The sequence below is a fragment of the Phodopus roborovskii genome, unplaced genomic scaffold, assembly GCF_943737965.1.
Source record: "Phodopus roborovskii unplaced genomic scaffold, PHOROB, whole genome shotgun sequence".
Taxonomy (NCBI): domain Eukaryota; kingdom Metazoa; phylum Chordata; class Mammalia; order Rodentia; family Cricetidae; genus Phodopus; species Phodopus roborovskii.
Window position 1 is genome coordinate 32,205,343 of NW_026126482.1, and position 121,896 is coordinate 32,327,238.

The following is a 121,896-nucleotide window of genomic DNA, read 5'->3' on the forward strand; positions in this document are numbered from 1 at the left end:
AAGGGGAAGCTCATGGACTCCAGTCTGATAGCTGGGAAATCAGCATAGGACCGACCCATACTCCCTGAATAAGAGTCTCAGGAGGACTTGGAAGTCTATGGGGCCTATAGTAATGGATCACTATTTATCCCTAGTATATGAATGGACTTTGGGAGCCCATCCCACAAAGAGGGGCACTCTCTCTGCATAGACACATGGGGAAGGGCCTGGATGCTGTTCCAAATGATATGAGACTTTGAAGACTCACCATGGAAGGCATTACCCTCCCTGGGGAACAGAAAGGAAATGTTGGGGGGTTGGTGGGGAGGATAGGGTATGATGGAAGTGTGAGGGAACTGGGATTGATATGTAAAGCAAGTTTGTTTCAAATTTAAATATATAATATCAAAAAACAAAAACAAACAAACAAACAAAAAAACCAATTGTACCCCATTTTCTGTTCTTTGAGAATTTTTATGTTTTGATGTTCACTTCTTGTTCTGCAATTCTACCCAGGTCCACAAACATAAAACTTACTCACTCACACAACTTTGTGTTACTAGAAAAACAATATTTAATATCAATTTGTGCTACCCAAATATTATTTGATATACAGTCTTCTATTGGAGCGTGCTCAAATTACAAGGGCCTAAACATTGCAAAAAAAAAAAAAAAAAAAAAAATCGTATCTCCTCTCATCAATTGCCAATAGCTTCAAGGGTAGAGAATTGTGTTTCCAATTCCCCTTTCTGTTCTGCTATTTGCTCTTGTATAAAGTTGCACAGCTTTTATGCATGATGAAATAGTATTTTCCTTTTATGACTCCATTTGTTATCCTCATTGACTTGTCCCCAGGATAAAATATGAATACATCATTCCAGTCAAGCAACTCATAACAGAGACATAGGAATCAGTTTATGTTACTTTTTCCTTCTGTAATTGTTATAAATTCTACCTATATGCATTACAGTTAAAAGTCTCAATTTCTGAAATTTTGATTTTGTGAATTTGATAATTCCATGTTCTGGAACTTTATTCGTATTTCAGAGTTGTATAGGTATACAACTTTATACTACTAGACACATAAAATGCTTCTTTTCTACCTTAGGTCAACTATGATGATGTGAAACATCTCAAGATACTCCTATATGTCTCCTTGGAAGGAAGGCTCCCCTCCAAGAACCACTGGTCTAAGAGGTGTTATATAGCTACGATCTAGAAAAATGATTAGAAAGTCCTTCTCAACTTTAACTGTTTTATTTCTGTGGGTCATGTATTAACAAATATCTATTCACTTCATATATGGGGAAAATAACTGTTCAAATCAGCTTTGTACAATAATGCAATGATTAAGGTCAACTGGTGGAAGTTTGGAGAAGAGCTACTTACAGGAACGTGGTTGAGTCAAAGACAGCTGCATCTCTGCGGAGTCCCACCACAGCTTGGCCGCTGATTCAGGAAAGCTGTTTCACCAAAGTTCAGTCTCCAGTTAACTTTCCACCTCCTATATAGTGCAGCACATCATCCCCAAGGCCACACACTGCTAGGGGGCAGGAAGAAGCAATGTCTGGAATCTAAGTTGAGGATACCATTACTCTCACCCATCATTAGCTAATAGCCTCATTGCAACAATGATTAACCCAAGTATATGGGCATTATTTCCATCATTTTTAGGTCATGACTGTGGTTCAAGTTATGTTGTAAATCACCAGAGCCATTTCTGATCCATGAAGAGTGATGTGAATTTCTTATGACATCCATGGTCTCTCTGACAATTCTTTTGGTTCTTATAAATTATAAACATAGGAAAAGCCTATGGAGCTGTGCTTACATCAAATCAAAACATTATTTTTTTATTCTTATAATAGTTTTGACATTCTTAGGCAAATCTATATATCTGACTTGGGTTGGTAATGGCTTTCTTGGACTCAGCAGGTCCCTTAATGACACTTCATAGAAGTAGCCACACGACACTGTAAAACCCATCCATCACTATCAGATCTTCTACGTGTCTCAATTTTATATGTATGTATGTATGTATGTATGAAACTGGAGCATGTGTCACCTTATTGCATAGTCTCTTATATTTAGTACTGTTTGCATATGATTCATTGGCAATATTCTGTATTATGTGAATGTCAAACAGAGCCGCAGTGTTGTACAGCTCGTGGGAAACTAAGTAAATGACCCATGAAATATTTCTTGTGTGTTTAGCTAATGTTTCTTCCAACCAATCTAGATAACTGCTTTTAAATTGTTAATTGCCATCTTTGCTTGCCCATGGCTTTCTATATAATACTAGATGCTATCTTTATACAGTGGAACATTACAGATAGTTGTCAGAATCAATGAAGTCTCAGGTTTCTCTGCAGAAAACAGCTGCTCATTGAATTGAATTCAGTAGTTTCCTGAAACAATAAAAAGAAAGCAAGCAAAACTTCTATTAATATGTTATGATAAATAATGTCAAATCACACTAGTTATTTCACCTGTATCTTTTAAAAAGCAAAGTTGCGCAAAACAAGGGACGCACATTGCCTTATTTAGCTAAAACAACACATAATAATTTTTTTATATTCACCATTGAATTGAATGGATTAAGAATAACCTGTGAGGCTATGATGCAGAACTTTTCTATTTTCTGTTTACACTGTGTGGTAGCTATTGCTTCCTTTTTTCCTGTGAAATATTTTTATTGTTTGCAGTTAGGATATGATGTTTTCTGCTTCAATTTATCATGCATTCCAGTGATTAAAGTTGTGACACCTAGTATAGTCTGGCAACATAATATGAGTAATTTGGGAGACTGCTCTCAGAAAGATTCTTTATATGGCTACCTCAGTGGTAAAGAGTTGCCTTAATGTGGGTAGCAGTGCTCCCTGGGCTATACCTCAGATGCAATGACAAGGAAAAGGGGATTCCAGCAACAACATTTTATCCTACAGTTTCTTGATCGTCGAAACAGTATGAACAGCTGTCTCAACTGTCTTGCCATTTTCAACAGTGTCCTTTTTTCCAATATGAATCACAATAAACTCTACGTCATCAAAGGCATAGAGTTTTTTTAAAATAAGATTCATCATAGAAAAAAATGGAATTTTACAAATGCCATCACATATGATAACATTAGTATTCATCATCTTGAGGCAATTCCATAAGCCTATTGAGCCATCTTTGTGTAGTAGGCCCTCACTGGTTGTCCTGTACTGGGAAAAATTGGGGATAGGGTCCATTCCCTTACATAGGAGTTTGTGACATCACCTGTCTTCTTATGTCTGACTGGCTCCAGGCTGACCCTTTGGCTACATCTTACTTATCAGCCATGCATGTCCGCTGAAAGGTCTCAGAGCTGGGAGAACAATGTTCATACCTAAAGTCTCATTTCCCATAATAAGTTCAACATTGTTTCATTTTCATGAATGATTCTCTTCATCATTGGTACACATCATGCATCCAAACAGGTTAGACACATTTCCATGTTATTTGTCACACATTCTGCACATTGTGATGTGTTTGGTAGCTATAATTACCCATTCCTAGCTTAAGCTAAATCCATGTCACTTTAATGTTCTTATGTCTATATCTATGTTCTGCTGCTCACCATCTCTGTAAAGTTCCAGAGCTGTCAAAAATGTATATTCAATTAGGTGAATATTCACCAAAACAGCAGCAGTCAGTGCACTAGTAGGGGCTCAATGCATCTAGTCACAAGTACTTTGTGCCCATATACACTAGTAACACCAGCCATTCTGCAAGTGAAATTCATGTCTTGATTCCTACCAATGGCATCTCCTTTAGCACAGCAGCAAGCTCACTGCTAACACTTGTATCTCTTCCTCTCCTTCATGGAACTGTCCCCTTGGCATTTCAGTCTTCAGAAATACATAAGTGAGACGTCTAGCCCTCCACCATCCTATCCCCAGTTACTTTGCTTTGAAGCCATCCAAAACTATCCAGTGCTTACTTGTGGAGTCCCCTTTTCTTTATTCATCCTTTCTCAAGAACCCTTTACAAGCTCAGTTTTCACTCCTTCCACTGTGACGCTGATCCTTTGTAAACCTCTCTGGTTTTAGCTCAGCCAGGCAATGCGATAGTAGGAGCAAACCCAGAGGAGTCTTTTCTGCGCCACTCATACCAAGACCATGTTTGTACTCACAAAGGTCATTTGTTTTCCCATCACATAGCAAGTGAGAGCTGATGCCTAAGTTTGAGTAAATATACAAAAGGAATGGAAATCTTCTAGAATTGTAGATACGGGCCATAAAATATAGCCCAGATTCTTCTTTTCCAATGCTCTTAAAAATTATAATATAGAATTTCAAAGTGTATTCTAATGTTTATCACACAAAAAATTTTAAACAGGACCTGATCCTCTAATTAAACCTCACAATTTATCTCCTCTCATGACTTTACTGGAGGTTATTTCACTTAACTCCAAATGCTTGTTTACTTTAATGTGGAGACAGAGATTAAAATAAAATCAGAACAGATAAATATAAAAATCTGCTACATGAAACAATAGAGAAAGTGAGTTTTCTGCTAAGCAAATGTGAACTTCCTTGTCAAATAACCAAACTAAATGAAGCAACTTCACACATGAGCACCAAGAGGTACCATTAGACATATTCTATAATGGCTCACTGTGGACTCTCTAACTCATAAAATTAAATAGCTAAAATGTTAATTGGAAAGAAGTAAAATAAGAATTATTTACATCTCAAACTCAGAAGCTACTTTCATCTTTAATTTTTAAACATTTTATTATTTCTAGGTGACCAACATTTGAGAGTGATTAAACCAGGGGAAAATATCTCAACAGTTTGAATTCCATCCATTACAATGACTGGGACCACTCAATTCAAATTATGTTTCTGGCTGCATTAAGCCCCAACTTCTACTGAATACCCAGGTCCATAAACAAGTTGCTTTATCACCCATATATTTGAAATATTTTGGAAACAAACTGATGAAAGAAAATAGATTGATTTTAGTTTGAAAAACATTGAATGGGAGAGGAAAATTTGTCCAACTTAATTACATCTTCAAAGCCTGTTGAAATTTAAAAATTTACCCAAAGTCATGGATATGGGATCTATCATATATGGATGGGAATGTTAGAGACATTAAGTGATGCTTTCTAGGGATATCTTTAGGTTTCTTCATTTTCTAGTGCACTACAAATATTGTAGAATATAATATCCTTATACTATGTGGTATGGAAGATGCTGTGGTTGTTTCTTCAGTTCATTAGAGCTGAGAGTGGATGACTTTTATATATGTTTAAATATGAATTGGGAGCTCAGGATCTCACAATTCCTCTGTACCTGTAAAAGCTACAACTTTTGTAAGAGTTCAGGTAACATGCTGATATGTAAGTGGTAGAGTTTTTGAGTTTCTATATGGATTATCTCCCTTTGAGCCAGGGATTAACATAGAATGATATTTAGAGCAAGGGACACTTTACTAAATCTTAGTGACAGAGACTATCATATAACTTGAGTTTTTAAAGCATTAAACAATCAAGGTGGATGAAAGGGAAAAAGAAAAAGTGATTACTTAAAGTAAATATGGCAAAGATCATGTTGATCTCAAAGCAATGTTTAAGATAATATTAATAGAGTGGCCATTTGAGAGGTTATATGGAAACCTAATATAGTAAAAACTTCCTTATGTGTCATCTAAATGAAATTTCCAAATAATGGGAGAGATGGAGCCCCAAATGAACACCCCTTGCCACTAAATAAACTTTTCCATATCAGAAATGGGTTGCATCTAATTGAGTTGTTGGTTGAAGGAATCCCTTATGAGTCACCATACAAAAGCTATTAGTGGCTTTCCACAAACTGATGGTAAAGCATTATTATTAAAGACAACATCTACAAAACTCAGTGAACACAGTGAAGTCAATCTGGTGCCTACCTAGAACCTTATTAGCCATATGGACTAATGTTCACAGTACTGGGAGGTACACTTTACTAGAGGAGAAAAGTAAACTCTAACTTACCTAAAATCCCTTCCTTGTGCAATGGTTACTTTCCTGCAAGATATGCTGTTGCAATAGTGGCACAAAACCCATGGGAGTACTCAACCAATGTCTGATTTGTCATAATGCCATTTCCATGAGATCGAACCTGTATCCAGTGATGTTTGGGTGGCCAAGAACTCAGATCAGATAGACCAGTGTCCTAGGGGAAAACTAAATACTACATAGTAATAAAATGGCCCCTCATGACATTCTGTTCTACCCATAGATCAATGCCTTGCTCAGCCGTCACCAAAAAAGTTGTCTGCCAAGAATGGGAAAAGACAAAGAGATCACCACCCAGACCTATGTAGAGAGTGAGAGACCATGGGCACTCAACCTTAAAAGGAATGTCTCCATCAAATCCCTCCCATCAGGGCTCCGATAACTCTGTGGAAGAAGTGGAAAAAGACTAAGAGCCAGAGGCATGGAGAACACCAAGGAATCAAGGATTTCTATATACAAAAAGGGCTGGCATATATATGAACTCACAGGGACTGTGGCAACATGCATCGGGCCTGCACAAGTGAGCACCAGATGGGATCCTAGAGCTGAAAGGAGAATGGACACAAGTCCTCATTCATAACCCCGATGCTGTCTCTAAAGGATAGTCATTTGCAAATGGAAAATAATTTTTCTTCAAGGGAGTATCACTGGGGAAACAAAACACTTTTAAGTAAAGTCTCTATTCCAAGCAGAAGATTGCCAACATGAAACAAGCTTAATGCCATCTTTAGGGGTTCTTTGTCCAATAATGTTATCAGGATATTTTTTTCTTTTAACCTTTAGGTCCTTTGTGTATATATTATGACTTCTAGTTTTGTGTTTTTATGGAATTCTTGTGCAAATATGTGTTTCTGTGTCTGTATATGTTTCTTATGCTTCTTCTTTAGCTCTTCTTTTTGTTAGCTTGTTTTATTCTATTCCAATTTATTTGTTTTGTTTTATTTTATGTTTTATTATTCCTTAGGTGCCTGTGTGCTTTCTAAGGAGAGGCAGAAAGTGTATGGAAAGAAAGGGAGTTATGTAGGAAGGGAGTTATGTAGGGAAACCTTAATCATAATATACCATATAAAAATCTATTTCATATATATATATATATGTATATATATGTGTGTGTATGTGTGTTTGTGTGTGTGTGTGTTTTGATAATTCTTTTTTTAATTTTTTTTTATTTGAGAAAAGTTTCGCATGTCAGTCCCAGTTCCCTCACCCTCCCCTTCTCTTCTATGCCCCCCTCACTAAACCCCATTCTATCCCCTTTCTGCTCCTTAGGGAGGGTGAGGCATTCCATGGCGAATCTTCAAAGTCTGTCATATCATTTGGATCAGGGACTAGGCCCTCTCTCATGTCTCTAGGCTAAGAGAGTATCTCTCTGTGTGTAATGTGGTCCTGAATTCCTTTCATGTGCCAGGGATACATCCTATCTCCACTTCAAGAGGTTCCATAAACTGCCCAGGCCTCCTAACTGTGACCCTCATTCAGGGGGTCTGGGTCGGTCCTAAGTTAGTTTCTCAGCTATCAGAATGCTGTTCAAGAGCTCCCCTGTTTTCAGGTCAGCTGTTTCTGTGAGTTTCTACAGCCCAGTCTTGACCCCTTTACTGCTCACTCCTCTCACTCTGCAACTGGATTCCAGGAGTTTGGCTAAGTGTTTATCTGTGAGAGTCTGCTTCTGCTTCTGTCAGCTACTGGATGAATGCTCTAAGATGGCATTTAAGGTAGTCATCAATTTCATTATCAGAGAAGGGCATTCAAAGTAGCTTTTCCAGTATTGCTTAGATTAGTTGTGGTCATCCTTGTAGATCTCTGGACATTTTCCTATTGTTAGATTTCTCTTCATACTTATAATGGCTCCCCCTATTATGGTGTCTCTTTTCTTGCTCTCTTCTACTATTTCCCTGACTCAATCTTCCTGCTACCTCATGCATTCCTCTCTCCCTCTTCCTCTCCCTTCCTCTTCTCCCCTTCTCTTTCTCCTAACTCCATCTCCCCTCTCCCCATGCATCAAATTTTCTTCGTAGATCATGTTTCTTTCCCCTTCTCTGATATTAGCAGAGAGCTAATGTCTTTGCTCCTAGAGTCTAGGAGGCTATAAAGTCTGAACAAGACTTTATTGATTAAAGGAAGTCATTCAAACAGTGGTGTTCTATATCTGTTCCTCATGACACCGTTTTGGTGAATGACAGTCCACTTAAAAACAATGCATGCTAATCCCTAAATGTAATTGAGGGAATGGTAGGCAAATATGATTTAGCATTCTCTATGTTGGGTAAATAGCATGACACAGATTTTATATTAGGCACATTATTTTATCCAATTAGGACTTATTTTATCCAATTCTGGACCCTGTCATCATATAAGTCTGACAGCAGTTGTCATGGGACAGGCTAGATGGAATGAAGACCATGGAGCAGCATGAAGAAGCATCTGCTCTAGCACATGAGAATGGTCCCTTTCTCCATTGGACCTGACTTGAATTCTTCCCTAATGATCCACTCCATTGTCCATATGCACCCTTCCCAGAAAAAGAAGCAAAATTGACCATGGCAGTTAATATAGAAAACCCAGATATGATAATGCATCACATTAACTCAGGTATTTGAAGGAAATAACTAATATAGCAATGAGACTTGTTTTCTGTTAACTGTAACTCATTTTGTTTCTGTTGCTGTTGTTTATATTCATCTCATTAAATTAAGAATATAAATATCAGCTCACATGTGCTTGGATGACTTTTTGGGTGTTCAATGACTTTGCTTATCCTCTGTGAACTTCCATTATGTCATGATAACAACTACTGTTTTAGAGACATAGAGTACTACAATCATATATAAAAACCAAAAATGTGCAGATGGGGACTTGCAGGAAGACACCATGCATGAGTATAAAAAGTCCATCAAAAATCTTGAGGTGATTGAAGGAATATGTGCAATAGTGTTTACTTTAGTACTTAGTTAAAAGTCTTACTGGTGATGTTAAGCTAAAAATAGGAATGATTATAGGCTAATCCTCCTGCATTAAGCAGTTAAAAACTGCCTTATCCTTGGAAAGTGCTAATTTTTATTCTTAGACTATTGATGTGACACTGTGACATTTCCCCCATTTCACATCAACATGGCTATTGACACTGCTATAGCTCTGGACTTGTTCATGCTTCCATTTCTAAGAGCAACTAAAGTCTTAATGTATTCCGGCTCTGTGATGGTATCTGAGCCATAGACACAGAATCCTCACAGTCTACAAAAACAGATTCAGTGGTGTGTGTGTGTGTGTGTGTGTGTGTGTGTGTGTGTGTGTGTATTTGTGCATATACATACAAATATCATAAAAGAAAATTCATCTTCAAAGAGAAAGAGCATGTGAAGGGTTTACGGGAGAAAAGTTGGAGGGAAGAAAGTAAGGGGAGTAATATAAAACAATTTTAATTTAAAATATCAAAAAAGAATGATTAGAGGAAAGCAAAACAATACCTACAAGCAAGATGACAGAAGTTTTTTTTTTTTTTTTTTTTTTTACTATATCCTGATTCTACTGACTTTGAAATGTTTGACCAACTAATCACAAGAGAATAATAAAACAGCATACACACTGTTTCATTATCATCTTTATTTATTTATTTTCTAGTTTTTTAAAAAAATTTATTTACTCATTTTTATTACATATACAGTGTTCTGTCTGCATATTTGCCTACATGCCAGAAAAGGGCACCAAATCTAATGACAGATGGTTGTGAGCCACCATGTGGTTGCTGGAAATTGAACTCAAGACCTCTGGAAGAGCAGTCAGTGCTCCTAAACTCTGAGCCATCGCTCTAGCCCCATCATTTTTATTTATTGTTCAAAAATTTAATGTCTTATACAATGTGTTTTGATAAAATCTTTCCCATACTGTCCCATCTCTAATTATTCCCGTATTTGTTCACTTCTTTCTCTCCCAACATCATGTATTTTGCAAGCTACTAAGTTCCCATATTGTTGCAAGTAGGCATATGGATGTAAGCCTACAGGCAGCCTGTCAGAGCTGTATCCCCCTGTAGAACACAGACACTGCCAATTTACAAGGCTTATCAACTAAGGAGTGGGACTATATGAATCACTTCTCTATTCTGGAATTTTGTCCATCTTGATCGTGTACAAATGTTATAGTACCAATCATCGTTGTTGTAAAAATCCTGCTTGTAAATGGTTTGTACTGTCCAGAAAATACTTCTCAAGAATGCTTCTCTAATACATATAAATGTATATAAATGCTCTTTTCAGTTGAGTGTTGAAAACATCACATATTCATTGGTATAAAGAAAATCATTTAGGTGTCAGTTTAATTACTCTACTCATTTATGACAAATAATGTGGTAGGCACTTATGATCTGTCTAGTCACACTTTCTTGAGCCAACTAATGATGGCACCCATGAGTTTCACTTTTACAGATGGTCTTATGTCCAGTCAAAATGCAACTGGCTCCTTCCACAACATTTGCTTCACTGTTACAGCAATGGGTATTTAATTGCCATGTAAGTTTGGTAGCATGGCTCATAGCAGAAAAAAATTACTTTTCTAGCTAGGAGAATGAATAGTACATTCCAGCACTATGATAACTATTCAGTAGGAATGAAACTTCTGGGTTAGTAAAGGCTTGATATTTCCATGATACAAATGCAAGATGTCTTTAGCAACAAGATCTTACTGTCATTTTCCAAAGGGTAACCAAGAGTGATAGCAACTCTTTTCATTATTTTAAGGGTCTGTGATACCCACTTGTCAGTACCTCAAACATTGACCAGGCTTTTTGTTTGATAGAAAATATAAGATGTATGAGAGGAATTATTAAACTGCATAACATAACTCAATTTATATTCTTGATGCATGCACATTTTGGAGGATTCTACAATTGTGAGTTTGCACATGACTTTTTCAAAGAACATTAGTGTTAATTAATTGTACCTCTCTGTTTCCACCCTCTTCCCTTCCATGCCATTACTCAATTAAGATAAAATTTCTTGTTCTACCTTTCCTTTTTGTTCATTTAGATATAAAATATAAAGTGAAATATTTGTCTTTCTGGACATGGAATACTTCTTGCACAGTGATCTATTTTTGCAGTTCCACCCATTCACCTGAAAATTTCATTTTTATTTACAATCAAATAATACCCCATTATGCATATGTGCTACATCTCTTTAATCCATTCATTCATTGATGAACAGTCAGGCTCTTTCCACTCTATGACTGCAATGAAATGAATGAGTCAGTATCCCTGTGCTAAAACACACAGTTCTTTTGGTTAAGCCCATGACTAGTATAGCTGGATTTTATGCTGGCTCTGTTTCTATTCCTTTGAGAAAAATACACAGTGACTTTCATAGTCACTACACCATATTACCCTTCTAAATAATCAGGATATCTTGGCAGGGGCTGCTCCTCTAACTAAAGGAAAATGACAAAGTAAGCAGAGTAAAAGCCTTCCCATTACTCTGCTTCTTAATTGTGACCAGCTACCTCACCTACTATAGTATGATGAACTCTCTTGAAGCATATGCCATTCATAAACTCTTCCTCACAAAAGTCACTTTTGTCAGGTGGTTGATCATAGCAGTTAAAACAAAGCAAGCAAGCAAACAAAACACCCAGAATTTGTATCAATGTCATTACCTATAAGTCATTAGTCTTCTTGAGGTACTTTACCGGGATCACTAAGCTGTCTATGTATAGACAGCTCCTATTGCTTACACTGATCAGGAGGAGAGGGCCCATTCTCATCTGCGGAACTTTCATTATACTATCTGCCTCCTTGTGTCAGACTGACTTCAGGCTGATCCTATAGTCATATCCTGTTTACCATTTCCTCTTTGCTGCTTGCAGGGCCCAAGGCTCGATGAACAATTCTCACATGAAAGGCTCTCATTTTGCACTTACCATATAAGTTCAACTTAAATTTAAAATCTTTGTGTGACAGCCTACAATTTTAACACACAATATGTGTCTCAGAAAGATACCTACCTTAAGCTAAATATCTTCCTTTAATTTTTTTGTCATATACTATTTCATAGACGTGATTATACACTCCTAGCTTAAGATAAATCCACTAATATTTAATGTCTCTATGTTGATTTACATACTCAACCACTTACTCTCACTGATGAATTTCAAGATTGTCATGAATCTATAGTCTACTAGATGCAGCTTTTTGTAGCAAAAAAAAAAAAGCATTCAACACATTAGTAGTGGTTCAATGCTTCTATAATTTACAATGAGAATCCAGTTGCTAGTGTCCTATGCCATTTTATAAAAATAATGCTGACTATTCCACTGAGGAACTGCTTAAAGTGACATCTCTGGTGATATTTGTTTTATCATGTTATGGATATCAGTACCGCTTCCCCTCTTGAATGTATTGTCCTGTTGATATTGCAGCCCCTTACAAACACATTAATATTACATCTAATCTTCCATCAAATCTTCTCTAGAAATTTTGGTTTTCTTTCATATAATATATTTTGGTAACATTTTTCTTCCCTAACTCTTCCCATATGCTCTCCTTCTCTCCTCTTAATTCTCTTCTTCCCTTCCTTCTTTCAGTCTCTTTATCTCTCTATGTTTGTCTCTCTCAGCAAACAAGCAAAACTAAACAAAGAAAATCAAAACAAACAAACAAAAACAATAAGACAAAGATGACCAACCAAAATAATATGAAACAAAAGCCCACAACACAAGGCAAAAATACAACAATAATAATGTGTTGGCTAATCACTCCTGTGCATGGAATATGCCCTAAATTGTGACTGACGTACCCATTCACTTGGGAAAAAATAATTTTCCCTTTGCTAGAAGTATTACATACAAATAACTTCTTGGTTTGGGGTTATTCCCCAAGTCCTCTGTCCTGTCTCAGTGTTGCAGCTGCTGGCTTGAATCATTGCAAGTCCTATGTATGCTTCCACACAGGTACTAAGAGTTCATATGCCCATCAGTACATCTCCCATCATCCTTCCTTTATGTCTAAAATAAAAAGAAGGATTTTAACTTTAACATAGTAAAATATATAGCAAAACAGTTATCAAATAAGAACTATAGTTAACAATATTTAATCTATTAAAATTTAGCAATATTTACAGAAACTATTGTATCATCTATCTTATCTTTGTCTTATATGAAACTTATCTTTAATCCTGGGTAAGGGAAACTATACCATAACTATCTGTCTTTAACTCCATCAAAGACCACAGAAGGATAATACATAAACTCTACAAATGACAGAGACAATTCGCTGCCTGGTCAATCTCCTGAAGTTCTTCTGTAATGTTCCATCTTTGGTCCACAGGCCATAGTGTATCTGGCAGACTTGTCAGTCACTTTTCTGTGTCCTGCAGAATGTCTGGCAGACTCTTCCATGAAGCAGGAACCTTTCAGCAATGTCCATCTTGTTTTAGCAGTCAGTGTCCTGTGGGTCCTGTATGTCCAGTTTATACAGCATAAAGTCAAACAGTCCAGACAAGAGCAGTTTCTTGCCCAAATGGCTAGTCTTGTCATATTGAGGGTAAACTCCATAACGAGTGATGATGGGAGATGTCATTATGTATATATGTTTCTCATACTGGTTAATAATAAAGCACTGTTGGTCAATAGGAAAGCAAGATAGGTGGGACTAGGAGACAAGGAGGAAATAGGAACAGGAGCCAAGATGGAGAGTCTGGAGAGAGCAGTATGCAGCAGCCGGCTCCGGGTAAGAAGACCACGTGGAAATACATAGATTAACACAAATGTGTTAATACTTAAGACAGCTAGCCGATAAGAAAGTAGTAACTGGCCAACAGTATAATATCAAATACAGAGTCTCTGTGTGTTATTTGGGGCCAGCGTGGCGGCAGGACAAGACCAGGCGGCAGGCAAAAAAAAAAAAAAAAAACAAAAAAAACCGTACTTCTTACAGAGTATATTTGATGTCTATCTTCCTTTGTGATGCAGGTGGTGTTGTTAGGAGCAGTTGTGCCTCACTGTTAAGACTAAACCATTTTAAATGCCATATTCTGTATGTCTTTGAAGAATGCCTATCCATTTGAAATATATCTCTGTATATCTAGACAACCTAGCTAACTTAACCATAAGTTTTGATTACCACAGATAACTATCTACAATCTGTACTTAATTATACATTACATTTTAAAATGAGCTATATAAACATAATACCTAAACAAGAGAAATATACATATCACAAAATTGACCTTAAATTCGTATTAATAAATGAAAATCCATTCCAAAACAAAGTATTAATTTCTATACCATATATTTGTATAAAGAATAGCTTCATGAATCAGAAATATTATTCAGTAGGGTTGAAGCCACTAGGGGGACAACAGCTCAACTTCACCGTAGTAGATGTTGTAAGTGTAGTCTTCAACAATAAGACTTTATCATCAAGTTATGGATAACAACTAATAGTCTTGGTAATAACCCTGGTAATAGCCTTTTTAGGGGTCAAGAAAACCCCTTTAACTAATTACTCAACAAAATGTAACCCACTTCTGGCACTGGATATTTTACTTGCTGGTATACGATGTCTAGTTGGGGCATTTTCTCATAATTATATGATGATTTATTTTAAATTCCTTTCATATGTGCCTGTATTTTAGTTACTGTCTATAGCAGTGGGTTTCCTTATGCTTTTAAAAAATGCTTTAAGAGACCACTTTAAAGCTATTCCAAATCTCTTCAAATACTTCTTTCTATGAACAATTTCCATAATCCTAGTTTAATTATCTCATTTAAATTACTTGAGCACTTTGCAAGCCCAATTGACATTCCTGTCACTGTTATTCTAATCCTTCTAGACCCATTTTGTTCTATGTGGTATTTCAGGTAAGAACAATGCTATTCTAAAGAGAAATACAGGAATAGTTCCTTGTACCTCTTATTCTATTATCATGTTCATACTATCAGAGTTAGTTTCTTTACCTGCACACAACATTTAAGATGTTGTATTTACATGTGAAATACAATAGCTTTCCCATCTCTGTTCAATAAAGAAACGAATTTAGAACAAACAAGTCTTCTAGGAACAGCTACAATCTAGTGATGAGGCAAACTTAATAGAGACTCAAAAGTTTTCATACCACTAAAAAGTGTAATAGAAATATTCAAAATTTATTTTCATGTTTATCACAAAATAAAATTGTATAGAATATCCTCCAGTATTCAAGATTCAGGCTGATTTTATAGTTCATTTACTCTCATCACTTATTGAAAGACTACTACAATTCACTTAAATATTTTTTATACATATACATAGAATGTATAAGAATGTGCCTATAACATAACTAAACAACATTCAACAAATACTTTTTTTTTTTCAATGGGAACCCAGAGTAAAAATTATTTAGGTAACAAATTTCATCAGGTTCTTTCCAAATTATGTATGTTAATGACTAAACTATCATACATGAGAAAGAAAATAAACAATTAGAATACTCTTTGCAATCTCAAAAGTCCATTTTCTCTTCAGTTTATTCAATATATACTTAGAAATATTTAAAACCAAAGGTTAATTGGACTGGTAGAGAATACCTCAACACACAATTTTCTCTCCATTACCAGTACTTTAAACAATTAATCAAATTTATCTTCCTGGCTACAGTGATCTCATTCTTCCTGGATATGTAGATCTAAAAATATGTTGCTTCAGTTTGCCCCCAAATTTGGGGAAACAAATTGCTAAAACAACAACAACAAGGGCAAAATGAACTGGACTTATTCATTTTAGTCTGTACAAAATGTTGACATAGAGAGAAATTTATCTAATTGACTTCACTCTTCAATATGTTACCATGTTATAATCTATCCAAAGCTATTGATATAGGTTTTATTGCTTATAGATGTGAATGTAACAAGAGAACATCTAGCATGCATTCTTAGGGGCAAAATGATCAGTCACATAGGTTGCCTCCATTCCCTGTTACAAATGCATATTGTGTGGGTATACTCTCTTTACCATTGCAAGACTTAGCAGATGTTGCTCTTGCTAATGCCTTTATTTGACAATTGAAGATGGAAGATGTTTCACCATTGATGCCTCAGTTCCTGAATGCCTGACAAACCCAGTTATTCTTTCAGCATAAAATAAACTGGTTGATAGGTGTAAGATAGGACTGCAATGCTTTATTTTTTTCTTTTCTTTTTTCCTTTTTTTAATTTAAATTTGAAACCAGGTTATTTTTTTTTTTTACATGAGAGTGTCTCCTCTCCATCCTGAGATTTAGCAAAGGATTACATTTACAGTGGGAGACATTTTTTCACCAGGTGTGACATGCACTGTAATGTAACTTTGTTTTGTGAAGTGCTAAAGCAACCAGGAAGGATAAACATGTCAGAAAAGGTAGATTCTCAAAGAAAAAGACATTAGGACTTATGCTGACATGAAGCCAAAGCTCTTTAAAAAGTATTAACAAGATGCCTGAGGCTATGCTCTTGTGCCTTTGAGGTGGCTGTAAGTTCTGATTCAGAGTTGATTGATTATATTTCTGTATAAAATTCAAGATACTTTCAAGATATTCTTTTCACTCTCTTTAAACAATTACAACAGATTTAAAAAATATTTTGGATTTTTATGAGTTTGTGTTCTGGCATACACTTGAGTATTTGGTGTCTGTGAATATCAGAAGAAGGCATTGGATCCTTTAAAACTAAATTATGGATGGCTGTGAACCACCATGTGTGGGGGAATTGAACCAGAGTTCTCTACAAGAATAGCAAGTTCTTTTTAACCACTAATCTCCAGCCTCTGAATTGAAATTTTGATGTGGATCATGGGATCTTGAATTGCTTCTAGTAGAATAGCTATATCCACAATATTAATTTTAACTATCCATGATCATTGGATCATTCCATCTGCATCTTCTTCAAATTCTTTAGTTGATGCCCTAATGTTTTCATTGTGTAAGTCTACTCCCTTAGGTAGATAAATGCTTTTGCTTTCCTGATTTTATTTGACTTCTTTTTTTCCTACTTGCATCAGCTTTATTTTCTTTACTTGTCTTACTTCTATAGGTAAGAATTAAATCAATATATTGAGCTGGAGGGAAAAGAGTAGGCATCTTTGTCTTTTTCCTGATTTTGGTGAAAGTGCTTAGAGTTGTTTTGGGGGAGAGTATGTTGCCTTTGAGTTTGCTGTATATTGCCTTTATTAAGTTACAAAGTCTTTCCTGTATCCATAGACTTACCTGGACTTTTATTATGAATAAGTGCTAGATTTTCTCAGAACCCGCTTCTGCCTCTTATTAGATGATCATGTGGTCTCCATCCTTGAATCTCGTCTTTTTTGTCACAGATTGTGTATATTGACTTACATGTGTTGAATCATCCATGTATCTACTAAATAAAGATGTTGGTCATTCCTGGAAAAAATTCTAAGCACAATACTTGCAAATTGAATTTACAAGCACACCAAAAGTATCATCTTCGATAATCAAGTCTCACTGGTGAACATTTCTTTAAGACTATTTGGTTTGGCATGTGCCTGGGGTACTGTCTTCATCTTTTCTAACTATTTTTTTTTTTTGTGAGAAAAATGAAAGTTCATTGAAGAAGCAGGAGTTTAAAAAAGGCACAGGAAACAGCTCAATGAACTTAAAGAGGATGAACTTAAAAAGAAGAAACTCTTGAGTGATGACCAAGAAGACATGAATATAAGGGTGAACGAAATGGTGAAAATATTCCAGGACTTGAAAACAGAATTTACTGAAGCAACATAAACTTTGATGAGAACTCAAAAAACTTTGAAGTGATGGTGAAATGGAAAACACAAACAATAAACTAGAAAATGTAGGAAACTGATAGAAGAGAAATTAGGAAGTAGCCTTGAGCACATGGGCACAAGGGACTACTTCCTAAATATAATACCAGTAACATATATACTGAGATTGACAATTAATAAATGGGACTTCCTGAAACTCAAAAGCTACTGCACAGCAAAGACTCTGTCTATAAGGTAAAATTGCAGTCTACAGAATGGGAAAAGTCTTTACCAACCCCACACCTGACATATGGCTTATCACCAAAATATATAAAGAATTTAAAAAAAAGCTAGAGATCAAAATACTAAATAGTCCAATTAAAAATTGTGATTTAGATCTGAACAATGTTTTCAACAGTAGAATCTCAAACAGCCAAAAACCAATTAAAGAATTGTTTAACATCCTAGTGATCAGAGAAATGAAAATCAACAGGACTCTGAGATACCATGTTATACCTGTCCAAATGGATAATATCACTAATATCAAAAGCACAAATGACAATTTACGCTGGAGAGGATATGGAGCAAGGTGAACACTCCTCCACTTCTAGTGGGAATGCAAACTATTACAGCCACTTTGAAAATCAATATAACAGTTTCTCAGGAAATTGGGAATCAATCTACCTTAAGACCCAGCTATACCAATCTTGGGCATATACCCAATGGATATTCAATCATACTACCCTTGCCCAACTTTGTTCATAGCAACATTATTCCTAATATCTAGAACCCAGAAACAACCTAGATATCACTCAACCAAAGAATGGATAAGAAACTGTGGCATATTTATACAATGGTGTATTACTCAGCTGTAAATACCAATGACCTCATTGCAGGTAAGTGGATGGAACTAGAAAAAAATCATTCTGAGTGAGGTAACCCAGACCCAGAAAGATAAACATGGTATGACTCACACATAAGTGGATATCAGGAGTAAAGTATAGGATAACCAACCTATAATCAACAGCTTCAGAGAGACTAGATAATAAAGAGGACCAAAAGAGGGATGCATGGATTTCCCTGCGAAGACCTCCAGGTACACTGGGGTGGGGGTGGGGGCATGGGAACTTGAGGGAGCAGGTTGGGCAGGCTGGGTTTGAGAGAAGGTTTTAGGGAAGGATGGAGGGGGAGCATAATAAAGAGGGGGGCAATTTCATGGATAGGGAGAAAGCTGGTGCCAGGGGAATGCCCAGGATTCCACAGGGATGATCCTAGCTAAGACTCTTGCAATAGTGGAGAGGTTACCAGAACTAGCCATCTACTTTAATTGGATGAGTGACTGCCCTAATTTCATCAGAGAGACTTTATCTAACAACTGATGGAAACAGATGCAGAGATTCACAGCCAAGCATTGGGCAAAGCTCAGGGAGTCTTGCTGAAGAAAGCGAGAAGGGATTTTATGAGCCAGGGGGCCAAGGTCTTGATGGGTGAACCCACAAAGATAATGGACCTAGCTCTTGGGAACTCATAGACTTTGAACCAACAGTTCACGAATCTTTATGAGACTGTCCTAGACCTCTGAATGTGTGTGACAGTTGTGTGGCCTGGTCTGTTCATAAATTTTCTAGTAGTGAGATAAAGACCTGTGGCTAGAATTTATCTGACTTTTGGAAACATGCTCCCATGCTGGATTATCTCAACCAACCTTGACACAAGGAGAGGAGTTTGGTTCTACCTCAACTTGATGTGCCCTGCTTTGTTCAAGCCCATGGGAGGCCCACCCTTTTCTGAATGGAGATGGGGAAGGAGTAAATGGGTAAAGGGTAGATGGGAGGCAAAGGGGATGGAATGGGGGAAGAAGAGGGAGGAGAGTGATCAAACTGTGGTTGTTATGTAATTTAAATGAAAAAAAAATGTTCATTAAACAAAAAGGTAATTATAATGGGTTGAATAGAACATAGAATATCAAGGCTCAAAACAAATGAGGGGAATTAGAACACACAAGCAAATGATAAGAAAAATCTAAAAATAGGAAATTAACATGTAAGAATTGTGAAACTTCATGAAAAGTGTAAACCATAAAATTAGAAGCTATGGGACGAAGAGAGACAATATTAGAAACTCTCTCTCTCTCTCTCTCTCTCACACACACACACACACACACACACACACACACACACACACACACACACGAGAGAGAGAGAGAGAGAGAGAGAGAGAGAGAGAGAGAGAGAGAGAGAGAGAGAGAGAGAAAGGGTGGGTTGTGGGGGAGAATCCCAGGGCAATGGTATAGACCAGATCTTCAACAAGATAAGATCATAGAAAAAAAGTTCTCTAAGTTAATGCAATGTATATTCATACAGATATATGACTAACTAGAAAAAAAAGACAAAACATAAAAGTAACTTCTCATAGCATAGCTTAGATAAAACAATAAATATACAGAACAAGTAAAGAGTATTGGATGCTGCAGGAGAAAAAGCAGGAGTTGCATATATCAACAAGTCTCATCATAATAACATCTAACTTCCAGTAAAGCAAAACACTCAAAGTTCTAAAAGACTATAAATGCCAACCTACACTACTGCTTACATAAAAATTTTTCTGCAGTAGTTAAGGAGATGGAAAAACTTTCTTGTCCATCAAACAAGTTCTATTGGGAACAATGGGAGTAAACTTTGGACTAAAGAAAAACAAGCATAGCCATGAGATGGTAGTAATTAAACAAACAAACAAATGAAAATACAAATAATGAAAGACAGAATAAAAGTGGGAAGACAACCAGAAAAAAATGTCTGTAATCAACACATATCTGCAATTATGACTTTAAATATGAATAGCCTTAGTTTTCAAAATCAAAAGACACAGGCTGGCTGATAGGATTAAGAAACAAAATCCATCTTTCTGTTGTCTACAACAAATGCATCTTAGTTTTAGGTATAGGGACAACCTTAAAGTGAAATGCTGGAAAAAATATTCCAAGCATTAGGACTAGAGAGCAAGCAGGTGTTATTAACATAGTTTCAGATAAAATTAATCAGAGTAGGCGAAGAAGGTAATTAATTATAATCATGAGGACAATTAAACAATATAATATTAAAGTGCTAAACCTATATATAACAAACTATGGCCCATACAATTTCATAAAGAAGTGTACTAACAAAATTAAAGATACATATTAATATCAACCCATTAATAGTAAGTGAATTCATATGTCAATTTCTCTAAAGGACATGTAAGTCATTCTCTGAGAAGAGTAAGAGCTGCCAGTGTCAGCAGTGATCATATTGTTGCAGTGAAGGAGATGTCATGGGTAGCAATACTGTCATTTTATTTCCTGCATGCCCAATATTGCTAGCATATATAGGCACAGAACTGGTTCACTGGACTCTCATTGCTAAATTATGGTTGTATTGAATCCCTACTAACACACTGAATGTTATTGTCTTGGTAAATTTTTACCTAAATTGAACATAAATTCATGATAGTTGTGGAATTTTATAGAAACAGTTTGCAGCAGTGTATAGATCTCAAGAGCAATATTAAAGTGAAACAAATTTAGCTTAAGCAAACAGTGGGTGAGTGTTTGTGTGTACCAAACACTACATATCATATAATATAAAATTTGTAATGAAAGATGATTATCTTGGGATAGGTATCCTGTTGGCATAAATAGTGTGTACTAGGGTTGAAGAGAAACTGAAGATGTAAAATAAAGTTGAACTTACAGGAACAAAGGAAATGATTCTTTGAGTTTGAACATTGCTCTCCTAGTTCTGGGAAAATTCAGCAGATATGCATGCTTGATAAATAGGATATGGCCACAGGGTCAGCCTGGAGCCAGTCAGACGTAAGAAGGCAGGTGATGTCGTAAAGTTCTGCGTAAGAGAATCCACCCTGCCCCTTATTTACATTGATGCAGACAACCAATGGGAGCCTACTACACTATGATGGCTCCCTATGCTTATAGAAGTTCCTCAAGAGGATCAAAACTAAAGTCTAACAGGTGACAAAATTTGTAGAAAGTCCATGTTTCATTGCTATGATGAATCTGATAAAACAACTTTGATGATAATAGTGTTTATTGTGGCTCATATTGCAAAGGAACATTTTTTTTAATATGATAGGACACATGAGACAGCTGGCCATGCTGCTTCTAAGAACAAAGCTACAGAGTCCAATTCTATTGATGCAATTTCCTTGTATTTGCCATTCCATCTGAGGCACAGTCCATAGAGTGGTGCTACCCGTATTTAGGCTTTTTTTTTTCCTTTTGGCTACTGAAGCAGCCAGATATAGAAGCTCTCTGAGATCAATGCCAAGAGGTTTATATCACCAAGCTATATCAGATATATCAGGCACTACAACACAAACTCCTGAGATGCACTATAAATTGAATCACAAAGCATCATAAGTCAAATTCCAAATAATGTACCTTTGCAGAGAGAGGAAGAAGTAGCTACCAACCTGTGTAACAAGAACGTCAGATGATCTTATGAAATGTCCAGTATTTGCTAAAATGTAATCATATTATTTCTTTCCTCTATTTTAACTTTTAGTTTGTTATTATGACATATATCTATTCAAGATACAGCCAAGGTAAGGTTTAACTTAAGTTTGTATCTTTTCCTTCATCAGTGGGTTAGTCTTGAATTCCATTTTTCAATTTAGACATTGATATTTAATAAGGGGAACTGTGGGGCTGGAGAGAAAGCTCAGTGGTTAAAAGTCCTGGCTGATATTCCAGAGGATCCAGGTTCAATTCCCACCACCAACATGGCTGCTTACAGCTGTCTGTAACACCCGTTCTAGAGGATCTGATACCTTCACACCAATACACATAAAATAAAGTTAAATAAATTATTTTAAAAAATAAGGGGAAATGTATAACAGTGTCTTGAACACATTAAAGAGCATTGAATGCACTGAGGCCAAGTTAGCAAGAGATAGTTAATAAATACTCCTCAGATTCTCAAATGTTATGCTTTGTTTTTAAGCAATTAGAAGATATGTCAATTAATTTAGAGGAGGTATGATGTATACAGGAAAACAGGTTATGACTTCATGATAAAGACACTTTGAGATCTGTATGTTACATACTGTAATGTATTCTGTTGGTCATGACCCCCTTTCACAGGGATTGCCTAAGACTATCAGAAAATACAGATATTTATATTACAATTCATTTACTGTACCAAAATAAAGTTATGAAGTAGCATTAAAATAATTTATGAATACCAGCTTTACAGTGGTTGAGAATCACTGTAACAATCAAAAATACTGAAAATTTCTGTCTTTCCATGGGCTTGGAAGAAACTGGCTCAATTCTTACAAATCATATTTATTTCTATCACTCATTTTAAATTTTATTCTTTCTATCATTTATATTTTTTTGCTTTATTAAAATAATCATAAAAATCATTCAGCTATTTAGTACTTCTTCCATAGTATATTTAAATAACAAATATTATAAATAGTAAGGATATACACATACATTAAATAACAATTAAGTATTGATTAACATGTAATGGAATGTAATTTTTTTAATTGACTCATCTTAATATTTCTTAATATTTCAAATATATTATGCACAGGGAATAAAACCTGTTTTGACACTTTCTTAGTTAATTTTCTGTTGCTATGACAAAACCCCATGACTAAAGACAAAAAAGACTAAAAGAAAGCATTTAAATTGAGGTATCACAGTGCCAGAGGGTTAGAGACCATGGCAATCACAATGGGAAAAAGCTACTTAAAGATCTAGAGAGACCACTCTTGGACATAAACCCAAAGGATACATCATCCATGTATAGAGACAGGAGGGAGGGCCGGGCCTAGTCCCTACTCCAAATGACTTGATAGATTTAGATGACCCCTCCAGGAGGGCATCACCATACATTTGGAGTGTGTGTGTGTGGGGGGGGGATGGGATGGGAGGGTGGTTGGGGGGGCATGGGAGGGTGGGAGAGAGGGAGTGAGGGATGGAGAGGGAACTGAGATCGATATGTAAAATAAGAAAAATAAATAAATAAATAAAAAGAAAACAACCTAGATGTACCACAAGAGAAGAATGGATAAGAAAATGTACATTAACACAACACAGTATATTGATGTTTAATAAGGATCAGGAGAAACAAATAAGCCAAATAGATGTTTATTCAGGGAGAAATAACTCACAACATAGACAGATGAATACCTGATCCCAAGGATGCCTCCGGATGTACTCCTGTCCTCATGCTGCAAGCAAGAGAGCTCTCTGAACCCCCTCCTCAGCCTTAGTTCCCCCAGGTCACGTCTGGCCCTGTCTCCAGCCCCCCCATGGGAGTGGTCTATGCCATAGGTGTGGACAAGGTGAATATCTCACTACTACAGTATTACTCAGCCATTGGAAAGAATATCGTGAAATCCACAGGTAAATGGATGGAACCAGAAAATATCATCCCAAGTGAGATAACCCAGACTCAGAAAGACTAATTGTATGAATTCACTTATATGTCATTATTAGCTCTTAAGTCGATGAATCAAGTTACAATCCATATAACTGTAGAGGTTAGGTAAAGAGTAAGGGAGCATAGATAGATCTTTCTAGAAAAATACATCATAATAAATAGTTATGGATGGATGAGGAAGGGTAGGAATGGGAGAATCAAGTACCAGGAGGGAGAAAAGAGGGGATGAGGGAGGAAATACTGCTACAAATAGTTTAAATTAAGGGCTGTTTGAGAGGTAGTATAGAAACTTGATACAGTAGAAGTTTCCTAAAATACATACATATATGAAGGCAATCTAAATGAAATTGCCTAACAATAGGGTAGATAGAGCTCCATCTGGCCACCTCTTGTCACCAAATGAAGCTTCCTGCACCAGATTTGGTTAACATCTAGTTGAGCTGTTGGCCAAAAGTTTCCCAAGGAAAGCATGAAACAATGCAGGGTGTTGCCAAGACTATAGGTTGTTCTCTGCAAATTGATGGCAAAATCCTATTGCTGAAGACAACACCTGCACAAATCATTGAACATGGGGCTGTGTGTTGATATATTATTTATGCTTCAAATATGATTCAAAACACAGTGCCAGCCTCAAGCTATAGAGATTAGGTGGTGTGGGTACACGCCTTTAATCCCAGGATTTAGGAGAATGGCAGATGGATCTCTGAGTCCAAGACCACCTTGGTTCCTGGAGAGTGAATCAGAACTCATGCCTTTAATTACAGGATTTGAGAGGTATAAAAGACATTTATTCACAGGATTAGCTTCTAGCCAGGCTGGGGAGAGCATAGCAGTCTGAGTGAATCCGAGGAGCAATAAAGTCGGGAGCAGTCTGAGGATTACCCCTTTGTTCTGAGCTGAGGTAGAGGTAAAAACTAGTGGCTAGTTGTTTTGCTTCTCTGATCTTCAGCTTGTAGCTTGAAACCAAGTATCTGTCTCTGGGTTATTTGTGCTGCAGAGCTGTTGAACTAGGGGCAGTTAGCCCTCTCTGTTACCTTCTTTTTAAGGAGGTACTCTACATTCTAACCAATGGGAAGATGTTTCTGGTCAGTTCAAGATTGATTTGTTATTTTGCAACCAAAGGGAATAGTGGTTTTAATAATAGAGTTTTACTATCTAATTAAGGTGGGCAACCAACAGCAACTGTTATAGTCTGTATTATTTCAGGTCTTCCTTATACCTCTCTGAACAACAATTCCCAGGGTGGTATGTTTAACTTGGCACCAATATTTTCATTTAACAGCACATGTCTTCTGATAGTAGCATCATTCAGTAATGTACAGTACTTCCACTCAAATTCATTATTTCAGAGTATATTTCAATTATTTTCAGACAAATTGGATTTTATAAGGCTTCTTCATTCAGACTTTGTATTTTTACTCTCTCCTCTACCCATCATTTTCACAGCTCACAGTGTTTTCCCCTATTCTTCAATACCATGTCTAACTATTATCTGCTCTTACTATAGATTTTTATGTGGTTTGCAAGGCTATAGTTTCTCTAGTGGCATCATCATATATACTAAATTTTAATTAAGGTTTGTTTTGGCCCCTTATCTATCTGTTCCCAAGAGCCAACTACATACTTGAGCCTTTCTACTTCAAGTAGTCCAAGTCTACTTTCATGTCACCTATATTTTATCGTTCCCTTCCCTAAACATATCTTCTTGCCGATGGCCCACTTCCAGTTTCCTGAATCGTATGAGTAAATCTTGTTAAACATACAAGACAGAAAATTTAATATTATGTCCCCAACGTTAGAGAAAAATGCAGCTCATGTCTGGTGAAGGAGTGACCTGACTCAGTATAATTTTTTTTCTGGTTACATTAATTGATCTGCAAAAGATATTATTTCAGTTTTATTCAGAACTGAGTAGTTTCCCATTCTTAGTATGTGTGGCATTTTCATTGCCTATTCATTAGTTGATGAGCATATAGTTTTATTCCATTTCTGAGTTATTGTGAATAGAATAGTAATAAACAAGAATGTGAAAGATATAAAGTCCTTTGAGTATATGCCCAGATGTCATATAGCTTGGCCAGATGGTACATCTATTTGTAGTTTTGTCAGATATTTTCATACATGGGTACATGTTATTTACATTATTTCCATTGCTGCTTCTTCACTCTAAAATTCATAAACGCCCCACTCATTCCCAAGTTCATAAGCTCTTCTGGAAAACACACACACACACACACACCCTGCTAATTGCTCTTAGTGCTGCTATAAAATGCATGTATTTGGAGTTGACCACCTGGAACCCAATAAATTATTTGGTCCTTGAAGAAAAATCATTCACCCTCCTTCAGTAGCCTGTAGTTCCTCATCTGGTGTGGGGTGTTGTGAAAATTTTCCCATGCATGTTGGCATCCCACCTGAAGTAGGCATTATGCAGATATTATGCAAGCAACCACACTGTTGAGATTTCACAGGTAAAGTATCCCTGACATGTCTATATGATGTGAGCTCACAACAAGTGTCTTGATCCTCTGAGTCTTACCATTGTCCCATCCTCTATTCCACAAGGACACCTGAACCATTAAGTATAATCATTGCAATCTAGATACAACATTTGGGGCATGGACTCATGCAGTATCTTTTTATCTACATTTTGAGCAATTGTGGTCTCGTTGTTGCCTCCATCTCATACAAAAGAAAGCCACCACTTACAAGTAAAAGCATAACTAACATATATATATATGTTAGTATCCATGACCTCCCAGCCCTTTGACCTTGGCTAGATTTATAGTACCAGGCATATATTCCCTACTGTCCAGCATACCTTAAATTCAATTAGTGAGCTGCTTACCCTCAAGGTATATATCATTATTGTATCATTGAGGAAATCTTGATGGGCTGGTCACTATTGTGGTTCACAGACTCTACAGTTGGGTAGGTCTATTTGTTGATTTTCTTGCATGCAGTCTTACATATCAACTTCTGATAGTATAAGAGCCAGTCCTCGTTCCTGATTTTAGTGAAATTACTTGCAGTTTTTCTTATTTATTTATGTTGATGTCTGTGGTTTCTCCCATGTAGTCCTTGCTACGCTGATGTGTGTTCACTCAAGTTCTATTCTGTTTCTGACATATCATGAGTGAATTTTGGACTTTGTATCAAAGTTCTTTTCTGAATCTATTGAATTATCATGCTACTTTTTGTATTTTAGTCAACTTATCTGATTAATCACACTTATGTGTTTATATGTGTTGAAACATCCCTACATGTCCAGAATAAAGCCAACTTGATAAATTCTGGAGAACTTTTGAAACATACTTGTATTCTATTTTAAAGAACTTAACTGATTATACTGGCAACTATATTTATTAATAACATTGGATTATATTTCTCTTTTTAAGTTGTGCTTTTACTGGATCCTAATACCAGTTGGCAACATAGTACTGACCTCATATAAGATATTTGGGAGTTTTTTGCTGTTTATGTTATTAACCCTATTTTGTGTTTAAACATTTATAGCTTCATTTATTTCTTTCTGAGCCTGTTGGCTATGTTTATTCCTCTCTTTAGATTTAAGTATTTCTAATATTTTCTGTGAGCTGATAGAGTAGATTTGAATTCTTTCAAAACTGTTTATAACATGAATAATTTTTTTCTCCTTCAACTATACCAAAGACTTTTTCTGGATTAAGTTAGGCTTGTTTCTATAGTATTTTAGAAGTAGGAGTGCATTGATTCATGATCTTCTGACCTTAAGTTTTTCATTCAGCATTGAGAAGTAAATCCGATAGGTTTTTCTTTTACAGGTGACTTGTGGATTTCTCATGCAGTTTTAATTATCATTTCTTTCTTCTTTGTAGTTAGTATATTAACTGTAATATGATATTTGTTTCCTTTTCATTACTATTGGCTGTTATCCTTATTTCTTATAATTAAATAGTTTTGTATTTCTTTACTTAGATTAAGGTTGTTTTGTAATCCTATTAAAGAGCTAGTCTATGCCATTGATTTAGAATTTTTATTTTTATTTTATACAAATTCTAAAACCAATATTTGGACTTCCTGTTGAAATTCCTATGTTTCTTCATATTCCTTTTGGACTCTAGGGAAAAATCTGTTACTATCATTCTTCTGAATGAAAATAGCAATAAATTAATTCCTAATAACATATTGCTGTACTTATAGATATGTGTTTTGCTCAATCCTCACCATAGAAATTTTTGTTGTCAATAGTAACTAACACAGAGCCCCCAAACCAGACAACGTGAAAATAGTGAGAGGCCTTGGAGCACTCAGCTCTAAATAGGATATCATTATCAAGCCCTTTACCTCCTTCAAGGTTCAGGGATCTATGTGGAAGAAGAGATGGAAAGATTTTAAGAACCAGATATGTCAAACGACTCCAATGAAACAGTGTTTTCCAGATAAAACAGTGAGAGAAGCCAGCTTAAGTGTTCAAACAGGAACCAGGAAACAGCAAAGGTCATGAAGGAATGAATGTATAACATCTGTACACCTATGCACGTATAACATGTTTCTTAGCTGTGTCTGCACGTAGAAAGATAGTGAGGGCAAAGGTTCTGTGGATGACTCACAGACAGTGTCTGTGAATACAGTCCCCAGTTAGGCTTAGTCTTGGAGGGGCAGCATTATAGGTCAGTAGTCGTGACTTGTTCTGTGTCCATGAATTTATGATAAACTTGTTTAGTTCAATTTTGGCCTTTTGAAAAATCTGAAAAAAATCATGAAATTAGTTAGCACTTGGATGTGATTCTGGGGAGCCTACCATTTGTGGTCATCACAGAGATGGTTTGAGTAACTCAGGTGCTTCTCATGCACTTGAAAGTAAGTTCAGAATATAAAGAGATGACAAACACAAAGATCTTGGGACTTACCCGACTGGTATGCATTCCTGTGAGACTCTGCATGGCCTGGATGTGTAAGAGGAGTATAGGCTGGGACCTGGTGGACTCATCCAGTTGTAATTCACTCCTTTGCATCTCTAGGTGTATCTGAGTGGCATTCTGAGGCTCCCATGTTAAATTTAACTCTTAACTTGTTTCTGTATAGATGTAGGTGGCTATCTAGGCTTCACTATTAAAAAGCAACTTTTTCTAGCTTTTCATTTTGTAGCATAGAAACTTTAGTCATATTTTCGAAAGAACTCTGATTCCTTACCTTGTTTGCAGCAAGTTTCCATTGCCATCTTGACAATTCACTGTAGATATCAAATAAAGGAGACTTTACTGTAGTAGGTTATATGTAATGAGTAGTAACAGTCTATATTGTAATAATGCTGAAAAGAACATCAACATTAGCATTCCAGTTATCTTAATATTGGGGATTATTTTTCAGAGATGGACAGTGCCTGCGGTTTTTAGTAGTAGGACTAACATACAATTCAAACAGATTGGCTCTTCCTGATGGCTGTATATTATGTGTTCAAGGTCAAAGTGGATGACATAGACAGGCCTTTCATATCAAATGGACACTGAATTTGCAGTAAATGTATACTTGTGTTGTTCTTTTACTCACAACTTGCCTTTTGTCCCCTTACCCCGCTTGAGTTCTGCAGTGACTTATCTTCAAGAATGACTTGTAAAGTTCCAAGTACTTGTTGCTTTTATACTGTCCACCTTTAAAAGAGCCACCATGGTAATGACTGCACTGCCACTCAAGTGAGAATGTACCAAGAACAAAATTTCAAGTCATACACCTGTAGAGGTGAAAGAAAACTTCAGCCAGTAACATGAAGAGGTGTGAGACAAAACCAGGAAAATTGATTGGCAAAGATTACATCAATTTCTCAGATTTCTCCTAAATTGCTATTAACTATTTTAAAGAATTTACATGTGTGACCTGAGCTATAAGAATTGTTAATAGCAATTAACATGATTATACTCAATCTTTATGATTAACTTTGGATGGTACAGGTGTATATATTCACTGACAATAGAAAGAAATGTTTAGCCTTATAATGCCCATTTAAAACAAATATTTTATTAGAATCAACAGTAAAAAAATCATTGATAAATATAAATGCATATATACTATGATAATGGGCTCAAACCCTAGAAACATGCTATTTTTAAAATGAAATACAGATAAACAGAACAGAATTGAGGACATTAGAACTCCACTCACATATATTCATCAGAGTTTTGACTACAATGGCCAAAATCTACTCACTGGTGCATTATCTTCTTCAAACTGTGATAGTCAATCAAGAAAACTAACTGTAGAATAATGAAACTAAACCCTTACTTTTCAACATGTAAAAAAGACCTCAGTGTAAAACCCAATATCCTGAGATCTCATAGATAAAAGAAAGCAGAGAATATGTTTGAACTTGTAGATACAGGAAATAATCTTCACAAACAGGATCCTGATAGTGCAGACACTAAGACCTACTGCTGGATAAATCTTAAAAAGTTCTATTTAGCTAAACTTATTACTCAAGTGAAAGGGAAGCCTAGAGATGTCCAAAAAATCTTTTCCAACTATACATCTGACAGAGAAATTGCTTCCTGAATATACAAAGGAATTAAATGAGTAAATTTAAAGAAAAAAAGCAAACTAAAAGTTATGGCAAGAAGCAAAACAGAATTTTCAACAGATGAAATGTAATTTCCTAAGTAACACGAAGTCAACAGGTTGTATTTAAAAATATATATGTATATATAAATACATGTATGCATGCAATGACAATGAAATTACAGGGCCATCAGTTTGAAGGAGAAAAGAAAGGGTCAATGGGAGGTGCTGGTGGCAGGAAAGAGAAGGGAGAGATGTGATTGAAAGATAGTCGCAAAAATAAAAAATGGTATGAATAGCAAATGGAGAAGAAAGATTTTAAAATGTGTTCAATATCTTTCTACAAAAGGGAAATGTAAATCAAAAGTATTTTTGAGATATCATCTTATCCCAGTGATAATGGCTAATATAAAATATAAATGAGCACAAATGCAAGCATGGGGTGGTGAAAAGAGAGCACTTACTCACTGCTGGTGGGAATATAAACTGGTATGTGTGTGTTTCTCAAAAATCTAGGAAATAGGTCAACCACACAATCCTGTTAGGCTACTCCTGGGCATATACATACAGGACATTATATGCTAATGCATAGATACTTGGTCATTCCTGATAATTTCTATCTGTTCAGATGAACAGGAAATGGAAACAACTAATATTTCTCTAAATGAATTTAAGGTCTTCTCAATAAGAAGAAAAACTTCCTTATACTGGAAATTTAGACAGCTACCCAGGGATAGAGAAGTTATGGATTTTGAAGGAGAACTTACAACTGCCACTTTATTAAACAAGCATAATCCTTAACTGCATTCCAATTATTTATTCTCATGCCTATAGATAAGTGTAGACCTCACCCCTCAAAAGGAAATTTCTCTTTGCAACAGATGGTGACTGTTACAGAAAACTACAGCCAATCAGAATTCAGAATGGAGCCCAATTCTAACATGTAAGGCTGAGGAATCATTTCAAAAGAGGGAGAAGAAAGATTTTAAGAGCCCAGGACATCATGGAGTTTGCTATGAGATTGTGTTTCCTATGAATGTCAGAAGCTATGCCTTTAAAATGTCACCAAAATGAATACAGAAACAAGGACAGTAACAATAGACATGTTAATGTAATGGGGTAAAGCTAAGGAGTTTCAACCCTACACAGAAATCCAGACTAGAGAATGCTAAGAGCAGAAGAAGGAGTATTTCCCTAGGAAGAGAATAAGAATTGATTACCCAATTTCAGATGATCAGCCCCTAAAACATATTAATACATACATTATACAAATTGAGCATTATACAAATTGAGCAAGTTATATTTATGTATTTTTCAGAATATATATATGTGTGTGTGTATTTGCGCGTGTGTGTGTGTGTGTGTGTGTGTGTGTGTGTGTGTGTGTGTGTCTGTGTGGGTATTTATGTGTGGAACAACATTTAATGAAAAAAGAAGTTGCTAATTTGAAAGTGAGCAAGGTGTATTTGATAGTTTAGAAGGAGAAAGGGAAGAAGGAAAAGATTTGATTTGCTTATAGAATAAATAAAATAAAATATTCACAAACCAAAGAAAAGTAATTTAACAGGTGATTAAAAAGACAAAATAGCCAATGTATCTTTCAAATATCAAGCCTCCCTCAAATATACATTTAAATATCCATTCCTTTCTTTTTAAAATATCTAAAAATCCATCTAAGACTCTTAAGTTTATTATCTCTATGTCCCTGTAAAATAATTAATAATAATAATAATGTAACAACGATAGCAACTTAAATACTTTCCTACTCCCAGAAGAATCATACAGAAGTACCAATTTGAATAGAGTAGAACTAAAATCCAACAGTCTAAATAACCTAGAGTTCTATGTTTGGAACCCCTCATGATGTTATGGGATTGGACCATAATGCCTCTCTTCTTTGCTATTTTCTATAAACAAAGCTTGCCTCCCAGGCCCAGGCTGGCTCTACTCTATAGCTACTACTGTTCTTGGCAGTCATCCCATGCTACTGGCATCTCCAAACTTCTGGGGTTTCCATTGCCAGTGGGTTGCACCTTCATTAATACTGTATCCTGAGGTCTTCAGGATCTCAAATCCTTCCATATGGTGACTAATTTCAGCTTCTCTCCATTAGTTCTGAAATTCTGGGATTTCTTTTGCAAGTGAGACTTCTCTTCACCAGTAGCATCTCCAGGCCTTTTGAAAGGGACTTGATTCCTTTATACAGTGTCAAGCTTCAGCTTTTTTCTGTGATCCCTTTATGGCTTCAAAACCTGTATCACCTGAGTGACACCCACATATTACTAATTTTGGCTGCTAGCTTGAGATGCAGCTTCAGCCCATCTGGATCACAGCTTCTGTGTGCTTACCCTGAGGACATAGTCCCATATTTCAAATCCTCAGTGATACTGGTCTCTTCTTAATCATCACTAACTGCTCAGCTCCAGCTAACGAACAGCAATTTTTCCAGTAAAGCAAAGGTTTCAATTTAGTGATTTTTAATTCAAAACATCACAAAAATGACTCTGATAGAATCTTTGAGGTACTCTCAAATTTCAGTTTGAAACTTCCCAAGCCAGGCTTCCATTGTCTGCCGTGCTCTAAGCACCATTATCTTCTAGGTATTCACAAGAACTCTTTAAGCTCTAAGCACTCAGTGTCTCATTTAGTCCAGTTTTAATGTCCTTTGATGATCCTTCCCCCAAACCCGATCAGGTTTCTCACAGAAATACCTCATGTCCTAGTACAAATTTGCCTTAGGTGTTTCTAGTTCTGTTGTTAAACATCATGACCAAAAGCAGATTTTGGAGGAAATGTGTCTTGCTTACATTTCCCCATCAGAATATTCCATTAAAGGTGGCACAGAAACCTGTAGGCAGGCACTCATAATAATCTGGGACATTCCATATTAAAATCAATAAAATGATACACCACAGACTTGCCCACAAGCCAATCCTGTGGGAGAATATTCTAAATTAAAGGTCCATTCTAAAATGAGTCTAGTTTGTGTAAAGTTGCATAAAATGAGAAGTGCCCTGGTCCTGCCTCAACTAGATCATGTAACAGACTTAGACTTCCTAGGGAAGGCCTTGCCCTCTCCATGGACCAGAAGGGAGGAGGGAGGAGTAGAAGGAGAGAAGGCAGGAGGAATGTAAAAAATTAACTTTTTAAAAAGTGTATAGGAAACTTACCCAGCACATTTTAGATTACTGCATCTTTCAATACTCATCAGAGTTAAAAAAAATATTTTATAGTAGATGATAATGAATGCTCAATGTTCTGAGGAAAAAAAAAAAAAGGTCATGGAAAGCCCAGATCTAAACCAGATATTTATATCATGCTCCTATCCCCAAGTTTCAGGAGTCATAATAGAAGGGCAGAAAGACTGGAAAACCCATTAGTTGAAGTCTGTAGGGAAACAATATTTCTAGACATAGTAGGAAAGTCATATATGAACTCACAGTGGTTGTGAAAGCATGCATAAGACCTACATTAGCTGAAGCCAAAACAACCCACCCCACACACTCACAAGAGAAACTAATATGTAAAGCGCAATTGGCCACTTCTGAGGCAGGAAGTTAAGTATTAAAAATGTCATCCCTTTTAGGTATACTATGCTATACACCAGTGGAAGAACACCCATTCAAGATTGCACAGGCAGCACGAGCTCTAGTTACTTAGATTTATAAAACAGGAGGCCATAAGTTGAGTTAAGATTAAGTATAGGATAGAACTGGAAGGAATTGAGAGATGGGAGTGAATATGTTCAAAATTGAGAGAGGGGAGTGAAATTATTTTGTGTACAAAATTCCCAAATATATAATAAGAATTAGGGGGAACAAGAGTCTATGTGTACTGAGGATACACAAAGTACTTCTAGCTTCTAGTTATAGATATGAAACATGTTCTTTCATAATTCCTTTGCCAAATTCCTGTCTTAAACTAAATAGCAACCTCTTGGTTGCCTATTGTCAAATATTGTAAGTTCATAGTTTATTAGAAAATGCATAGATGTCAGAGAACTTATTCACTTTTGATTCACTGAACCCATTTGAATCACATATATTTCATACTAGTTTGTCATTGATCTGTGTTAAAGTTACAACATAAGAACACTAAATTTATTAATTATTAATACATGCCTGACTATCCCTTTGATGAATAAAATAAAACTAGAGGTCAAATGAGGACTACCCTGTGTGAGCAGGCATCCTTGTAGCTAGCCAATAAAGTCACTTCCTTTTTGCATTTGGCAATCTATCTGCTGCCTGTAAGCATGTTGTAATAAGGCTGATGCCTACCTCAAGATACCCAAGTACCAAATGACCCTCCCAAACATCAGCTGACCTCATATACAGTCCTTCCACTTCTAAAACTCCACTTGATAACAGAGTACTGTGAAATTTCCTGTAAAATTTTCCCTCCCGAATACATGCTTGGAGGAACGTGTCTCTTCTTTAAAAACAAAAATTTATTCTTGAGGAATACCAGAGTCTAAATTGGCAACTGCTCAGAATTCTTTTGTTTATTTTATTTCATATCTTTTAACACTTTTCATTTAATTAGAATAAAATGTCAACATTTTGCTCCTCTTAGTTTCTATCTCCTTTTTGCAGCTCCTCTCATGTCCCTATTCCATCTCAAATTCATGGCTTCCTTTTCTTTAATAGTTATTGCTACAATAACACACACACATACACACACTCACACACACACACACACACACACACACACACACACACCCTACAATAACATATATGTTATTCAAACTAGCATATATTGCAACCCGATTAATCCATTTAGTGTTTCTTGTATGTGTATGTTTTTAGGGCTAGCCACTTGGTATTGAATAACCAATACAGGGGCTTATCCCCCAGAGACACTAATTCTCTCTCTCAGAAGTCATTGTTTGTAGCTCTTCATCTATGGGTAAGACTACATTGGCATATCACTAGTGTTGTTATTGTTCAGGGCTAGTTTAAATGGCCATATTGATGAGATGTCATGAATGCAACTTCCTTGTCATATCTAAAATACAATTTTGAGGGAGATTTCCTGGCCCTCTGGCTCTTACAATCTTACTTCCTCCTTTCACATGATGCTTGTTGACTGTAATGTCTAGAGGGTAAATTGTAGATGTATCATTAGGGGTTGGGTATTCCAGTTAGAAGACACAGTTTGTTTTATTTTATATTTCCTTGTTATTGTGAATAGATCAGCAGTGAGCACACTTAAGCATGTGTCTGCAGAGCAGAGTGGCAAGTTCTTTGACCATATTCAAAGGAGTAGTATGGTTGAGTCATAGATTGCGGACAAAATAGAGAATTGGGAAATGGAGAAAACTGGGTGTTGGGATGAGCACAATTCAATTGAATCACTCTTTTCACAACATAATTCATTCCAATAAAACTATGGAGTGAGCTACAGGTGGGTTAGCCCCATCCCCAACTCTTAGGATTGCATTTATTGCAAGACCATTTGTGTAGGTTGGGGATGGTAATAGTGTGGAGATTAACACTAAAATAGAACTCATTTTTACTGTCATGGACAACTGTGTAGTGAGATATTCACCTTGTCCGCACCTGTGGCATAGGCCATGCCCATTGAGGTGGAGACAGGGCCAGATGTTACCTGGGGGAACTAAGGCTGAGGAGGGAGCTCGGAGAACTCTCTTCCTTGCAGCATGGGGTCAGGAACATATCAGGAGGCACCCTTGGGACCAGGCACCTTCTGGTGTTCATCTGTCTATGTTGTGAGTTATTTCTCCCTGAATAAACATCTATTTGTTTCTCCTGATCCTTATTAAACATCAATTTCTGGTGTCAGAAGCAGGATCCAGATTTTCACCAGACCTGGTTTTCACCCAGGCAGTAGACACCTCTCCCTTCCCCCACCATTCCATAATGGGCAAGGTCCCTTGCCTAACCAGGTGGGCACACCACAGCTTGTGGGACATTTGCCTGTGCCCTACAACTCTTTTTACCTCTACAGGGGCCCTGAGAAGGCACTCACTGCTTCTCATTTTTTGCCCATTCCCAATTTGCATTTGCATAGAGCAGCGTGGCGCCTGCCCTGCTTGTGTGTTTCCTGTGGTCCAGAGGTGCCAGCCACTTGTTAGCCCTGTGGCAATTCCTCAAGGCTCCTTTTACTCATTTGTTTAACAAAATTTCACTTGCTACAGTTTGTTAAGAGCTATCTACAGGGACCAAGATCAGAAGGATCATCTGCTGCCAGACACTTTTTGGTGGGACACCTCCAGGCGTAACTACCATAAGTTGAGATCTACAACTAAAACCATCAAAGTTCCAGGACAGCATAATTACACCTAAGAAAGAAGATAGGGCCCCACTTTGCCATTTCCACTTGACTCAATCTGATGCATCTGGACTACAAACATCACCCTAAAACCAGTTTGAGACTGTTTTGCTTAAGACAACTCCTGACTAGCTAGCTGTTATGGTACAACTTCTTATTACACCCTAGCCAGAATTTCAGATAGAACTCCAGTCAAGCATTTCCTATCACACAATGACTAGCTACACATGTCACAGCCAGTCCTGTCGAAATTTTGTTACTAAAAATTTTCTTCCTACAGGATCCCATGGAGCAATCATCATCCCAGTTCAGCAGGAAGTAATCTTAAGATAACAATGCCCCCTTTCCCTACTCTAGGCATTTAGGGATAATATTCATCTTTTTAGGGTTGGGTATGGAAGGTAGATGCTTAGACTTGCGTATCTCGTTTAGACAGGGATAAGGTATGGTTGGGAAAGGTATGGTTTAGATGGGATATGGGTAGATTAGCCTATCTTCTTGCGAATTATTTTAGTAATAGTGAGATATTGGTATCATAGAGCTTACATGGTTATAGATTCTTATACATGATAACCTATATAAAATTAAGTTTAGTCCCTTCCCAGAATTGTATATAAACTGTATGTTTTATCATATTATGAACATCTCTCCAGTTATGATGTTTTTGCATAATATCTTTACCACATTCTATGTATGTATACTTTTATTTATGTTCAAGTCAATTTTGTATATTGATACAATTTAGGTTATTTTTATCATGCTATACTTTACAATTCTACCTCTGATCTAGACATTTCTACTCTACCTCTGCTTTAGGGAATTATATGTATATATACGTACATAGTTGCTTTCCTCAGGTATTTGTCTCTGCTTTACTTAAGTGTTATAGCTAGGTTCCTATGTTTTCTATACCTATGAGATTAGTCAGAAATAGATGCTTAATCTTCAAAGACTTCATAGACTTGCAGAACTTGGCATTTAAATGTTTTAATATTAGTACTTTGTTGACATGAGACACTATCGCTCCTGACAGCACCATGCAACTTCCTGAAAAATGTTGGACACTGTTGTTGCTTCTTCTGGAGTCCATTCTTCCTTCAGCTATGGCCTCTTGGGCAAAGAACTGCCCCCACCTCGACCACTGATTTGGACGTGTGGTCCTTTGTGCTTGCAAGAGACAAACATAGAAGACTGCTAAACCCTGCCAAGTCAGGGTAAGACAGCATTTTTACCTCCCTGCTTTGCTGTGGTCTGTCAGGTACTCTAGGCCTTAGCCAAAACTGGCTGTACCAATGTTGCTGTGAGACCTTGGGTGACTGTCCAGATAGCATGCTGTTTCTGTCCTTGCTGTACCGTTTGGAAGTTGCTCATCAGCACTTCCTGCCTATCCTAGTATTATTATTTTCTTTCTCAGGTCTTTGATGACGTTGAAAATTAAATTATCACAACTATTATTCTCTGTTTCTAGTTAGATATATTAGGTACTAGACTTAAGCTTTCCAGATTAGGACAACTCTATTATAAACCCCGTTTCAATTTTACCCTAGAACTAGATAGTTAGGTCTTAAGTTTGTATGTTCTCGATTTTCCTTTCTTAGAGCACACTTGTTATTCACTATTTTGTATATAGTTTGTGTATCTAGCCCAAATCTTTTCTTTAGACTAAAATGGGAATTGTAGTGAGATATTCAACTTGTCCACACCTGTGGCATAGACTATGCCCATTGAAGGGTGGAGACAGGGCTTGGCATGACCTGGGGAAACTAAGGCTGAGAAGGAGCCTTGGAGAGCTCTCTTGCTTGCAGCACGGGGACAGGAGCACATCAGGAGGCATCCTTGGGACCAGGAACCTGCTGGTGTTCATCTGTCTATGTTGTGAATTATTTCTCCCTGAATAAACATCTATTTGGCCTAAAAAATTTCCACACTGAAATCCAGTGTGGCCATACCCATTCATTGTCCATGCCATCAGTAGTGAATGAAGGTCCCTATTTCTCCACATCATTGCCAACGTTTGCTATTAAGTTTTTCTTTTTAAGACTTTTTGGCTGGGCTAAGCTAAAATCTCAAATTTGTTTTAATTTGCATTGCCTTAATTGCTAAGAATTTTGAACACATTTTAAGATATTTCTCAATAATTTTCACTTATTTTTTGTTAACTCTCCAAATCCATTGAACTTTTCTTTTTTTTAATGGGTTGTTCTTGACTCTTTCTTTAGAGTTCTTTATATATTCTGGATATTAATCCACTGCTAGATATATATGTGGGAAAAGTTTTCCTTCACCTGTAGGCTTTCCTTTTCTCTCAAAGGATTGCTTCCTTAGCTGTCTCATTTTTCTGCATGTGGACATCAAATTTTGCCAGTACCATTTATTGAAGTGGCTGTCTTTTTGCCAGAGTGTGTATGAAATGGCATTTTAGAAAATGACAGGCAGCCCATAGTTACTTGTACTCATGTTTAAGAATTCTATTTTGTTCTTCTTGTTTACATGCCTATTTTTGTATGTGTGGGTATGTGTGAGTGCCATATTGTTTTTATTATTATAGCTCTGTAACATGTGCCTTGAAATCTGGCATGGTAATCCCCCAGCTTTGTTCTTGTTACTTTCATTATCTGACCAGAAAACTCTCTCTTCTAATTGTCATAGTACTAAAAGGTTCGATATAGGCTGCTGGTGAAAGAGGAAATCTCAAAGTACTTTTAATTTGCATTTTCCTAATGATCAATGACATTGGTCAGATTTGAATTACTTCTCATCCACTTGGGATAATGACTATAATTTCTTTTCCTCTTTTCATTTATTGAAAATGAATGATTTTCTCATAGAATATATCCTGATTATAGTCTCTCCTCCTTTTTCTCCTCCCTCCTTCCTTCCTCTCCTCTCCATATGCATTCCCTTTCTGTCTTTCATTACAAAAGAACAGGCATCTAAGAAATAACACCAAGTACGAAAAAATAAAATATATGATGAGGCAAAAAACAATCACATCAAAGGTAGACAGAGCAACCCAACAGGAGAAGAGGCCCAATACTCAGAATCACACTCATTTTCACATTCATAATCCCATAAATATATTGAGCCAGTAGCTATTATACATATGAATGACCTGGTATAGACACATGTAATCCTTATGCTTATGATTTCAGTGTCTGTGAGGTCATTATGTGCCTTGCTTAGTTGATTCAGAGGACCTTGTTCTATTGATGTCCTGCATCCTTTATTGCTCTTAAATCATTCTCCTCTTCTTCCTCAGGATTCTCTGAGCTCTGAGGGGAGGGATGTGAAGGAGACCTTCCATTTAAACTCTCTTTCCTTGTGACATCTGGTTGTGGGTCTCTGTATCTATTATTATCTGCTGCCAAAGGAAGTGTCTCTGATGATAAGATAAGGCACTCTTTGAAAAAGGCTCTAATCCATGCAGTTAGCAAAATATCATTAGGATTCATTTTATTGATTTTTTAAAAAATACCAGTAGTGTTCAGTTGTACTCTAGATCTGTGGGCTACTAGTCTCTGGTTCTTGGTTACCCAGATAATGTTGGAAATGGATTCCTTCAGATGGAGTGGACCCTATGCCAAATGAGACTGGTTAATTACTGCCAATAGTTCTGTGCCAACATTGCACTGGTATAGTTTGCATGTCAAAGTTTTTGTAGCTAGGTAGGTGTCCAAGTTTTGCTTTCAAAAGCCTTCAGAATACATTCCCACACCAAAGGGACTAGACCAAAAGTGAGAGGGCTGCATATAGGCACTTCTCTGTGTTCATTGAGTTATGTGGGTATTAAGCATAACAATGAGGCCCCACTGTTTGTTTGCAGATGGCAACCCTATGCCCTAGCAATTGCCTGGGTTATTTGGAGATTACCACTGGCCTCTAACTTTTTTGAGAATTTCATACATGTGTTTTGATCATCTTCACTTCCTGTTTTAGTCAGTGTTCTATTGAGCTGAAGAGACACTATCACCATGATAACTTATAAAGGAAAACATTTAATTGGGAATTGCTTATCACTCCAGAGGTTTAATCCACTGTCATAACGGCAGAAGGTATGGTGGCATAAAGGCAGACATGGTTCTGGGAAAGTATCTGCGAATTCTACATCCCGGTCCACAGGTAATAAGAAGAGAGAGACTATGGGCTTGGAATAGGTTTTTTGAACCCTCAAAGCCCACCCTAACTGACACACTTTCTCCAACAAGGCCACATCTTCTAATCCTTTCAAATACTTCTATTTCCAGGTGACCAAGTATTCAAACCCATGAACCTATGAGGGCCACTCTCATTCAAGCCACCACACCTGCTAATCTGGTTCCTCCTTGATCTACTGCTTTTCCCTACTCACCCAATGTTTTATTTAATTTTCTCAAAATCATTGAGTTTAACTTGGACTACTGAAATATCCTAAGGTATGTTGTCTCAATTGAAACATATTTGACCTACCAAAGGCTACACACATAAAGAAAACTGGCTTTCTTTCTCTCAGCAATTATGTGTTGTCAATAGCCCCATGACTAGTGGTGAGACTTTATCCTTCTCTTTTCCATACTTGGATTTGACCTTGCTTGAGCTTATACAGGATTGTGTGTGATATTGCAACTGCTATGAATTCATATGTACCACTGTCCTGCTATGTTCAGAGCCTTGTGGAGAAAGAATGTGTTTAAGATGTCTAACTTAGGGCAAAGCATTCCACAAGCTCTTATTGTATTTACCTCAGCCAGTAGTTGGTCTCTGTGTTAATCAATGGCAAAATAAATTTCTCTGATAAAGATTGAGATTTGATGCACTATTGTTATAATAATGAATTATTCATTTAACACAGTTCTAATTTATGTAGTATAGACCATTCATTTGGACATTTGACAAGACTTAGCATAGATTCCTGTGTGAATAATGGTGCCAGATATGTATTTCATAGAGTTAAATCCAATCAGAATGCTATTGGTTACTCATATGATGTTAGGGCCACTATTGTACCAGTCATAATGACTTACAAGGCCAGTTGTTATCATAGCTAGTAGGAATCACAGCTAGGTAAAATTGGTAATTTTCACTTCCTATACCATGCATAACACTTTCCACGACTTTCATAGTTAGCTACTAGGGATGTAGCTTCCAGTTCAGTGCCAGCTTGATTTCTCCTTGTTGTTTTACTCTGGTATGCACTCTCTTCCGCAATATGGTCTTAAAGCACATTAAGGTCTGGAGGGTAAATGGTAACACTGGCAATAGACTGTAAATGTTCAGGGGTGTATGAGATGTTCACTCTAATGTTGCTCTCCAATTTCCCAATCAGTTTAGCACTCCCTGGCCTATTATTTCCCTTTTATCATTTACACCACTGTGTTCTACCCTCCCTCCCTTAAAGCCACCCTCAATAAAGACTACTTACTAATTTATAGACCTCTATGGATATTCCAAATGAAACATACAATTCTGTAGATTCAAAACTAAAATATATCAAATGAAAGACTGCATGGGAAATTTCTCTTTCTGAGTCTGGATTATCTCACTCAGAATGATTTTTTTCTAGTTCTAGACATTTGCCTTCTAATTTCATTTTTCTTAACAGTTCATTAATATCCCATTGTGTAAATACACCACCCTTTCAATCTTTACTCTTAGTTTATCAGCATCTAAGATGTGTACATTTCATGGCTGTTGTGTATATAACAGCAATGAACACGGCTGTGTAGGCATTTCTATAGTAGGATATAGGGGCTTTTATTATTACTCAGGTATGGTATTGCTGGATCATATGGAAGCTATATTTTCAGCTTTTTGATGAACCTCCAGTGTCCACAATGATTCTCAGTGAGTTAAGTCAAAAACAGAAAGAAACACATTTGTAGACACTAGCTTTGAATTTTTATGTGTGTGTTTATATTAGAGTATCTATACATGTCAGAAAACTAGTAAGTTTGTATGGGAGATAACTTAAGGGAAGTAGGATACAATGTAAATACTAAGAAGGTGAAAGAGAAATAATGGGACAGGAAAATTAAAATAGATTGGCAGATAGGAGAACAAGATAGAACAGGGAGTATGTAGAGGGGTAACTAAAACTATAGATTTTGAACATGTCTCCTGGAAACCTATAACTTTAGAATATTATTAAAATATGCACAGGTGATACCTAGAGAGAAGAATGAGAAAATATAAAAGATCTTGAAAATTGGGAGGAACGCTATACTATGAACATGAGATAGCTGGTGTGGACAAGAATTCAGAGAAGCTGTCATTCCATATACACTACATGTGATCACACTACATGTGATCAAGAAAGCATAGAGAATGGACAGAGTTAGAAATGCCAGCCTTTTTTTGATGAGTTATTGGCAAGTGGTGGTCTTTGGGGAAGGAGAGTCATATTTCTTTATGTCTGTGTCAATATGTAATTCCTCATATACCAATGAATGACACCACACTCATGCCTTTATAGTAACACTAATATTGGACTCAGTGGCTAAATATACACAGGTAAATTATGATAAAAGAAGGGTATGAAATAGCAATAAAGATATAATTATGGTTTTGAGAGGAGTAGGGGCAGAACAGGAAAGAATGTAATCAAGATACATTACATTTAGAATAAAATTTTAAAACACAAATTTTTTAAAAGAATATGAATAATTTTCATATTATATTGAGGTGATGATAAATGAAGAACTAAAGTAAACCAAAGGATAGTCATTGAAAAAATGCACGTGTAAAAAAAAGGCTTTCCTCCTTTGAATATCACATTTTTACAATTTTAAATATTTTCTATTTGATTATATAAGACAATTTCAATGCAAGTATGGAAATATATTTTGGACACATCTGGTCCCATTCTAAAATATAATTCATTTTTTCTCCACTCCCTATCATGATAGCTCACTTTGTTTCCATAAAGAATATTATTTTGACTTATATAACATCTGGTCCTCTAATAATACAGGAGTTTATCTAAGTTTGTGAAATTTTGGACTATCAAATGAAAGAACATATATTTGCCTATTTAGAACTGACTTAATGCATTCAATGTGATTATCTCCAAGTGCATCCATTTTCTTGAAAATAACATCTGGTCTGTCTTATTAGAAGTTTTAGAAAATTCCACTTGGAATATAAACCACATAATGGTTTGTATCTATTTTGTGTGTTTATGGTCATTTATGGGAGGGATTTCTTTTCAGTAAGAGGGACTAGCTCTAGTCAGCAACAGAACTTAATCATGCAATAAATTAGAGGGTTATAAGGTTATAATAGTTCCATCTTCTAATCCTTTTGGATTTATGGAAAAAAAAGAACAGGAATGGAAATCAGGATAAAGTGAAATGAAATAAACATTCCAGGAACTGTAGACCTTTCATTGCTTGTTATTTAACTTTAGCCAGTAGGGGATGAAAGGAGAATACTAACTAGTATGAAAGAGATGTCTAATTATGTATCTTCCAGAGAAGGCTTTAGAGACACAGAAAACAGAGCATATAGGGGTGACTGAGATGATGCTAAGACAACTAGAAGTCAGTAGAGCAGTTTGAAGACAGTTGGAGAGAAATCAGGAACCATTCTATACTTGTATCCTAAGATACATTGGATTTTTCAAAAAACATCACAGTGCACAGGGGCCATGCTAATCTTCTCTGTTCCAAACTTCTGTATCATTCCAATTTTAGTATGTGTGCTGCTAAAGAAACTGGGAGGTACCCTTGAACAAATTGGTAAAGGAGACCATTTCCTGAACATAACTCCGGTAGCACAGACACTGAGATTGACAATTAATAAATGGGACCTCCTCAAACTGAGAAGCTTCTGTAAGGCAAAGGACACAGTTGACAAGACTAAACGGCAGCCCACAGACTGGGAAAAGATCTTCACCAATCCTCCATCTGACAGAGGGTTGATCTCCAAAATATACAAAGAACTTAAGAAACTAGTTACCAAAACACTAAATAACCTTATTAAAAAATGGGGTACAGATCTAAAGAGAGAATTCTCAATAGAGGAAATAAAAAGAGCTGAAAGACACTTAAGAAAGTGCTCAGCATCCTTAGCTATCAGGGAAATGCAAATAAAAATGACTCTGAGATACCATCTTACTCCTGCCAGAATGATTAAAATTAGGAATACCACTGACAACTTATGCTGGAGAAGGTGTGGAGAAAGGGGAACACTCCTCCACTGCTGGTGGGAGTGCAAACTTGTACAGCCATTTTGGAGATCACTATGGCGGTTCCTCAGGGAAATGGAAATCAGTCTACCACAGGACCCGGCAATCCCACCCTTAGGCATATACCCAAATGATCTACATCCATGCAACAAAGACATCTGTTCAACTATGTTTGTAGCAGCATTATTTGTAATAGCAAGAATCTGGAAGCAACCTAAATGCCCCTCAACTGAAGAATGGATAAAGAGAATGTGACACATTTACACAATGAAATACTACTCTGCGGAAATATACAATGTAATCTTGAAATTCACAGGCAAATGGATAGAATTTGAAGAAACCATCCTGATTGAGGTAATGTGGTCACAAAAAGAGGAATGTGATATATACTCACTCATATATGGATTTTAGACTTATAGCAAAGGATCACCAGCCTATAATTCACACTGCCAGAGAACCTAGGATACAAGAAGGATTCTAAGAGATTCATACAAGGTCCCTCACAGAAGGGGAAAGGAACAAGATCTCCTGAGCATATTGGGAGTGGGGGGGCAGTGAGTGGAGAAGGGTCTAGAAGAAAGGGAAGGGGAGGAGAGGAAAGCATGTGGGACTAGGAAGATTGAGTCTGTGGGGGAATAGATGAGAGGAAAGAGAAAGAGAGAGAGAGAGAGAGACCATAAAGAGGGAGCCATTATAGGTTTGAAGAGAAAATTGAATCTAGAGAAATGTCCAAAGACCTACAAGACTGACCCCAACTAACAATTTGAGCAACAGTGAAAAGGCTACCATAAATGCCCTTCCCTGATGATAAGATTGATGACTAACTTGTCCACCAACATAGAGCCTGCATCTAGTTGCTATGTAAACAGAAGCAGACACCCATAGTTAAACACTGAGCTGAACTGGAATCCAGATCCAGATAGGCAGGACAATACCAGGCTACAGAAACCCACTGAGACAGTTGACCTGAACCAGGAGGAGCTAATGGGCCCCCAGACTGATAACTGGAAATCCAGCATGGACTGACTCAGACCCCCCCTGAACATGGGTCTCAGTTAGAAGGCCTGGGCAGGCTAAGGGATCTCTCAGACAGTGCAACTAGGATGTATCCCTGATGCACAAAAAGACTTTGGGAGCACATTCTTCATGGAGGTATACTCCTTTAAACTAAAGACAGGAGGGAGGGCCTAGGCCCTAGTGCAAATGGCTTGATAGTTTTAGATGATCCCTCCAGGAGGGCATCACCCTACATGTGGAGCCGGCAAGGGCAAGGGGGCGATTAGATGTGAGGGTGGTTGGGGGGCATAGGAGGGTGGAAGAGAGGGAGGGAGGGATAGGTAACTGGGATTGATATGTAAAATAAGAAAAATAAATCACAATGCTAGGGAAATGTAGTTCCCTTGAACTTGTTTTGCAATGTCAGGATACTTTCATTATGGATCTCCAGAAATCCAAGTTTTGGAATAGGCTAAATATGGAGAGATGTGAAAGCTGTCTCCCTTAGATTCTAATAACTTTATATACATTTATATTCCCTAATGGTTAAATTAGCTCTGAAATATATTAGTAGCATGCCTAACTTGTGTTATTTGTGAAATATGTGATGGGATGAATAGATTTTTTTTAATTAAATGAAACAGAGCAATGGTGACCAATTGGCTTCTCAGATGTTTTTGTATATGAAGTCAGTTTTTATTTTAAAAGAAGATAACCATCACACCAGCATGCATTCAAAACAAAAGCAGCTAAAGGAAGTTTTACATCAACATGTCATCTAGCAGCACATCAGAAAGAGATGTAATGGAAATGGCTTAGCAGTTGTTTTGTTTTAATACTTTGCACTTCACGATCTTGAGAGAAGTTTCAACCTTATGAGCATTTTTGCCTGCGCAGCGGATGAGATTATAAAATGCAAAATGGCGAACGTCTTCAATGTTGGACTTCAAAGAAGCCAGTCCAGACCAAGCAGGGTAGCTCTCTTTTCTAGCATCTCTACTTTGAATCTGATCATCAAAAGGAGAGTCAATGATCAGTTATATTTTAGTATTTGGGGATGCATAACTTTTTAAAATGTGGAATGAATACTCGAGAGGAGTAAGGATTGCTAAACTCAGCTAAACCAATGGATTTTCATGAGAATTGAACCAAAGTATCAAAAATGTGTCAAATCATATCAGGCATTTTCTGCCTGATAAATTAAGTATTGTAGAAGTTGTGGAATGGACTGACAGGATTTTACTTGAATTCAGACATGGGTTTGAGAAAAGTACAAGGAAAGATCCAGTGTCCATTCAATCTCTTAAGTAATGTTACGTGTCTTTAACACAGTTCCTGACTTGTCTTTTTTCCTCAATGGGTTCTTACATTGAAACATTATTCTTATTTCCAACTAAATCAATACTTCATATGGTGTATACACACCAAACCTGTGACTCAGTGGCCCATGACAGTTTAAGATGCAAATAGTCAATGGATGACCATTCTAAGATACCTGTCCAAGTGTCTGAGTGGTTCATACTTGGACAATGAAGGGTCCTGACCCAATATAATTGTTGAGCAGATGTTTTCTTCTGAGGTCCCGGGGATGTCAAATTCTGAGTTAAACACCCTTTAGGTAGTTAGAATTACCAGCCTCCCTTTAAATTGTGTGTTAGTGATACATTTCAGTGCCTACAGTTCTCTTTTGTAAAGAAACATTTTTCAAAACTCAATTCTCCTTGCCCAGTCTATTAGGAAGAACCTGGTCTATTAGGAAGAACAGTAAAGAAGTATAAATAGACTGCTCACGTGGTTGAGAATACTCCTGATCCCCTCCAGGAGTCCAGCGTTCTTTTGCTCAATCTCTCTGGCTTTTGACAAGATAGTAGCAGGGACATCTTCCAAGGAAGACATTTCTTTCACTAGATGGTACAGAGGGACTTTCCAGGCAGCCAATAAGCTTTCCACTAATTTCAGTAGTACGGCTGGCTAAGTAAACATATATGAACAATCACATTATAAAATAAGTGAAAAATAACGGTGTTACACAAGACAGTTTTTTTTTTCTCCAAATGGTGTAACAAGTTTTGTTTGTTATTTCTGTGTGTGTTTAAAACATTCTTTTGTAAATTATATAAGGATATGAAATATTGCCATTGACCTTGTGTTATAATACTTGAGTGGGCCAGGTGGTGGTGGCGCACACCTTTAATTCGAGCACTCAGGAGTCAGAGGCAGGTGAATCTCTGTGAGTTCAAGGCCAACTTGGTCTACAAAGCTATACAGACAAACCCTGTCTTGAAAAACCAACCAACCAACAAACCAACCAACCAACCAAACAAACAAACCAAACCCAAAACTTGAGTGGATTGAATTCAGAAATGTCAGTAGAGCATTTCAAAGTTGTTAGCAAAGTAGTACCTTTTATTAAATGTATTCTCAACTCTATTTTTCTCACTTTCCTTATTTAATTTATCATTATTATAATAAGAGTTGTAGAGACACTGTATTTTTTTTTCTATTAAATAACACATGGAATATGCATTTTAAGTGTAGGGTTGTGTAAGGATATATAATGATGTTCAATTAAAATTACTTTTAGATAATTTATGCCAAGAAATCAGAGTGAAGGATGATAAAGATCAGGAATTAAAGGATACATGCATCATATGTAGCCTTGTCAGCATGCAGTGGGGATGGTTACACACTGTGGAACATTTTATAAATGTCATCCTTCAGATGAATTTTAGGTGACATGGGTAAAGGAGGAATCAGTTAAGAATCAACATTTAGGATCATAAACAAGTAAAAAACAGAGATACCAAGAATAAATTAGGAGTGAGTTAGTAATGTATAGAGCTTTCAACACAGGGTCCATACAATTACATTGGCATCACATAAATCCACATTTCTGCACTTAACAATGAATGTTAATTACAATTTAATTTTTCTCTATAGAAACGATCTATTTTGTAAACCCTTAAGGTTTGGCACTGAAAGAGGGTCCTTCCCATAAGGGATTTATTTAACTTTGTTAAAAGTTACTTGGCAGATATTTCTTACAATTTATGAACCACATAGTAAAATTTCCTTTTGTTATTCATTCCCTGACAATTTCTGTTAGATATGACTCCCATACTCAATATATTGACTCTACTAATTATAGTATGACAAAGCACGTGTATGGATTTGGAGAAAGAAATGCCATGGGTGGGAACTCACATGTGTGTGCAGGGCTTTACTCCTGGGTTTAGGAAGATGAAGAGAAGATGTGTGGCATTTTTTGAAGTTCTTCTTAATGAGCTGCTGGCTCTGGGCATAGTGATAATCCTGGAGTTGATAAAATAGGTAATTGTGTAAATGAATCAACACACTAATGCACTTGATAGATATTTCATTTTTAAAATAAAATATTAAAACTGAAATTAATATATAAGGAAATGAGCCACTCAATTACATTTTACATTTAATCTGTAGTCTTATTTTCTATTTATATAACTTTCAACTTTCCCATACTCCCTCCTATTTAATATTCCTAGCCTTCCTATTCAACAAAAACAAGCAAGGTTACCAAGTACCAATGTTTTTAAAGTATCATTTGTAACAAATACCATGATAAACTTTTCTTGCAAATACCTTGATTGTCATCTACACAAGTATCCCTCATTTAGTTCATTAGGACCACAAAAAGGTATTGTATTGATTATATCAAAACAAGTAATAACCTTATGAAGAATATACTAGAAAATATTAAGTCGAGAACCAATTAAAATAGGAAATTAATTGATGTTTGTATGTTAATCAATATTTAATAACTTGTTACGTATTTTATGTGTTATTGTGTAAAATACTTATTCAAAACTACTATCAATGACATATTTGGTAGCTTGAATGGATTTTTAGGATGATTATGAATGGTCTAGGTGATCCATCAAGAAATATAAATGGCAGAAACAATAATATGCAAAGTGAATGTTAGGAATATATAGGTTTTTCAAGATTCACATACTATTTTTTCTGTCATTTACATTACCTGATGGGTTACCTAGAGCATTCACATTGAGCCAACTTCTTACAAGTCTGTTATCATACAGATGTTTGTCATTTCATCAATTGGATTAGATCATGTACCACAAAGCTCTAAAGATAACTTCATCATGAATACCTGACATATTTTTCTGCATCAGACACCCTTGTTATTAAATCATGTCTGTATTAGTTTAAAATTATTTATTATACTTGTGAATATGAAGAATGAATATTAATTTTCTTTTTCTCCTGACATATCGTCAATGTTGTTAACTTTGTATAATGTTTGTGAGTCACTGTTCTTCATTAGATAATACAGAATCTAAAGTTGAATAATGAAAACAAAGACTAGCCTACCTAACACAATGAAAGAGAATCAAACCTTTCTCCAGCTTGTCTTACGTGTATTTATGTCATGATAATGAATTAAAATAAAAATTTTTAAATTGAGAAAACTAAAATTATATTTGACAAGTATCTGACATTTCATTAGACTACCCTATTTTCTGGTTTCACAATATCATAGCCCCTATTTTTGTTTCCTGCCTATGAAGTTATTTTTTTTGTACTTTGGATCATGATGTTTTACACTGTAGGTTATACTATAACCTATTTTAATAAAAGAGGGGTTTGGTAGGAAGTCGGGAGTCAGGGGGCAGTACTTACAAATTCAATGAACATTTCAAATGCTTGTTTATTCATTTTCTGAGACAAACTGACAGCTCTATCAAGAAATTCTCCCATAGGAGCAAAGCAGCGCCCATTACGCATTATACAGGTGGGCAATGAGGACACATCTTCCCACATGAGCAGGCTAGACATCAGTAGTAGAAGCAGTGTCCCTGTTAAAGGAGAATAATGACTCTGAGATCTAGTAATATGAGTTTACCAACAGTGACACTATCAAAAGAGGTCACTTTGCTAACAGTGGCCTCCTTTATGCAAATTGTTAGATTTAATTTGTGAGATTAATGAACATTTTCCAATGAGGGTATTCAATTAGAGGATTACACTTCCCCTTATTTATTTGTTGTATTACGAGTGTCTCTCCTGAGGCTTTTTGTTGTAGCAGGTTGTTAGCATTCTACACAGCTGCACATTGATAATACAGGCATTAAGAAGCTGATTCCTCACAGAAGGGAAAAGGAACAAGATCTCTTGAGCTTATTGGGAATGAGGGGGCAGTGAGTGGAGAAGAATCTAGGAGAAAGAGAAGGGGAGGAGAGGAAAGCATGTGGGACTAGGAAGGTTGAGTCAGGGGAGGAATAGACGAGAGGAAAGAAAAGGAGAGAGAGAGACCATAAAAGGGAGCCATTATAGGTTTCAAGAGAAAATTGATTCTAGAGAAATGTTCAGAGACCTACAAGACTGACCCCAACTAACATTTTGAGCAACTGTGGAAAGGCTACCATAAATCCACTTCCCTTATAATAAGATTGATGACTAACTTATCCACCATCATAGAGCCTGCATCTAGTAGCTGATGGAAACAGAAGCAAACATCCACAGTTAAACACTGAGCTGAACTGGAATCCAGATGCAGTCAGGGAGGACAAGACCAGGCTACAGAAACCCACTGAGACAGCTGACCTGAACAAGGAGGAGCTAATGGACCCTCAGACTGATAGCTGGGAATCCAGCATAGAACCGATTCAGACCTCCTGAACATGGGTCTCAGTTAGAAGGCCTGGGCAGTCTAAGGAACTTCTGGCAGTGGAACCAGGATGTATCCCTGGTGCACAAAAGGACATTGGGAGCACATTCCTCACTGAGGGATACTCCCTTAACCTAGAGGCAGGAAGGAGGATCTAGCCCCTACTCCAAATCTCCAAATGACTTGACAGATTTTGTTCACTCCTCCTGGAAGGCATCTCCTTCCCCGTGGAGTGAGGGGGGGAGAGGGGGTTGGGATGGGTGGGTGGTTGGGGGGCATGGGAGGGAGGGAGGAAGGGAGAGAGGGAATGATAGAGGGAGGCAGGGAGAGGGAACTGGGATCAATATGTAAAATAAGAAAAATAAATAAAAAATACTGTAATGTGAAAAAAAGAAGCTGATTTTATATTCTTTACTTTGGGTAACAGTTATGAAATGTTTTGTAATGAGGTGTATTGGTATGATAATTTATTTTTTTAAAAAAATGGCAAAAAGGAATCATAACATGCTGATAATTTATAGTTACAATACTATGAATATCAATGTATAAAAATGGAAAGTTATACACTTTCAGTGACATGAGTCTGAAAAACCTTCTAATCCCCAGAAGCTTTGATAAATGCAGTTGGAAATGTACTTCAGAAATTTAGAAACTTAGTAAGATTTATACATGGAAAACACATAAAGTAACCACTCAAAATAACTAAATACTCTGTGGTATACAGGTAAACAGGAACTTTATAAAATTTAAAAAAAAGAAGTATTTGGATAATCCTAATATAAAAGTAAACTGTTCAAAAATCATGAAAGTTTTCCAAACTTATTTTATGCATGAGAGATATTTATTTGTAAATATAAACATATATGTGTAGCTTTAATTTATCATCTGTAAGAATTTTACAATCTAAGAGGAATAAAAAGAGCTAATGATTTTGGCTTATAACTTCATCTAATTCAAGAGTTTGCTTTTATGAAACTTTTGGATATTAACAATTCATTTTACTGGGAAACACTATCAAGAAAATAAAGGTAAATATTAGAAATTGTCCTTTCTATTTGCTTGACTGAAATTCTCAAAGCTGTAAACAACCACATCTGCTACCTTTATACATTGTGTTAACAAAACTGAAAATATGATTAAGTTCATTCAGGTCAAGCAAGACCCAGAAGCAAGAATATGTTATACTATTCCTTCTGTAGTTGTAATAAATTGTACCTACCTTTGTTGTCTTACTTTGACTGGACATATCAATGTTTGAAAGTTTGACTCTATGAGGTGGTTCATACCATGTTCTGGAATTTCCTTCAATACTCATTGTTCAACAGACTCTTTACTGGTCTCTACCACTAGACACAGACACTATTCTTTTCTACTCATGTCTACTGAGATAATGCAAAAATTTTTCTAGCCATTTCTCAGTATCTCCAGGAAAGAAGATTTCCTTTCAGAACCAATATTCATCAGTTCACTGTGAAATTGTTTTCTACAGCAACAGTTAGAAAACATTTCGCAGCTCTTCCTGACTCGACTTCCCTTGGTAAGGTGTGGTCAAATTTCCATTCACTGCTTATATGAGAACAATAATACAACACACACACACACACACACACACACACACACACACACACCCCACACTCACACAGGCACAAAACTACAAAGTCCTGCAACCCCAACAACAAACCTGCACAAACCACTCTCATTTCTTAAATAATGCAATGTTTAAAGTCATCTGGAGGAATTCTGGAGAATAGTTACTGTAGGAGCATAGTTAAATTAAGGATAGCTCTACCTCTAAAGAGTCTCACTAAAGCTTGAGAACCATAAAACCATAAAGGAACAGTAGCACAGGGAAAAAATAGGAAACTGTCCAATCCAGCTTTGTAAAACAATCCAATATATATGGTTGTCATTTGAAAGAACATTAGTGAAAAAGTTACTTCCACAGACCTGGATAAGTTAACGGCAGCTGCATCTTGGAGAAGTCCACAGAAGCAAGGCTAATGACTCAAGAAATCTTCACCACAACAACAGTCTACCTTAAGTTAATTTTCCCTCCTATATAGTGTTTCATACTATCCCCAAGGCTATATATTGCTAGAGGGCAGGAGGAAGTAATATGCAAATCCCAGTTGAGTATACCTTGACTCTCCCCCTCTGGGGCTGTTTACAGCCTAATTGCTGTGATAATTAGCTGCCTACTATGCCCAAAGTGTTCATTATTTTTATGTCCTTATATATTTTAGTTAATACTTCTGAAATTTTCAGGAAATCTTAGATGTGTCCAAATACTGATTTCATTGTTTTTGGAGCATTAGGAAGAAGGCCAAGAAAGTGTCAAAAATTTTGGGCAATTTAACATTGTGAGCCTTCCCTAGTATGTGTAGAACATTGTATAATGTTTGATTTAACACAGTAGGCACATAACAGCATAGTCTACTGCCAGATACAAATGTTTAGAGGGACTTTTGGTAAGCAATCATATTCATTATAGGAAAACAAAATTGAACACCTAGTTGGGGTCCATGATATCCACATTGACAGACTTGCAGCCATATTTACAGTAAACAAACATGGGTTATATTCATGGAACTAGACTTATATCTAAATGTGTTTCTCTGCTTTTATAATACGTCCTCTTGGTTTGATAATGTCATTAATTTTGGATGAATAGCTACCTTAGTAACAATCCAAGCAGAAGCCAGTATACTTTTATCTGGTACTACAGAAGTCAAATATCACCATCAGATCTGTATCTCAGTTGGATTTATATGCTCCAAGCAATCATGACTTATCCCCTTATATTTAGTACTATTTATATCTAATCCACTGACAATAGCTTATTAATACATAGTCAGTAGGACTTTGCTGTTGTGCAGCTTTTAAGAAGCTAGTGACTGGACCATGGTATATTTCAGTAACCCTGTGGTTTTACTTACATGTCTTACAAACATGGCAAGTTATTCCCTTCAAATTAATTACCAGTTTTGCTTGCAGATGGCCTTTGATATGTTTTCAGTACTAGATGGTATCTTTATACAGTGGAACTCTTACAGAGGGTTATCAGAATTATCAATGGTTTGATATTCTCTGTCACAAAAAAGGGCAAATTGGAATGAAGTCATCATATACTGGAATCATTAAAAATGAAAAAGTTATCACATTATACATATAATGAAAACATCTCATTTGTCCTGTTTCCTCCAAAGAATGAAATTATAGTAGATAATATGTATATTCCTTCTTTTTACAAGGGAATCTTTCATTTTTGACATTGTACTAATCCAACAATAATTATCTCCCTATCAAGAAATTACCTTGAGTTTTAGTAGAGACAGGTGTTGAATGAGCAGTGTTGAAACTCTAATTCACTATGGGAACTCAAGAATGGGCCCAGTGATTCATGTACTATGATGAAGGTATTAGACATATGGAAAGGAACAGAAAATTATTGCGTAAAATGTCTTAGTTATGTGTCATGTTGACATGGGTTAGAACTCAGATTATTAATATAGATTGGCAGCTTGATAGAATCTAGAATCTCCTGAAAGACAAACCTCTGCTTATTTCTATGAGGAAGAATTTTTATCTTGCTATTTTAGGCAGGAAGACCAATTTGTAGGTAGTACCATGTCTTGTACCTCAGACTGAATGTAAAGGACAAGGGCAGTGCAGAAATAGCATTGTACCTGTAGCTTCATGATGGTGGAAACATTATGACCAGCTGTGTCACCTGCCCTGCCATGATGAAATTCATTACAAAATGAGCCACAATTAACTGCACCACATCAAAATTGCTTTTATCACTGAAAAATGGAATTTGTACAAATATCATCACCCATTAAACACTAGTGTTCATCATCTTGAGGCAGTTCCCAAGAACAACTTTGACCTAGGCAGCTTGTATCATTTGTGCTCATCATGAGGAAGTAGGGGATCAGGCCATTCTTGTCTGCAGATATTTGCCATTTTACCTGGCTACTTGATAGAATCTAGAATCTCCTGAAAGACAAACCTGGCCCTGTGGCCACATCCTGTTTATCAACCATACATGTCTGCTGAAAGGGCCCAGATCTGGGAGGGCAATAGCCACATTTAGTAGCGCTTATTTTTCATGAACAAAAAACTCAACTTGATTTTATGGCTTAGGTGATTCTTTTCAATGGTGTCATACCCTGTATGGTAACAGGGATCCTACCCCCCCATGACAGATTTCTCAATATAAATGTACTCTATATGACATGTTTGGTAGAGATAATCGCTCACTCTTAGCTTAAGCTAAAGCTATTCCACTTTAATGTTACTATGTCTATAGCTATATCTTGCTGATCAATGTCTGTTGAATTCCACAATTGTTATTTGTTATGAATTTATGCTCAGTTAGCTGAACATTCAACAAAGCAGTAGGTTTCAGTGTGTTAGTGGTGATTCAATACATCTAGAAATTAATTGGGCTAGTCAGCAGTGCTCTGTGGCCATACACACCAGCAGCAAGGACCATTGAACAAATAAAATGCGAGTCAATTCCCATCAATGGCATCTCCTTAACCACAGCAGCAGGTTCACTGCTAAGTCATGTACCTCCTCCCGTCTTCAGTGAGCTGTACTCTCAACATTCTCATATCTAAGAAATGTATTAGTGTGACATCTGGCCCTTAGTCAAACTGTCCTTCGAAACTATGCTTTAAAGCTACGCCAATCTCACACCATGCTTTTCTTCATGGGTACCTTTTCCATTCATTTTCTTATTCACTGTGTTTCATTCACTTTAGCACTTTGCCAGCCCAGTTTTCACTCTAGGCATCATTATTCTGATCTTCCTAAAACTTACTGTTTCCTCTGCTGTGTTCTAGGAAGGAAATATTCTGATGAGAAACACTATAGTCCCTCTCAGATCTTCCATGCATTACCATGTTAGTAGACAGAAATTCACTTGCTACCAGGCACACTGCAATTGGAAGCTGGTGACTGTCTCTGAGAAAACATTCCACAGTCTCCCAAACCCTGTTCAATAAAGTGATGAATTGAGCAACAAAGACATCTGACATGAATGGAATTTAGCTAGGTTTCTGGCTAGAGAAACATAGCTCAGATTCAACATTCCCTATACCACTAAATATTTCAATGCTGATCATTAAAATTTATTTGTAATCTCTGTTGTTCAATACCACAATACAATATGGTAGGACATAGCTGCTATTAAAGCCTCAGATTGATTTAATAGTTTGTCTAGTGTCTTCACTTATTGTAAAGTTACTACAAATGTTGCCAAAAGTTTGTTGTTCATAAAATGTGGAGGTAAAAATTAAATCAAAATCTGAACAATGAATAAAAAAAATGTCGACATAGAACAGAAAATAACATGTGCTCTGTCAAGCAAAATGTGAATGTTTCTGTTCCACATAGGGTTCAACAAAAACAGTTTCTGCAAATGATTTGAAACTTACAGAAATTCTTCTATATTTCAAATAGAGCTCACCAGGGACTTTCCAACTTTTGAAAATGAATAACTTGATTGTCATTGACCAAAAAGGAAATAGATAACTAGACTATTCTTTCCAAGCTCAAAAGGTGCTTTTTCTTCATGCTCTTCAATATGGACTTTCAGCCAGCCAACACCTGAAGGTGATTGAACTGGAGAAAACATCATAGTGTGTGGAGTTCCTATACTTTACTCTTTCCTCCCTGGTGCATTAAAGCTAAAGTACTCATAAACCTGTTGGTTCAGCTTTCCATTTCCCCAAAAATTTTGGAAAAGTTTGCTAAAAAGAAATTATATTTACTCATTTTAGTTATACAAACCTGTTGATAGAGAAATTTATCTAATAGAATTAAATCTTCATTGCATGCTACCATCTTATAACTTATCCAGGGATTGATATCAGGTATTTTACTTTTAGATATGAATGTGAGAGAATGTTAAGGGTATATTCTTAGGGTCAAAGTAACCAGTCAACTAAGTTCCCTCCATTATCTACTATAAAGACAGGTTCTGTGGGGAATATGATCTTAACCAAAGGTAGTCCTAGCAGATGTTGCTGTTGCTGGGTCCATTCTTTGATAGTTGGAGACACAAGATTTTTCTACATTCTTGTTAGAGGTTGTCAGTAATGCATACACATATAAATGACACCAAATGGGTTCCATAGGCATGTAAGATTTGCAGCAATAGTGACTTAAGAATAAGAGATTATGGATTTGAGAAGGAGAAGGGAAAGATTCAGGAGGTGTTTGGTAGATGAGAAGGAGGAGAGAAAGGAAGCAAATACAGTATTCATATGAAATTCCTAAAATTTTAGATATAAATTAATAATATAAAGAATATATTATACAATATTTCTGTAAGAATTAGTGGCCATGCAGTGTCTCTATTCTCATGTAAAAAAATATTCTATCAAACATTTTGAACACCATCTCAATGCCAAAGCAACCACAGTAGTCTGGAAAAACTTTCTCATGTCATATACATTGTCTCCTTGCTGATCTGTGATCCCGTTGTTTGTCTCTTATGAGCCTGGCCTTAATGTAAAGGTAAACAAATTAGCAGATAGATTTCCTTTAAAATCATTAAATTCCAGGGTTACTACTTTCATACAAGTATGAAATTCTTCTTTTTAATTAGTTGACTTCCAATAAAAAAGACAAGTCCCAGGAGCACATCCATTTTTGGTATACATTCAACAGAGAAAAGTTCAGTGTACGTTATCTGGGACAAGCTGATTGCCTAACTTATGAAATGGTATTTTCCCCTGCATGGCTTTGTATCTCCATCCATCTATGTACTGCTGGTCCATGCTTCATGCATATTTAGGGATTATCACAGATTGACTCTCTTTCGTCTTGAGTTCACCAAAGATTCCGAATTCTAAATATTGGAAAAACACTACTTTCACCTCTTTCTCCATTCTATGATTTGCTGTTTGGTAGCTTAAAGCCTCCTTATGTTTACTACTAAAAATTTCCAAGAAAACTTGCTTTGAAGTCATCATAATTTTTGATCAGTTTTCTTTGAGCAGCCCCCTTTACTGATTCTTTTTTCCTCTTTTTTCAACTCGTCTTGGCTGCTTTAGAACTTCTAAAAACCAATTTACAGAACAGTCTCTGTCACTAAGATTCAGCAAAATGTCACCTGTTATATTTATGGTCAATGCCAAATCCCTGGCTGATGAGGTGGTACTCTAAAGAGATATACCCTTTACCCACCGTTCTGTTAGATTTGCACTTTAAAAATTAATAGATTTGTAAGTCATACTGTAAGGTATATGGTTTTTCCGCCTGCCGCCTGGTCTGGTCCAGTTGCCGCGCCAGCCCCAATTAAAACACAGAGACTCTGTATTAGATATAATTCTGTTGGCCCGGTACTAGTTTCTTATTGGCTAGCTCTGTCTTAAGTATTAACCCATTTCTATGTATTTCCACGTGGTCTCCTTACCGGGGAGTGAGGCAGGCATCTAGTCTCTCCGGTCTCTCCATGCTGACTCCTCCTTCCTACTTTCTCTTTCCTCCTTGTCTCCTAGTCCCGCCTATCTTCCTTTCCTATTGGCCAACAGTGTTTTATTTTTAACCAGTATGAGAAACATATACAGAATGACATCTCCCATCATCAAAAAGGTATTTAGGGATCAATAATACCTTCAAAAGAATGTTGAAATAAATCTTCCACTTCCAACTACCAAAGGAGTGAACCAAGCACCCTTATTTTCCAGACCTAAAATTAGTGAAGATCTTACTCCTTAATATTTTCATATATAATAGAGAGTGCAGACAATATGGATCACTGGTTCCCTTGTTCCTAAGATTACACCTGTGGATTTTTGCAATATCTCTCAGTGTAAATGATGTGGTACATATCTATGGCTTTGGCTAGATGGCAAGATAGTAATAGGCTTTGTTAGGTGATGAACTTGTATAACCTTCTCCCTTCCTCCACGTTTTTGTCCAGACTAAATCTGGATTTCTTTGCACAAATTTCCCCAAATTTATGAAAGACAAAAAACTGAGGCAACAGTTTATCAATCTATGTGCTAAAAGCAACTCAATATTAATATAACCAGAAGTGTAAGTTTGATTAACTGTTCACTGTAGTTATAATGGGAGGAATCCCATTTGGTGGGATGTTTTGGCCCAGTTCAATCGCACGCAGGTGATAAATAACACAGAGAAGAATTTTTAAAGCAATGGGGTTTTTGAAAGAACATTTAAATTACTCATTTTATTACTTATAGTCCTGTTATCAAGGTTCATGCATTGGAAAGTTCTTCCTGGCCTCTAACAATCCAGATACATATTGTGTTAAGTTCCTTTGCACATTTGTTACAAAAAAAAAAAAACAAAAATTCATATCATGAATTTTCATTGTCTAAAAGAAACATTCAGTTTGATTGACAGAGCACTCACTTATTTCCTACTCCATGTATCCTCTGTTCTCATTTGCTCATGTTGGCTTGGTTTAAGCTCTTTCTCCACAGTTAAGTGACAGGTGAACACTGGGAGTCATCTTGGTAAACTATATAATAAGTGGGAATAAAAGATAAATCACTTGGAGAGCCTGAGAACTGAGCCATGGATGGGATACTGTCTTTATAAGATTGTACAATAAAGTTTCACACAAATATTTTAGATTTTACATAGGAATTTTATGGGGATGAGAAATGATCAATTTGTGGCCTCCTAATTCTAGCTTAGTTGTATTCATGGCTAACTTCTGTACTTCCAGTCTATTCTGGGATAAGGGAAGAATAGAAGGATCTCCATATTCAATCATAGATCAACATTAGTTCCTAATTATCTATGTCTGGTAAAGAAACTAAATTTGAGAACATTGAAAATGAGAGATATAATAGACAGTGGATGAACCCATGCATTTCTCTTTAGAATATCTCTTCTCTTATATTGGCTACATTATAAGGACAAGAGAGCCTTAATGATTCTGTGTAATAGTGAATGGTGTTTAATATAGACATGCATATGGGATGTTTTGTTGATACCCATGGAAGCCCTGTCACTTCCTGAATAGAAACAGAGAATTGGATATTTGGGGGAGGGACAGAAGGAAAGTGGGGGGTAGAGACTGGGAGGAGATGAGGGGAGAAAACTGGTCAAGTTGGAAAATAAATAAATAAAATAAAGATAACTAGTGAGAAATTTGAAAAACACAATAGAGTTGTACAGTATGAAAGTAAATACGATGTGGTGACTTGAGAAAATGAAATGCAATAAAGTTACAGAAAGAATCTGGGGCCACTTAAGAATAACTTGGGAGCAGAATTTCTGGAGAAACTTTGGCAGAGATTCAGATGAACACAAGTGATTCTGGAAAGCTTTATTGTTGAGAGGACAGCTCACCTACAAGATTTGCAAATGTTCAAACTGAACCTGTTAATGTGTTATAGGATTCCTCAAGTGCTCCAATTGTTCCCACGGGTGACTCTAGCTATAGGAATTTATGAGACAGTAGGTGGTAGCATGACAAAACGAACATTTAGAATAAGATGGGCTTGATCATGAAAAGTCAATGAGAAAACCTCCAAACAAATATGAGCTAATATAGGAACTCAGTACCTAGGGGAATTAAAAAACAAAAACTATTGATTCCAATATGTCCACAATAGACAGGAAATGGAAATAATCTAAGTCACCCTTTAATTGGGGAACAGACAATGAAAATATAGTATATATGCAACGGAATACTATTCTGTTATAAAGAGAAGGAAATCATGCCAGGCATTGGTGGCACACACCTTTAGACCCAGCATTCGGGAGGCAGAGGAAGGTGGATCTCTGTCAGTTGAGGCCAACATGGTCTACAAAGCCACACAGAGAAACCCTGACTTGAAAAAACAACAAACAAACAAAAACACCAAAAAAGGAAATCAGAGAAATGGATGGTCCTAGAAAAGATGATATTGAATGAAGCAATCCAGATCCAGAAAGTGGATATATGTATATGTGTATTTTGTATATGTATATAAACATACGCAAACCAAGCGTTCTGATGGGAATTTAGGAAGACGATATTTATGAGATGCAAACGGCATATTCAAATGCAGAAGGTTATTGAAATTTTATTTCTTTGTACTAAGATGTAGCTCATTGGAAGACAAAATAAAGTACCAGAGGCTGGGACAGAAAGAAATGCATCATATCTGCTCTTTCATTTTCAGTTCCTCAGATGTGTATGTACAACATGCATTAACCTAGCAGGAACCAGGAAAATACATAGAGACCATTGGTGTGGGTGATGGGCGAAAAGTCTTGGAGGAGAAATAACAGGATATAGATGACATAAAATGAAGTAGAATAATGGGAAGGAGAGTCCAACTGGGGAGGAGGAAGGAGTCAATGTAGAAGTAAAAGAAGGGACAAATAACACCTAGGTTGTTTGATAAAGCCTCAAGAAATCATTGAATATTTACCTAAATTAAACACAATGCACTTAAGTGTATATAAACATATGCATATACATTACCCCTTCCCCTTACAATACATCTAAAAGGAAGTTAAAGTGCTTGGGCTGACAATGCTTACCACAACAACGATAGCCTAACAAACCCCTACCAGACTTGAGAAACCTTTTGAAGGGTTGCTCATGGAAGGTCAAGTGACTGTTAAAATAATCTAGCTTATCTATATGGCTCTTGTTGCCTCTCAGAGTTTAAGGGGGGCCCTATTGATGAGGACAAGACATCCCACATTTAGGACACACAACTCAGATGGTTTAAATTTAATCTGACTTTAAAGCCTATTTCCCTTTGTCTAGCTTCTGTGGCTCCAGAAAAACACTATGCAAGCTTCCAAGAGAATAAAGTGACTAAACAATCCTACCAGCTGCAAAGTCTAAGAACTATAACAATAACAAAAGGTAAGGTATACATAAAGGTACAATAAGTGACATTCACATGTTGATGGTGACAAACTGCCCTCTAATTTGACTTCAGGTCCACTCAGCAAGAGAAAAATCATCCCTCATAGAGAAAACTTAACACCAGTGCTAGTAAGGTCTTAGGGAAAAAAAAATACTGCCTTCACTTCTTTGACCAGGAAAATCCCTTACTACATTGTAAATCTTATCCTTAGATAAGTGTAGCTAACACCCTTCACCAAAGAAGCTTCTCTTTCAACAAATGGAAACCATTACTGAAAACCCAAACTGGGCACAACTCAGAAATCAAAGGATCATGAGGGCCCCAGCTCCAATACCTGGACCTACATCACTGTTTCTTTTTTGTTGTTTTTCTTCTTTCTTTAATTTATTTTTTTTATTTTTATTTTACATATCAACCCCAGTTCTCTCTCCCTCCCTCCCTCCCTCGCTCCCTCTTTCCTCTCTCCCACCCTCTCATGTCCCTCTAACACCCTCCCCTATCATCCCCCTCCCACTCCACATGTAGGGTGATGCCCTCCAGGAGGGGTCATCTAAATCTGTCAAGTCATTTGGAGTAGGGACTAGGACTTCTCCCGTCTCTAGTGTAAGGGAGTATCCCTCCATGGGGAATATGCTCCCAAAGTCCTTTTGTGCATCAGGAATACATCTTGGTTTCACTGTCCCAGGTCCCTTAGACTGCTCAGGCCTTCCACTGAGACCCATGTTCAGGGGGGTCAGAGTCAGTCCAATGCTGTATTCCCAGCTCTCAGTCTGGGCCCAATAGTTCCTCCTTGTTCAGGTCAGCTATCTCTATGTGTTTCCACAGCCTGGTCTTGTCCTCCCTCTCTGCATCTGGTTTACAGTTTGGCTCAGTGTTTAGTTGTGGGTGTTTGTTTCTGTTTCTATCAGCTACTAAATGAGGGCTCCATGATGGTGGATAAGTTAGTTGTTGATCTCATTATCAGGGAAGGGCATTTATGGTAGCCTTTCCACTGTTGCTCATTTTTTCAGTGACCTTGAAAGGATAATAATCAACTTTATATGGAAAAACAAAAGACCAAGAATAGCCTGTACAATAAAGGAACTTCAGGAGGCATCACCATCCCCGACTTTAAGTGCTACTACAGAGCTATAGTCCTGAAAATAGACAAGTAGACCAATGGAATCAAATTGAAATTCCTGATATTAACCCACATACCTACGAGCACCTGATTTTTGACAAAACAGCTAAAAGTATACAATGGGAGAGGGAAAGCATCTTCAACAAATGGTGCTGGCACAACTGGATGAATGTGTGTAGAAGACTGCAGATAGACCCATGTCTATCACCATACACAAAACTGAAGTCCAAATGGATCAAGTACCTTAACATAAATCCAGCCACATAGAACCTCTTACAAGAGAAAGTGGGAGGTACCATTGAACGAATTGGTACAGGAGCCTGCTTCCTGAACATAACTCCAGGAGCACAGACACTGAAATCAACAATTAATAAATGGGACCTCTTCAAACTGAAAAGCTTCTGTAAGGCAAAAGGATACAGCTGACAAGACCAAACGGCAGCCCACAGACTGGGAAAAGATCTTCACCAATCCTACATCTGACAGAGGGCTGATCTCCAAAATATACAATGAACTCAGAAACTAGTCATCAAAACACCAAATAATGCTATTAAAAAGTGTGGTACAGAACTGAATAGAGAACTCTCAATAGAGGAAATCAAAAAGGCTGAAAGACACTTAAGAACGTGCTCAATATCCTTAGCTATTAGGGAAATGCAAATCAAAATAACTTTGTGATACCATCTTACTCCTGCCAGAATGGCTATAATTAGAAACACCAATGACAATTTATGCCTGAGAGGATGTGGAGAAAGCAGAACACATCTACACTGGTGGTGCGAGTGCAAACTTGTACAGTCATTTTGGAAATCACTATGGCAGTTCCTCAGGAAAATGGGAATCAGTCTACCACAGGACCCAGCAATCCCACTATTAAGCATATACCCAAATGATCCACATCCATACAACAAAGACATGTATTCACCTATGTTCATAGCAGCATTATTTGTAATAGCAAGAAACTGGAAGCAACCTTGATGTCATTCACCAGAAGAATGGATACATCACTGTTTCTGCAGTGATGACTCAGGGAACATTGCAAAAGGGGAGACAGAAAGATTGATCCACAATATCAGAAAGTCTGCTATCAATCATTCTGTCCTAAAAATGGCTACATAAATGAAAGCAGAATAACAATATCTATGTACATCTTAATAAGGAAGGCGGAAAATTACAGAGGTTTTACCCCTAGACAAAGAACCACAGGCAATTATTGACTAATGGAAAGAGACTGAGCCTTTCCTAGGGATGAGCTCCCTTACTGGTTGTTCAATGAAGAGTCATCATCTTTAAAACTATATTCAAACAACAAAAGTAGTCATCAGTTTCTATTTTTATATAATAGTGAATATATATATATATATGTGTGTGTGTGTGTGTGTGTGTGTGTGTATGTATGTGTATGTGAAACAACTATAATAAATTAAGAGTCTATCAAGTTGAGAGTGGAGGCAACATCATAGGGCTTTAAGGAAGGGCTGGGTAGGGCTGGAGGGAGGGAATGGAGATGAAGTGATATAATTCTATGTCAATAAAAAACTAATAAATTAATTAAATCTTTAAGAAACTAAAACAAACCAACTAATGTAAGCAGTGTTTTAAGAGTATTGTTTCTACCAAGAAAATAAGTTTGATTTGTAGCATCTGCAAGATGTCTTACACCTGCCAAAAGATCCAGCTTCAGGAGATAAGATCACCTTTTCTGTCCTCCACTGGCATTGTGTGAACAGGCCCAGACTCAGACATATACACACATGCATATGTTAGTTAAAATAAAAACTAAATCTAAGAAAAAGCAAGTAAGACACAACTTAGAAATGAAATACTCCATGACTTATTTCAGTTGATTCCTTTTTTTAAACTTCAAATAATGAATGGATAGGATATATTTAGCAAACTTTAAAAAAAAATAGAAGCTTCTTCCAGATGGAGGAATGGAGAGACGAGACAGGTCAGTGGTTAAGTATACTTACTACCCTTCCTAAGGACCAGATTTTGGTAACCAGAACCCAAGTCAAGTAGCTCATAAGCACATTTAACTCCTGCTTCAGGTAATCAGTGAGCATCCTCATCTGGTTTGCACAGGTACCTGCATGAACACATGCATAGTGAATTTATTGCAGTATAATATCTTGCACACACACACTGAAATTGATCTTTTAAAAGTAAAATAAAAACTTCTTCCTTTCATGAATGTCCTAATGCTTTTGCCTGGTTAATAGCACTTTGTACCTCATACCTGTAGTGTTAATTTTGGAAAGAGCTTTTCCTGCACCCCCAAATCTGGAATAATAGCTACACATAGCAGCCTGAACCCAATTTATGCTAACATTCTCATAACAACATTGCGTGGTATGTTCATTTAGGAGCTATGTCTGATTTGAATAAAGCAGAATGAATGGGAGTCACCTTTATGTCTCCATAAGATTGTCTTTTTTAGGAGCATATTGCTTCTGTATTTGCCGGATCTTCCAGTGAACAAACGAGTAGACAACTTGGGAGGAAACTGAACTGATAAGCCCAGTCCAGGTAAGTGGGAGAAAGGCCAGTTCACACTTGCCAATCCAGCTAGCTTGTTAAGAACACTCCTGATTTGTTTTCTTCCAGAACTTCTTTGGTCACTGCTTTTTTTCGGTCACATGTGTTCATTGAAAGAGTGCAGGGTTAGATGAAAAATTTCCACCACAAATGCTTTCTTTTCTTCCAAGCTATTAAGTTCAACTTACTTGTCTGTTTCTCCTGGATGACTCTCCCATTGTGATATACACTATGATCTCAAGCAGTAATGTGTCTATTCCCATTTACATGAGGAAGTATACTTTATAATATTTGTGGTAGGATTATTTTGCCACCTTCATGGCCCTATTTCTTAGTACATCCAATGAAGCTCAATGATCCAAATTGCATTTCATTGGTCCGATAGTCACCAAATCATTAGAATCCTATGTACTATCAGGAAACTACCAGTTGTACCTCATTTTCTTTTGAATGAACTCTTCTTCATAATTCACAGCTTCCCAGAGTCTTCCTATGAGACATGTGACAGTGAGGCTCCAGCGGCTACCTGTGTAATATAAAAGCAAGTTTGACGTAAGCAGTACCAAAAGCAAGGGACTATGGAATGAGAAGCCACATGTTTTGGTTTTGTGATAAGAAGAAATCTGATTAGCTAGAAGGTAGCATTGCATGACTTCTATAGTGCCACATGATAGCTAGCTACTGTTGAGAACTGTCACTAAGAGACTTTAATTAAGCCCAAGTTAAAATAATTACTGAATCAAACCAGAAACTCATTCAACAGTGTCTCAGCTCACATAGGTGTAGCCCAATACATCTACAATAGATTTAAACTCAGTTCCATGGACAGAAGAACATGATTGTTACAGTAAGCCTCGCTCAAAGTCTATAGATGAAAAGTCTTAGGCACTGATGAGAAATTTGTTGACAATGTTTTAGACATGAATATGATTTTCCAAAATAAAAGCATCACATTTGCACCCTCTGTTACTCTTGTAGGCCTAGAATGTAATGACAAAGATTTTTAGTGTCCCATGGATGCCTACAAAGACCCATAAAGGCTAAGCTGCTCAGTATTTAGGATTCATACTGTGGCCTTGTGTCCAAAGTACAATGAAACAAATATGTCAACTTACCCAATATTCAGTAAATATTTTAGAACTGATCACCAAAATACTTAAGAACATAAAGGAAAAAAATAAAGGCCTAAAGCATAGTTATTTTCTTAGCTTATAAAATTCCCATCAATCTTAATTGGGTAGAGATGATTCTAGTTATTATAATTTAAATTGGAGAATGATCTTGACCCTGAAATGAGTTGAATAATGTAGATATGACCACTTTTGTCACCATTACTATGATGCTGTTGATGTTCTCTGAGGGGAAAGAAACGTGGAGCCATCAATGAGTTTGCAGGCGTGTCTTTCCGCCTGCCTCCTAGCAGTTTCTGGCCTTGGGCATGGTATACTGAAATATGTAGTGATGGAAAATTAACTCAAAGGAGAACTACTGTGCAGCAGCTATTCAGAATCAGCAGTCAAGCCGTGGCTGAACTCATCTGAGATGTTGCTGTCTTTGATTCAACCATCCCTATGTAAGTAATTCTTTCCCAACAATGCATTATTTTGAAAAGCTCATTTGGAGTTTGCCTCTTTAGTATTTTTTGATTTTTGTCCTTACACATGAAGAAAATCAACCTTTATTTATGTCTAACTCACAAAAGGAAAGTTAAAAGGAACAGAGGAGTACTTTTTCATCATTGCTCTAGAAATCAAGTGCAGAGTATGCTTTTATATCAGTGGTTCGAAAAGGGAAGCCTTCTTATCCTCAAGATAGACAGCAATCTCTAAAGATATTTTGCATAATCTTAGTTGATCTAAGTAGAAAAGTATAGTACCTGTGTCCAATAGTAGAGACCAGCAATGAGTCAGCTCAACAATGTACAGCACAGAGAGCTCCAGGATATGGATGGATCCACCTCTAAAAGTCAAAACTGAAAATACTGACATGTTTGACTGTAATGAGATCCCAGAATTTGATGAAGGAAGTAGCATATTCTGGTTCCTGGGTATGAATGAATTGAGTGACCTTTATTATATCTTCAATTCTAGAAACATATTAAACAAGGCTAGAAGATGTAGATCTATTCTGTTTTGTCAATTTAATTCAAGTAAAATATCCTTTCCAAACCATGAATCACTGCTAATATTTGCTTTTATTTCCTTGATAATATTTCCAATAAAATGGATTTGTTAACAAAAATAAATTACATTTAATGAAGTTAAAAGCTGAGTCATCAGTTTCTTTGTACTTTTCTTAAACTATGAAAATGATTCAGATAACAAATGACAGAAATACAGATATATTTATTTAATATATAAATATTTATGAAGTAGTAAATACATTTGAAGAAGGACCATAGTTTTTGAAAATTATTTTCTAGGATAAGAATTTTCTGAAAAACCTTTTTTTGCATGAAAATTGTTGATAGTTATTTTGAGTAGTGCAAAGGTTTTGGTAGATTTAGTTAACTTTTAGTATTTAAGTTGAGGCATTTTTCATGGAAAAACCTTACCAGTGTTCTAATTTTTAAGTTACAAATTTCCAGTTGCATTCATTAGAAGTTTTATGAGACAGAGATTTTATTTTTCAGATTTGTATTACTAAATGTGAATGGATTTTTCATGCTGAGACATATGCTGGTCCAATCCTGCTGAGTGTGTAAATTACTGATATGTTACAGCTCTGTTTCTGTCCATCTGTGAGATAAAATTGGTGATGAAACCAACACCAATCACTATATAAAGAAGGGGAGGATGTTTGATAGAGCAATGTAAGTAGACAAAGATCTAAACTTACCAGGGCATGTGATCAAAGATAAAGTTTGTACTTTATAAATAACAGTGCCTGATGACATCAAGATTCAAGATTATGGGCATGGTCTCACCACATTAACCTTTATGAAAGCCCAAGACGTTTAAAACATGCCACTGTGGGTTGCTCAGAATAGGACTGAAGGGAAATCATTTAATGATGTAAGCCTCCTCTTTTGTCAATATAGTTTAATGATAACACACTTGTTCAGTCTACCTACAGGTATTTGTCAAGCTCAAATTCACAGAGAAAACAACTGGAAGCTTTTAGTAGTGTGGCAAATGAATGGGATTATTATTGTGAGTGAGCAAAGTCAGCCTACAGAATTCTTTCCATAACAGGTTCTCTTCATCCTCAGGACTGAAAAACAGCAATTTTGTATTTACTTTTATCATGTATGAAGTTGAAATGGTAGTGTACTGCTTTTTTCAAAAGGCAAATGTTGTCTACACAGTTACAAAAATGTATAGGAGATGGGTGACTATTTAACATCAGTATAAATTCCCAATACACTAACCTGCCTCCAGAGAATGACTTAAAAACACTTAATCAATAGTTTAAAGTCCAAATGTTTGACAACTTCACAATAATTTCTGGCAACAATCCAAAATTAGGAAACATCACCAAATTCAGAAACTGTATATCTGTGCAAATGTAATTACCTAATTAATTTTTTTTCTTTAGATGTCTATTCTTTACCACAGCTGTACAGTGAAGACCAGACAGTGGCAGGCACTAAAATAGATAACATTTTTCTTGATACCCAAGAAGGAATCATCATTGAAAACCACAAATGGATATGTCCAGAGTAGCTTGTATTTCTTTTCTGTAAGTAGGGTTACTCCTGCTGCTGTCGGTGTCAAACCTACTCCAGTGGGAGAAAGTGACTTCTGCTCCCATACATGATAATAAGACTGACCAAGGTGATGTGTCCCTCAAGGACCTTTTTGATCATGCCATCACACTGTCCCAGACCTCCAATGATCTCACTAGAGAAATGCGCACATTACTTGTAAGTACCTCACTTCTGGCTTCTTCACAAAAAAAAAAAAAAAAAAAAAAAAAAAAAAAAAAGCCTTCTAGTCAATTATTCTAGTATATTCCAGTCTTTACTAGAAATTACCTAAACCATGTTTCTAATAGCACAAGTTTCATAGATAAGTGGGACAGTGAGCTACTTAAAAGGACAAGGAGGGTGGGGCAGTTTTTAAAGAATTCAGTCACAAAATTTGTCTCTAGTGACATGATATTTTTCTTAAAACACAATATTCTTAAATTTATATGTGTGACATAAAACCTAATAGCCATGTCTAAGAGAGAGATTTGATTTCCTTACCTTGTTTATAGCAGAGCAGTCTCCAGGAGTATCTTCAGTTACTCACTGCAGACATCCAATAGAGAAGTGCAGTATAACTTTTATAGAATTCACAGAACAAATATCAACTGTTTTGATGCTAATTAAGGACAAATAAAAATAATAAAAAGCTACATAGTCTCTCAAACTCTCAAATGACAGGAGTCATTGCATAAAAGGTTTCCAGTACACACTTATTCAGTGGGAGGATGAGTTTAGAAGGGACACGAGTCATCTCTTCCCAATGGCTCTATATTATCTGTTTGAAGGTAGGCAGTGTTAGCTGGACATGACAGAACCAGGGAATTCACCTCTGTATTTACAGTATGCATGTGTTCATTCTGTGCTTACTCATCAGTTTCCTTTCATCTCCTCATGCTCTTCTAGTTCTCCCACGGCTTCTCCACAAAAATGTTCACAAAGTTTGTAAGTACCACACTGATTTCTATCTTCTTCAAAGACAAACAAGAACAGCAATCCCCCAAAGGGACAGGGAAGCAAGCAAGCAATACAAAAAGAAAACCTTCATACTACGATTTAGGATGTAATTTACATGACAGGAACCCCAAAACAAATTCCAAGATTTTATCTCCACAAGTTACAAACAAACAAACAAACAAACAAAAAGTCCTTCACTAAAAAGAGAATGAGGAAGGGGCAGGCAGCTTCGGGAATCTCTGAAGTGAAAAGAAACAAAACAAAACCAACAAACAAACAGAAATAAAGATTTTTTTTAATGGCATTACACTACATAGCTATAAGAATTGTGTGGAAGGATTATGTGGAGGCAGAACTCTGATCTCCCACTCTTCTTTCTCAGGACTAAGGCTCCTGGGACACTCTCAGTGTACCTCTGGCTTTCTGTAAAGTAGATCTGCATTGTAATTCATGTGTAGCACAGGGAAAACAAACATAAATAGGATCCCATGTGAACAGAGAAGAGGATACTTTTAAGGGCCTTTTAGGAATGTTCAAATGCTAGTTTTCAGAGCCAGAGTTTGTTCAATTGTAGGAATGGTTTAGTAGTGAAACTAGATTCTCTCTTACTGTTGATTATATGCTATATGTTCAAGGTGAGCTAATGGCAAGAGAAAGCATTCCAACAAATATCCCAAGAATGTCTACATTGGCAATAAGTGTATGTTTATATTATCTTTCTACTCAGGAGATATTTTTATTCTTCATCTTTGACTAATATCCTTTAAGTCTTACTGTTCTTAGTAATCCATTAAACAAAATAGCTCTTATCAGTTTTACATGAAAGACATTTCAAATAAATATTTAAATTAATATAGTATTTAAGTTTATATGTTAATAAATATGTAAACATTAATTTCTATTTTATGTTTTTAATTGATTTGTAATTTGCATTTCTCAAGGATTATCACTATTTTTATTAAATTATTAATAGATAATAAATGTATATTCAATATTAATAAAGTTGCATTCAAGTATTATGTTTTACTTTGAATGGCACAAGTTATATGTGTTAGGTGGTACTAGAAAGAATTTAATTTTATAATGCTTAGCTATACTTCAATTTAGACAAATGAAAAATAAAGATTAAAAAATATAGATTCATAGAAACTGTGGCACTGGGCTCAAATCATCAATACAGATTATCTTTAAAACACTGCATCTTATAATTGTAATATTTTTAAGGTTTCCCTTCAAACAAACATTTTTGAGGTGTGGGAATAGAAGGGCATAGAAAAGAGTGAAAGAGCCTAAGAAGTTAGAAATAATAGATGAAAAACAAATTGAGATGATAAATTTAATAGGAAAAATTTAAGTAAAAGGATAACTTTTTAATTTCTTCATCTTAGAATTTATAGTGCACATTTGTAAGACTTCAAATACTGAATTAATTCATGTGCTCTTCATGGATTCATTTATTCAATCCCCAAAACTGAACTAACACAGTTTCTATTTTAACATTTGTAGATATTGGATTTCCTCAAGGATAAAAAGTACATGATCAAGACTCTAAACAGCTGCCACACATTTTCTCTCAACACTCCAGAAACTGTGGAGGAAGCCAGAAATATCTCAGTGAGTCCTCAGGCCAGGATTTTCACATAAATAACTGAAGCAATACATTGTCTTTGCCATTTTATAGGTTCTTATAAACATGATAATTATACCTGCAGGGAAATGGGGTAAGAATGAGCAATTAAAGAGAAAAAACTTGTGAGATAGTGGATAAATTATAGGTTAAAGCAGATGTTAAATAATATTGTAAGAGAGCCATAAACTCTCAAAGGCCATACAAAAATGTCTTGTCACTGGGTTTTCTTTATTATTATATGGAAACTTATTAAGTGAATTGTGTACTCTTAAGGTATGCAAAAATAATTGTATTTATTATTTATTACTCATGTCTCCTCTTTGGCACAATATTTCATTACTGACAACCATAATGACTCTTTGATTTTCACAACTCTCCTGGTTCTGATTTTTATGTTTGCATTACTTCATGACTTTTGTACTTTCTTCTGAGCCTTAATGAAAATATCTATACAAACTAGTCCTTTATATACTATGCAAAGTTCCCATGTCCTTAGTTGTGATGAGGTCAATATATCACAGTAAATGCATTTATAATTGTTATGATCTCTCCCTTCTGACTTCCTGCTATAACTTATCTCCCCATGAATTAATTTGACATCATTTTGAAAATAATAAGGGGGAAGTGAAGGACTATGATTTAAAAGATCAGAGGTAACAAAAATTAGGATTTAATTTTTTTTAATTTTTTTTCTTATTTTACATATTGATCCCAGTCTCCTCTCCCTCCCTCACTCCCCCCCTCCCATGACCTTTCCCCAACCACCCTCCCATCCCAGTCCCCCTAAAACGATAAATGTAATGTAGGTTTTCTGTGACTAGCAAGAATGAGTGTCTAGTATTTACCAATTCAATCCCTTATTCTTAGTCATATGCCACCATAGTCCCAGCAACCTATATGTACTCACCATTTGACTTGTTTCTATCATTCATATTCTTTACATCTTTTTTTTTTTTTTTTTTTTTTTTTTGCTATTCTTTTTTCTATTCTTTTTCATGAACACTAGATAGTTAGGGAACATTAACACATTAACACAAGAGATATTCTAAAACAGTTTTCATGTAAGTTTCCTCATTAAAGTCAAGCTTGTACCATTGTTCTGCTATACCTGCCAAGAAACAAATCATTCTGCTAGAGGCAAGAGGCGAGTAATCATGTTGGATCAGGAAAGAATATTTATCAACAACAGGTTGCCTTCAAAATATATTTCTATTCATATTGCAAAATAACCTAAATATTATAAACTAGTATAATTGTGATCAATCTAATTTATTAGAATATTAAATCTGAACTAAATAAATTATAATTGATAGTGGAGTCATTGTCTTTCCTAAATTATGTTCTATAGGAACCTACTGTGTTCCAAGCAAAGCCTTGGTGTCCCATGGGCAAGCAAAACAATCAAATATGCAGGGTCTTGCATGGAGAGCATGTGATAGAATTTCAAATGCACAACAAAATATGATAAATATAATTGCTCATTACAAAAAGTAATCTATATAAGTTATTTATACATTTTTTTGTAAATTTATATTAAAAAGTTATTTATTTAAGTTGTTTCACTCTGGCAGAATGTAGGTGAATGGTTGAAATTTATAGATTTAAATCACTTTAATCTTTAAGAGAGTTTGTGTTATTCTTTCTAATTAAAAATATATGTAGCTAATCCTTGTGTACTTAATTTGTCTTAATATTGTTGCTCTTATGATGTATAGTTTGAAGACTTTCTGAAAATGATACTCAGCATAGTGCATTCCTGGAATAATCCTCTGCATCACCTAGTGACTGAACTAGGTGGTATGAAAGGTACCCCTGATGCAATTTTGTCAAGAACCAAAAGCATTGAGACCCTAAACAATCTGCTTCTAGAGACCATCATGATGATACTGAGCAAGGTGAGCAGTCTTCTTTTCTCCCACTTTTCTCTTTCAGGAATGGTGTGATTTCTGTAGTGAATGATACATTTTGACACACCTCTTTTCACAAGATCACAATATAGGCATTCCATCTTGCATGCAGCTTCACCATTATGATGAAGATAAAACGAAGCTACTCTTTGTAGTCATTTGAAGAGTAACTTTCCTGAGCCATGTGGCATGCTCCTGATTATTTCCTTGTCTCATATCACATTCACCCCTGGCCTGTTTGCCTCCTAGGTCTGAAAACTGTCATCAGTTCTTTCATTGTTCCTTGGCTAAATGCAAATCTATGCTCAGGGAACAATTTCCTGGTCCTTTATTTAGTCACAAAACACCATATTTTAAGTGGTATCAACTTATTTTAAGAAAAGGTAAGAATGCTGCTATGAACACAATTGAACAGATGTCCTTCTTGTATGAATGTGCATCTTTTAGGTATCTGCCAAGGAGTGGAATTACTGGATCTTAGGGTAGACTGATTTTCATTTTCCTGATGAACCTCCACACTGATTTTTCAAAGTGTCTGTATGAGTTTGTATTCCCACCTGCAGTGGAAGAGTGTAGCCCTTTCTCCACATTCTCTCTAGCATACACTGCCTTTGGTGTTTTTGATTTGTCTCCACCCTAGTTTTTGGATGACAGATTTATAGTATTCTGTGTTAGATTTCTGAAATCCATGCTTCAGATCAACACTTCACATTACTAACATTTCCCTAAATATAAATCAATATTAAGAAGGGAATAGCACAGATAAATACATTCAGTGGTAATGTTAAATACAATCGGTGAAAATATTACGTGTCTAACTACCCATTTGGTCATTAGGTTCATCCTGGACTGGAGAAAAATGAGACATACCCCGTCTGGACAGACCTGGCATCCTTGCAGGCGGATGATGAAGAACGTCACTTTTTTGCTCTTTATAAATTGTTCTACTGCGTTCATGTTGACACATATACAATTGACCTTTATCTCAAGTACCTGAGATGTCTGCTTGTTAATGGTGACATCTGCTACTCTGTAGAATTTTGAGAGGATCCTTAGTGAACTATCCTTTTGAAGCTTTTTATACTTTTATACCTTTTAAATGTATGCCTGAGTGTAATTGTTCTTTTAAAATAAAAAGAGACATTCTTGCTATGCCAAAGCATAAAAAGATGTGTGAGTATCTTTGGTTCATTTAGTACTAAATGTGCCCAAAGCACTGAGACCAGCCTAACAGGAAGAAAAGATGTTTGAAAGAAAAATGAGACAACACACCATTTACTTTAGAATTAAAGTTAGTATTAATCAAGTTATTGGGTTAAAGATTGGCATCAATAATAAAAGCATAGCTGCAGCCATGCTACTTCAAACTTGGAAACATTGGAATACTTTGAGAAATTCAACAGTTTTATTAGTTATTTGAGACTATTGCACAGTGTTTTAATCTTATATACTCCCAAGTCTTCTTAAAATTATCCCATTCCCTAAACATGCTTTCTTTTTTAAAGCCTTTAAAATCACTTAATAGTACTCATCACTCAGACTCATTTTAGACACATCCTATATTACCTCTTTATTCTATGTTTAACAAGTGCCCTTTAGTGTGATTTCAACCTCATCACATACTGAAATTACATGATACATCACCTCACCCTCTTGCAGCTCAAGTCATACAGTAGGAAATGCTGAGATGGACATTTCCTATAACTTCTCACCTTTTCCCATCTCTTGATGTTCATTCCTTTGTCTTTGTCACAACTGGAAAGAGGAACAAGGAAAAAGGAACATTCCCACTATGCACAATTTACAGCATTCTTTCAGAAGACTTAGTACTCACAGTCAACTCTAGGTGAATTCCCTCAAGGTGAAGATGCCTTTCGAGGGTCTTTGAGGCTCACTAACAGTTTCCTAAAACATTACCAGGAAAGGCACTTGATCAGGAGATGTTCTTGGGTTTATTTTCCTATCTGTTCCAAATCTCTGCTATTTGTATCATGCTATGCTTCCCTCCCCCATAATCCAGATGCCACACTACTGAAGAAAAGTGGTGGCTGAAATTATGATTTGTAGCAACTAAAAGAGAAATATGTTCCATGACCACTGCATCAGTGGAGTAGTAATAGTGAAGGATTACTACTGACTCCATCCTATGGTCTCTATCAATTCTCCTCTCCTATTCATACAAATCCACACTACAGCAATAAAACAAATTATTACCACATATCACAGAAGAATCAGATGCTGCTCTTCTCTTCTTTTTACTCCCATAAGTACTTTTGTCTAGGAATAAGCATCTTAGAGACACTCACACAGACATTCCTTAGGAAACCACTAATCCTAATAGGCCTTCAATATAATGTTAGAACATTCAAATTTCATTTACTTAATCTTGAGTCTTTGGTTGATGGATGCTCAGTTTGTCAACTCACTCTGAGTAATTTAGGATCTAGGCTTATCTCACTGTCAGGTCTCCTGAAAGAAAGGTGGCAGGGTTATCTTTCTAGCAAGGATTAGATTATCAGTGAGTTTTAGAAGTAGAAGACAAACCAGATACCTTCTTAATAGACAAAAAAAAAAAAATGAAAATGTCTGAAATGGAATGAAGAGACTGGACTTATGAGGTAGGGAATAGGGAAATAAAAGAATAAAGGAAATTAGTAAAATACTGAGTATTAAGGACAATGTGCTGTCAGGATATACAACCTCATGTGAACTCTAAGCTATTGTTTTCTTGAGTGATATCCCATGTTCTTCTTGTTCCTTGCTTTCCTAGAATTTTCATTTGTATTAGAAGAACCTCTTCTTTTATCTATGGGATTTTTACAGGTCTAAAGCAAATATAAATTTAGGTCTTTCTCTTTTTAGAAATTCAAACAGATTTCTGCCATGTATGAAAAACTCTTGGTACATACACCACCAGTATTTCAGCTAAACCATTCTTTGGTCTTACATGTAGCCTGGGGAGTTTTTAATCCAAAACTTGCTATGGCTCCATATCTCAGAACAGTAGTGAAGGCCGTGCCCCATGTTAAGCTAGCCACATCTCCATTACCTCTTGGACATAGGCAGAATGGTAATTACCCTGATATGATATATTTCATCTTTCTTTTCACTCAAAAAGCAGGAGATTTTCATGAGACCCACAGATCCTTTATATCTCAGTTATTGGTTGTTGAAAGCACCTCACACCATTTTCTCTTCGCATTCTTCTCATTGATCTATGGCTATTTCCAACACAGTTGATAGCAGTTTATTGGAGGGTGCTGGAAATAAATGACAATTCAATTTTGTGAAATTTTCAGTGTTATATAAGTTTATAACAAGAAGGAATTTTAGACTTCTGGGAATTCTCTCCAGTGTGACACAAAAAGGCCTCAAAGTGGCACATAATTGAACTAAAAAAATTCAGACATATTTATTGTGGCTACAGGTATGATATAGATTCAGCAAAAAAGTGACTAGAAATAATACTTAACAGACATTTTGAAACACCTCTTCTTTAATGAGAGTGAGTGAGTGTACTTAACACTGGGTTTCAATGTAATATGGCAGTTGAAGAAATGGTCTCCCTATAGCAAGAATAACAATAGTGGCATTGAAACAGAAAGAGTCTAATTCTAGAAATTGATATATCTAATAAAACAGAGATTTACTTGTAATGAGTAAGGTTTTTCCTGCCGGCCTGGATCCACCATGGCACCTGCCCCAAATAACACACTGAGACTCTGTATTAGTTATAATGTTGTTTGCCAGGGACTAGTTTCTTATTGGCTAGCTCTGTCTTCATTATCAACCCATTTCTATTAATCTAAGTATTTCCACGTGGTCTCATCTTTCCGGGGAGTAGGGCCGGCTCTGCTCTCCCCACTCTCTTCATCTTTACTCCTCCCTCATACTTTCTCTCTCCTTCTTGTCTCCTAGTCCCACATATCTTGCTTTCCTATTGGCCAACAGTGCTTTATTCATTAACCAGTATGAGAAACATAGTTACAGAATAACATCTCCTGTCAATTACTCATCATTAGAGTGATACCAAATGCAGAGGTTTTAAAATGTTTATTTTTCAGGAGTTTTGGTTGAATTTTAGGAGAAGAGTGACAGAAATGAGTGGATGTATAATTCTAAGACTTCAAAAGAAATTTAATAAGGCTGTTCCAATGATGAAATATTTAAGCAAATAGGATAAATGGGTCTAAGTATTCTATGGTTCAGTGTGGGGACGTGGCAGATGAATATGACAAAAAGTCTTTAAATATAAGACTAGACAAAAAAGTTAATGAACGGCAATCCAAAAGAAGTTGGGGTAAGAATAATGAAGTCCATGGACTTGATTTTCCAAGATGCCATTGACTTTTTACTAGAACTTAACAAAATAAGTAATGTTACAGAAATCACAAAAAGGAGAGCCAATTGAAACACACTAAGTATACACTGTCCAGAATCAGAAATTTATTCTTTGGCAATTATGAGTTATAAATCACTTGTCCTCTTTAAGAACCCTGTGTAAGAGAGATATATTGTCTTAATTTTTTACAAGTACTTTTAAGTTTAAAAATAAAACCAATTGCCCAAAGTAACTCCCCAAACAATCAATCAAAAATAGCTTAAATAAAATTTACAGCAAACATGTGTATACATAATTAAATATTATATGTTTACCTGTTACAAATCACTGGATCTTGGGGAAAGACATGGCCAGTTTGGTGAAGAATTTGTCTGTTTCTGTGTGGGTGATCCCTTCAGAGAGATCTGTCACTTTTGGCCATTCCCAGCAGAGCACCTTTCTTCAATCCATTCTGTCCCTGGCACACTCTAAATTGACTGGCTATATAGCAAGAGAGGACAGATGGACAGACTGTAGTATAATGACTGCCCTATAGGCAATGGTGCCCACCACCCTGTGAAGGGACACCCATGCCCAGGTAAGTAGATGAGGAGCAGCAAGAGGTTAAATCCAGTGTAGGCAGCATGGTGACAGGAGAGGGTGCTGGAGACTAGGAGATCCTACAGAGCTACTGTACTCTTTAGTGTTGACCTACAGTCACTGTCAAGATTGTACAAGGCTCCAGGCTTCTTTCCTTGCTGCTACATTGTAATATATGCAGTGACTCCACTGGACCATGGATGGATTTGGATATGTGTGGGGAGGGGGAGGCATGTTGTGGTTCAATAGGCACATTCAATTGCATGATCAACACACTAGGTCCAGATGATGACAACATTCCTGTGTACTGATTTGCTATGTGCTGTAAAATCCAGAGAGAGGGAGGGTGAGGTATTTGATACCAATTGGAACTAGGAGGCTGCAGAAACCTTATAGAAGGGCTCATACAATTCTGTTGTGCCAGCAGAACCATGTAGAACATGGGTACAGCCCCTGATAGGACTTCTCTGTCCACAGGCTGACTTGAGGGCTCAGTGTGGGACTGGATAATGTTTTTTGTAAGTCAATGCACAGTATAGGGTGTGGTAATAAAGTGGCAAAGTGTACTGAACCCCAGGCTTTGCATATGACCTCCCATGTGCCTCCTCTGATTGTTGAGAAGATCCTTGTTTGAGGCTGCTGGACCCCAAGCACAAAAACCATCTCCTGCTGGTTAGGAGTCATGAAATAAAAAAAAAAAAAAAGGCTATTGAAAGAGGCAGCTGCTGATTATGCTGGGGGATATCAGCCACCAGGTGTGTGTGTGTGTGTGTGTGTGTGTGTGTGTGTGTGCAGATGCGTGTATGCATTTGAGTGTGTGCATGTGTATGTGGTGTGTGTGTGTGTGCATGCATGCATGCGTTTGTCTGAGAGGAAGGGACACACACACACACACACACACACACAGAGAGAGAGACTACTGAGTTGAGTTAGGATACTGTCCATGGAGTTAAAGAAGTGGATCAGTTGAGGTCCTGCAGGTAACCCAGAAGGATAGGATTTGGTGAGTAGGTGGCAGAAGGGGATATGTGGGATAGTTGTAAGTAGCGAACAGCTACCTTGTAGAAGTCATGAAGTCATGATGTGCCTAGGTTGCTGAAATTTCAGGAAGGATATTTGGGACTGGAACAGAGTTGAGAATGGATCAGTTGCTTCAGTAGAATATCCTTTGTCTGAAGGGGTTGCTGAGGTTTTATTTATTCATTCATTTATTTATTTATTTTTGCCTGCTGTGAAACCATGTGATTATTCAAGGGAGGCAGATGATGAGTGGGTATAAGAGCAGAAAGTTCTTACTGCTGCTACTGTTGTTACTGCTGGGCAGTGCAAAGGAGAGAGCCCCAGTGAAATGACCACGAGCACATTTTCGGGATGGTCCTCATGAACGACTGGAGTGCATGAGACATCCAGCAGTGGGAATATGTTCCCCTTGGGCCATTTCTGGGGAAGAGCTTTGGAACCACCATCTCCCCATGGGTGGTACCTATGGATGCCCTCATGCCCTTTGTGGTGTCCAACCCAGAGCAGGACCCCAAGCCCTTGCCATATCTCTGCCACAAGCAGCCGTACACATTTGATATCAACCAGTCTGTTGCCTTGAAAGGAGAAGGAATGAGCCAGGTGGCTACCATCTGCAGGTCCAACTTTAAGCATATGTACTGGACCATGCTGCAGCAACTCACACACCACTCCGTTAATGGATGCAATATGGAACCTGGAGACCTCTTGGCTTCTGGAACTATCAGTGGATCAGAACCTGGAAGCTTTGGCTGTATGCTGGAACCGTCCTGGAGGGGAACAAAAACATCGATCTGGATCAGGAGCAGACCAGGACCTTCTTGCAAGATGGCGATAAAGTCATCATAACAGGTCACTGCCAGGGGAACGGCTACCATGTTGGTTTTGGCCAGTGTGCAGGGAAAGTGCTGCCTGTCCTTTCACCAGCCTAAGGCTTCAGAAACCACAAGCCACAGCCTTGCCTGCCCCGGACCATGCTACTGCTGCCCTTCACTCAGGAATGAATAAAGCCATATTGCTTGAGGGAAATGCCAAAAAAAAAAAAAAAAAAAAAAAAAAAAAAAAAAGCCACTCCTGGCTTAGATGTCTTTCCCCTCTACCATCTGTACCCTGTACCATCCTCTGGTGAGGATGGAAATTCCACTGAAGCATCTAGGTTTGGTGACAAGATCCTGTAGTCTCCACTGAACTTTCTGTGTCTCCTCTGCTCTGAGACAATGGCTCTAGGGATTTGGATTCACCATTTACACTACTCTCTCAGCAGCTTGAGGTGTGGCTCAGATTTTCTGTTTCCCCATTCATTATTTAGATGTCCACTGTGCTCAGTTTCTTGGGCAAAAAAATCTCTCTCAGACCTTTTGATATCCTCTCTATCTTCCATTGATTTTCTCCTGCACTGGATGTCTGAGCAGAGTATCATATTCATTCATACAGTCCTCTCTGGAGAATGAATTTCTGTTGATGTAGTGACCCGCAGTCAAACATTAGGTGGAGCTTTAAAAGTCTTGCAGAAGATGGAGAGGAAGGATTGTGGGAGTCAGAAGGGTCAAGGACACCAGGAGCACATGACACATGAAATGAACTAAACAGGGATAACTTGGTCTCATGGAGACTGAAGTGGCTGTCACAGAGCCTGAATGGGTCTTGTCTGGGTCTTCTGCGCGCATGTTATGGTTGTTTAGCTTGGGGTGTTTGTGGAATTCCTAACAGTGGGAGTAGGGGTGTCTGGGGTTTTTGCCTACTTTTGGATACTTTACCTCCTACTGATCTGCCTTGTCTAACCTTGATTTGAGGGTTTGTTCCTAGTCTTATGGCATCTTGTTATGCCATGTTTAATGGATATCTCTGCAAGGCCTGTTCTTTTCTGAAGGGAAGCAGAGGAGTGGATGTGGGGAAGAAGGAAACTGGGATATAGTGACTGTGAGCAGAGGAGGGGATGGAGGCTGCAGTCAAAATATATGATATGATGATGATAATAATAAAGGAATTTTATATTCTCATCTTTTATGCATTCTGTGAATCAATATTCAAGGATTCTTGTATTGTTGGTTTACTTTCCCAGGCTGACCAACATTGTTACCAATCTCTAAATAAGTAGCTGCAGCACACTGTGATATCATCGCTGATATGAAGTTGTCTGTGGGAACTTCTTGAACAGGTTACTGTTATCAATAATGAATTGCAAAATCTGTTCCGATTTTAGCAGGATCATTCTGTCTTTTGGGTTCTTCTTCAGTTTAGCCAAATTCATATAGGTCTATTCCAGTGAAGAATGTATATTATTGGCATGAACCCCTAGACACCACCTTCCTTGAGAAGTTTTCTTCACTTTTGACCTTGCCTTCCGTTTCAAAGACATCTTTGTGGATTTTCTTTCTGTCTTTCTCCTTGTCAGAAGGGAAACTGATATTCAGCAATGCTCTGAAAGAACCCTTACTGACTGCCAGGCTGAATGGCAACCTGAACTTGGAGTTTGCCTTGGTTCTTTTCCTGGTGTAACCATGCTAAGATGTCCTAGTCTATCTCCTGATACAAACCAGTATTTTCATCATCATTTTCAGCTTCATCTTTACTTGGAGGTTTGGGTTTTTTTTCTGATTATTTCATTGTTCTCAGACCCTCCTTCATACTGTTTCACATTTCTTCAGCACAAAAGAGCAGCCTCCATAGATTTGTGAGTAAATCTCTCCATGAGTATTGGGGTTGTAGCATCTCATTTAATAGCAAGTTTACCCTGCTCTCTAGCATAGGCATGTGAGCTCATCTGTTGAGGATGAAGTCATCAGAACTGTATTTATCTAATTTTGAAAGACACTGAGGAATAACAGAGGGTAGCCCCTGGCAATTCACCTGGCCAGAAGTGCTGGGACTGATGACACACCTGACCCATCTCCTCTCCCTGATCAGCTGCAGCTAGATTCAGACATCAGGCTACAGACTGTGGGTGTTTGTCTAGAGGCCACATTCAGAGCCTGGAGTGGGGAGGTAGAGGACAGAGAGAGATGGGAAAGAAAGGGTGTCAAGAAGGAGGTAGAAAGAGGAAGAGAGGAGGTTCAGTTCACAAAGGAATAAAAGCAAGAAGGGTAGAGCCCATACATTTTTAAAGTCTATAAGTAGTCATGTTGCAGTTTAGAACTACACCATCTGTAAGAGCTCATGCTTGAAGGTAAAGCTTTGATCAGCATTAAAGTGATGGTGGATTTAGAAGTTGGAGCCTGGTACAAGATTTCATTGTGTGTACTTCAAAGGGGATTCCTAACTCCCTCTCTCTCTCTCTCTCTCTCTCTCTCTCTCTCTCACACACACACACACACACACACACACACACACACACACACACACACTCCCCATCTCTCCTTTGTATATATCTCTATTTATCTATCATCTATCATTTGTATGTGTTTTTATTTTTATTTTCTATTGACACAAAGTTGTGACCTCCTCTACCATGTACTACATGTACATGGTACCACAATGTACTCTCCTGCCAGAGCTGGTACAAAGCACAGACGATAGATTAAATCACCCAGAATTTAATGCCAAGAATTGAGAATTATTTCATGAAAAGAAACATTTATAAATACATGGAAAAGATAGATTAAGCAAGCATGGCTACATCAGGATGTGGCTCACAAGGTAAACAAGAATCCATAGGATAGAAAAGCCATCTGAAATATAAACCAAAATTATAATACATTTGCTTCATTAAAATTTGACAAAAACTTTCCCCAGCAAGAGGAAGAAAATAAAAATTCAAACACACAGGAAGCGTTTAGAACCTGAAATATATATTTGAAAACAAACTTCCATGTCTACTATAGTCAAATATCTGTTGTGGGAATCTTCACTGTTAACATAGTTAATAGTCACCTCAGAGACACATCTCTAGTCCCTGCTCAGAAATGATTAACAAAAGAAGTAACTCAGGCATAAATGTAGTATAATATATATAGTACTATATATATATATATATAGTATAATATATAAATGTAAAATAGTATAATGGGCAGGAAACTCATAATGAATGATAGAGAGAGAAATCCCAGTGCATGCTTGTAGCCCACTCTCATCTCAGCACCCTAAGTCTATGCAAACGTTATCATTCCACTGCTACAAAGGCAAGCGCTATCAATATCTTTCTGCTTTTCTTGATAGGATGGAATGTAATCTCAAACTGTAAAAAAAGAAAAATGTGATTTCTCTTTAATTTACTTTGCTTTTGTTAGTTATTTATCACAAGGAAAAGTTCATATGGAGTGTGTGTGTGTGTGTGTGTGTGTGTGTGTGTGTGTGTGTGTGTAGAAAGAAAGAATGAAATGAAACTGACCTAAAGTTAAGGATTGAGTAACACACACACTCACACACACACACATACACACACAACAACAACAAAAAAAACATTCAAGAAAGACTTTATTAGAAATATGTCAGTTTTCTCACCAAATAACCATATTAGAATAATAAAAAGACCTTTCACTAGAAATCCTGAAATTCAAAAAGTAGTAGAATATTAAAATACATATTTAAGAATTAAAAATAAATAATTGGCCACCAAGATGGTTTTATTCCAAAAGTTATGTTTTGATTTTATCAAATTCAATAGAACATATTAAGAAAAGCTTAAATTAAGACATTTCATGAAGACTAATTCAGTATTAAGAAAAAGCTGAAATACATTTTTAAACAAAACAAAAGATAATTTCTATCAAGAAACAGAAAAATATGTGTCCCATGAAAATAATAGATTAACAAGGAGTAAATAGAAAATAATCAATTTTTTAATTGCAATCTCAAGATGACAAGAATCAGGAAAGGGAGATGAGGTGGATGAAAAAGAGGAGGATGAAGAAATCATCTCCCACAAAAGAGGTGGAGTCAAGTGAAGCCAACAACTGGGCCCAGTTCATTGACAAGGACAAATTCTTCATTTGGAACTCTGTAGAGCTCAGTACTACCAGAGACATTTCCAAACCAAGTGTCGTTGATGTTTATATGCTTCCCAAACTACATGTCAAGCTACATTACTGCAAAATTATTTAGAGTTGTAGGTATTTCCCTACCAATTCTTTTAAAATCCATGTAAATATTTGTCTTCATAAGGACAAAAGAAACATCATTTAGTAAAATAGACATTACACTTTTAAAAAAGTCAGTCCTGTGTAACCTCATAAACAAATCAATCGGTAATTTTTACCTGGAAAAATATGGACAAATCACAATTCGACCAAGTTACAAAATGAAATTTCAGGAATGAATAAGACTTTTTGAATAATAAACACAAATGTAAAGCATATTAGTTCTACAATGAAAAATTCAGCTCTCTATTTAAAAGTCCCTGAATGGAAGTTCTGAGTTGAAGATTCCACATATGATCAGTGTTTTATCATCATAAAAATTAAAATAAAATTCTATAAGCCAAAAGAAAAATGCAGGTTGTTAACTGGATGAAAATCTAGGATCCAGTTCTATATTACTCTTTGAAGAAATATAATACTACCAAATATCTCATAAAGAAAACCTTAAGCACAAAGAAGACAAAACGATGCTCTACAAGGTGTCAGAACACACAGTGAAATAAAATTATGAATCTGATATAAGAAAACCAAGCCTATTATAAAAATATCTAAAGACCAAACTAAACAATATGCTGTTGAATATATCAAGAATATGGTAAACTCTAGGATAACATAAGAATGGAAACAATATCCTTAGAAACTTTGAGATTCAGCAAAGGCAAATCAAAAGGATAGTTTATACAGATGAGTGCTTACATTGAAAATTCAGAGATCCCAAAAAACCAAGTCTTAGAATGAGAACTAACAAATCAAACTTTAAGGGGATTTATGTTTGTAAATAATGTCAGGGCAGAAATTAATAAAAAAGAGACTAAGGAAATTTCACAAAATACAATGAATGAAGCCTTGGTTCTTTTTGGTTTTGGGAGACAGGTTTTCTCTATGTAATAGTTCTGTTGTCCTGAATCTCACCCTGTAAACCAGTGTGGCCTGGAACTCAGAGATCCGTCTGCCTTTGCCCCCTAAGTGCTGGGATTAAAGGTATGCACCACCACCACCCAACAGGTCTTGGTTTTCTAAAAAAAAAACAAAAAAAACAAAAAAAACAAAACAAACAAACAAAAAAAAAAAACAAATTTCAGTTTCTCATAAACCAAGTAGGGAGACTGATCAAATTAGTAAAATTACAGATTAAAAGAAAAAACATGGTTACAATAGATTGCAATGAAACACAGGATAATTATGATATACATTAAAAACACTAATTAATACAAGAAATAACTGACATTTAACATACTGCAATTAGCACAGGGTGAAAAAAATACACAGGTCAATGACAAGCAATAAGAATAAAACAGTGATAAACTCTCAGAAGAAAGAAAACAGCTGGGCCAGATAGAATTAGAAGGAAGAAAACAGCTGGGCCAGATAGAGTCTGTGCCTTTCCACCAAACTTTCAACAAAGCACTGAGATCAGTGCTCTTTGAGCACTTCCATAAAGTATAAAGGGAGACAGATTTATTCTCTAAAGCTCTTACTAGTGTAATATCAAAATATGATCAAGAAACAAACTTATGGGTCAATTTTTATTATATAAATAGACTGAATATTCCTAGTGGAACATTTGGAAAGCAAATTAGCCATATATTAATAGGTTTAGTAACCATGCCCAAGTTAATTCCATTCAAGAGCAGAACGATGGTTATTATATCAACATCAACAGGTAAGAAATCAAGAGATACAAGAAAAGAATCCAACTAAGTTCAGCATCCCTTCATCATAAAAACACTGAGGAAATTATGTATAGAGGGATTACACATCAGCATTATAAAGATTACACATGAAAAACAATATATAAAATTATGTTAAATTCTGAAAACTTCACTAATATTTGTTTGAAAATCAGTAGTAAGAAGTTATCTCTCTGCTGTTGCACAATTTTCAATTAATGCTTGGTCTCCTACCAGAGTAATAAAGCAACAGAAAAAAGTAAAAAATAATATATATAGAAAAGGTAATTAACTCTTGATACGCATACCATGACCCATGACCTCATACTTAAAAAGTATTAAAGACTTGACCAAGAAAATCTCTTATGTGAGATAAGACTTTCAGCACTGTTGTGTCATGTATACCTAACATGCAGTTCACACCTATAACTTGATGCAAAGAAGACAGGAAAATAAAGCCTTTTGCAATGGCTTTAAAAATGGTACACTAACACTAGAAGTTAATGTCTCCAAAGAGGTAAACAATAAAAACAAAAAGATATGGTAAAACATAATGGAAGAAGTCCTAGAGGATGGAGAGGCTCCCTGTACTCATGGCTTAGCAGAATTAACATTGTGAAATTGGATATGGTACTGAGTGAGGTCAATAGCTCAAGTCCCTGAATGGGCAAAGTCACAATGAAATTCTTTGGAGAATTTGACAAAACCATTTTAAAAGTCATAAGGAAGGAAAATGGTTCTGAAAATATCAAGTAATGTGATGAAGAGAGAACAAGGCTAGAGTTATTACATTTTCTGCTTTTAATTTGTATTTGAGATCCACAATAACAGAAACAGCCTTGTATCAGTACATGACCAAATATGCAGACAAAGAGAGAATGCATAATCCAGAAATGGGGCAGGTAAAGTGGATTAGGGAGTAAAGTTGTCACTACGACTAATGACCTGAATAGAACTATGGATTCAAAGATAGACAGAGAGGACTGGACCTTCAAGTTGTCCTTTGACCACTACAAAAATGTTTTGATGCTTGCTTTAGCAACTGTCAGCCTGGATACATACATGCCACACACACATAATAATTACTTAAAAATATGCTACTCTAAACTCATAGTCTGACACCTATTGAACATTTAAGACAAGTATACAAATTATAACATGGAAAAATGCATTTAAAAATGTTACTGGAGAGCAGGTAAACACAGATAAAACAATGACACTGGGTTACAAGATTGAACATGTACACATTTTCCACATGGCTCTAGTAGCACCAGAAATTATTCCAAGAATGATCAAGTGGGATTTCATGAAATTAAATACCTATTGATAACAATAAACTATGGAAACAGAGAGAGCATGAAGAATGGAAGGAAAAAAAAAAAAAACTAAGTCAACTCTGTCAGTAGATTGTTACTAGTGATACCTTTTTCTGTCATGTGTATGAGCAGTCACATGTCTGTCTATTTATCTACCTAGTCTTCTAATTTATCTGGATTAACAAGAGCTGAACAGACTGTGATCCAGAGAATAAATACAAATACTTAACACATACTTGGAAAATGTTTATTTAATATATTTTTTCCATCAAGAAAACACACATAAATGGATTCTAAACATCATCTCACATGAATCAGAATAGAGATTTCAAGTAAAAAAATTACGCCAAGGGAAAGAAAGAAAAGAAATGTTGCTGCATTGCTGGTGGAAATATAAGGTGATATAACTATTAGTGAAATCATAATGGACATTCTTCAGGAAATTAAAGTACAAACAAGATGCAAATCTACCAGTACAGCATATATCAAAAAACAAACAAAAACAAAAACAAAAAAAAACAAAACAAAAAAAATGAACAAATAAAATTAGCAAAAAAAAAAGAATACATGCAATATACTCTAACTACAAAGAATAAATTATGCCATGTGTTGGAAAATGTAACTTGATACCCTCTTGTGAAACCAGACTGAAAGAGACAAATGCCAGGTGTTTCCTCTTATGTGAAAAATATAGTTTTACATATAAAAATATAAATACATATACTATATGCAATATGTCACAAAAGTAGAAAAGGTAATGTGATGGTAAGAACATCCCCAAATTGTTCATAATGGGCAAACAGATATATACAGAATACAGAAATATATCACTATATGTTTTCAATCATGTGTGATTTAGACTGCATCATGTGAAATTATGCATTGTCCTCCATGTGGACAAGAAGCAGGCAGAAGAGAAAAACTAATTTGTGGGAGTGAGAGCCAGGCACAACGAAATATAAAGATCAATTGTTTCTCAATTGTATGATAATTGAAATTTATTTTAAAAATTGGAAAATCATGAAAATATAAGAATGAAAATGTATCATGTACTTGTTAGTATTTAAAGAAGCAAAATCAGTATATTAATATGTGATAAGGACAGATATTAAAGTAAAGTTATTAGAAATAAAGAGACACATAAAGCCTTACATAAGGATAACTAGACCAATCAAAAAGGAAGGCAAAATTATCCTAAATATGTATACACCAACCAAAATAGCTTAAAATAACATAAACAAAAATGGTGGGAGCTGAAAGAGCCAATAGATAAATCTAGGATGATCCTTCTAATCAGTTTTTCTAGATGTTTTTAATGACAGGGAGTTGACATTTTCAAGTTGTCCTGTATCTATTGACAGGATCATGCAATTTGTTCTCTAGTCTATTTACTTACTGTGCAACATTGATTCATTCAGAGATATGCAATAATCTGTGAATACTGGATTCAGACTCAGTTCATGATGGTCAGTGAATTTTCAACTCCATTGTTTATTTGCTTACCAGTTTCTAACTTAAAATGTTAGTCTGTGTTTTAACCTCAAAGAAATTGCTCTATAGTTTTCTTTTTTGTTGTTGTTGTGTCCTTGTCAATTTCAACATCAGGGTCATGGTGCTTTAAAAGTTTCATAGTATTACTTTGCTTTGGAATTTTATTTATTTAATTTAAATATTAAAAAAGGCAACTGGTGTGAGGCTTGCTACTATGGGACTGTAAAAGTTCAGGGAAGTAAAACAATATAGGACATATGTACATTACAACGCAATTCTACAAGAATTGGTAATGTTGTCTTCCTAACAGTATTATGTCAAACATTTAGAAGTGTGTGTCAAATCCAAGGGAACCATGGTAGTGGCTTTGCTGTTGTATGCTTGCTTTTGTGTTTTGCTTGTTGTCACCCATGAGACTGACCTTGGTGAAACATAATGGTAAACACATTAGCACAGTGAATGTCTTCAATAATTCCAGATTTTGAAGAGTGCCTTTTCCACTCAAACTAGGTGTTATTCTACATAACCTAATGTGCTTTATTGACTCTTTTTATGGATAGATTCACTATCCATGAAACAGTAGACATTATCATAAGATAATGAAAACCTTTATTACTGGTTCCAAAATGCATAATTAATGCTCTCCCCAACATCTAAGTAGATTTTTGAAAGGTAACAACCTTTTCTTCAAATAAGAATGTTTCCATGGCTATTGGAAACAATTCCTAAAAGATGAATATTTAGTAGATTTGAGGTAGATTTCGGTCACCAACTTATTTAGCTCTCTGTAATGCACTGTCATCCTCAAGGATGCCTTTAGCTTCATTTTCTGGGAACCTTTTCAATGGGGCTATGGAAATGTAGAGGACAGCTCAGAAAAGTCAGGCAACAATGTGAATTTGGTCACATCTCACCCAAAGCCCCAGCTGTGTCTTCAGAATCTTCCTGGTTTTCTTGGATGGCCTGAGGCCACTACATGTCTATCAGGCAGTCCCAGCTGCTGAGAGAGCCCAGGGCTACATTTTCTTCTATAAAAGGCTCTCATTTTCTCTCAAATAAATATGTTTACTGTGTATTCATATCATCCAGCAATAATATCAACTCTGGAATAGAACATGTGCCTCAGGAACAAATCCATCCCTAATGACTTTTCTATCACTTGAGAAAACTGCTCAGTTTTATATGGGAAGGATAGCCCAAACATAAGAAATGTTTAATTGTGTCCACTTTCATGGCTCTGTACCCAAATCCATCCACTGATGTTTAGTGCTCCAAATACAATTTGGGGTTACCACAGAGAGATTTTCATTGATCTTACATTTACCGAGGTTCTACCATTGTACAAATCAGTAGAAGACCACTGCTTGTACCTCTTGCTCTAATCAATGAACTCTTGTTCAAACTTCATAGTCTTCTTAGAATCACAGAAGCATAACTGCTGACTGACACAGTGCATTTCTGAACTCTGTTGTGGTATCAATACAAATTGTGCCATGTTTCTGCATTTTATAATCACACCTTGATTGCTTTAGCATTTCACAAACCCAATTGTCATGACAATTTCAAAATGTCTGATGCTGTGTTATTTCTGCCGAGTCACTGGCTAGAGAGGAGCTACTTAACGGAGAAACACTGTAGTCCCAGTCTTTATCATAATGGTAGGCTTACATTAATAAAAAAAAAGTGCATATGTCAGTCATGTAAGAATTGGAAGGTCCATAATTCTAATGAAACAATTTTCAAAGGTCTTCCACTCTCTGAAAAACAAAGGAATGGCCCTAGTATTACAACATCTGCCCGGTGAGTACTTGTTAAGGATCTTATAGCCAACACTCTGTATATATAGTAGAGAAAGAAAACAACCTGAATAGTTCTGTTATACATAGTAACACACCACTGGAATGCTCCAACATTTTCTCTCTAACATATCTATGATTCCAAATAAATTATAAAATTGAGGCAGGCATTGGAGAGGGAATTAAATTGAATAATATTCTTTTTCTTTTAGCATTTTTGCCTGGTATAAATTCAATCCATATTTTCTTTTAACTATTTGTTTTCTATATCATTGGGGGAAATAGAAAATTGAAGTACAGGTAGATGAGCCAAGGTGCCCAGAAACAGTTTTGGCTTAGTAGCCAGAAACATAACTTTGATTAATTATTCCCAGTGGTTGGAGTATAAAGAATCCCTATCTATGGGGATGCACCTCCCCCATTCAATTACCCTGGGATCTTGGTTAGAAAATGGGCTTTATTTAGAGAAAACAGTATGGTTATTTATTTTCTTTCTTGACAATAATAGTATAGTTATTCATTTTATTTTATTTATATTACTAGTTCACTCTGGAGAACACTTTCAATCCAGATATGAATTGTGTGCTCTTGGTGCCCATGTATAAAGAAGGTGCAATTGTTAAGTTTGGTTGTTTGTGTAAAAGCTTTTTTAGTTTTGCTTGAGAGAGTATTCACTTTGATGTTCTGTGTAGCCTAATTTTGCATTCATTTGTTCATATTTTAGGTTAATTTCTATTTTTCTCACATGTCAATTTTTGTTACAGTAATATTCACAATAGATAAGTTTCAGGAAACACCTGAATGATTCTGGGTTAATTTCTATCTCAGCAGATATTTGGAGTCATAGTGGTTAACTATTTACTACATGTAAATGAGCGGTAAATTCTCTATATTTTCTGAGACTTGAACTATGGTTACAGCACTTCCTTTGTTGCATTGTGTAACAAAGAGTCAACTAAGTTAGAATCTCTATGTCAGGTTTTACAGGCATAGGAAAGACTGCATCTGTTTTGCTTGTGGCCTCTAAACAGATTCTAGTTGAATGCCATGCCTGGCAGAATTCTTTGTTGTTAGGCCATTCTTTTAGTAATTACATACTGGAAAAACTGGAAGTCTGTCATATACTCACTCTGAGATAGGTGTCAACTCCCAAATGCTCTGTGCCTGGCAAACAAACTCTTTGTGAGTATAAAGATGACAAACACTAGAAGAGGTGTTGTGGAGGTGCTAACTAATGCATTTCTCTTTAGAATTGCTCCTTCTGTCTGAGCTACAGCATAGGAGCAGAAGAGGCTTTACTGGATCTGGGTGTAGTTGCTGGAATATAAATGGGTTTATACAGTGCTAAAGCAATTAAGAAGGAATTAGGAAGTTAGAATCAGAAAGGAGTGCCAAAGAAGAATTGCTGGATGAGGTTTGGGTTAGCCTCAAGTGGGGATTTCTAGGGAAGTCTGACAGAGTACTTGACATGCTTCTGGGAGAACAGAATGCAGAAAAGACAGTTTCATGAAGAACCAAGAGGTGTAGATGTTGGCACTGAACTTATTAATGTTGTAAATGAGATCCACTAGATGGGATTCACTCCTGAGAATTTCCTTAGGAATGACCTGTGTTGTCTATGTATGTATAAATGCAGCACCTGTGATTAGGTTCTCACTGTTAAATTATGGATGTATTATTATTATCTATGTTGATTTTTTTTGCCTGATCTTGTCTGAGCTCAGAAGCCAAGTAGAGTTGGACCTGATTAGCACTTGAATGGGAGAAACCTTAAAACCTTAATAATGTCTGAATGTTATTTGAGCATTAAGTGGGTAGAATCTTGAAATGTATATGAAAATTTGAACAGCAGGATGTAGTTAAATAGACAGAGAGTGTGTCCATTCCTCTCTTTACTTCTGGACAATGTAAGCAGTGTGATTGCAATAAGGCAGCTTACTTTTCTTGTGGGTGAGTCTCAGAATGATGAAGATTAATAACTCATTGGTAATGGTAATTGTACGAATTCAATTTTGGATTATGAAGATCAAATACCTAACAAAAAGCAATATGAGTGAGAACGCTTATTGTTGATTTTTCTGTGAGGGGACACAGATCATTATAGCAAGGAATGTGAGCCTGATGATCATATTGCTTCCATAATCAAGAAGTAAAGGGTCATAAATGCTGGTGAGCTATTGGCTTTGTCCATTTTATTCAGCCTGAGACACAGTCCATGGAATGGTACAACCCCATTTAGGTGTTCTTCACACCTATGATATGGAGATAGCAGTGGTAAGCCTCTCTGTAAATCAGTGTGGAGGCTCCTCACAAATCTAGAAATAGGTGTATTGCATGACACAGCTATATAACTCTTGGGTATATAACTAGAAGACTTTAAATACTATCACAGAGATACTTCTTCATCCATGTTCATTGCTTCTCTATTCACAGTAGTTGGGGAATGTAAACAGCCTAAATGTCTATCAGTTTATAAATGGATAATTAAAATGTGGTGGTGCATATACAGAGTGGAATTTTAGTCACCTCTAAAGAGAAATAAAATGATGAAACTTACTGGTAAGTAGATGAAGGTACCAGACCATGTCTCCCTCACATATGGATGCTAGCTTTGAATCTTTTAACTTGTGTGTTTAAGTCGGAGTAACTAGAAATTAAGAAACTGGAAAAGGCTCCTGGGGTGGAAAAGCAAGACTTCAAGAGTTGGGGGGACAAAAGAAAGAGAAATGATGGGGTATGATGAGTTTAATGACTATGGCAAGAAAGGGTAGGGCAAAGGGGGGACTTATGGGGATAAATATTTCTAAAAAAAAACCTTTGAAAAAGCCTCATGGAAACACATTATTGTAGAAACTTCCAAAACCATATGCATACATGTACAAATATGACTTAAAAGGGATTTGTTTACATTGTTTACACTATCTGTTCATGCCTCTCCCAGATATCATGGGCTATCGGAAAGGAGAGCACAGTGCTGGGTGTGGATTATCTACCTTGTTTGTCTGCTTAGTACATAGATAGTCAAAAAAATCTGCCTAATATCATCACCATCAATTATACTTCAGAACTTGATAGTAAGATTGTATTGCCAAAGAGTCCAAATTACCTGAGTCATGGGAGATAAGGAGAGCAAACAAGCACTAAGCTTCTTCCCTACCAGCAAGCTTTTAAAATGCTACAAGATGTCATACATGCTATTGTGGAAGGAAAGCAATCAACAGTCTTTCCCAGACATGAACCCTGTGAGCTACAGTAATGACTGGATTTTCAAGTTATGCCAATTGGTATAACAGCAGCATAACCGTTATGAGAGAAACCAGATACTTTCTGGTTCAATCACGCCACAAAACAGAATAGTGACTGCTATTGTTCACTGTGCTGAAAACCCATGGTTAGGCTGGTCCTTGGCCCTATGTGAGAATCTATCACTACTGTGATGCTAAATGGAAAAAATGAAACTGCTTCCCAGAAACCCATCTTTAACTCATACATTAGTGGAACTGTCAACCCACACCAAAGAAGGAATATTTTGTAATAGATGGCGATTTATACAAAGATTCACAAGGTGTCAAAATCCAGAGAATAAGACGTGTGGACTCCTAAGTCTCCAATAGAATGGACATCTGTTTTGCACTCTCTTCTTCCAGTTCTCAAGGAACATAATGGAAGAGGGGTGTTGTGATAGTAATTCTTGGTTGTCAACTAGTTTAATTAACTAACACCCAAACATCTGGGTGTAACACAAATAATAAAAACCTGGAGACAGATATTGGGATTCAAGCAGAAGACCAGAGAAGCAAAGCAGCCAAGCCAGTAGATATTACCTCTGTCTAGCTGAAATGGCAATCCTGTCTCAGTAAATCCTCAGGGACAAAAGCTCTGAGTTCCTGTCTCCTTCTGCCTTAAATTCTTCTCTCTGCCCAACCATCTCTTCTTGTATTTATCTCTCTAGAACAGGGATTAAAGGCCTTTGATCCCAAGTGCTGGGATCAAAGGCTTGCGCTTTGTTACTATTCACTCTTATAGAGACCAGGGTGCCTTGAATTTAGAGAGATCCATCTGCCTGTCTTTGAATCATGGGATTAACGGTTTGTGCTATTACTGCCTGGCTGTATGGTTTAGTAGTGTGGCTGTTTGAATTAAAGGTGTGTGTCATCATTGCCTGACCTCTATGGCTTGTGGTTAGCTTTGCATTCTGAACCCTCAAGCAAGCATTAGCAAATCATAAATAATATATTAACACATCTGGGTATATCTGTGATGATTTTTTTTATTAATTAAATTGTTTGAAGTTGGGAGACTCACTTTTAATCTGATTCTTTTAAGTTGGAAGGATGTGCCTTTAGTCTGGGATATGACATCTACTGACAGCCCATATAAAGGACATGGATGAAGGAAGCTTTCTCTGACTCTTGCTGGCAAGTCCATTCCTTCACTGACAATAGAACCCAATGCTTCAGGAGTTTAGTATATACTGAAGAGCAGCGGAGACATCCAACTTCATGGTCTGAACAATTACTGGATAATTGGAACATCCGTGTGTGTGTGTGTGTGTGTGTGTGTGTGTGCGCGCGCGCACGTGTGAGTGTAATCTATAAGTCTGTTCCTTTAAAGAACACTGACAACTACGAGTGATGTTATGATGTTATTATGAGAAACATAAGCACAGGAGGCCTGATGAAAAATAGCATTTCCTGAAAATGGCAGTACACAAGAAGTTCTAACAACTAACAGTATATGCAAGATCAAGTCAGCCAAAATTCCAGCATGGACTTCATAGGTTTCACTTCTATCTGAGGTATTTCTGGAAATTGATGGATCCTAGACTAAAGTCAATTTTCTTCAGTGATGGCACCCCTGATATCTTACCCATGTGCCAGTGAATGGCCCTGTACCCATATATATACTGACAACACTATGATAGTCAGATGGTTTAAAAACCGTACATGACACTGAGAATGAAAAGCTATCATGCAGGTATTTATGGAGTTGGAGGGGAAGGAGTGGGGATGAATTTTATCAAAAGACATGGAATATTTATATTACAATTTCAAGGAACAAATAGTAACAGAAACACAATTTGTGTGGTTTCCCATTCTTTAAAAAAATTACTTATTCATATTAAGATCTATGAATAAATATTTTATATGTATTTATAATGATATATAATTTCTTCATTTCCTTTGCCTCTCTCTAGCCCCTCCCTCCCACACCCTTTTTTCTCTCTAGAAATTTTAGCCCCCTATTCTTTAGTTGTTATTGATTCATATATTTATAAATAAGCATATAATACAACCTACTCAAGTCCATTTAGTGTTACTTGCATTTGCATGATTTCAGGATGTATCCAATACACTTGGTATTTGATAACTGGGGGTGAGGGGGCTTATTTCTGGAGAAGACAGTTTTCCTTGCCCTCTTCATTCCTTATTTACCTGTAGTTCTTTTTCTATGGGTAGGTCCTATCTGATTGTCCTCTTCGATGTTAGCAGTACTGAACTCTATTTCAGTGTCAATGGAACTATGCTAGTGAAGAAGAACTTCTTCATCTCATACAAAGTTGCTTGTTTGTCCTGTGCTTTCTTTTATGTTTTGTTTATCACAACTTATGGGATTAACCTAGTACAAAAGTAGACAGTCTTGCTTCCATAATTTCTTCAATGACTTCATCATACGGGGCATGTCTTTTTCCACCAATGCATGGTGTCTCCCTAAATTCTCTTCTGCTACTTATAGGTGATTTTGGTTGGGTTATCTGTGAGACAATAGATGTTAGCATAACATAAAGAAAGTTTTCTGAAAATAGAACAGTTCATCAAATCCTATGACAACCCCTACAAACAGCTGCAAATTGATATTGTCATCTCCATTTAAGATATTTTCAATGTTAATAAATTTTAATTTAAAAATTTAAAGTTTCTATATCTTATTTAGGTTGTGTCTTCCAAATATAAAGGTTGAGCACAACAGAGTAAACGTAAGACACCACAACTTTTGAATCTCTATAAGATATTGGCATTCTCATCCGTTTGTGGTGGCACATGCCATTAATCTCAAGTCCCAGAAGACCAGTGTAAGGAGTAAGGTTTTTTCTCCCACCACTGGTCTTGCCCCCCTGCCACGCCAGCCCCAAATAATGCACAGAGACTCTGTATTTGATATTATGCTATTGGCCAGGTACTAGTTTCTTATAGGCTAGCTCTGTCTTAAGTATTAACCCATTTCTATGTACTTCCATGTGGTCTTACCTGCGAGAGGCGGCTGGCAGTTCTATTCTCTCCAGACTTTCCATCTTGACTCCTCCTTCCTACTTCCTCTTTCCTCCTTGTATCCAAGTCCCACCTATCTTGCTTTCCTATTGGCCAGAAATGCTTTATTTATTAACCAGTATGAGAAACATTTACAGAATGGCATCTCCCATCAGACCAGAGTAGTTTAATCTCTGTGAGTTCAAAGCCTGTCTGTTCTATATAATGAGTTTCAGTCTAGCCAAGACTACATGGTGAAATCTTGTTTCAAGAAAGCTAAAAATAAAAGGTAGAAAATATATTCTTATTTTAGTGAGACGTTTGACTTCATTTTCTGTGGGTGAGTCTAGTGAATAAATTAATGAACATCTTGGAAGGAATGTACACTGATAGACCCAGTCAAGGTCAATGAAGGAGAAGAATATTCTCATTCTGTACCCCACATTTCCTGTTTATAATTCTTGTTGCCTCATTTGCCTCTATAGCTCTCTGTGTACACTTCGTCTTCATTGGTTAGACATATCTGGTTAAAGGGTCTATGACTATATTAATAGCTTTCACCACAAACTACTAAGTTTAATTTACTTTTTCCTGCCTTTGTGCAAGGGTTAAAACTTTCTAACTGTGGTGTGTACCATGATCCCAAGCAGAAACAAATCCTTAGTATATTTCCATTCACAATAAAACTGTGCTACATAATGCTGAAAATACCACATTATTTTCACACATCCCCCATTGTTCTATTTCTTAATTTTGTCATGCTTCTCAGTGCTTTTGGGGTGTTCATCAAATTGGGCTGGTTTGAGATATTGGACAGTGCATAATCCAGACAGAGACAGAGGAGTATCTTGGTCATCGCTATTGAAACCATGTAGTGTGAGACATAAAAGTCCTGAGCATCTGTTTTCTGTGGCTGGGGGGTGGAAGCCCAGGATCAAATCTTTGCATGGAGATGCAAAAAAGTTGAAAGTTGACCAACATAATGTTTATTCATCTTTCTGCCTATCAACAGTATGCCTGACTCATAGTCCCCCATTTTCTCCTCTCAGAGGTCACTATCCACATGGCTGGAGGTACAAGGATGACTTTGGCTGTTTTCTGAAGACAGACAGAAGGAGTGTTGGCAACAGCAGTCAGGTGTCCTTGGGAAGATGACTAAGAGGATACAATAAAGCTTAGTGGTCAAGGCTGGGGTAAGATGTAGCACGAATTTTGATGCTCGCATGACTCCTCTGAGCATTTCCAATACCTGATGTAATATCTGCAAAAATAAATATAATGATAATAGCAGCCTGGCAACAGTTTAATAAAAGTAAATGTGTCTATCTTGAAGGGGCCCATATCAAAGTGAACATGCAAGAGAACCAACCAAAATGAACTTGACACACATTTTCATATGTATTAAAAAGGTTAGTGATATCCTTCCCACCCTTACCTATAGTAGTGTATATTTTGTCAAGTAATCCTTTGCTCTGGTTCAGTTTGAATTGCTTGAAACACTTTTGTGTATCCCTACCTAATTTGTAAATGATTCCTCTGATTTGAATTCAAACAGGCAAGGTGAAACAGGGAAGGATAGAGTGTGATAGGAACTCCCACTAATAATTGGGAACATTATTACAAGGCTAAAAATATTAAACTCAGTATGGTCTGGGGTAAAATTAATGAAATTCCCCCAGAAGATGTTGTCAGCAATTGGCTCTAAGAGAGACAACATCCGCCTGCAGGACTGGCTGCCAGTAGGTATTTCAGGAAGACCTGTTTGAAAGAATTATTTGACTCTTAGGTACACAGAGATTAGAGTTATAAAGGAAGGTATCTAGGGGGACTTTTCCTTGCTATATGATCAAATTAAAAATAAAAATAAAACCTATCAGTATGAGGCTTTAGCCATGCTATTTTTTGGCTGAGAAGCCCCATTTGAAAACCAATCAAAAAGCAGTTCTGTTTCTGATGCATCATTGGTTTGGCCATGAAAATCTGGAAGGATGAGACCTCAAATTGAGTCATCAGGTTGTTGTCATCTTGGGTTGCAAGAAAGGATTTATGTTTTCCACCAATTAAAACTTCATAGAGGACAAAGTATCACAAAGAGAACAAAGCACACAAAGAAGACTTTCTAGGATGGGGAAGGAACCAGAAGTGTTACTGAGTCTGATGAGATGGTCAGGAGTTTATGTGTAGGACTGAGATGAGCTATTTTTCTTCCTCATACTCCACTGGTGTGGTCTATCAAAAGACATAGTACAATTCAAACAAAGACAGTGAGTTGGTTGGTTCTCAATGGAGAAGACCCCTGAACTACTCCTACTGACATGGAAGAAAGCCCATCTAATCTTTGGCTTAGAGGGAGAGAAGAGCCTAAAAGTCAGTTGTCTTAAATATTGAGGCAAAAAGCATATTGTTTTACCTGGATCTTCTTTTCCCCATCTTTTTGCCTAATAAGGGGTTGCCACACAATAAACAGTACAAAAATGACCAGGACAGGTGGCCTGGTTACAGAATCTCATGACAAGAGTCATGAGATCTTTACTTCCTCCTCTGTCCCAAACCCTCACCCACAGCATGTGGCCCTGGGGATGGTGTGAGTGCTGGACTTCATGGAAGTAAAAAGTTCCTGGAAGGCAGGACTTAAGTAAAACAAGTTTCATCAGTCAGCTGCCAAGACATGGGGGACTCATCAGAGATGCAGCCATCCTCAACTCAACAGTGCTCCTCTAAGTCTATTGACCTTCCCCTAAGTTCCTCCAACAACTTTGAATACTGCATTAGCTGACAGTATTTGGGTAACACTGTTATCCTGTCTCAAGTGAATAGAAATTTGTCTATGCTGGCTCAGTAAAATCCAATATGTATTCACTGTGAAATTCTGCCAGGCTTTCAAAGATCTATAGCCAATATATATTAATATATATATTTTTAAAGAAACAGAAGTAAAACCTCCCAAGCTCCTATGAAGTCAGAATTTCTCTAATACCAAAACAATTTAAAGGGAAAACAAAACAAAAGGAGAAACCAGTATCTCTGATGAACATATATGCAAAGATCCTTAATAAAATATTTGCAAACTGTGTATATACATATGTCAAATTAGCTTTGTTCCTGAGATTGCGGGATAGTTCAACATACTTAAGTAAATAAGCGTAATAAATCATAAAAGTGGGCTTAAAGAAAAAATTAACTGATCATCACAATAAATGTTGAGAAACATTTGATGAAATTCAACTTGTACTCATGATAAAAGTTCCATGGAGAATAGGACTGGAGGGAACATACTGACACATAATAATGACTATATATGACTAACCTATTGCCATCATTATCCTAATCAGTGGTTTTGAAGACAATTGCACACAATACACTATTAGATAAGTGGTTCTCAAATAGTGATTGTTCTGCTTAGTTTTTGTCAACTTGCATAATGTAGAGGCATCTTGGAGGAGGGAACCTCAGTTGAGTAATTGGTCCCATCAGACTTTTGGGCATGTCTAAGAGACATTTTCTTAATGGATAACTTATGGGTGAAGACTCAACTCACTATTGGTAGTGCCATCCCTTGGTGGATGGTCCTGAGTTGTATAAGGAAAGTAACTAAACATGAGTCTTGAAGGAAGCCAGTAAGTAGCAATCCTCCCCTGTCCTGGCTTAAGGTTCTGCTTCCAGATTTTTGCTTTGAGTTTCTGCATTAGCTTCCTTCAATGATAGGAGCTGCAAGATGAAATAAATCTTTTCCTACTCAAGTTGTTTTTTGGTCATGGTATTTATTATGGCAACAGAAAGCATACTGGAATAAGTGTCCTCTTGAAACATTTAGCAATTTATACAGAGAACTATTTTGAAATGTCTTAATCAATATGGGGTAGAAATTTAGACTTTAGATTGAATGATCAGGAGATCTTAATAGCATGTATTAATTCAAATCAAGAAGTCAAAATGGAAGAAATTCAGTATTTGATGGGAAATGAGACCACACAAATTTATTGGTCAAATTTTTAAGAACTACAGAAGGGGGAAAAAAGTAACACTATCTGCTTCTCAGTTTCCTCTATGAGTGACTAGATTTTAAGGAATTAATTATAGTTTTCATTCTGGAAATATAATGGACAGTCCTAATAAATGTCGATCTGTACAGCTTTGACAATTTTGATCAATGAAATACCATTTCAAAAAGAAAGTCTAATTATTTGCTTTTATTCTTTACAACATTTCCAAGTAAAACAAACTGGTAAGAGCCATAAGTTAGATTTCTTTCTTTCTTTCTTTCTTTCTTTCTTTCTTTCTTTCTTTCTTCTTTTCTTCCTTTCTTCCTTTCTTCCTTCATTCCTTCCTTTCTTTTCCTTCCCTCCTTCCTCCTCCCCTCCCTTCTTTCTTTCTCTTCCTCTTTCATTTGTTTTCACATCCCAACCAAAGTTTCCCTTACTTCCTCTCCTCCCACCCCTTCCCCTGCCTCCAACCACTCCTCCTCTGTTTCATTTCAGAAAGGGGTGGGCCTCCTATGGATATCACCTAGCCATGCTGTATCAGGTTGCAGTGAGACCAGGCACCTTTTCTTTTATTAAGGCCAGATGCGGCAAACTCATAGGATGAATAGAGTAAGAGCCAGCCCCTGATTCCACTATTAGGAATCCCACAAGTAGACCAAGTTACACAACAGTAACATATATGCAGAGGGCCTGGGTCATTCCCATGAAGGCTGTGTGGTTGTTAGTTCAGTCTTTGTGATCCCCTAGGAGGCAGAGCTTGGTGAATCCTGCAGAACTGTGTGTGTGTGTGGGGGGGGGGGTGGATTGTAGGAGTCAGTGGAGTCAAGCGTACCACAAGAAAACCAACAGAACCAACTACCCTGGGCTCATGGTACTCATCACTGTATTTTATGAAGGTGTACACCAAAATCATTAGGGTCCTTGCTTTAAACGGCCATTATTCTTTAGATGGTAAATGAATATACATATATACTTTAGACATAAATATCTGTCATAAGTTAAAGTTGAGTATGATTTTGACAATTTCTTTGTCTAATATGAGTGATTATATACTTCAATCCTGAAACATATATAAACTAATATTATATGGATTGAGCAAGTTATTTTTAGGAAGATATATGTATATACATATGTGCATGCAATAACAATGACAAAAAGGGACAATAAATTTGAATTAAATGGATAGAGGTATATGGAGGGCTTAGGGAGAAAAAATACATAACACTAATAGTGAAAGAAGATATGAAGTTTGGAGGGAGTAAGGCCTTGGAAGAATTAGAGGTTGGGGTGATTTCAATCATTACATGGGAACCTCTAAGAGACCCATTGCAACAAGCATGAATTCAAACAATAACAAAAATTTAGAAGAGCTTCTCTGAAGTAAATGGGATGGGAAAAGCTTAGGCTTAGTAGCTGTTTTGTTCTAATAGTCTGCACTTCAGGACTTTGAGGTACATGTCAAAATTTGAATCTCTGATTATACAATGCATAAAGACAAATATCTTGATGATTTAACTTCGTGGATGTCAGTCCAGACCAGGCAGCGTGGTTCTCAGTTCCTTGATCTCCCTTAAACATTTGATCACTGAAAAGACAGGCAAGCATTAGCAATTACATTTTAAATATTTCTGGGTGTGTATCTTTTCTAAATATTTGATAAATATTTGTGAAAAGTTAGGATTGTATTAACTTTGACTCATCTTTTGTACTTTATGCATTTTGATATTATGTCATTTTTTCTTTCTACCAAATTAATTCTTCAAAGAGTGCATGAATGCTAAAATTTAGGGACAGTAAACTGAATTTGGTGGTTTAAGATCCCACCTATCAAGAGATAACTATGCTGAGGTAATTATATATCTGTCTGCCCAGGAAAGATGCTATTCTATTTACCACGGGGAACAGCTATTTTTCTCTGAAATTATTGGGGTGTGAATTTCTGGATAAATCACTTTGAGAAACCTGGAGTTTCTGGCTGGGGCTTTGACACATTTGGCCTACATTTCTTGCAAATTGAACTATTTCTAACTGTTCTCATTGCATAGGGCACCTACTTTCTACATAAGAAACAAAAGGAGTTCCTGCAGACTGCTCATCCTGTGGGATATTGTCATAACACCCTCCATGAGCCATTTATTTTGTTTTGATTTTCCTCAACCTTTCTGGCTTTGAAAAGAAAAGAAGGGGGAGCTCATTACATGGCAGGCATCTCTGTCATTAGATGATGCTAATAGTGGTTCTAGATGCCAAAAGACAGTGAACAAATTGCAATAGCACTTCAGGTTAAGCAACTGTAACTGAAATACAATAGGGTTAAAAACAGGCAGGTTTTGTTCAAAGAGGCTGATACAAAGTTTCCATTTGTTACTCACACATGTATCTGACACATTGTTTTGTAGATAATGACAATTGTAGCTATGCAAATTTTGTATAGAATTGACCATGAATGTCAATGCATATCCAAACTTTAGTGCAGAATAATAAATATAATTTAATTTAAGGGTAGGCATTGATTAAATTGTACTCTGCATGAATAATTTATATATTAGAAAAAATCATGTAGCAAATTTTGCTCACAATTGATCACCTATAATATAATTTTTAAACTCTTTAATGATTTGGTGATTAAAATATAATTACATCAGTCCCTCCTTCCCTTTTCCTACTCTGAACTAACCTGCCTTGTTCTCTTTTAAGTTCATGGCCTCTTTTTCTTTAACTGTTGAGATATATATTCTTAAGTACATAATATACATATATGTATATGTATATATACAAATATAAATATATACACACATGCACACATATGTATATGTATACATATATAAATGTTCCAAAGTACACACACATACAAACACACACACTCTCACACACCTTACAGTAAGGAAGAGCCAGAGTACTTCTCAAATAGTATTGCTGAAAAAATAATGTAGGGAATAATAGGGGATAATTCATGAATCTCTAAGGCTTGTTCCTTTCCTTGTTTTCTGGTGTAGTGTGGGGAGAACACGTGTGAAGTGTGGGAGCTTTTGTGAGTCATGTCAATGATCTTTTGGTATTTTGGGGTTTTTTTTTTTGTTTGTTTGTTTGTTTTTGTTTTTTTGGGTTTTTTTTTTTGAAATATGATTTCTCTGTATTGCTTTGGAGCCTGTCCTGGAACTAGTTTTGCAGACCAGATTGGACTCAAACTCAAAGAAATCTGCCTGCCTCTACCTTCTGAGTGCTGGGATTAAATGCATTTGCCACCAAAGCCACCCAACAATGATCCTCTTGTTTAACCTGAACTATTCATTTACTTGTGGATGAGAAATTGTATAAATAAATCAATGATGACACTACTAGTATATCTATTAGATATTTAATTTAAAATACTGAAAAAATGAAATTAATGCATTAAGGAAATTACCCTTTCACCTGTTTTAAAATATATATTTATCCACATATTTTGTCCTCTAAACCAGAGCTTATGCCTTGGAATCATTTTACAAATCTTTACAGTATTAAAATAATATAGTAGAATACAACCATTAGCATGAAGTCTTGTTTTGGAAAAAAGCCAGATGTCTGTAGGATACTTACAAATTCATTCACCAGTCCTGCAGTTCCAGATAGATGTGCTGACATAGACTGTCCACCTACTCAAGCAGTTCTTCCAAACACACAGCAGCCATTCCTCATTGCACACTTGAGCATTCTCACACAAGCAGCCTGGACACCATCAGCAGATTTAGGGGCCCTAGAAAAGGAAAAGAGTTTTCTGAGATCTAGTTCTCTAATGGTATCAGGAGTCACTATGTCACTGGTCTTCAGTCAGGGCCCTTCCCCCCCTTATTTTTGCACACTCAACTTTGTAGCTTTTAGGTGTATGGAGTCATCAGTATTGTCCATTACACAAATTTAATAAAGTTTTCACAGATTGATAGTTTGAAATTTGCATGACATTCTTCAACATTTCCATTACTCCTGGCAGCACTTCTGCATCCTATATACGTTTGAAGCCAAACTTAAATTGAGCCAGGATATATTCAATTTATTTCCTTCAAATAGTTTAATGTCTTGAGGGCTTCTATTGATTTTAAGTAATAGGATACTAAGACATAATAAACACAGCTCAGTTATTCCATTAGCTTTATCATCATTCCTGATGTGAATCAACACAAGATTGCTTGTTTACTAATTCTAAGGATGAAGGTCTAAAAAAAAAAATGCTACAACTGCCTGGAATTAGCAATGTCAAACATTTGTGCCTTTGCCCAGAGATTCAGGTGTTTTTCCTAATTCTTTTAGTTATAATTGCCTTGTGAGTAGCCTTAACTTTCCTAATTTTCTATGAAAGTTTACTGAAATAACATGAGGACTCATTAGATTTTGATGGTCCCATTATTAAGGTTGAGGAGATAATATGTCCACGTTAGGAACCTTGTGCCTCATCTGAAGTTCTGTGTTGCCACAAAAGAGCAATACAATTATAAAATTGGGGGTATTAAGTTGATTTTGCTTACTTCCCTTGCTCTGAATAATACATACTTTATATTTTATGAGATTCATCAGTGTTAGTTTCATCAATTTCCCTTTGATTACATGAAAAAATGTCAATAGTTTATATTCCTCAGAGAGTGCATCAAATGTATTTATCAAGTTGAAAGAGCCCTGGATGTTAGTGACACTAGTTTGAAACTAATTTAAGCATAGAAAACACACCTAATCTAAATTCTCAAAATATCTAAATATAACTAAAACTCTTTCACAGGCAACATTTAAATAAATGGTGCCATATGATTTATATGATTGGTGTAAATTTTAAAAATAAAAGTGCTTTTCCAAAATTATCTTATGTATAATAGATACATAACTATGTGGGAAAATATGTAAATATAATTACGTCCATTTATCTTCTGAGGGATTTACACAGTATAAAGTGATTGCAATTCAACTACTCACTGGTTTTCTACTTCCTAAAATATGATTTATAATTATTGCTAATTAGTTTCTTTGAAATATTAAGAAAATAAAGGTATATACTAATTCTTTGTTATTGTATTGCTACATTGTCATAGTTGAAGTTAATTCAAGGCTCCATTAGGTAGATAGTTAATATCTATGTCTACATTAGTCTTTAACAACTGAGAAGTTTGCTAAGTTTATTCAGTATTAGAAACACATAGAGGAAGCTCTGGATCCTGAATATGTTACCACTTGTTGGGATTAGGTGTAAATTAATATCACTTAATTTCACATACAGCAATGAAGAGGTGAACTGTCCATACACAACTTAGTAAAAGAATACAAAATTTAACCTTATTTAGAACTTGGGCAAAATTTCCTCACAGTAGCATGATTGAATCAATGCAGTGGCATCATTGATAAGGCTTATTACAGCTTGTCTATTGACTCAGCAAATCAGTTTCACTGGATTCCTGCCTTCAATTAATTTTCTACCTTCTGTACAGTGTATCACAGAATCTCCAAGGTTACTCATTGCTAAAAGGGAGGAGAAGCAATGTCTGGAATTTGAGTTCCCCACAAAGGCCGTTAACAGCCTAATCACCATGGTCAGTAACATAGTTATATCTATATTGTCTAGTATACATCTAGAGCAAGACTACCTCTGCCACCTCTGCTCCACAATGCCTGATGGAAATTTCAAGCATAGAAAAAAATAGTTATTAGTAATTTTGTGTTTTATTTTAGGCAAATAAACTCTTTGGCAATATTTGTGGAACCTTGAGTTTGTTGATATATGTATTTCACTGTTTCTAAGTATTTAACTAACCAGTTCATAACAATAGACACTATTTGTAAGTGGTTTAACCTTTATAGGTCTTTGTCAACATCCATGGGGACATATAAGAGTTTTAATGTATAGATGCAAATATGGATGCTTAGAAGGCAATTTGTACAGACATCATGTCCATTTAATAACATAACTGCCAAGGCCTTTCTACTAGAGATTACATGCACCTTTAGCCACTAGTTTTCAGCCTGACTGACAGTACCAAACAGTAAATTCTGTAGAGATGAGCTTAAATCCAGTAGAAAAGTAGTTTTCTGTACACACAATAGTTCCCTCTGTTGGACTGATGGATTAATCTTTTTGGCTTGGTATTAAATTATATTTAACTGAGTATCATATCTCACATTAATATTTTACACAATAAACAAATACAAAGGTATATGTAAAATATGAAAACCAGTTAGCATCATGGGAATTTCCATTTCTCACAATGGCATATTTTACAATAAGCTCTTACAATCTGGTTATGACCTTCATTGATATCGATGCCTCTTGTAAGGAGGGCAGAAATTTGCTACTAGCTACAATAGAATGAAACCTTTCAAGGTGGCATTATGATTTTTCAATAAGTTCGTCCATTCTGGTGTTACCTGTTTCTACCATGCATATGTATAAAAGTCTCGAGAATAAAAAAAACTTAATACAAAAATAACTTAAAATGCTGAAGAAGTGATTTTGGAACTTGTTATGACTAGTTAATAACATTGAGAACAGTAAAAAAAAAATACATTATACACCCATAGAATTAAATTATTCTGTTACATTTTTGGTTATGGTGCCCCCTTAGTCATATCTCACATAATTCTTACAATTATTTACCCGTTTTATCTAACAATAATCTGTTAAATATTTAAACTATGAAAAAGCAAATGTAATCATCCTAATCTTAAAAATGTATTATTTTATGTCAAATATTATTTCCCCTTGTTCCTTTGTGGTCACTTTAATTCTGTGCTCACTGTTATTTATGACTCTGACTTTTACAAAGAAGTAAGTATGTTGTCACTCAGAATATCTTAATTTACTTCATAATATTTGGGTATAGCTTTTCCTGCTCACACATGGTATCTTCTGGCATATTCTCATCTGCTTTATTTTCTGTTTTGTACATGTACATATATATATATATGTGTGTGTGTGTGTGTGTGTGTGTGTGTGTATGGTAGATGCTACCATGATCTATGAAAACTCAAAGGGTATGGGAATGATTACTAGAAGCCCATAGCTACTTTTTTCAAACAAGGCCAAACTGACATTTCATTTACCATCCAAGAGGAAAAGAAGGGCAGAGAAAAAGAAATAATTAGCTCTGGCGGCTTATTTTAATTTTTTACTGCACAGATTCATGTTGTATAGAGTAAAATGCAAGGCCTTAACTACCATATCTAGTTGTGTGTAATATTACCATTTCCTTATTTAAGTGTACTCTTTCCAATGAGTTATGAAATGAGAAATTTGGAAGAAGTTCATACTATGCTGATTATTAAAGACCTCCATTTTATTTTATTTATTTTCTCTTCCTTCCTTCCTTCCTTCCTTCCTTTATTTCTTTTTTCCTGAATCTATCAGTTGACTTTATAAGAAGATTCGTCTTCATTGTCCTACTTTTTGAGACTATCTCTTAAAGCACAAGAGTTCAACATATGATGAGAACCTGTTAGTCTTTGCATTACCTTAAATTTTTCATCAACAATTCTAGAAAGATAGGAAAGATATACCTGGACTTACAGTTTCTGAAATTTCAATACGTAGTCAGTTTTCTTTATCATTTATGGCCAGTGAAGAGATACATTGTCAGGGCAGAAGATAACATGGTAGAACAAACTTGAACACCACATGGCATCTAGAAACACAGAGAGAAACAGATTGTGTATACTCAAAAGACTACTGCTATTCTCCATCCAGGACCTAGCCTAATGTATAAAACCATACACATTCAATAAGGCTCATTTGCATATGCCACACCAGCTTCTTTAGAATGTTCTCTAGTTTTCAGTATTTGTACATTGCCTTGTGGCCCCTGCATCTTGTCCAGACTTACCTTTTATAAGGCAATAGTGATAAAGGAAATTTTCCACCTCCCAAGGCTTTTCTTTCCTCGAGAAGATAAAGTTCACTTATAATTTGTTCCTTCCATCATGACTCTTCAATTATGTTATACATTTAGAGCAGCAGTTGCATCTGTTTTTCTTTTTCTTTTTCTTTTTTTCCCCTCTCTCTATTTTAAAATTTAAATTAGAAAAAAACTCTTCTTTTACATATCAATCCCAGTTCCCTCACCCTCCTTTCCTCCACAGTCCCCGTCGCAACCCCCATCCCACCCATGGAGGATGAGGCCTTCCATGGGGAGATATTCAAAGTTGGACATAACATTTGGAGCAGGGCCTAGGCCCTCCCCCATGTGTCTAGGCTGAAAGAGTATCCTTTGATGTGGGATGGGCTCCCAAATCCATTCATACACTAGGGATGAATACTGTTCCACTACCAGGGGCCCCATAGACTGCCCAGTTCTCCTAACTGACACCCATATTCAGGTGGTCTGGTCCTACACTGGTTTCCCTTGAGCTTGCCCTTGTTTATGTCAGCAGTTTCTATGAGTTTCCCCAGCCTGGTCTTGACCCATTTACTCATCACTCCTCCTTTTCTACAACTGGATTCCAGGAGTTTGGCTCAGTGTTTAGCTGTTGGTATCTGTTTCTGCTTCCATCAGCAACTGGATGAAGGCTCTAGGATGACATAAAGGTAGTCATCAATTTCATTATTAGAAAAGGGCATTCAAGGTAGCCTTTCCACTATTGCTTAGAGTGATAGTTGGGGTCATTCTTGTAGGTCTCTGGACATTTCCCTTGTGCCAGATTTCTCTTTAAACCTATAATATCTCCCTCTATTAAGGTATCTCTTTTGTGTCTCTCCTTTATTCTTCCCCTGACTCAATCTGGCTGCTTCCTCATGACCTCCTGCCTACTCCTTTTCTCCCATTCTATTTCTCTCCATGCTTCCAATTTGCTTAGGAGATTTTATCTCTTTTCACCCTGGGGATGATGTATGTCTCTCTCAATGTTCTTATTTCCTGGCTTCTCTGGCTGTGTGGAGTGTAGGCTGGTAATTCTTTGCTCAATGTCTAATATCCATATATGAGTGATTATATATCATGCTTGCCTTTTTTTGACTAGGTTACTTCACTCAGGTTTCTTCTAGTTCCATCCATTTGCCTGTGAATTTCAAGAGTCCATTGTCTTTTTTCCACTGAGTAGTACTCCATTGTGTAAATGTTCCACAATTTCTTTATCCATTCTTCAGTTGAGGGATATTTAGGTTGTTTCCATGTTCTGGCTTTTACAAATAATTCTGCTATAATCATAGTTGAACAGATGTCCTTGTTGTATGAATGTGCATCTTTTTGGTATATGTATAAGAGTGGAATTGTTGGATCTTGAGTTAGACATTCTCGTTTTCCTGAGGAACCACAATACTGATTTCCAAAGTGACTGTACAAGTTTGCACTCCCACCACCACTGGAGGAGTGTTCCCCTTTCTCCACAACCTCTCCAGCATAGACTGTCATTTGTGTTTTTGATTTTAGCCATTCTGGCCAGTATAAGATGGTATCTCAGAGTTGTTTTGATTTGCATTTTCCTGATGACTAAGGATGTTGAACATTTTCTTAAGTGTCTTTTAGCCATTTTAGATTCCTCTAATGATAATTCTCTACTTAATTCTGAACACCACTTTTAAATTGGATTGTTTGGTGTTTTGGTGACTAGCTTTTTTGTTCTTTGTATATTTTGGAAATCAGCCATTTGTCAATGTGGGGTTGATGTAGATCTTTTTCACTTCTGTGGGCTACCATTTTTGTCTTGCTTACTACTATGGTCTTTGACTTACAGAAGCTTCTCAGTTTCAGGAGGTCCCATTTATTAATTGTCAATCTCAGTGTCTGTGCTAGTGAACATATGTTTCCAAAGGGATCTCATGCACCAATTCATTTAAGGGTACCTCCCACTTTTCTTCGAAGAGATTCAGTGTGGCTGGATTTATGTTGAGGTCTTTGATCCATTTGGACTTAAGTTTTGTTCACGGCAATAGATATGGATATATCTGCAGTCTTCTACACACCAGCATCCAGTTATGCCAGAACCATTTGTTGAAGATGCTTTCTTTTTTCCATTGTATAATTTTAGCTTCTTTGTCAAATATCAGGTGTTCATAGGTGTGTGGGTTAATAATAGGGTTTTCAATTTGATTCCATTGTTCTACCTGTCTATTTTTGGGCCAATATCAAACTGATTTTAGTACTATAGCTCTATAATAAAGCTTGAAGTCAGTGATGGTGATGCCTCCGGAAGTTCCTTTATTGTACAGAGTTGTTTTGGCTATCCTGGGTGTTTTGTTTTTCCATATAAAGTTGGGTATTATTCCTTCGAGGTCTGTGAATAATTGTGCTAGAATTTTGTGGGGATTGCATTGAATCTGTAAATTGCTTTTGGAAAAACTGCTATTTTTACTATGTTGATCCTACCTATCCAAGAGCATGGGAGATCTTTCCACTTTCTGTTATCTTCTTTGATTTCTTTCTTTAAAGATGCAAAGTTCTTGTTATATGGGTCTTTCACTTGAAATGTAATGTTTCCCACAACACACTTTTGTTATAAGCAAATCTCTTTATGAGAGACACAACTGAAAGAGGCAGTCATACTTGCTTGCTTCTTCTGTTTTTTTTCCTTGTGATTACCATTGTTTTTTTTAAGGATTCTAATAGATGCTGAGTTATATTAAAGTTGTACTTGTTTTAACACAGCAGGAAACACTGACCCTTCAACAACTTTCATGCCCATCAGTAAGGGTTCCATTGGTAAAGATTTACAGAGGTAAGATCTAATGTCCTACAGATTTGGAGAAAATTTTAGAGGGAAAGGAAAGATAGCAGCAGGAAAGAATCTGAAAGTATGTACTATACCAGGCCTGGCTGAAAATCTACCAGGATTCTTAAGAATCCCAAACTCAGGTTACTTTGCTTCCTATGAGCTGTTCAACAGTGAGGCAGGTCCTGTTGGCTATCTATGTAAAACAGAGGATTGCCAGTATATTAGATGTTAACTGAATTAAATATTAAAGATAATAAAGTGATATAGCATATATTCTGCTTCCATGATAAGAAATTGGACTTGCAGTGGGAGAAAGATCCCATAGTACCAACCGACTTTTATAGTACCCTGTGTCACTATGCTGGACAGTAGTGTGAAATGTCAGTTAAGGACCTCATCAGCTCAGGCCAAGGTAATTACCAAATTGAGGCATATGTTTAAACTCACTCTCTGTTAGTATGACTGTTACAGTTAAGTATGTTATAAGCAAATCAAACATGTTTTAAGTAGCTTTAAGCCCAGTTCCATGAACTTAGCTGATGTTTGTAAGCTTGGTTGGAAAATCTATGACTGTCAATGTTCTAGGTTCAAAATGCAAGCTTTTGATCTTGTTCAGTTAAGTATTTCTGATTTCTCTACCAAAACACTTCCTATGCTTCCTATACATCTGTATTTGCATATTGGACATGCTTATGTGCTTAATATAGAAAATCAAATAATTCACAATGTTCCTTGGATGTTGCCAAAGATTTATGAGAGTAAAATTTCTCAGTATAGGTGCCTTCTACTGTGGCCATATGTTCCAGTGTGACAAAATCAATGAAATATATATTACATCCATCTAAGTTGCATTGAACATTTCAGAAGAAATGATCATAATTTTTAAGAAACTAAAGGAAAAAATGAAGGTCTATGACATAGCTATTTGCCTAAAGCACTAAATAGCTCTCAGTCTTTGGGAAGGAGAGATAGCTGTGGTAACTAACAACAAAATTCATATTCTACTCACAACATAACAATAAGGTAAACAGTACACATAGAATTATATTAGTGCTCATGGTAACTAAAGTACATAAATCCCTGAGGGGAACAAATAACGGGAAATAATACTTCCTTTCTTCTGACTTGTATGTAGCCTTAAGGATACTGTGCTCAACTATAAAAGAGGTAGAGAGTTAACTGGAGTCAGAGTTCCAGTGAAGTATCTCCCATAAGCCAACAGCTAAGCTGTGGTGGGACTCTGCAGAGATGCCACTGTCTTTGACTCAACCATGCTCCAGTAAGTAGCTGTTTATCAAGTGAGCTTAAGTGTTCCATTATGTTGCAAAGCTTGTTTGCATAGTTTACCTTTCTGGTCTTATACTTTTCCCATCAGGAATGGAAGATGTCAATAATACCCAACCAAGGGAAGAAAAGTTCATTGTGTCTGGGAAATACTTTCTAATCATGATTCTAGGAGCCAATGCAAAGTACATTTATGTATCTGTGTTTCTCAAAGAGGAGCAATCTTAGTCTGGAGTCAGGTAGCAGTGCTAGAAATAGTTTTCATTATCTTAGGTGACTGAAGTAAAGAATATGAATATTACTAATACCTTGTAGTAGAAACCATGATACCATGATATGTCTGCATAACCTCAGACAGTCATAAATTGGATTATATGAAGTGAAACACTAAAGTCACTGGCTCCTTGCACTCCTGCTAGACTGCTAAAAATCCTTCAGATGATACATGGAAGAGCAATATGTGCACTTATTCTAAACATAAATATCTGTTGTATATAAAATTAATTTGGGGAGATATCATGAGTTTTTTTACCCAGTAGGAATTATCTACATAGAATTATTTTCATTTTGCACATAGTTTTTCCAGTATATTAATTGCTCTAAGTGTTTGAATTTAGATATTTTTAATGTATAAGCTTTTCAAATTACCTACTTTATAATGCACATTCTAATTGTATTTATCAAAGATTTTGGGTAATGAAATTATTACAAACTGGCATCATCAAAGGTAAATGAATTCTGCATTTTGATGTCTACATCCTGGTTCATCTTCATATAAAAGTGAATTGTTGATACGCTATCATGCTGTTTTTTCTTATCTTTGAACAATAAAAACTCAACATTGGTCATAATTAAAATCCTCAAAATTTAAAGGTGATTGATTTATAAATAAGGAAAGTAGATCAATCAAGATTAGTGGCTCTTCTGGGTCCATTTGCACAAAGGTTTAATTTGTTATTTATATGTAATAACTTCTGCTTATACTCTGCACCCATGCCTTCAATCCTAGCACTGAGGAGACAGAGGTAGGAGGCTCTCTTGGAGTTTGAGGACTGCCTAGTATACAAAGCAAGTTCCAGGATAGCTACAGCTACACAAGGAAACCCTGTCTTGAAAAACCAAAAAGAACCATCCAAACAAAAACAGAACAGAAAGATTTGGTTCCACAGAAAGGCCCAAGGTACATAAGATATGTCCACATATGGCAGGATTTCCACATGTTGGCATTCAGGCTTCCCCACCAAATAATCAAAAAACTACAGAACAGCAATTACACTTGCAAGGCTTCCCTTTCATCAAGAGAGTTTGATATTGCACATTGGCTCCTTTCTACTCAGGATTGCAGTATAAACTACATTCATAGAGAAATCAAGCTTTGGGGAAAGAGTTGAGGGGGATTATTATCATGAGTGAATGAAGTCAGTATACAGAATTCTTTTTATGACAGGACTGAGCAACAGGCAGCCATGTGTTCATACCTACCTGGCAATAAGACATGGTAAAAGGTGTCATACGGTCCTTGCAAAAATGGAATGTTTCCTTGGAGTGCAGGACAAAATCTGGCAGAGAGCAACAGCTGAAAATCAACATAAGTTCAAGAATGACTTCTATTCACTCACAATTAATTAACAGAGGCTCCAAATGTTTAGACATTTTAGAATCATATCTGATAGAAGCCTAAAGATGGGAGCGTCACCAAGTTCTCAAACTATATGTTCAAGTTAATTATTGAGTTGCATTATCACAGTGGGAGATGTTTATTCACCACCACAGTTTTACAGTGCCACATCATACAAGAGAAGAAAATGACAGTGATGTTATGCCATCAGTAACCTTAAATGAATGGTTCTCAGCAGAACTTGTGTTTCTGTGTAGCAAGGACTCTCCTGATGTTGTTAGTGTCAAACCTCATCCTGTGGGAGAAGGTGGTCTCTGTGCCTCTGAATGTCAGTGAGTCTGGCCTAAATGAAGTGTCCCTCAAGGACCTGTTTGACAATGCCACTACACTGTCTGAGAACATCACTAAGCTTGCTACAGACATGCGCATGGAATTCGTAAGTACCTCACTAACTCCTGGCTTTTTCCCAAAAGGAACTTCCCAGCTGATGACTACATTGCACTGGAGTCTAATAGAAAGCATAGTACCATAAGTTCCTAATAAGCCTTTCAAATGGCCTGTGGTACTCAGAAGTGGGTAAAGGAGGATGGGGCAGTTCTATAATATCCCTGAGACTTATAAAATCATTCAATAATTTTAATTATTTTAAACTGGAGTGATTAAAAGCAGTGGCTGCTTTTCCAGAAGATGTAGGTTCAATTCATAACATCCACATGATGGCTCACAATTCTCTGTAAGTCCAGTGGGTCTGAGACACTCTCACACAGATACATACAGGCACACAAATAGAAAGAAATAATCATCTGTCTCTATTCTAAAAACACACAAGAAAGCCTTTTCTTAAATTTACAGTCATAAACCAAAACCTAAAACATCTAGCTGCTGAGGAACTCTGACTTCCTTTCCTTGTTTGCATCAGGCTGGCCTTCATGCCATGCAAATTCAGTTAACACACATCAGACATTATATAGTAGTGTATTATGGGGAGGTGAAGGAATACATAGAGCTAATCTAAACTTGTAAGTTGTCAAGAAGGGAAATAGATATACCCCCTTCTCAGGATCCCCTCAGGCTAGAAGTCCCTTTTAAAAGGTTTCCAGTGCATGAGTTTATTCAATGGGAGGACTGAGTTAGAGGTAAGAACAGGCTATGTTATCTGTGTCATGGTCCATCAAGTAGTCAAGAGACAAGGCTTCAAAAATAGGGGTACCCACAAAACGTATCTATATATTTGCAACAAAATGTATTCATGCTTTTTACTCATACTCAATATTTTATTTCATTTTTCTGTTTTGTTTTAGTTCTACAACAATTTCTCTTCAAGAACATTCAGTAAAATTGTAAGTGCCTAAACTTATTGAACTCTTCTTCTGCTCAAAGCATCCATGCTAACACTTACATGCAAAAGTGAGGAACCAATTCAAATTAAACACCTGCACAGGTGACTGGAAGCCTCAGCCACCAAAAGCAGGATAAAAATGGGGCAGCTTATGGGAATACAGTTTGCAAAGGATAAGATGACTAACCTTTCTCAAATTTGTTTATTATTTAAATATCTATACTCATGGCACAAAATGTTTGAGGAGAAAATAATTTTGATTTATATATTCAATAATATATAACCTTAATTAGTATATTCTTTTGAATTTCATCATTGCTTATTATTTTCAAAACTGGCCAAATTTTATGTATAAATTTACTATAATTAACACAATTTCATTTAGGATTTATAGTAGACTTTGAATGGAATAGGTGTATATATTCACTGGAAACAGGGAGAAGTGGATAATTTTATAATGTCTAGTTAGCTGAAAAATAAATTTGTGGTAGAAGAAAACAAGAAATTAATGAACTATGATGCATATTTACTATGAATTATACTCAAATCACACTGAAAGATAATCTTAAAATGTTCATTGTTTTTACCTTTGTCATGTTTAGGTGTTATCTTCACTTTATATAATAAAGTTTAAAATTAGTGACAGAACAATAGAATAATAACAGGAAAAGGGAATGATAAATTAGTAAATTAGGTGAAAAGTAAACTAAAGTTACTGAGTTAAATGGAATATTAGATAAAAGAGTCTCTTAATTTTATATTTCATACACTGCTTATTTATAAAAATTCTACATCTATTACATATATTAATATACTGGTCACATGTTCATTTTTATTCTTCAATGTTTAAGTCACAATTAACTCAAATTTCCTCTTTACCATTTTCAGCTAATAAGCTTGCATAAGGAAATGAAACTGGATGATGTCTTCAACAAGTGCCACACTCTTTCCATCAAAACTCCAGAAACAAAAGCTGAAGTCCGCAAGACCTCGGTGTGTCCTCAGCATTTCACCCAAACATTAGCTGAAGCAGTACCTCGCTTTGTCATGCTCTAGCTTCTTCTCAGCAATGGCAGGGGTGTGGTAATCAGAAGGGCAGGGACTACTAGGAGAAGTGAGTAGTGAAATGGAAACCATAGTATCCATTTGGTAAACTATAAAGGAAATCAATTATAAGATAATATTGTAGCAAGTCTATAAACTGACCACTTAAAAGATCTTATTTTTAACAATGTCTTGGGGCTGGGAATTGACTTATAACCCTATAGGAAACTCTGAATGAAATTGAACACCTATTTTTAAAAACAAATTCATATTTATGCCAAAAGCATGCAAACCCAGTTGTCTATTGTAAATTAATATTGTCTCCACATTGATAGGCTTGCCACTGACCACCAAGCTAATTCTTCTTGAATCCCAGGAATATTCTGGTTCTACATCTGCTTCTTACCTTTGTATTCCAATCTCCTTGATTTTATAATTCTTCTGTGTCTTAACTGAGAGTACCTGGACAATAGAGTCTTATAAAATTTATTGTTCCCCAGAGGAATGCATTTCCTTAGTTGTGATGAGAAGTTCTGTAGGTCACAACAGTTCTCACTAAATTTTTTTTATGACTCTCCTTTTTTATCCATGGCCATAACTTACCCTCCAATTGATTAACTTAAATATCACTTAAAACTAATAAAGTGAAAGGAAGGTAAGAAGGAGACATGCTGTTTCTGAAGACTTAGTCTTTTGTAGAAATGTCAGAAAGCAGTTTATTGATATGGCTTCAATTAATACCCCCAAAATGTAGCTTGGATAAGAAAATGAATACTTTGAAATGTTTTGTGGAACTTGTATCATCAACCAGCCCAGTCACAATGGAGTTTTGAGTTTCATTAAGCCGAAGCCCTCACTTTTTTTCATATGGCCACAGCAACCTGCACTGCTTTAACTTTTTCAACTGTTCCTCTCCTTCATAAACTTCTCACATTTCTACTAGTGTCCATTGAACACTGTTCTGTTCTTCATTCTCCTTATCACTGGATTAATTAAAAGACATCAACATAGCAAACATTTAAAATCAGCCATGAGGTTCAATCCTGACACATAAAGGTCAAAATTTAACTGTGGTATCTGTACATGCAAGGAGGCCCATAGTTCTTCAGGTATACTTGTCAACAGTGTTCTTTTTCTGTTAGAGACAAGGGGAGGGAGTGCTGTAGACTGTGAAAGCATATTTAATAATGACAGGTTGTCTTCAAGGCACCTTTCTATTAATATGCTAAAGTTCATAATGAGTATTTTATGAACATTCTAGTTACTGGTGTGATAAATATGAGTTAAATGGTTTTCAATTTAAACTGGTAATGTCTCTCTTACTGATGCTAGTCCAGTAGGCACTTCCTCACTTCAAGAAAGCCTTGCGGTCTCATGGATGAGCAAAGCAATCAACCGTATAACGACTTACTTGGTAGGCAGATGCTAGAATTTCAGACAGAAAACAGAATGTTTTCAATAATATAGTTCACAGAAACTTTTATTTGCATAAGCTGTTTCAGTTTTGAAAACTCAGGTTAATATTTTAACTTTTACATTGCTGCATCATTTTTATCTCAAGAAAATTATACCTTTCCAGAAGAATAACAAGTTGGTATATTAGTTTATGTTCTCTGATTAACAGTCATGTGTAACTAATTCTTCTTTATCTTGCTTATCTTAATGCGATTGTTCAATAACTTTTACATAGTTTGAAGACTTTTTGAATATAACATTCAGTATACTGCGTGCCTGGAAAGACCCTCTGAAACACCTAGTGACAGAACTCAGTGCAATGCCAAGAGTCCCTGATGTTATCCTCTCAAAGGCCAAAGCCATTGAGGCCCAACACAAAATCCTTCTAGAGAACATCATGAAGGTAGTACCCAAGGTGAGCAATCTTCTTACCCTCCAGTTTTCTATTTTATGAATGGTGTGACTTCTGTAGGGGATTATAAATTTTGAAACACTTGATGTTACAAGAACAAACATTGTATTAAGACTCTCCATGACAAGGTAGACAAAAATATAGCAATTCCTCAAAGTCATTTGGGCAGGCCCTTTTCGAAGCTGAGTGAAGTCCACCCAAGTACCTCCAAGTTCCTCTATTGTCTCTTGAACACACACAAGTCTATGCTTAAGTAGCAGAAACCTGGTGTTCCATCCATATAATTGCAAGGGGCATACTTCATCTAACATCAATTTAGTTTTCAAAAAAGATGTATATGTCTTGCTTCTAGATGACAAAAAGATTTACAGTGTACTGTGATAGAAACATGAAAACCATGCCTATAATAGAAATTTTACATTATAACATTTCCTTAAGTGTGATTCAACACTCAGAAGGGAAAGGGTAAAATGAATACAAACAGTGATAATAAGTAACTGTCATTTCTGGTCAATAGGTTAATCCTGCAATTCAAGAAAATGAAGATTCCATAGTCTGGTCAGACCTGGACTCCTTGCAGTCAGATGATGAAGAAATTCGATTGTTTGGTCTTTATGTATTCTCATACTGTCTGCGTGTTGACCTGCAAATAGTTGAATTTTATGTCTATATGTTGAGATGTCTGCATATTCATGGTAACATCTGCTACTTGGAATCTGATCCATCTTTTTGAAGCTTCTTTTAATTTTACAACCTTTGAATGTATGCTTGAGTGTAATGTGTTAATAAAAAAGAGACAAGATATGTCAGAACATAGAAAGAAAATTTGTTGCTATCTTTTACTCATTTAGTAATACATTTATCAATAGCATTGAGAGCTCTCTATCCAAACCCAATATGTACAACTAGCAAAGGGAAACATGTATAGCTTACTTTAGAATCACAGTAAATTAATGTAGATAAAGTTACTGGAATCAATGAATGAGATCACTAGCAAAAACATAATAATTCTATGAGAGACATAGAAATTTTGGAGTCCTTTATGAAAGTTGGTTATGCCTCTAAGCCAGTTTTCATAGTAAAATGCCAGAAAACAAAATTACCATGAAGTTTCACCATGACTAAGTGCTAAGTACTTTTTAAATTTATATGGTTAGGTTACAAACATGACATGGCTGTTTTTCATCATATCATTTTCATCCATGGTTCTCTGAATTTTGTCCATTCAGCAATATCTTAGGTGTGCCTAGTCTATTGTCTTCCCTATATGTCTCTGGAGTCTCATTTGGTCTAGTTTCAATATCTATTATTCAAAGTAGTTACTATATTGCCCCCATTTTCCTGTGGCTCAATTCACATGCCTGGGAAGGCTGAGATCATCCATTCCTAAAAAAGGTTGTACTCTTTCCTACTTCTCTATGTCAGTTCTTTTGATGTTGCCAGGAGTAGGTAAAGAAGTATGAAAGGGGAAATTCACACATTTGACAACTTATGCAACGAACTAAAAGACTGGATGGTGATATGGTCATTTGAAAATGTTTTTCTTTTATTGAAAATAAGATATTTTCCTCAAATAATAGATGCTGATTACATATTATCCATCTCTCTATACTCTTTCCCATCCCTTCTCTACTCCTAATCCCTTCCCACCTCCTCTCCCATCTGGATTAAGTCCCTTTCTATCCTTATTAGAAAAAAAAATTAGAAAACAAAGAGGTTTTTAGCGGATGATGATTAATATAATATAGCTAATATAATAAATAAAACAAAAACTAGCACACAAACAAAAACTATCTTTACATTGGATAAAAGAAACAAATAGCAGGAAAGGAGCCTAGCAGAAGTGATAAAAAGCAGGGGCCTTCTCATTTGCACACTCTGAAACTATATAAACTCATTAAGCTGTATGGCATAGTATATATACAAATGACCCAGTATATCCCCATGAAGGCATTGTGCATGCTGCCTCAGTCTCTTGGAGTTCATGTGTGCTTTGGTCATGTCAATAGAGCATTGTTTTCTTGGAGTTCTCTGTTCCATCTTGATC

At 36.3% G+C, this 121,896-nt stretch overlaps 4 protein-coding genes across 4 annotated transcripts in view; 2 read left to right on the top strand and 2 right to left on the bottom strand.

Annotated features, from left to right (window-relative positions):
• Nucleotides 1-1,399, bottom strand: part of LOC127229105 (prolactin-2C5) — a 7,799-nt gene extending 6,400 nt beyond the window's left edge. Inside the window, exon 1 of the mRNA XM_051194108.1 lies at nucleotides 1,369-1,399. Within this exon, the coding sequence (XP_051050065.1) occupies nucleotides 1,369-1,399 (31 nt within the window). The remainder of the gene's footprint in view (nucleotides 1-1,368) is intronic.
• Nucleotides 1,400-46,828: 45,429 nt separating this feature from the next.
• Nucleotides 46,829-53,134, bottom strand: LOC127229106 (prolactin-2A1). Its single transcript, XM_051194109.1, has 5 exons — nucleotides 53,053-53,134; nucleotides 50,832-51,007; nucleotides 49,359-49,466; nucleotides 47,946-48,125; nucleotides 46,829-47,161 (listed from the first exon to the last, which is right to left on the bottom strand). Exons 1-5 carry the CDS (start codon nucleotides 53,132-53,134, stop codon nucleotides 46,970-46,972), a joined length of 738 nt encoding a protein of 245 aa, XP_051050066.1. The 3' UTR covers nucleotides 46,829-46,969.
• A 15,122-nt stretch (nucleotides 53,135-68,256) lies between these two features.
• Nucleotides 68,257-75,577, top strand: LOC127229107 (prolactin-7C1-like). The gene is given in 6 exon segments (XM_051194110.1): nucleotides 68,257-68,386; nucleotides 70,029-70,204; nucleotides 70,934-70,972; nucleotides 72,491-72,598; nucleotides 74,330-74,509; nucleotides 75,359-75,577. Coding segments are annotated over 6 exon segments (852 nt in total).
• Nucleotides 75,578-80,927: 5,350 nt separating this feature from the next.
• LOC127229108 (prolactin-7D1) lies at nucleotides 80,928-120,593 on the top strand. The gene is made up of 6 exons (XM_051194111.1): nucleotides 80,928-81,213; nucleotides 115,857-116,035; nucleotides 116,901-116,939; nucleotides 117,827-117,931; nucleotides 119,673-119,852; nucleotides 120,367-120,593. The coding sequence occupies exons 1-6, from the start codon at nucleotides 80,928-80,930 to the stop codon at nucleotides 120,580-120,582; spliced, it is 1,005 nt and encodes a 334-aa protein (XP_051050068.1). The 3' UTR covers nucleotides 120,583-120,593.
• Nucleotides 120,594-121,896: the final 1,303 nt, after the last annotated feature.

Excerpts from the sequence above, each read along its gene's own strand:
- LOC127229106 (XM_051194109.1), bottom strand. The coding sequence starts at position 53,134 with ATGAGTATTGAAGGAAATTCCAGAACATGGTATGAACCACCTCATAGA. Across the intron at positions 51,008-53,052 it reads CATTGATATGTCCAGTCAAA|GGACACTGCTTCTACTACTG; the intron begins GTAAGACAACAA and ends CTCCTTTAACAG. Across the intron at positions 47,162-47,945 it reads TCAGGAGTATTCTCAACCAC|ATTCAAAGTAGAGATGCTAG; the intron begins GTGAGCAGTCTA and ends TTTGATGATCAG.
- LOC127229108 (XM_051194111.1), top strand. The coding sequence starts at position 80,928 with ATGGATGCCCTCATGCCCTTTGTGGTGTCCAACCCAGAGCAGGACCCC. Across the intron at positions 116,036-116,900 it reads CAGACATGCGCATGGAATTC|TTCTACAACAATTTCTCTTC; the intron begins GTAAGTACCTCA and ends GTTTTGTTTTAG. Across the intron at positions 117,932-119,672 it reads CTGAAGTCCGCAAGACCTCG|TTTGAAGACTTTTTGAATAT; the intron begins GTGTGTCCTCAG and ends ACTTTTACATAG.